We start from the raw sequence: 144,179 nt of genomic DNA, 5'->3' as shown, positions 1-144,179 counted from the left end.
TACATGAACACATAGCAACCTTTCAAATGCGTTTCTACAAGCGAAAAGAACCCCTAGCGTAACTTACAACACAATGATCGCAAAACAATTTACCCTCCCAAATATTACACTCACAAGACTTCATTATTGCCCTATTGTCTATGCTATTTTAGCTGGGAAATAACATATATTTACCGATACCTTTCTCGACTTTTAAGCCCTATGAAGACACACACGATTCGTAGCTAGCTTGGACACAAGTGAATGGAAGGAAAATACGTAACACAACTCGAATCTCCAGCAGAACTGCAGTGCACGCACACGTTAGTGAGTGCCTTACTGAGCGCCTGAGAAACACGACATCCAGCGCGCTCTGTCGGCGGCTGCTGTGGCCGGCAGTGGGGTCTGATGGCGGCGGCGCGTCGACGCTGTGCGGACGTCTGAACCTCGACGCTGTTCTGGCCTCAGTTGTGTCAGCAGTCGGAAACCTACCCTCACTTTTCGTGAGGCTAAACCAATGGCAATGTCCACTCGCCCTGGCTTAGCGGCGTGTACACCTCTGCCCTCTTAATTGTTCCGCAGAACGTGACTAACTCGGGTCGAAATCTGTAATCTCGACTCCGGACATGTTACGAGATTTTCGAACCCTGTGAACAGAAGTGTTCACTAAAAAACTCTTTTAGGCTTACAGAACAGTAAGTGTTCCGTCTACACGTGGCCCTGGTCTGAAGAGCCCTCTCCTCCTACCCAGGGTCCCGCTCTGTATACCTACTTCGTTCTCTGCCTGTGTACCCTGTGTTCATCCCCTACCACAGGTAGTAGCGGCCAGTGCTGACTGTGGTGCCGACTTGCGTCGTTTCTTGGCGGAATGAAGCTTGAGAAGCGTATTGGGGGGTGTAAACTACTTTCCTTCTGGCCTATAGCATTCACGTTTAATTCCTGTCCTCTCAGAGTCCGCCCATAAACGAGCTGTTCACATGGAACCTCGTGTTGTCCACTCCTTCACCACGTGATATGCGAGTACTTGTTAAAAATAGCGGTGCTCTCCTCCGGTCTGTTTTCCATCCTGAAAAAAATAAATACAGGGACAATGCTTTTCGTGCTTGTCAAAGACCTCCCGTTGTCATTCTGAAAGCATTCCTTTCCGAGGAGCTTTCCGAGGCCTCTGGTGCGGTCTTTCCATGTGTGTTCTCCCGTCGTCTGTGCCCCACTCTTAACTTTATTTTTGCGACTTAATATTTCTCGCAAATGCAAATTCCGTGTATTGGTCCTCTCAGAGCGGGCATGTGGACCCCTGCTATGCTAATAAGTTTCATTCCGTTCCGCGCAGGTTTCAGTCAGAGAAGCTCGATTAATGGCTTACTGTCAGCTAATGGTGTCATTTTTAGCTGCTTTTCACAAACTGTTTGCCACGTTCTGCCCCACGTGTAACTGATTTCTCACTGTTTTTTCAAATATTACTTTAGTCAAATTACTTGAATACACTTAATGTTGTTCTATGATCATCAGATTTTGTTTGCAGATCATGTGTGAGGGACACCGGTCCTGAGGGCACTGCTTGTCACGCCCTCCACCTGTTCCTCCCTCCTCGGCAGCCGACGCCGCAGGAAGGCCGCGGGCAGCGCTTCACGCCACACGGTGCTGCCTGTGTTTCTCAGGGTTTCTTTAGCGGCAGCAGACGGCGGTGGGCGCGACGCGAGATCGCTCGTCGACTTGAAGTAAAGCGCCGGCACGCCAGTCGGGAACGATGGAGCAGAGAGCTTTGTGAGGAAGACGTCAGCGAACCGCAGCCTGGCCGACCCCTCTCCAGGACGACAACGCGTCAGCAGCGGCCTCTATGCACGCTACGCCCGACTGGCCACGGCCCAACTGGACAGTAGCTTCAAGATTAGCGGGGTCTGTAGCAGCATCGACGCTAGATACTTTCCATGTACAGTCTATGTAACACAGACATGGCAATTGTTATACTGAAGAGCATTGCTTGTTTTGCATGTCGCCCTGTGCTTGCCACACATCAGTGTAACATAAAGTTAAGTATCGTAGTTTTTCCTTTTCTAATAAAACTGATTAATACGATTTGCTCTAATTGTTCTATGTGCCTCTGTGTGGGCCGGGAGGCGTTGTCGCGTCCGGCCGCCGTGGATGTGTAGACTTTTCGCCGCTGTACCATGTTACAGTGTTGCCCGGGGTACACCATCTAGGAGGTTGTCTACACTTTGTACCCCAGGTAGGTGGTGAACTCATGGACATACATAGACTCAGCGACTCAGCCATAGAGTGGCTCAAAAACATATCTAACATAGTGTACAATTATATTGTTTTCTTTTTTAGTATATAGTGATAAGAATATTGTAAATTATGCCTCTGTGATGCCGAACGAGTAAGTAAGTAAGCTCTAATTGTTGCCTAGCGATACGAGAAAGCAGGTTTCTTAGACACCCCACATTCGACGACTACGCAGCACTCAGCACTGTATGTTCTACTCTTCACCTATGTACGTTTATTAAATAGTTCTCACTTCCGTATATGTTAGCATAAACATCATTAAAAAAGTTGAGCCTCTTGTCGCTTATATCCATGTAATCATCAGTTTCCAATAACACCCATAATTTGTAGAAATTAAGATTTCATAATTTTGCAGTAACATGAAAAGCTGAACATTCCAATATATTGAGACAGTTCCAGAGACAATATGCAAAACCACTATAATATACCAATTTTAAGTAATATGAATTTAATTTTTACGAAATGAATGAACTTAATACGAGGGTCACTATAAAAGAAATGCACACCATTTTTTTTAATCCATCTTTTATTCTACATGTTTGAAAGTTTTACAGTGTGTAGATACATCCTTTAGGAACAATGTTTTCATTTCTCCACATAATTTTCATCCCTCTCAACTGCCTTACGCCATCTTGGAACCAGCGCCTGTATACCCCCACGGTAAAATTCTGGACCAACCTGTAGGAGCCACTCTTTGGCAGCGTGCAGAAGGGAGTCATCATCTTCAAACCTTGTTCCACGAAGAGAATCTTTCAGTTTCCAAAAAAATGGCTCTGAGCACTATGGGACTTAACAGCTGAGGTCATCCGTCCCCTAGAACATAGAACTACTTGAACCTAACTAACCTAAGGACATCACACACATCCATGCCCGAGGCAGGATTCGAACCTGCGACCATAGCAGTCGCTCTGTTCCGGACTGAAGCGCCTAGAACCGCACGGTCACCGCGGCCGGCTCTTTCAGTTTCCCAAAGAGATGATAGACACATGGAGCCAGGTCAGGACTGTAAAGCGGGTGCTTCAGTATTGTTCATCCGATTTATCTGATCGCTTCCATGGTTTTTTGACTGACATGTGGCCGTGCATTGTCGTGCAACAGCAAAATATCCTGCTTTTGCCGATGTGGTCGAATATGACTCAGTCGAGCTTGAAGTTTCTTCAGAGTCGTCACGTATACATCTGAATGTATGGTGGTTCCACTTGGCATGATGTGCACAAGCAAGAGTCCTTCGGAATCGATAAACACCGTAGCTGTACCTTTTTCAGCAGAAGGTGTCGTTTTGATTTTTTTTCCCCCTTGGGTGAATTTGCATGATGCCACTCCATTGATTTCCTCTTCGTCTCTGATGAAAAATGATGGAGCCATGTTTCATCACCTGTCACAATTCTTCCAAGAAATTCATCTCCACCATTCTCATACTGTTCCAAAAGTTCGCTGCATACCGTGTTTCTTGTTTCTTTGTGAGCCACTGTCAACATCCTGGGAAGCCACCTGGCACAAACCTTTTTTAACACCAACGCTTTCAGTATTCTGCAAACACTTCCTGCCCCTATCCGAACGTAGCATGACAATTGGTTCACTGTGATGCGTCTGTCAGCAGTCACAAATTCGTTAACTCTCTGCACATTGTCTGGAGTGTGTGCAGTACGAGGCCTTCCGCTGTGAGGACAATTCTCAATACTGCCGTGCCCGCTTTCATCACGTAACCTGTTTGCCCACCGACTAACTGTACTGCGATCGACAGCAGCATCTCCGTACACCTTTTTCAACCCCTTGTGGATGTTTCCCACTGTCTCGTTTTCACAGCACAGGAATTCTATGACAGCACGTCACTTCTGACGAACGTCAAGTGTAGCAGCCATCTTGAAGACGTGCTGTGACGGTGCCACGCACTGGAACAGGTGGAACTAAGTTTGAACACAAGCAGGAAGGATGTTTATACACACTGTAAAACTTTTACACACGCAGAATGAAAACTGTATTTTTACAAAAATAGTGTGCATTTCTTTTGGAGTGACCTTCGTAGAATGAAAGAGGCGAGAATTGATACCATTGTAATACATATACAGGAGATGTGCTTTCTTTACGATTTTATCCTCGTTCAGAGCTTCTTTTCTTTCGAAGAAGAACGACAATCTAATCTTTCACCCGCAGACGTAGGGTCTGTATCAAAATCATTCCCGAACTCCATTGGTGAGTGATTTACTCTGAGGAAAAAATAAAGGCGCTGATTTTCCGGGTCACGGATCGCGGACGCTGGGTCGCCAGTGATAAGGCGGGCTTTGGCTACGTTGAAGCGGCGTGTTTTGAAATGCAGCATCGCGTGAAGTAAGCGATGCATCTGGAAGGCAGTCTCAGCCAGCAAAAGTGCAACGTAGCGAGCACAGCAGGAGGGTTTAATGGCAGGTGATTGCCTCCCACGAGGCAGCTCTGTTCGTCTGTGACTGATCTCCTTTCTTATTCAATTTTAGATGGCCTGTTTTCCTCAGTTGCGTGTAATATTATGTTGGTAATTTTCACATTACGGAATCCATTACAACTAATTTTACCAAGCCATTCTCAATTCGCTATTATTTTGTAAAACGCTCCGCCAGTGACAAGGTTTAGCAATGCTGCTAGAGCAGTTTTGCTAATAGCCGTTCGAATTTTCACTAGCAAAGCACTGAGGATATGAACATTCATTTGCTATGGCTATGCTTCCAAACAGGTTAACACTCGTTTCACCACACTTTCCACAAACGTGACGTCATCTTGACGTCACATGCAATATCTACGACCGCATGATCGGCTATCGACTTTAGTTAGCTTTCGGTACAGACCTCTGACAAGACTTAATGCGCACACACTGGATATTTACAAAAACACGACGTTCTTGGAATGATATATTATATTTACTGCAATAATAAAATGTTACATAATGATTTATCGATGGTTAATGGCTTCACATAAGAGTGCTCTCTCGGAAGTGAGTATTATCATCAATATTTTGGAAATTAAACATGAAACACGTTTGTTTTATAATTAGTACTGAAAATTTATTACAGAAATGTGATCATTATCGTTAAATGTCACTTAGTAACGCATCAACAGTGTATAAGGGTTTGTTTGTCTTGTTGCTCTGGGTGATAATTAGACGAAATATTTGTCAGGATTTGTTACCAGTGGGTCCTTCAGGTGTGGCACTATGTGAACGCCGAGAAGTAAGTTTAAACAGATTTATTGGCAAAGGCTGATCATAAAACATGCATCCTACGTGCACCCATCACCACTGTGTCTGACATCGTAATTATCGCCGTATCGAAAGGTTCCATGGTGAACTAAGAAAAAGAGACATATTTGCACCGGAGGCCACGCTGCGGATGGCGGCCAGTGGCTTCCTTCCTGCGTCGCACTGCGGCCGGATGCACTCCAGATAGGTCGGCTGGCGAGCGCGTGTTACGTACCGTATGTCTGCGTGCAACCGGTTGACCCATACATCATTCTCCCCAGAGAAGAAGAGCAACCATAGGTGGCTCAAAACGACTTCCTGGGCGTTATGAATCTATTTCGCCATTTGTGGCATCAGAAGGCATTGCAACATATGTTTCATTTGCAGACACAGCAACGTTCGGTACAGAGAAGCGTGCCTTCAGGATGACAATTTCATACATGACAAATGCTGTTGACAAAAAAAAAAACAATTTAATAAAAGCAATAAAAACACAATACTGACAAGCAAGTATGCATTAACATTACTGAATGAATCGAAAGACTTAATTCTGTTTGCTGCTTCAATTAAGCTTAACTCATTATTTGAAGAAATCACATTTCCGTGGATATCCTTAATTAAATTACTGCAAATGGAAAACCTTGATAAGAAATGCTTTCCATATGTTAATATGTATGAATCATTGTAATAAGCAGATAACATTCTCATTAATGGCAAATGCCCAGTTGAATGAAATGTAGTAGGCAATATACTAGGCATATAAAATAGTTCACATGATAAATCACAATGTGTTGCATTCAAGATTAATCCACTATTATTCAATTTGAGTGTAAAGGGTAGGTCAGTTGTATCATAATTTTTACATGTAAATGTAACATATGCTGGAGTTAAATGAGACAATTACACCTTCCAAACTTCATTTATGAAATGGATGATAAAGATGCGTTAAAATTGTAGGGCTATCATCTCTTGGAGAATGATTCATAAACACATCTTTCTCACAGCTATACACTCTACTATCTAAGAATACTTCTGATTCAGCGCAAATTAACTTATGACTACGTTTACACATACGCAAATCATTTTCATTTACTGATAAAATATCTTCGATGCACGCTGATCAGTAGATAATTTGTTCAGTACATATCTTACTTGAATCACTGCCTGTCTCCATTTCACAAGGTAAGTATAAATCTTATACATTTCAAAATTATTCTTTGATCTAGCAGTGGGTGTAGAAGCAATAGCAGTTAATTCATATTCAATCTTTAAAGAGTGTGTGCTTGTTTACTTATAGTAATTGTATAAATTGTAATAACAGGGTAAATCATAGTATAGGTTGCATCTACCTCTCGCTCAGTTGATAGTAGGATCTGTAAAAATTGTTCCAGATGCAGTAGTACACTGCTCAAACAATCATTTCAACTACTTTCTAAGGCTATTCTTAAGTTAAGGGCATCAGTTCTAGCATTTAATAAACTATCTGTAATCCTTAACAAAACTGTTTTTAAATTTAAGTGTGCACTCACAGAATTTAATCCTTGGAATAATTCTAGGATTTTTGCTTTCATTTCATTAGGAATTACGTGGAAATGTGAGATAAAATGCTTTACAATCTGTTCAATGAAAACTGTGTAGTTAGTAATAGTTCTTTGCATATTCTTTAATTAGGTAATTTCATTAGAGATGTTAGTTGAATTTGTACTGGACTGTTGTGCAAGAGCTAATACTTTGCTTTTAGCTTCCAGTAGATCTCGACTAGTTAAAGTACCAATAATGGTACGAAGGATACTCCCTCCAAAATCAAACCAGACACTTTTATATCTAATTAAAATTTTGTGTGGCAAAGGCCTTAAAAATCAGTAAAACTCTTGTTCATAATTAGTAAATGTAGACTCTGCCTGCATTCTGGCTGTGACCCAGTTATTATATGAAGATGTATCCATTTCCAAAATTGTATCATTACCCTTAACAGAACGAATTAGATCAATTTGCTTCTTTACAGAACTGAACTGTTGCTGGATTTCACTCAGACTGTACTCGAGGACAAGTTTTGAATTACTTGTTGAAACTACCATGTTTGACAGTGCTTCAAACAAAACACCTGCACTCTGTGGTACTATGACTACAGCATAAGTAGAATACGCTATCATAGGAAACATTAGAATAAAAATGAACAATGGTTAATTAAGTCTAAATACTAGAGTTAACAATGAACATAAATTAAATGAGTTTCTTGTGGTAACCGGTAGAATAAAAGGTTTAGTTTCACTTGTGCACTGTTGTAATAGCTTCAGTACAAAATTTTCACAACATATTCACATAAGCGCATGGCTGAAATAAACATATGCATTGCACTCTCACACCGACACACGTTTATGCAGATTGCAGAGGTCTCTGGAACAGGATCGCGCGGGACTTGGTGATGCCTCGGCCTCGAATTCTAGACCGTTACATCGCGATTCTCGTTTCCTGGGTTTAAGAAGAACAGATCTGCCTCTCGGTCTGTCCTCGTCATCTTGGAATACTACAGGGAGTCTACCCACAAATGACTTTACACGATTGACATAAACGACAATCGAACGAAAGGGCGGTTGGGGCTTAAGAGTGACTGGCGACAACACCTCCAATATTGGATATGGTCCTTTCCAAAACTTCTTAACTTTTTTATTTGACTCTTCTTTAACACCACATTGCTCAGATACACAAGATCTCCAACCCGATACTGTGGCACTGCTGCTTGGTGGTCGTTGTCTTGCTTGCTGAAGAAAAGATTGATGATTTCGCTGTTGCACTCCCCTCCATGCTTCTTTAGCTTGCATGCTAGATCCCTTACATGTTCATTGCTGATTCCGGCAGTCTATCTCGCAAAGTCCAAGGGTGGATGCATTCTTCTTCCACAGACGATCTCACATGGACTTAGACCAGTTGAGCTGTGCATTTTGCCATTGTAACAACTTACCAAGTAAGGTAAACAGACATGCCAGTTGTAGTGTTTGCTGATCACACAATGGCTAACCATTTTAATGATTGTTCTGTGGACTCGCTCAACTCTTCCATTTCCTTCAAGGTGTGCTGGTGTAGTCCTTAACTCAGTTATTTGCATGAGCTTACAAATCTGTTTAAGTAATCCACTCATAAAATTCGTTCCTTGATCACTAGATTTACTTAATCGTGATCCAAAGTTAAGAATCCATTTGCTTACAAAAACGGTAGCTATAGTCTCAGCGCTCTGATGAGGTATTGGTATCGTGAGAAGGTATCTAGAGAAATGATCTAACATTGACAATAAGTATTTGTTTCCATCTTTAGTCATAGGCAACGGTCCTATGACGTCTAGTCCTACTCGTTCAAATGGTTCGCTTGTCTCTCGCACTTCTTGCGGTGGTGCTCTACTTTTTCCTACATTATTCCGTCTGTTACAGGAATCACATTGTGAAACAAACTTGAAAAGTCAGCTTTTGCGGCTCAGCCACCAAAACATTTGAACTATTATAATGTTTGTTGCTTTTTTTTACCACAATGTCGCGGTAATAAAGAATTTTATTGTTCTCTCATGATTTGCTCTTTAATGCTTTCTGGAATATCTAGGAGATTTCCATGACTAGAGATTTCTACAATAATCCATCTATTTCGACAAAATTCTTGAGCTGCCTTTAACTCTTCTTCTCGACTTATCGTAACACACATTGACTTTTCCACTCCTTACATCAGCATTGACAAGTCCGCATATAACCTCAAATTGGTACTCACTTAATCTTAATGCCAAATCTTGTTAATTTGGAACTTAGATCCTTTAAGCTCAATAACCATTTAAGTGCGGCATGATCAGCAATAACTGTAAATTCTCTTCCTGTTAAGAAACATCTGTTATGTGTTATACCAAAAAACAAAACACAAAGCTCCTTCTCAGTAGTAATATAATTACATTCTGCCTTGCTGGGTGTTCATGACGATCAGCTTCTTGAGACAAGATTGCACCTAGGGTAAGAATGGATGCATCAGTTAAAAGAATAAAAGGTTTACTGAAATCTTGATAGGCTAACACTGGGGCTGTGGTTAGAGCAATTTCAAGTTCTTCCATTGCCTTTTTGCACTCTGCTGAGCAATTACATGTGGCTCCTTTCTTCAGTAGCTGTGTTATTGGACGTGCTATATTTGCATAACTGGCTATAAATTGTCTGTAGAAATTTGACAATCCCAAGAATGATTGTAGTTCTTTCAAATTCTGTGATTCAGGAAATTAATTTTTCATCAGGTTGAACACTTTCACTAGTTGTAACATGACGAAGATAGTTTACTTTGTGCAAAATGACATTTATCTATTGATAAAGACATGTTTGCACTTCTTATACGCTTAAGAACAGCTTGTAGTCTCTGAGTACGCTGCTTCATGTTTTCACCAAAAATTATTACGTCGTCAAGGTAAACATATGCTTGTGTTGGTGTGAGCCCTCGTAAAACTGAATCCATCAGGCGTTGAAATGTAGCTGGAGCATTACGAAGTCCAAATGGTATACGAAGATACTTGTATACTCCTGTAGGTGTTACAAATGAAGTTTTTGCTTGATCATGTGGATGCACTGTTAATTGGTGATAAGCATTTGTCACATCACATACGGAAAAAAATGAACATCTGCCCAAGTAATCCAAGGTTTCCACTAAATTTGGTAAGGGGTAAATGCCGAGTGTGGTCACAGCATTCAGAGATCGGTAATCAACACAAAAACGGAACTGTGGTTCTCCAGAAATTCATTTCTTCTTTACAATTACAACAGGTGAACAACACGGTGGGTATTCTCTTGGTTTTATAATTCCGGATTCTAATTGTTTTTTAACCATGTCTTCTACCGACTCCCTTTGACTGAATGGTATTTCGTAAGGTTTCTGTGTGACTGGGGCTGCATTCCCTGTATGAATACGATGCTGAACGAAATGAGTGACAGGTAAATTTGCACGTTCTCGGAATAAATCTGCATACTCCAACAAAACAGGTGCTAAAATATTCTCTTTACCAGGTGTCAAATGTTCTATCTTCTTCCAAATCTTGCGCTTCAGTTCATTATTAACTTCGGCTCCTCATTATAATTTTACGGTACTGTTACAAAAATCTGTGTTTATAACTGTAGCACTTGTTGTCTCATTTGAAATCAGTATTACGCCACTTTTGCTTGCAGTCGACACTTCAGCAACTTTTGTTCCTCGTGGCAAAACGTCCTCATTCTTCATATTCGTTATTGTAACCAGGACATCCTGTGTCACCATATTAGCGACACCTACACTTCTAGCAACATTTTCTCTGCCTCGTGATGACTGGGTGTTGTGTGATGTCCTTAGGTTAGTTTAGTTCTAAGTTCTAGGGGACTGATGACCATAGATTTTAAGTCCCATAGTGCTCAGAGCCATTTGAACCATTTTTTTCTAGCAACATAACAATGCATTGTATCCAGTAACTCACGTTTCTCGGATCGCTCAATTAATTACAAAGTTCCTTCCTTGCATCAGGGTGACTTAACTTCAACGTAGATTGTCTTTCCTGCTCCCTTGGGAATTAGCTGAGGCTGATCAATTTTACCATCGAGTTGGACGGTTTGAACTGATGCATCGTTTGGGCGGTCCATTCCCACAATGTCAGTATAGCTGTTACTTTGAGTAAGATCTGAAGAACGATTTCCTAGACTGTAGTTGCTACGGCCTAGTCTGACCTTTCTTTCTGTGACAAATATCTCTGCCTCGTTAGCGGACAAAAAATCAAATCCATGTACACCGTCCTAACACGCTTCGTTATTTGAAACTTCTTGCACCCTTGCTGTGTAATTATCTTGATTTTCACCTTCATCTTGGCCTTGGTCAAGAATTAATTCTACGCCAACCTCTCCACAGTTACGTAGGTTTTATCTGTCTTAACCCTCGCACTTTTAATAGCGGCGGTTTCAATTTATCCCATTTATCTATGCCACACTACATTAATAAGGCTTGTGCTCCTGTGTCAATAAGTAGTTTGATGTTTCTCCCATGAAACACAGCACCTATCACGAAGTCATTTTTGGTCTGATTTTCGCTGGAACTAACAGGAATCACTGTCTCTGGCATGGGCGGACTGAGTGGTGGCCCCTACGTCCACATACTCGTTTAAAGATCTGGCAGAAAGTCTGTTGTTCGCATTACCTTTCTTCTTCTTGCGAGAATCTCTCGAAACATGATCCTGCATGCCGAAATGATAGCAGATTCGATTCTCTTTACAATCTTTACGCTTGTGACACAGATGATTGATTGTGAAGCATTGTACTGTTGTGTGGAAAACACTGCGTTCTTGTTTCTGCATCTAATTCAGTCGTCTTAGTGCTTCAACGAAACCAACAGGTGATTCTACTGCTTCCTCAAACGTTTTATATCGTGCCAATCGAACACCTTTGTTTACTTCCTCTCTGTGCAACACATTAATGAATGTGTCCAAGGCTTTCTGGTCGGCTTTGAACAACTGAATACGATTTTAGTTTACATCTTTACTAACTCGTACGTTTGAGCGTTGATGTTTCGAATTCTTTCGCCAAACTCTTCGATAGATTCGCCTCGTCCCATTCTCAAACTATAAAGCTGCTCTCTGTAAATTCTGATCGCGTTTTTACGTTTAAATCTCTGAGCAACAATTGCTATAAACTCATTGTAATGTTCTGTTTTCACGCAAGGAGGTTCTGCGCTAATGAAATCTTGTGCTGCTAACTGAATTCTTAATTTGGCAACCACTAGCTTATCGGAATTTGTCCATGATCCTAACAGGGCGGCACCTTCAAGTTTACGAAAAAACACCTTCACATCATCTTCGGGTTTTCCGCTAAAAACTGGTCCTGATGGCAATAATGAAAAATTCTTTATTGTACTGCACAAACTATCATTTGACAAGTCTCTCGGAATGTTACGCTTGTTTCTTTCTGCTTTTAACTGCCGAATCTCTTCTTGCAGTTCATTAATAAGTTTGTAGATCGACGACGTTACTCTGACTGGATTGCGACATTTCGGCTAATTTAACGCCAATGAGTCACTCAAATGTAAAATAAAAATCCATCACTGCCTTTCTTATTGTAGCCAAACTGGAGTAGACCAACCTGAATTCCAGCGTTGGATGTCCCCGCGTAGTCGGAAGATGTTGACGCTGCTGCTGGTGCTCGAAGTTCACGTTGTGCTGCACCTCTTCAGGACAGTAGAGTTTCCATAATAATCCCACTTCTGACACAACTTCTATAAGGGGAGTGTTTGTGTTGTTGTCCCAGATGATAATTGGACGAAATATTTGTCAAGGTTTGTGAGAAGTGGGTCCTTCAGTTGCGGAAATACGCGAATGCCGAGAAGTAAGTTGAAACAGTTTTATTAACAAAGGCTGATTATAAAACGCGCACTCTAGGCACACCACATCATTGTGTCTGACATAATTACGGTCGTATCGAAAGGCTCCATGGTGAGCTAAGAAAGAGAGACATATTTACACTCGAGGCCGCGCTACTTAATACGGCGCGATGCAGACGGCGGCCAGTGGCTTACTCCCTGCGTCGCACGGCCGCCGAACGCACGTGCACTGACCGAGCAGATTGTAGGCACTCCTCATAGGTCGGCTGGCGAGCGCGTGTTACGTACCGTACAGCTGCGTGCAACCCGTAGACCCTTACACATGTATACATTCAAGAGAGAATATGGAGATCGGGACACGAGACGAGATTAAGTGTTAGCATAATAGGAAACGGTGCAGTTTGTCCGCTAGAAAGTTGTGGGTTTCCAACCCATCCCATGACATGCCAATAGTTGTTCCATGTTATCGTTGCTAAAACATTCTGCGACCATCTTATCAATGTAATACAAGTATGTTGCGTAATAAACGATGTTATTTACATAGTGTCAGATTTGTGAACGGAGGATGGATTAAATAGCGATTTCCGAGTGCGTGGTTAGGTCGGAAATTAAGAGGACAGCTTAAATTTCAGCGACTGAAGCAACTAACAATAAAATCCATATTCTTCCTTCTCGTAAATATTTTGCTCTCTATTTCCGAATAAATGCTGTGTTTCAAGTGTGAGGTGAGACTACGTAAGAAGACAGCTTAAACTGCTGCGAGTGAATCTAGGTGCTATAACATTCATATCCTCCCTTGTCACCAAATAGATAGCCGACCGTGTAGCCGTTGCTATTGTGAGTGATGTCAAAATGACGTCACGATTGCGAGAAATTCCTGAACGACATTTACCCTTTCAAACATCCACATGCACCATCGTCAAATCTTGTCACCGATTATTCGTTTCAGAAAATAAAAGTTCATTTCTTCTCGTTTCAGTCAACCGTTACCTAGCGCTCCATTTAAAAATCTCCACGACCAATGGTACTTACAATTTATCAAACACCCATATGCAAAAATCCACACCTTCTTGGAATTTCTTGAGTATTAGTAAGTGTTACCAACGATTTAACTATGCTCACAGCGAAACCCCACCAGGCCAGTCCATGTACTCCTGATATTTTACTCTCTCTTCCTCTAACAGGATTCCAGTCCTGCACGACAATTAAATTTTGGTCCCCATTAACCACTTGACTAATTTATCTCAACATACACCGTCTAAGTCTCTTCACCAAGTGTTGAGATAGCCGGCTTATGTAGTTGTTCTCTTTTGGTGAGTGTTACATTCGTACATACCTTGTCCATGGTGATTAATTGGCTGTCATGCTGGTAGTAGCTTACATTCTAATTTTCTTTTTCATTATTAAACCTGTTCCTGAATTTCCTGTATTTCATATAGTGGTGGTAATCTTAGTTTGTTTCATATGTCCCATCTGAATCATTGTGCGAAATGCACTTGTGGTTAAAATTAATTAAAGTAATTTTATTGCGAACTATAGTTTTCTCTTTTTTGTCGGCCCTAACGATTGATCTTGCGGTAAATGAAATTACATTCCGTTACGCTTAAATATTTTGACATTGCATGTGACTCAGTTTCAAATGTTTCAGCGCAACGGATCATAGTTTCATTCACTAAAAGATCAATCCTTAGAGCCCAGTAAAAGCACTGAAAAGAGAGAACTATGACTGGCAACGCAATTGATTTGCCATTGCTTTGTATGTATACTGATCAACTTAGTATCAGCTAACACAATGGTTTCAGCCTCCAATTGCACACTTGAAAGGCCCATGTCCTATGTTTTGACAGCTTTTTCATCTTTGATGTGGAGAAAAATTCTTGTGCGTTTGATATTTTTAAACATTACCCGACACTGCATTGTATTCTCGGTCGAAAATCCCCCCATGTCAGCCACTGTGTGTTGCGACATTCCGGGTGTCATTGCCATCCTCTGCTTTGCTGGAGTCGCTAAGTGTCCAAAGCGCGTTCCGCCTGCAGCTCTGCTCCTGGCAGTACACGCTGTGCAGAGTCCCTCGGACTTGACATGATTCAGTTTTCATCTGTTCGGTTGCCCCATCCTTCAAACTAAAATGTTTTTATAATAGTGCGACTTTTTTTCTGCTCATTTACCGAAGCAACTGATACAGTGGCAACTTCAGATTACAGTCATCAATTAACTGCCTGATGCATCCAGTTCAAACTTCGTTCACAAGAATCACCTTTACAATCTGAAAAATTCTACAGTATTTCAGAAAAATTAACCTCCCGTATTAAACGAACACAGTAATTTTTGTACGAATGACTGTCGATGGTGTACACTGTGCCTGATCTCATACTCGCGCGTCGTTCGGCTTGCTATTGGGGACTCGAGGGTTTTGCAGCCCAGCACGATTACTGAATTTCTGCCCAAAAGCCTGCCCACGGAATTAGACAGAGCTCCCTCTTTAGCTCTAGGACTTATCAGTATCTTGTTCCTGCTTTAGCGTATTTTTAGCCTAAATTCTTTTAATTGGAACACATGCTCGAGGCATAGCAGTAAGATGCACCCCTACCTAACAAGGTTCGTCACATCTCACGCGGCTGCTCCTTTGCAAAATGTGCTGCTGTCCACTAAAATGGAAACACAACGAAGAATTGCATTTAACAAAATATTACTTACTGTCCGTATACAGTATGGTACGAAACATAAATGATTAAATATGAACCGTCGGTTTCCCAAGGTGGAATGTCTTGCTCGTATTTGTAAAATCAGCCAACATGGCCTTGCTGTGTTGCTACTGCGAATGTCTCAAAACGAAAGGAAACTACAACCGCTATTTTTTCCAAGAAGATGTAAATCTGCTGCATCGTTAAAAGGTGATGGTACAGTCTCTGACAAAATATTACAGACGTAAAATAATAGCCCTTACCGATCTCTAGGCTGGGACTACTCTAAAGTGTGACGTAATCAGAAGAACGAAGCTGGCATTCTACAGGTCGGAGTACGAAGCGTTAATGCCCTTAAGTAGGTAGGTAGGTTAGATAATTTAAGAAGAGAGATGGATACGTTCAAGTTAGGTGTAGTGATAGAAGTGAAATGCGGTAGCCTGAAGATCAAGACTTCTAGTTAGGTCGGTATGGGATTACCAGCACTAAATGAAATAGAGCTAATGCAAGAAAAGGTCTAATAATCAATAAGAGGATTTGAATGTGGGTAACCTACTACCAGAAGCATAGCAAATGAATCATCAGGGAAAAGGTATGTACGAATGTAACACTCCTCAAAGGAGTACAAGTTCATAAGCCTGCTAGCTCAGCAGCTGGTGGAGAGAGTGAGACAGTGTTTGTTGAGATAAATTATTGAAGTGGTTAATGGCGACGAAAATTTAGATGTGATGCAAGGAGTGGAATTCTATTAGAGGAAGAGAAAGAAAAACGCTAGGAGAACGAGGACTGGCATGGTGGGTTTCTGCTGTGAGCATAGTTTCATCGTTGGTAACATTTAGTAATACTGAAGAAATTCCAGGAATGTGTGGCTTTTCGCATATGGGTGTTTGATAAATTTTAAGTACCATTGGTCGTGGAGATTTCCAAATGGAGCATTAGGTAACGGAAGAAATGCACTTTGTCAGGCTTTGAAAGGAATAATCGGTGGCAAGATTTGTGTGTGCTTTATGTGCATGTGTGAAAGGGTAAAACTCGTTTCACGAATTTCCCGCAAACGTGACCTCAGTTAGTCACAATATGGACGACCACATGATCGACTATCGATTTTGTGACAAGGAAGGATATGAATGGTATTGCATGTCGATTCACTCGCAGCAGTTTAAACTTTCCTCTTAGGTTCCAGCCTAACCTCATACTCGAAACACGGCACTTATTCGGAAACAGAGAGTAAAAAATATTTACGAGAAGAAGGAATATGGATGTTATTGTTACTTGCTTCACTCGCAGCAATTTAAGCTCGCACATGTTCCTGCATAGCCACGCACTCGGAAATTGCTATTTATTTCATCTTCACACAAAATGTAAAAAACATCTTTTATTGTGCAAGTTACTTCTATTACATTAGCAAGAGAGTCGGAGAATGTGCTACCAAAGATAACATGACAAAAATATTTGCATGTCATGTGATGGGAACCCACAATTTTCGACTCCAGAAACCCCTCCGTTATCTATTACACTAACAGTTAATCATGTGAAGTTTGTCTCAGGTCATCATATTTTCTCCTGAATGTAAACATCGTTGGTGCGTTATTAAGTTGCATTATACGATAATGACGAAGTGTTTGTAATAAATTATGAGTGCTCTGCTAATTTAGAACTACATACTACAAATTATAAAACAAACGTGTTTCATACTTAATCTGGAAATTATTGACGATAATAACTCACATCTGAGAGAGCACTTTTATATGAAGGCATTACCATCGATAAATCATTACGTAACATTTTATGATTGCAGTAATTATAATATATCTATCCAAGAATGACGTGGTTTGGAAATTCTTCAGCGCTTGCACATTAACTCTTGTCAGTGGCCCGTACAGAAGGCTACCGAAAGCTGATAGCCGATCATGCGTTCGTCGATATTGCGTGTGACCTCAACATGACGTCACGTTTGCAGAAAGTGTGTTGAAATAAGAGTTACCCTGATTGGAAACATAGCACGGAGTAAACGATTGTTCATATTATCAGTCCTTTGCTACTAAAAATTCGAATGGCAGAAAGCTAATCTGCCCAAGAATAGCAGCATCCATAAACATCGCCACAGACGAAGCGTTTTAAAAAATACAGGATGTTTCGGAAAGAATATATGTATTACAAAATATTGCTTTGTCCAAACTATCGATCGCTGCGCCTTGGCTCGGCTATTGGAGAAACGAATACATAGTCTAGTTCATATTAATAGCCGCTACATGTCAGTGGTCTCCTGTTATCTTTGGTAAGCGTGATATGATCAAAATGGCTACCCCACAGCAGAAATCATTTTGAGTTCTAGAGTTTACGAAGTGCAGTTCCGTGATTACAGTGCAAAGACGTTTCAGGTTGAGGTAACAAATTGATCCAGATGGTATCGACAGTTTCTAGATACAGGACGTGTGTGTAAAGGAAAGAGTCCTGGCCGCCCTCGTGTTCTCCAAGTAAATGTTGCACGAATTCGAACTGCTTTCAAACACAGTCTCTCAAAATCAACTCGTCATGCCATTCGGGAGTTACAACTGCGTACAACAACAATTTGGCGTGTTTTGAAACGTCAGTTGGTAATGAAGCAGTACAAGTTACAGCTGTTACAAGATCTGCGTCCTGTTGACTAACGCAAACGTGCGGAATTTTGTAACGAGATTCTTGACACTATTGACAATGATAACCCTTTCGCACAACGAATCGTGTTCAGTGATTAAGCGACCTTCCGTGTTAGTGGTGAGGTAAACAAAGACAATGTTCGAAATTGTGGCCATAGAACCCGCATACAGCGACTGAACATGTACGAGATTCGCCCAAAGTCAATGTGTTTAGTGCGATAAGCCGATCACCTGTTTACGGCCAATTCTTCTCTTAAGGAAACACGATTAACGGCCAGCAGTATCTCGCTACGTTAAAAATACTTATTGTTTCTTAGATTGCACGAAGACAACTTCATTTTTTCCACAACACGGGCACCCCCTCGCTGGATTCGCCAAGTGTGTGACTATCTGAATGAAACTCTACCGAACCGTTGGATTGGACGTCAAGGAGCTGGCGACTTGGCATGCCTCACCTGAACTCCACAATCATCGCATTTGACTCCCTCTGACTTCTTCCTGTGGGGTTGCGTTAAAGACAACGTTTATGAAGCACCACTCCAACAGAACCTGGAAGAGTTGAAGAACCGGATCCGCAGAGGTGTAACATCAGTGACGAAGGACATGCTTGCCCAGATATGGGAGGAATTTGAGTATCGATGTGCTACTGTTCGTGTCGCTGATGGAAGACATATTGAACTTCTTTAATCTGAACTTGAGACGTTTGTAGATATGAGTGTAAAGTTTCATATTTGTATTTCGTAAGGTTAAATAAATATATGCATTCGAAGTAAATATATTCTTTTTGAAACACCCTGTAATGGCGAAAAGAGAATGTCTTGGTAAAATTAGTTTTATTCGGTTCCGTAATGTCAAAATTGCCAACGTAATATCACACGCCAATGAGGGAAACATACCATTTGAAATTAAAGGGAAAAGGAGATCAGTACAGGACGCACAGGGCCGCCTCGTGCAAGGCAGCCACCTGTCGCCAGACACCCCTGCTTACTCCACTGTATTTATAAACACGCCGCTTCACTGCAGGCGAAGCCCGTCCTATCACTGGCGACACAGCGTCCCCGATCCGTGACCCGGAAAATCAGCGTCTTTATGTTTTCCTCAGAGGAAGTCACTCACCAATGAAGTTCGCGAATTGCTTTCACTCAGACTCTCCATCTGCGGGTGAAAGATTTTCCTTCTTCTACGAAAAGCAAAGAATCCCTGAACGAGGAGAAAATCTTTAAAAAAATCACTTCTCCAGAATCTGTATTACAAGGCGAGCAATTCTCGCCGCTTTCATTTTATTAAGTCCATTCAGTTTGTAGTACTTAAATTTATATTACACAAATCTGGTATTTTATAACGATTTTGAATATTTTCCCTGGAATTGTCTCCATGTTACAAAATACACACTTTTGTTCTGCAGACTTATGATAGGCTTAATTTCTACAAATATAATTTCATACAAACAAATTATAAGCTACAAGTTTAGCGTGATTGAAAACAGCTCATTACACCAATATAAGTGACAACAGGATCTATTTTTTTAATAATCATTACACTAAATCATCTTCTTACTTTCATTCTACCTGAACCAAAATCACATGGGCTCTTCTGGAGAAAACAAACAAACGACAGCCTCGAGCACCACCCACGTCGTACAGTTCGGCATATCCTTTGGTGGAATCCTCATATGGCAGTCAGTTGGTTTCACTTTTCAAGGACAGAATAGCAGCAGATGCGTGGGACGAACAGCCCTGTACTTCTACTCATGGATTTGAAATCAGGATCAAGATACCAGTTTGCCTGGTTCCCTGTACTTTCGCAGATATTTTCTCCCTCACTGAAAGCACAACTGAGGCAGATTTGATCACACTGGCAAAAGTATAATAACAACTTGTGCGTTCCAAGATGTATTGAAAAGAAATGTGACAAGTGTGAACGAATGTGGGAGAGCGTGTTTCACGGCCAATGTGCGGACGAAACAGCAACCAGACATTGTAGGCCTTATGCTGCCGTAAATCTAGAAGCAAAGGTTGCAAGAATCGATTGGTAATATCTGGACATAGTGATGGGACAGATATCAGATTCTGTACTTGCGTTCTGTTACTTGCGCAACTTTTAAATGCACATAATTTTGATCAATGTAAACAGTATTAATTGAAACTTGGACACAATCACTTTAAGGTTGATTTGCACGATTTTTCTGCACTTGCTTCTTTTTATCCTTTTTATCGTTCGCTGCACAGCCGGTGGTTGCGCATACTTCCGGAGAAATGGTGGTGATTTCTTGGATTATATCGTCAAATGGACTTCAGACAACTTTGCTCAGACGTGTTGTGCAGTGTCTCTCGTACCCCGATATATCGCGCCTCGTCGCACTTTCCAGTTCTGAGCACAAAACGAACACGTACTGATGGCTAAAACAACAGACACACGCTCCAAGTGAGGAGTGTGTGCTGTAATTTGATTTCATTATGCTGAGGGATTCAGACTGATTTCATGCGGCCCATGAGAAACAGCCGTGACGTGTGATATCAAGGAGTGGCAGTCATGCGAGATATTTGAAGTAGGATGTTCATGATGTAGGTAGTCAGGGAAAGAAGCGAATGTCAGCTGATGTTCTTGTTCACTGATTGGATAAGGCGATTCGAGAAAAATGACCGTAAGGGACAGGTCAGAACAAGCGGAGAGGAACGCTGTCTTTAGGCAATGTTCCTTTTCATGAGAATGCTCATCAGCACACTGCAGCTACTATGAAGACGCTCGTGCAGAGTTTCAAATAGGAAGTCTTTGGTCTCCCACCATAACAGCCCAGATTTTGCTTTTTCCCTGACGGCAGTGTGGGGCTGTGTCGGATGCCTCCCTGAAGTCAAGGAAAACGTCAGCAACCTGGCCACCGGTGTATACACCGTCCTGGGCCTCACGGAAGAACACAGCGAGTTGAGTATTGCAGGAATCCATGTTGATTTTATATAGCAGGTTTCTGTGAGCGTAATACATATTCCATAGTTCTTGGTTGATGTCAACTATACAGGCGTATTATATTTACCTCGGTCTTATGGTCCTTCTTCGAAATGAAAATGCCCTGCGCTTCTTTTCAGTCGCTAGCTACTCTTGGCTGCTCCATGCGACCTACGATAAACAGCCCGTCCTTGTTCAGGTTTCGGCGCTGTTCTTCATCTTCCTGCCATTGGAACTTTCAACAGCACGCCACTGACAGTATGAACACTCGTTTGCTCCGTGTTATCTTCAAAAGATAACATGAGGCAAGGGAACCTTCAGATAGTCAGTTCTGATCTAACGAAAAAATTCGAATGTAAGGAAGCAGAAGAACATATCTAAATCCAGAACATGAAAACATTTGGAACATCTTCCCCAAACCCTACCAATGACAACGCCGTTGAAAACAGGATAATGGCGTATGACCTGATAAAACTCGTTTATTCACTTGAATATGTTCGATCTAACGTGAAAATTATCAACATAATGTTGCACGCAGTTTTAAACGGCTGGACGAGAAAGTGTCAGGCCTGTATCTAGGGGAGATCGCAATTTCACTTGGCGCCCAGCCATATTCTTGAAAAAAATCATCCACCACATGTTGTTTATCGATCATTCATATGATTTCGAAACGCATACGAGTTGTTTCTTCAACATTTTTGAAATTCTGAGTTGATTTCTGAACGAATAATAAGTTTTTTCTAATGCATGCATAGTTTACGTGGTGTGTCTGCCAGGGAAATCCCTTCGCGTGTAGAAATAAAAAAAGGGGATGGTGCTATACGAGCTGAGCCGAATAAACCCGAACTGTTGAATGCCGATCGCTGTTTGTTTATGTGGTTGACTGGGTGTGCGAATGATCAGCGTTGTTATTATTACCAGTGAAATTCATAAAGTCAGACTACCAGGTTGGAAAGATCACATATTATGTTCTGGGTGTATCCTAGATAAGGAAATTTTGACAGAAAGTGTTTGCCAAATCGCTACATTACCAGTTGTTACTGCCGGTTAGTAAACGCATTAAGTTCTGTTCTCGGTAAAGTGCGGGAAACGCGTCGTACGAACACGCAATGACACCTAACCGGCGAATAAAAGCGGGATAACTGAACCTGTGCTGCTGGCAGGGTTACTGAAATTAACCAGAGATTATGTTTAGACAGTGGCAGCAACAGTTGTGATGAAAAGATTATGTGTTAGAACGAGGAAGGAGAAGAAACCGGGACACCTCACAAATTATGAGGAAGAATTTGACGATTCCAAAATTATATGAAAAATTCGGTACTAACTACTTGTCGATCTCATGCTTGAGGAAGTGGAGCGTATGAACGAAATGTGAAACTATTTCTTAATATAAGACTTTTTGATTGCAGTAGGCCATAATAGCCATTTGATATTAGTACTTCATGAGTTATCTTCTGCTGTGTTATTCATTTAAATGAAGTACACAGAAATGACCATTTATGCAAAAACAGTGTCACTTATCAGGTGTGTTACAAATCCTGCAATATAAGAAAGGCCCATTTCCTTTTATTTAGCAGACAGTGGGGAAATAGACGTAATCAAATCGAGAAACCACACCGGCCTTGGGTAATATTTGTATTAACACAGCTTTTTCAGTATGAGACAGTAGTAGTTTCATTTTTCATGTAGCAAAACATTTAACGGACTTTGATGTGGTAATGGATTGTTTCACAAATATGCATCCACGGAGTGTAAAGCTGTAGCGAGTTTAGTGACAAAAAAAGTGCCGGGACATTCGGATTGAAGAAATGTGTACTGTCTTGATTGTCTCTTGTTTTTACTAGTTTTATGTTTCCTATATTTAACTTTGTATCACATTAATGAGAAAGTTATTAACAAGTAGATTGTCTGCAGTTGAATGCTCTCATTTTCCGTCTTGTAAAGTCATCAGAGGACCAAAAAGAATTGTAAAATGATTCAGATAAGATATCTGCATGGTGCGAAAAGTGGAAGTTGACCCTGATTAAAGAAAAGTGTGAAGTAACTCACATGAGTACTAAGATAAATCAGTTAAATTTCGGGGGTCATAAATCACTCAAATCTGAAGGCTGTAAATTCAACTAAATACCGAGGGATTACAATAACAAATAACCTAAATTGGAACGATGACGTAGATAATGTTGTCGGTAGAGCAAACCAAAGACTGCGATTCATCGGCAGAACACTTAAAAGGTGCAACAGATCTACTAAAGAGACTGCTTACACCACGCTTGTCCGCCCTATTCTGGAGTACTGTTGTGCGGTGTGGGATCCGCATCAGGTGGGACTGACAGATGGCATCGAAAAAGTATAAAGAAGGGCAGCTCGTTTTGTATTACCGTGAAATAGGGGAGATAGTGCCACAGACATGATACGTGAATTGGAGTATTAAACATTAAAACAAAGGAGATCTTCTCATGAAATTTCTGTCACCATTTTTCTCCTCCGATTGCGAAAGCATTCTTTTGGCACCCACCTACATAGGCAGAACTGATCATCACGATAAAATACGATAAATCAGGACTCGCACAGAAAACTAAGTTCTCGTTTTCCCCACGCGCCATTCGAGAGTGGAACGGTAGAGAGACAGCTTGAAGGTGGCCCATTGCACCCTCTGCCAGGCAATGTAGTGCAATTAGCAGAGTAACCACGAAGATGTAGATGTAGGCAATAAAGAGTGCAAATTTTCTGAAGAGTTCTTATTCTCCATGTCACAAATAACGCAACCAAGTATTAATTGGGAGATTTTTTTTTTTTGAGAAGGTTAGGATGTCAAATCGGTCGACTGTGAGCAGGAGAGGCACCACGGGACTTTTCAACTGCCACTGTCCTGAATATACTCTTGATGGCTTCCAATACAAAATATACACATTTGAATAGCATAGAGCGAAATACAGCGTCGTGCGAGAGGAGACTGCTGTGTGAAGAGGCGTGGCACTACACTTCGGCAGACTTAAGACCGAAAAGCATGCCTTACATATCCTCGAACGTATATGTTTCATATTTCGAACTCATCAGAAAGATGCACGCTGAAAAATGATCACATGTTGAAACCTTCCCGTCTCCTTTATGCCTCTTTTGTTAATGATAACCTTCCCTTTTACAATATCCTACGTAACCTTCCCTTAGGATTTCTACCTCTTGCTTAATAATAACAAATGAAATCTTCCCTTTGAAATTTATTCTCTTTCTCAATCTTCGCATACAAATTTAATTGCTGCTTGTTAAAAGTGATTTTCTGATTATTTCGACGAAGCATAGAATGTGTCGTCGACGTGGCCCTCAGTCATTGCCTGCAATAACCCAAAACTGTTCCTTAGCTTTTTTACTGTTACTGGATCGCCATCTGATTCCTACATCGAACTGCGACATGAATATACTTACTCCGTTTTACTATACTCTATTAGCTGCTGGTGGGCTGTCATAATAAGTGGCTGTATTTATTACCAAAGCTGACGTTATTCTTTAATAGCAAAGCTGACGTTATTCTATAATTAATTTGACTGAAGTTACGTAATTCATAGTTACACTTTTTCTTGACAACAATAAAATTTTTGCAAAGTTTTATGTTGATAGTTTTTGGGATGGATTGTAATCAGTAATGCAACATTGCTGGCAAAAATTAATTATATTCTGAAAACGCTTCAAATATTTACTGTTGGTAATGAAATGATTTTACAAACGTTCAAATGGGGATTACTTTTTACAATAATTTTACAACTAGCATTGCGCAATCATACCTTCAGTAGTCTTGAGTTTCGCAAAGAATTAATTCAATAATATTAGTTCCTCTTCTTATAATAGTTAGCTGATGTCTCTGTACATCTGTTTATAATCTCTTGTAAATCATAGCTAGTGGCTGGCAGGCACACTACTCCTCTCAACCTCTCGCTTCAGACCTGCTACCGACTCGCTTCACTTCTCGCTTACTACTGACTTCTTACGAACGCTAAAGTGCGGTCTCTCCCTCCAACAATGCTTTCTGGTGCAGACAATCCCTGCTACCACTACAAAATGTATCAATGCGTGGTCTTTTCTTAAAATGTATCCATACGCGGTTTCTCCCACCCTTTTTAAAATTATATCAACAATACTTTGAAGCAGATATTCCCTGCTACCACAATTATTTCCAACATGACAAATATTAATTATTCCTACTTAATCCTATTAATAAAATATAAACATATTTCATAAACTGTGATTTGACAATAGACAATAGAAATATACACGTCTTACAATGTTTCAAAAATCGATTTTTTTTTAATTTTTTGTGTCCTATCCCAAACAAACGATGGGTTGGGGGGAGGGTAGATGCCACTATCAAGTTTATACCCAGGTGGGAAATATCGTCGACCTGAGTCTGCCAAACAAAAAGAAGAAACGAGTGCAGTACAAGACGAATGAGCCGCTACGTCCTTGCAGCTCTCGTCATGTTGCTAGGCTGCCAACTGGAACTGCCTCTCCGGTGCACTGCGCACGCGTCCGCCTTATCGGCGTGACGTAGGGAGAAGTCGATTTAAGGAAGGCGAGGCGCCCCATATCGCTAGCGAACCACTGCCCCAGACCGCTAACAGTCGCTATCAACGTTTATTTATTTATTTTTTCGTGAGAAGTAATTACCCACCACTGCAGTTGAGCAACAAACAAACAGCGTAACTGTGGCCCAATGATTTCCTGACTGTTCTTCCAAGAACGGGTCTGCGGAGGAGGAAAAGGATGTACAGAGGCCTTCTGTTTGCATAATTTATGAAATGTTCAATGCACAGGTTCACGTAAAATTATTTCACCGTTTTACTTATACATGCTGTATCTGAAAGAATAATCGGATTTGGCAAGTCTACATTTTTGAATACCGACCCTATGACTTACCTTAGAAGGTAGGTCAAGGACAGATAAATCTACGTTCCTAACATTTGTAGAGTTAGAGAAAGCTTTAGACAGTGTTGCTGGAATTCTCTCCTTCAAATTTTGAAGGTGGCAGAGGCCAAATACAGGGAGCGAAACGCTATTTTCAATTTTTATAGAAAGCAGATGGCAGTTATAAGAGTTAAGGGGCATAAAAGGAAAGCAATAGTTTGGGAAGGGAGTGAGACAGGGTTGTAGCCTGTCCCTGATGTTATTCAATCTGTATATTGAACAAGTAGTAAAGGAGAGAAAAGAAAAATTTGGAGTAGGAATTAAAATTCATGGAGCAGAGATAAAAACTTTGCGGTTTGCCAATGACATTGCAATTCTGTCAGAGACAGTAAAGGACATGGAAGAGTAGTTTAACGGAATGGACAGTCTCTAGAAAGGACGAAAAGCAAAACGAGGATAATTGAATGTTGTCGAATTGAATCAGATGATGTTGAGGGAATTAGACTAGGAATGAGACACAAAGTACTACATTTGTATTGCTATTTGGGAAGTAAAATAACTCATGATGGTAGAAGTCGAGAGTATGTAAAATGTAGACTGCCTGTGGCAAGGAAAGCGTTTCTGAAGAAGAGAAATTTGTTAACATCGAGTATAGATTTGAGCGTCAGGAAGGCTTTTATGAAAGTGTTTATGTGGAGTGTAGCCATATATGGTAGTGAAACATGAGCGATAATTAGTTTAGAGAAGGAGAGAATAGAAGCTTTGGAAATGTGGTGATACAGAAGAATGCTGAAGATTAGATGGATAGATCAATTAAACTAATGAGGAGGTACTGAAGACTATTGGGAATTTGTGACACAACTTGACTAGAAGAAGAGATCGGTCGGTAGGACGTGTTCTGAGGCATCAAGGGATCACCAGTTTAGTGTTGGAGGGCAGCGTGGAGGGCAAAAACCATAGAGGATAACCAAGACATGAATACACTAAACAGATTCATAAGGATGTATTTTGCAGTTGTTGCTTGAAGAAGCTTGTGTAGTATAGAGCAGAATGGGGGGCTGCATCGAACCAGTCTCTGGAGAACACCACAAGATAAACATTTTTGAAACTAATATACATATACGAGGGTCGTTCAGTAAGTAATGTCCCACGTTATTTGTCTCAGAACATATTTATTGTTTAGAGTCAGAGTTTGGTAACAATATACATCAACATGTCTTGTTCATGTCCTATGTTTCTACATAGACTCAATCACGACCAATGGCCATGCGCCAATGTTGTGGAAGAGTATTTATTCCCTGTAGGCGTAGCCATGTTTTCACTGCACCATTGACACTCTCGTCATCTTCAAAGTGTGTTCCCCATAGAGAATCTTCAAGTGGCCCAAAGAGATGGAAAGCCGAGGGTACCACGCCTAGAGTGTAGTAAGGATGATGCAATGGTGTCCAACCCATATGAACAGTTCTCGGGTGTATGACCGGGTAGCGTCGTAATTTCTCCACAGTATTTCGGCAGACGTACACGCTGATACTAAAATGTAAACAGTCAGTAGCGAGCCAGTGTGTGTGTTGGACCTTCCATCAAGCTACGGACCCCCTTGAAGATGTATCCCGTAGTCGGAGACGAAACGTTGGGAATCACCTCAGAATTCATCAACCGACCACGGCATAACAGCCCGGATAATTATAATGGAGATAGACGTACACGCTGTCATCTTCAGGTGGTTCCTGACGAATGCTGTGCTGTTCCTCTCGGCGCCGAGAGGAACAGTACAGCATTCATCAGGAACCACCTGAAGATGGCAGCGTGTACGTCTGCCGAAATATTGAGGAGAAATTACGACGCCACCCGCTCGGATACCCGAGAACTGTTCAAACTGGAAATACGCCGGGAAAACTTCAGATTGGATGTCCAACCTAATTTGTCCATGTGTTCCCAGGTTCTCTGCCTTTTGTGCTGGTGTGCATTGTTGCGTTGGTGCAAGGTTTCTCCTGGATTCTTGTCCGATCGAACACGTCTGAAACGGTTCTTGAGTTTATTCAGAGTCTTTACGTATGCCTCTGAGTTGTTGGTTGACCCTCTAAGCATCACATTCCTGAGAATGACGCCATTACAATCCCAGAAGACTGTCACCATGACTTTTCTGGCAGAGGGCATTGCCCTGAATTTCTTCTTTTGTGGTGAACGAGGATGATGCCACTCCATGGACTGCCCTTTTGTTTCTGGTGCAAAGTGGCGGACCCAGCTTTCGTCCCCGGTAACGATCCGTGACAGAAAGGCCTCTATGTCGGTCTCAAAACGCTCCAACAATTCAGATGAAATGGCCTTTCTTTGAATCTTGTGGTCCACTGTGAGCACTCGTGGAACCCATCGTGAGCGCCTCTTTCAATGTCCCAGAGCCTCGATCACTGCAGACGCAATTCCATTGCTGACCGACAACTGTAGAGCCAACTGTCGAGTTGTGATGCGCCGGTCGGCACGAGTAACGGCATCCTCACGAATCAGCTGTGGCAGGACGTCTCGAGCGTGGCTGACCATGGAGCTCTGTTTCTGCTTTTCCTGGGGCTGTAACTTTCTTTACCCATCGCCCAGCTGTACTCCTATCAACTGCAGCATCGCCATACACTGCACACAAGCGTTTATGGATGTTCCCAACGGTTACTTTTTCTGCACACAATAATTCAATAAAAGCATGCCACTTGTAACGTGAATCGTATGTAGACGCCATTTAGACTCTGTACTAAGGCTGTGACGTCTTCTCAACTGCATCAGCACACAGAACAAAAATAAAATGTGGTGCAGCAACAAGGACGTTTGTTTATGTATATGAATGGCTTTTAAAAAAAATGTGGGGCATCACTTACTGAACAACACTGTTACAATGAATATTCTTTTTTAATTAACGGGAAACTCAGAAAGTCTTTTTTTCGTACCTTTTCATAGGTGTTCATTTTACACCCTTTAGGTGAATGGCATATGTCAATCTGGTATTCAAATTGTTCCACACTACAGCGAGCAAGTCATGAGTTTCAGCTTCCACAGCTGGTGTTATGCGATGTCTCAGCTCATTCATTGATGTTGATAACCGAGGCACATTGAGTCTTTTATAAACCCCCACAAGAAATATCACATACAATCAAGTTCGGTGACCATGTAGGGCCGTAATGTAGGGCTGAATCATACGGTCCATCGCGACCAATCCATCGTTCGGTGATTCTTTGATTTAAAAATCCCCGCACTTCAAGACGCCAGCGTGGCAGTGCCCCATCCTGTAGGTAAATGAAGTCGTCTGAATGTGGGGCACGGAACAACCACATGAAGTTGTACAACATGACAGGAATTCTCCAAAATTTGATGTGTTTTGTGTAGTTTCACAGGAAAAGGTGTACAGTCCATTTTTCTTTGCCGAGAACACTGTTCACTCAAGCACATATCTCGATATGATTCAGAACTTCCTTTTCCCAGAGTTTGAGACTGGTGAGGATGAAGGGGAGGGATGTTTTTATTATTTCTTTTCATTGGTGGAAACCGGAGAGCCTATCAGAAGTAGATAACAGCCATGTCTGCAGGTATATAAGAAACAATGTTTTCTGATTCAGCAGTAAACAAAAATACCCTGAAGAAGGTGTGGCTTACAACAGGAAAGGAACCGTCAGTAGTTTTACATATATTGACAATGCGGTCGCAAACCCACAAAAATGTTGTTGAATGTGACCATGGCCGCGAAAACCTAAGTTTATGTACCTGAGTACAGGCGTACGTGGAAGGTGGAATTACGACTGCACTGAGTTTGTAATGGAGGTGGATTGAACACGTAGCTTGGTAAACAGATGGCGAATAAGCAAATGACTATAACGGGAAAAAATCTTGAGGACACCATTACAGAAAGACTAGGAGAAGTAGGAGGAGGTGTGATAAGAGATACTATACTGGGATAACAATTTCACAGATCTGTGGAAGTCCTAAACTCGAAACAATGAACCTAGCGTAGACCTACATTACTTGTGAATTATTGAGGCGCGTGGGAGAGCCAGATATGACCAAATTATTCCATGTGGTGAGCAGGACAAATGAGACAGGCAAAATATCCTCAGACATCGGAAATAATGCAATAAATGCAATACTAAAGAAAGCAGGTGATGGTGTGAATACTATTGAACCATCAGCATGGCTGCAAGATATGACATGAATTATCTTCTGAAGAGAAGACCACCTCGGGAAATATCAGTCTGGAGTCCTGAGAAATGCTGGAAAACGTAACTTCAGTAGAGGCAGCGAATCGATTTGAAAGTGCCGGCCGTTTTGTATGCAAGGAGCACAAGACGATAGGTCGATGTCGGGACGTGATAAATTGGCAAAACGATCGTATCGTTTTTGTACTTGCCTCTGTCCGTACGTTGTCTGAAGCTGGTTCATTTGTACATAGGTATCAAAGAGGAATGGTACGTTACACGCAGCCACGCATTGCGGTGCACGGACAGTGATCGTAACAAGATCCTAACTGACAGGGACCCAATAAGAGGGCCACACGTTGTCAATGCAGTCGCTTTCAAAGCCGACAGGGGTTGCTATTGTCAGTTAAGACTTCCGGCATAAGAAGTCAGCCTCATTCTGCCAACGACCTTGTCAAAGAGGGCGGAGGAGCGGATAGAGGTTCAGGGCACTCTCTTGTCCTAGGGGTGGGAAATTGCCCCTAAAGGCGGAAGAATCAGCAATGATCAACGACATGAGGATGCAGAAGGCAATGGAAACCACTGCATTAAAGACACGTAACGTGTATCCACAGGACATGTGGAAGTATCATGTTGATCTCTCCATTGGCAAAAGATTCCGGAATAGTCCCCCATTCGGATCTCTGGGAGGGGACTGCCAAGGGGGAGGTTACCATGAGAAAAAGATTGAATAATCAACGAAAGGATAACGTTCTACGAGTTGGGGCGTGGGATGTCAGAAGCTTGAACGTGGTAGGAAAACTAGAAAATCTGAAAAGGGAAATGCAAAGGCTCAATCTAGATTTAGTAGGGGTCAGTGAAGTGAAGTGGAAGGAAGACAAGGATTTCTGGTCAGATGAGTATCGGGTAATATCAACAGCAGCAGAAAATGGTATAACAGGTGTAGGATTCGTTATGAATAGGAAGGTAGGGCAGAGGGTGTGTTACTGTGAACAGTTCAGTGACCGGGTTGTTCTAATCAGAATCGACAGGAGACCAACACCGACAACGATACTTCAGGTATACAGGCCGACGCCGCAAGAAGAAGATGAACAGATAGAGAAAGTGTATGAGGATATTGAAAGGGTACTGCAGTATGTAAAGGGGGACGAAAATCTAATAGTCGTGGGCGACTGGAATGCAGTTGTAGGGGAAGGAGTAGAAGAAAAGGTTACAGGAGAAAATGGGCTTGGGACCAGGAATGAAAGAGGAGAAAGACTAATTGAGTTCTGTAACAAGTTTCAGCTAGTAATAGCGAATACCCTGTTCAAGAATCACAAGACGAGGAGGTATACTTGGAAAATGCCAGGAGATACGGGAAGATTTCAACTAGATTACATCATGGTCAGACAGAGATTCCGAAATCAGATACTGGATTGTAAGGCGTACCCAGGAGCAGATATAGACTCAGATCACAATATAGTAGTGATGAAGAGTAGGCTGAAGTTCAAGACATTAGTCAGGAAGAATCAATAAGCAAAGAAGTGGGATCCGATGTACTAAGGAATGACGAGATACGTTTGAAGTTCTCTAACGCTATAGAAACAGCAATAAGGAGTAGCGCAGTAGGCAGTACAGTTGAAGAGGAATGGACATCTCTAAAAAGGGCCATCACAGAAGTTGGGAAGGAAAACATAGGTACAAAGAAGGTAGCTGCGAAGAAACCATGGGTAACAGAAGAAATACTTCAGTTGATTGATGAAAGGAGGAAGTACAAATATGCTCCGGGAAAATCGGGAATACAGAGATACAAGTCGCTGAGGAATGAAATAAATAGGAAGTGCAGGGAAGCTAAGACGAAATGGCTGCTGGAAAAATGTGAAGACATCGAAAAAGATATGATTGTCGGAAGGACAGACTCAGCATACAGGAAAGTCAAAACAACCTTTGATGAGATTAAAAGCAACGGTGGTAACATTAAGAGTGCAACGGGAATTCCACTGTTAAATGCAGAGAAGAGAGCAGATAGGTGGAAAGAATACATTGAAAGCCTCTATGAGGGTGAAGATTTGTCTGATGTGATAGAAGAAGAAACAGGAGACGATTTAGAAGAGATAGGGGATCCAGTATTAGAATCGGAATTTAAAAGAGCTTTGGAGGACTTACGGTCAAATAAGGCAGAAGGGATTGATAATATTCCATCAGAATTTCTAAAATCATTGGGGGAAGTGGCAACAAAACGACTATTCACGTTGTTGTGTAGAATATATGAGTCTGGCGATATACCATCTGACTTTCAGAAAAGCATCATCCACACAATTCCGAAGACGGCAAGAGCTGACAAGTGCGAGAATTATCGCACAATCAGCTTAACAGCTCATGCATCGAAGCTGCTTACAAGAATAATATACAGAAGAATGGAAAAGAAAATTGAGAATCTGCTAGGTGACGATCAGTTTGGCTTTAGGAAAAGTAAAGGGACGAGAGAGGCAATTCTGACGTTACGGCTAATAATGGAAGCAAGGCTAAAGAAAAATCAAGACACTTTCATAGGATTTGTCGACCTGGAAAAAGCGTTCGACAATATAAAATGGTGCAAGCTGTTCGAGATTCTGAAAAAAGTAGGGGTAAGCTATAGGGAGAGATGGGTCATATACAATATGTACAACAACCAAGAGGGAATAATACGAGTGGACGATCAAGAACGAAGTGCTCGTATTGAGAAGGGTGTAAGACAAGGCTGTAGCCTGTACATCGAGGAAGCAATGACGGAAATAAAAGAAAGGTTCAGGAGTGGAATTAAAATACAAGGTGAAAGGATATCAATGATACGATTCGCTGATAACATTGCTATCCTGAGTGAAAGTGAAGAAGAATTAAATGATCTGCTGAACGGAATGAACAGTCTAATGAGCACACAGTATGGTTAGAGAGTAAATCGGAGAAAGACGAAGGTAATGAGAAGTAGTAGAAATGAGAACAGCGAGAAACTTAACATCAGGATTGATGGTCACGAAGTCAATGAAGTTAAGGAATTCTGCTAACTAGGAGCTGGTCATTCATGGTTGTTTACATCTTTGTGTGGGTTTAGTGACAGCTCTGACCAGTCAAAGGGACTGTGCCTGTGATACACTATCCACAGTCAACGTCTGATTTCAGGAGTTCTGGGAACCGGGCTGATGCAAAATTGTTTTTGATGTGTGGAGTAGGATGTAGAATCCCAAAGCACCACACAACAATCTCTAGCGTGAAATGCATACTCCACAGATAGCAGACAGAACGCCCGCCTCATTGCGCCGTTAGAGCATTCAACACTAATGGCTGTGATGTTTTGAGTTTATATTTCATACCATTCCTTGAGACCATTTCTTCGGGTTATTGGGGGAAACCACATTAAGATGTTGTTTGACAGATTTTTTGGGATTTTGTTTTGGGTGCAAGGAATTAATTACAATTTAATCAAATTTTGACAATTTTCATTCATGTTTCGAATAGTTTCTGTGCATTTTTTGAATGATTTCAGCCAAAAATAACAGAGTTATGCTGTCATGTCCGCTGAAGGTTGTGAGTAGTGAATTCTTTGTAGCATAGCCATTCCAATTTTCATATGAAATCAAAAAGGTTTTGATTTTAAGTTAATAACTTATTTTCTAAGAATATGAACCACAACGCAAGTGAAAATAATGAAAATTAAAATGTGTGCAGGCGTTGGAACAATTTACTTCGATTTTCACTATTTTTTCTCTAATTATGCAAAGAAAAATACCCTTAAAATATGATATCATATCACGAATTGTTTCATATAATTTATGGACTTAGTGTTGACGGCAAGTGCGAGGCGCCTCCTGAGAGGGAACAATTTTCTGTCCGGCTTGCGTATCTCGGAGGAGAGAGAAAGGTAACGGAAATGAACACCTCCTGCTGGCAAAGTACGTCGCAGTGAGAATGGAGCGGACTGAGCCTGGGAATGAGCAACATCTGATGTGGCGCACAGGGCTTTTTACTAGTAAGCGATTCCAGGTTCCCTGTTCCACGATCGCTTATCTCAGTCTCTGCAATTTCAGTGTTCATGCAGTGATTGGAAGGAGCGACCGTATTTCCAGTGAAACATTTTAGAAAGACAGAGTGCATCATCTTCCATTACGGTGCCAGTGTGGCCGCTGGGTGACACAATACGTGACTTGAATTCACTCACTGGGTTTGAGTAAGAGCAAGATTTCTTAGTGCTTCGGCTAAGATCAGATGGCAGAAATACTTCGAACGTCAGACCTATGCAAGAGTTATCGTTGTCGGTACGGTGGGGGGAGGGGGAAGGAGTGGTGGGAGGGAGGGGGTCTCCAGGAACACTGCACACAGAGTGGGTGGGAGGCGGCAGCCCAGTCCAGGACAAGAGGCGAGTCTCGCTGCCGACCACCACTGCACTGGCTGCCGCGGCGCCCGACGTGTCTGGTGGGTCTCCACATACTCCTTCCATCAACGTACGGTAGGTACATACTGTGCGTGTAACTTCCCTCAATTTCGCTGTCTCCTGTTCTCAGTGTTATCCACACTGAAAAGTGCCGGCTATGAAAATGGGGAAAACTAAAGTGAGACCGAGATATTTCTCTCTTTTCTAAATTAATTTCCGCGACCTGTAGCGCGACAGTTCTTATTAAGAACTCCCGTATTGGCTAACGTTAGCTTTGAAAGTTACTTACTATTGCTTCTTACAGCACAATTTATGTATTGGTGCTACTAGCAGTGGTTCTTGAACGAAAGTTGCTTTTATGTAAACTTGTCGGATCCAAATGACAACTGAAGCAGGCGAGAGTTCCGGAATGAAACTCTCACTCTACAGCGGAGTGTGCGCTGATATGAAACTTCCTGGGAGATCAAAACTGTCTGCTTAACCGAGACTCGAACTCGGTACCTTTGCCTTTCGCGAGCAAGTAGGAAGGTAGGAGACGAGGTACTGACGGAAGTGAAGCTGTAAGGAGGGGTCGTGAGTCGTGTTTAGGTAGCTCAGTCGGAAGAGCACTTGACAGTCAAAGGTCCGAGTTCGAGTCTCGGTCCAGCACACAGTTTTAATCTGCAAGGACGTTCCAGAAATAAACCTATTGCTGCTTTCTTGGGTTTGTTACCGCTTTGCGTAAGTAACCAGCCTTGCTATGGCATAGATTGACATGATAGTACGTCGATCACACGTGTTAACCAGGTTTCTGTTTTCTCCACACATTCCCCATCCACAAAATTAGTAGAAATTGGCCCTTAGCTCAGTACCGGGTACGACCTTGGTAACAGCAGTTATAGCTGCATGGCATGCTACTTAGCGACTACGATAGATCTACCATTGTCGGTAGAAGGCAAGGAAGGACTGAAAACTGTACCTCTGAATGTTGATAAACTGAGGAACGAATGCGGTAATATGCCCACATGAGTGTGTTGCACTATGTCCAGAACATTCCTGATCACCCTGCCATGCATGTGTTGAACAGGTATGTGAGAATACTTAGCACTTGCGTGTTGTTGTTGTAGTAATGACGTTAGTAGTAGTAGTAGTAATAGTAATAGTCTTTAATTAGTATATCACTTTTTAGAGGCATACTGGACACGTCTTGATATTACAATTTAGGAACGATAAATTACTGTAAGTCACATAAAGAGACATTTACAGGCTTATAGGTCTAGAATGGCAAGAGTGCGACAAATAGTTAGCTGTGACCTTATAATAGGAATAAACCTAGCATTTACCGGATATGATTTACGGATACCACGAAAATCTAAATTAGATGAGTAGGTGAAGAGTAGAGCATCCACCCTCCCGAATACAAGGCCAGTCTGTTTATGACAGTGCTACCTCATTCGGTTTATCTCTTGCGTACAATACTTCAAGTGGCAGGGAGCTAGGTTGGAGGGGTAAGGTGCTGGTGCCCAAATGAAACAGTCTATTACACAATACGAATTCATCAAACAAACTCGATAACTTGAAAAATTACAGAGGTCCGTGATTAATGAATTTTTCATGTTATATGAGCCACAGCCTATGAAACGTTAACAAAATTTAACTGTATTTTTACTCTAAGGCCGTCTAGCAACACTACTCACACTTCACAGATCAACAACAGCGGTTGCTTCGAACTTAACACCGAGTGACGCATTCAGTTAAATTCAAACAGTATGAAATAATAGGTCAAAAAATGAAAAAAATAATAATTGAAATTAAATGTATATCAGGCTTGTAGTCAAATAAATTCTTAGTACACTAACCAATGGCAAAAGGTTTACTAGTTACATAGACAACAAAACCAAAATATCTTCATGAATAATATGGAGACGCTCTATACAAGCAAAATCTGAAATAAGAGCTGCTTATACTCATTAGGTTTTCCACCACAATTGTTCAAGAAATCTGACATGATTCAAAATTTACAGTCCTCGCTCCGAGAGACAGTTTTAAGTTACAAATCAGTACCGAAAATCATGATAAGCCACTCAGTTCAAACCGGCGACCTATTAGCTCAATCTATTATTTAACACATCAAACGGGCACGCTAAAAGGCGCCTAGTCTCTACAGTAATTAATCTTGCACCCAGAACACAAGGAAACAGTGTGCTAATGTAGACATTAAGATAGTAGACCAACAATTATACCTGCTGTCACACGCGCCGGCACTGTGTGGAACAAATTTTTACGCTCTCTCGGATTCAGGAACTTAGGTGACTAAACATCCACCCCAAGGTAATGGTCTACCTTGGTCCTTTTAAAACAACTTCGTCGTAACTGAAACGTGTTGTTGTTGTGGTCATCAGTACAAAGATTGGTCTGTTGCAGCTCCCCATGCTACTCTATCCCGTGCAAGGTTCTTCATCTCCAAGTATCTACTGCATCTAACATCCTTCTGAATCTGCTTAGTGTATTCATCTCTTGGTCTCCCTCTAAGATTTTTACCCTCCACGCTGCACTCCAATACTAAATTCATGATCCCTTGATGCCTCTGAAGATGTCCTACCATCGATCCCTTCTGCTAGTCTAGTTATGCCACAAATTCCTCTTCTCCCCAATTGTATTCAGTACTTCCTCATTAGTTACATGATGTACCTATCTAATCTTCAGCATTCTTCTGTAGGACCACATTTCGAAAGGTTCTATTGTCTGTTTGCGTAAACTATTTGTCGACCATGTTTCGCTTCCATACATGGCTACACTTCATACAAATACTTTCAGAAAAGTCTTCCTGACACTTAAATTTATACTTGATGTTAACAGATTTCTCTTCTTCACAACGGCTTTCCTTGCCATTGCCAGTCTACATTTTATATCCTCTCTACTTCGACCATCATCAGTTATTTTGCTCCCGAAATAGCAAAACTCCTTTACTACTTTAAGTGTCTCATTTCCTACTATAATTCCCTCAGCATCACGTCATTTAATTCAACTACATTCCATTATCCTCGTTTTGCTTTTCTTGATGTTCATCCTATATCATCCTTTGAGGACACTGTCCATTCAGTCCAACTGCTCTTGCAGGTCCTCTGCTGACTCACACCGACTTACAATGTTATCAGCAAACGTCAAAGTTTTTATTTCTTCTCCATGGGTTTTAATTCCTACTCCAAATTTATCTTTCGTTTTCTTTACTGCTTGCTCAATGGAACATTGGGGATAGGCTACAACCCTGTCTCACTTCTTTCCCAACCACTCCTTGCCTTTCATGCCCCTTAACTCTTATAACTGCTAACTGGTTTCTGCAAAAATTGTAAATAGCCTTTCGCTCCCAGTATTTGACAACTGCTACCATCAGAATTTGAAAGAGACTTCCAGTCAACATTGTCAAAAGCTTTCTCTAAGTCTACAAATGCTAGGAACGTAGATTTGCCTTTCCTTAGTCTAAGAAATCGTTGGGTCAGAATTGCCTCACGTGTTCCAACATTTCTACGGAATCCTAACTGATTTTCCCCGAGGTCGACTTAACCAGTTTTTCCGTTCGTCTGTAAAGAGTTCGTGTCAGTATTTTGCAGCCGTGAAATATTAAACTGATAGTTCCGTTATTTTGACACGTGTCAACACCTGCTTTGTTTGGGATTGGAATGGAATTATTAAATTCCTTTTGAAGTCTGAGGGTTCTTCACGTGTCTCATACATCTTGCTCACCAGATGGTAGAGTTTTGTCAGGGCTGGCTCACCCAAGGCTGTCAGTAGTTCTAATGGCATGTGGTCTACTCCAGGGGCCTTGATTCGACGTAGGTTTTTCAGTGCTCTGTCAAGTTCTTCATGCAGTATCATATCTGCCATTTCATATTCATTTACGTCATCTTCCATTTCCGTAATAATGCCCTCAAGTACATCGCCCTTGTGTAGACCCTCTACATAGTCTCGCCACCTCTCGACTTTGCCTTCTTTGCTTAGAATTGATTTCGATTTGAGCTCTTGATATTCATTCAGATTCACCTTTTCTCCAAAGGTCTCTTTAATTTTCCTGTAGACGGTATCTATCTTACCCCTAGTAATGTAAATCCTCACATTTGTCCTGTAGCCATCACTGCTTAGCCATTTTTCACTTCCTGTTCTGGCGTTAGTAACTTGCTTATTCTGTATAAGAAATAGTAGTAAATAATAATAGTGATGCTGTCACTGCTAATTGGTAATATTTACTGGCAAAATAAAACCTAACACTAGATTGCGTACTTACAGCTATCCTGTGTGGCCGTTTTTCAGTACGACTTAAAAAGAGAGAAGGATTATTAATTGATCACCGATGCGTCGGTTCTCGATTGTGTTCAGGAGACGTACTGATTGATTACGCCAAGGGGTTTTCCTAATTGACCTTTTGACCTGGATTGCCTTCACGCTATCAGAATCTTCGATGAAAATACCTAAGGAACCTATGTGAATATAAAAATAGAAATGAAAGCAAATTAGTCGAATTTCGTAAGAGAAAGATTAACAGATCGGAAGTTGAACACATTACTGGTGTCCCAAATACAATCGAGACACTGCGATAAAGAGCGAACCTGTACAAAGCAAATATACAATTTGAACATCATTTCTGGTTAGTGAAAGAAAAAAATAAGAAGAAAATTACTCCATCGTAAAATATTAATATATCTTGAACAAAATGGCTTTAAACTTCTAGACACTGACAAGTACAGAATAAGTACATGGGTTACAGCTGATATTTATTTTGTACATGGCGCAGTCCAATAATTGATACTTTATCAGTCCGTTCCATCTTCACCCGAGTTACCGAGACGTTTCTTCGTTGTTTCACATAATTTCTACATAAGATAAAAATACAACTGGTAGCAATGCTATGTAGTACGTCTTAACATGTCAGCGACCAAAAGTACCAGAGTAATGAAGTCTCTAGAATATTTCTTAACAAAAGATAGATTGTTCCTTCTTCTGTTTCGCTGCTTCTTGTATCAAGCGCTGCGGCAGTAATTTTAAATATCTGCGCCCAGCGGGTCATAGTGTTTATTTAGAGTATTTAAACGCCAGACGCGCGTCTCGGTATAGGCGCACGTTACAACAATATTTCGTCTCTTGACTCTCGCGCTGTGATGCTCAGCATCTTTATGACAAATACATCATTTGCAAAGTATCTGAAATCCAATAATATTACATTGCTTTCCGAGTGAGGAGCGATGACTCAAAAAAAAAAAAAAAAAAAAAAAAAAAAAAGTGGCTCAAATGCCTCTCAGCACTATGGAACTTAACTTCTCAGGTCACCAGTCACTTAGAACTACTTAAACCTAACTAACCTAACGACATCACACACATCCATGCCCGAGGCAGGATTCGAACCTGCAACCGTAGTGGTCGCGCGGTTCCACATTGTAGCGCCTAGAACCGCTCGGCCACCCCGGGCCGGCGCGATGACTCCGTCAGGATCATCGCGACTCACGCGTAGTTGTAATATTATTGCTTTCATCAATCAAATTGCTAGAATTCTTTACAATAGATTTCATATATGACATTAGGCAAAGTGGTTGACATAAAGAATAACAGGTAAATATATTCGTACGACTGAAATTGATGGTAAATTGTTCATGGAGTAATTACATGACTATCGAGCCGGACTCGTTCTAATGTATTATACAAGGATAACAGGTGTTCATTTCTCGGTAAGAGACAATGAAATTAGGCTAAAGATACACATACATAGATACATTACACATGGCATAATAAATATTAAAATATAACAAAGAAAGAAATAATTTGACTTCGCAGGAAGTCTGGGAGCAGTGTGCACTCTTGGAAAAATATATTACAAAGAACTGACATTCTTGTTATACAGTGACATTTACAGGGCCAGCTGGGATGGCGGAGCGGTTCTAGGCGCAACAGTCTGGAACCGCGCGACCGCTACAGCGGCAGGTTCGAATCCTGCCTCGGGCATGGATGTGTGTGATGTCTTTAGGTTAGTTAGGTTTAAGTACTTCTCAGTTCTAGGTGACTGATGACCTCAGAAGTTAAGTCCCATAGTGCTCAGAGCCATTTGAACCATTTATAGGAATATTTTTGTCGTGGTCCGGACGTAGATTTCTTGCGCTAGGCTCATAGCACTTTACTGATTTGTGGCTTTCATGACATACAAAAAAAAAAAAAAGTTTCACTGCGCTTTGGGTACGTATGACTTGCGCTGGGAGTGGTAGAACTTCAGGTATAAATGGCAGCACTACACTTGAGTGAGGGAAATTGATTGCACTTTCATAGTGGAGGAAACGTAGGGCATCAGTTTCACTGTGGAGGTTGAAGTGTTTGTCTGGATATGATGGTGCGTTGGAAATTTGTCGTGGATCAGGAACTGGAAGACTGGTTCTGCAACGTGTTGAGCCGTTTGGTGGCGGTCTCTATTTCACTTGATGCATGTTCGAGCTTCCTATCATGTTCTCGTACATGAAAAATACAGAGAAAATCTGTATTAGAATGTCCTAATTTACTAATAACTTAGTCTAAAAGAAACGTAAATTAGGTAAGGATAACAATAATGTTTATGTACATAAGGTCTCATTCTCTTAGGAGTGCTTAGTTATCGTATTAATTTATTTCTCTGGTTTTATTTGGGTCGGCAAGTTTTCTTCATTACTTGGCCTGGTCTATAAGTCCGGTAGCAATTGTCAAAGTCGAGTTTGAGACATTTCAGATTAGTGTCTTGGTGATTTTATAAGGTATATAAGTGCTTAACTCATGGTTTTATCAGATTTTACATTGTAAGTATTTCAAACACATTTGGAGTCCGCGATCGTTGTGCAAAGGAACTGGATTGTTGAGCGCAGCGTACTCTGTGTTACGTCCGTTTGTCATAGTCACGTGATAGTTACTTGAAGGCTTCACAACGCTAGCAGCAGTGTTCCGAGAGAGGCAGAACGTTTGGTGCCTACTAGCCGTGTCGTCAGTTTTTACAGTTTTTCATCGACTCGGAATTACGGAAGCAGTCAGATGCGGCAACTCCCGTAGCTGTGTCGAAGAATGTGTCTGTGGAAAGGCGTACAATACCGGTTGCGATAAGTACAACACTTGTTCACTTGCACAGTTCGGTTTTCTACATAGTGGTTTCGTGGTGCAAGTACTTATAACATTACTTCACACATGTATTCCAGTCAACATTGTCAAAAGCTTTCTCTAAGTCTACAAATCCTAGAAAAGTAGGTTTGCCTTCCCTTAATCTAGCTTATAAGATAAGTCGTAGGGTCAGTATTGCCTCACGTGTTCCAATGTTTTTACGGAATCCGAACTGATCTTCCCCGAGGTCGGCTTCTACTAGTTTTTCCATTCGTCTGTAAAGAACTCGCGTTAGTATTTTGCTGCAGTGACTTATTAATCTGATAGTTCGGTAATTTTCACATCTGTCAACACCGGCTTTCTCTGGGATTGGAATTATTACATTCTTCTTGAAGTCTGAGGGTATTTCATCTGTCTCATATCTTGCTCATCAGATGGTAGAGTTTTGTCAGGACTGGCTCTCCCAAGGCTGTCAGTAGTTCTAAGGGAATGTTGTCTACTCCCGGGGACTTGTTTCGACTCAGGTCTTTTGGTGCTCTGGCAAACTCTTCACGTAGAATCATATCTCCCATTTAATCTTCATCTACATCTTTTTCCATTTCCATAATATTGTCCTCAAGTACATTGCCCTTGTATAGACCGTCTATATACTCCTTCCACTTTTCTGCTTTCCCTTCTATCCTTAGAACTGGGTTTCCATCTGAGCTCTTGATATTCATACAAGTGGTTCTTTTTCCTCCAAAGGTCTCTTTACTTTTCCTGTAGGTAGTATCTATCTTACCCCCCCCCCCCCCCCCGCCGAGAGATCATCCTCTACATCCTTACACTTGTCCTCTAGCCATGTCTGCTTAGCCATTTTGCACTTCCTGTCAATCTCCTTTTTTAGACGTTTGTATTCCTTTTTGGCTGCTTCATTTATTGCATTTTTATATTTTCTCCTTTCATCAATTAAATTCAATATTTCTTCTGTTAGCCAAAGATTTTTAGTAGCCCTCGTCTTTTTACCTACTTGATCCTCTGCTGCCTTCACTACTTCATCCCTCAAAGCTACCCATTCTTCTTCTGCTGTATTTCTTTCCCCCATTCCTGTCAATTGTTCCCTTATCCTCTCCCTGAAACTCTTTACAACTGGTTCTTTCAGTTTATCCAGGTCCCATCTCCTTAAAGTGCCACCTTTTTGCAGTTTCCTCAGTTTTAATCTACAGTTCGTGACTAATAGATTGTGGTCAGAGTCCACATCTGGCCCTGGAAATGTCTTACAATTTGAAACCTGGTTCCTAAACCTCTGTCTTACCCATATATAATTGAAACTGATCAGTATCTCCAGGCTTCTTCCATGTTGTTGTTGTTGTGGTCTTCAGTCCAGAGACTGGTTTGATGCAGCTCTCCATGCTACTCTATCCTGTACAAGCTTCTTCATCTCCCAGTACCTACTGCCACCTACATCCTTCTGAATCTGCTTAGTGTATTGATCTCTTGGTCTCCCTCTACGATTTTTACCCTCCAATGCTAAATTTGTGATCCCTTGATGCCCCAAAACATGTCCTACCAACCGATCCCTTCTTCTAGTCAAGTTGTGCCAGAAACTTCTCTTCTCCCCAATCCTATTCAATACCTCCTCATTAGTTACGTGATCTACCCACCTTATCTTCAGCATTCTTCTGTAGCACCACATTTCGAAAGCTTCTATTCTCTTCTTGTCCAAACTGGTTATCGTCCATGTTTCACTTCCATACATGGCTACAATCCATACAAATACTTTCATAAACGACTTCCTGACACTTAAATCTATACTCGATGTTAACAAATTTCTCTTCTTCAGAAACGATTTCCTTGCCATTGCCAGTCTACATTTTATATCCTCTCTACCTCGACCATCATCTGTTATTTTACTCCCTAAATAGCAAAACTCCTTTACTACTTTAACTGTCTCATTTCCTAATCTAATCCCCTCAGCATCACCCGATTTAATTTGACTACATTCCATTATACTCGTTTTGCTTTTGTTGATGTTCATCTTATATCCTCCTTTCAAGACACTGTCCATTCCGTTCAACTGCTCTTCCAAGTCCTTTGCTGTCTCTGACAGAATTACAATGTCATCGGCGAACCTCAAAGTTTTTACTTCTTCTCCATGAATTTTAATACCCTCCTGATAACGACATCCCCTTGAGTAGTCCCCGCCCGGAGATCCGAATGGGGGACTATTTTACCTCCGGAATATTTTACCCAAGAGGACGCCGCCACCATTTAATCATACAGTAAAGCTGCATGTCCTCGGGATAAATTACGGCCGTAGTTTCCCCTTGCTTTCAGCCTTTCGCAGTACCAGCACAACAAGGCCGTTTTGGTTAATGTTACAAGGCCAGATCAGTCAATCATCCAGACTGTTGCCCCTGCAACTACTGAAAAGTCTGCTGCCCCTCTTCAGGAACCACATGTTTGTCTGGCCTCTCAACAGATACCCCTCCGTTGTGGTTGCACCTACGGTACAGCCATCTGTATCGCTGAGGCACGCAAGCCTCCCCACCAACGGCAAGGTCCATGGTTCATGGGGGGGTCTTCCATGTATACAACCTTATTTTATGATTCTTGAACCAATGATTAAGTTGTGCTCTGTGCAAAATTCTACCAGGCGGCTTCCTCTTCTTACCCCCAATCCATAGTCACCTACTACCGAATTAACATTCGGTATACATATTATGTCTAAATATTATTTACAAAGGAAAAATTATCTCAATGATACAAGGCCTGACGAAAAAAAGTGTCTCTTATTCATAGTTTGCGCTTCCAAAGTACGAGGGCGGTTCAGAAATTAACCTCCGATTGGTCACAGTGCGGGTTGTGGGGGGAGTAGCGACGCCATCTGTGCGTTCACGCACTCAACAGGTCAGTCGGCATCAAGCCGTGGTCGAGTGAACGTCGTACCTGCGCTAGTTTAGTTTTTGTGGCAGTTTGAAATGTGTGCTGCAATAGAAAACCCCGCCAAATGTGAAGTGCGTGCTGTCATAAGGTTTTTTACAGCCAAAGGATATTCTGCAGCAGCTATTCATCGTGAGTTTTGTGCCGTGTACGGAGAAAACGTTCATGACGAAGAGAGGAGTGGTAGACCATCATTGGTGACTGACGAACTCGTTCAGACAGTTGATGCAAAAGTTCGTGAAAATCGTCGTTTCTCAATGTCGGAGTTGTCTACTGGTTTTCCACAGATTTCTAAGACTCTCTTGTACGAGATAGTGACAGCAAGATTGGGTTACCGTAAGTTCTGTGCACGATGGGTGCCCAAAATTCTTACCGACCACCACAAAACTCAAAGAATGGCCTCTGCATTAGACTTTCTGTCACGTTATGAGGACGAAGGAGAACCATTGTTAAACAGAATCGTGACCGGTGACGAAACCTGGATTAAGTACGTGAACCCTGAGACAAAAGAACAATCAAAGATGTGGGCACATTCAAATTCGCCTACCAAACCAAGAAAAGCCTCGCAAGATTTTTCTGCCAGAAAACTGATGGCAACGGTGTTTTGGGATGCCAAAGGGGTGTTGTTGGTTGAATTCATGGAATGTGGTACGGCCATTAATCAAGACGTGTACTGTGAAACAATAAAAAAGTTACGACGGGCTATACAGAACAAACGCCGTGGTATGCTGACTTCCGGTATCGTTTTTTTGCACGATAACGCCCGTCCTCACTCTGCTCGCAGAACAACGGCCCTTCTTGAGTCCTTCAAGTGGGTTGTTATCAACCATCCACCATACAGCCCAGACCTGGCGCCAAGTGATTATCACCTCTTCATGCATTTGAAGAAATGGCTCGGGTCACAGCGGTTTGATGACGACGAGGAGCTCAAAGATGCGGTCACAGGCTGGCTCCAGGCACAAGCGGGTGATTTTTATGCAGAAGGAATTTCAAAGCTTGTGAAGAGATACGATAAGTGCCTCAATCGCTATGGAGACTATGTAGAAAAATAGTGCAAAGATGTAGTTGTAAGATGTATATATTAAAATATTTTTATTTAACTTGGTGTATTTTTTTAAATCAACCGGAGGTTACTTTCTGAACGGCCCTCGTACTTTAGGTTTAGGGCATACACCTTGTTCGAAAACTTGTTACTGTTCTCTTTTTACAATAATTACTCTTTTCTCAAGTTCAGCTCTTATTTTTTCTCTGTTAATTACGTCGTTTGTTTGAAGACATAGTCATTATGGCTTCGCTTATGGGATGAACAGCTCATGTTCAAGTTTCCATTAGGGAAATTGGGAAGCTTAGTGTTCTCTGTCGTGCTGTTGCACATAACAAACCTCAATTGAATTCGCGGTTGGCGGAGAATATGCATATTCTGTCAACAACTAAAGTGTCACGACCATCCGTACGTACAGTCTGTACATATCAAGCTTGCTGTCAGTCTGTAAAATTCACTTCTCTACTAGATAAGGTAGGAAGATAAGGATACTGATTAGAGGAAAGCACAATAGACTTTTATAGGGTGAAAAGATCTTAAGACAAACTTTTAATGATGTGCGAAATGATGAGCGTAACATAAATTGTGCCTCATCACGCTAGTTTTCCATGATAAGTAGTTAGCGTAATTAAATCGATACAGTAGTCTCAGTATCGTCCGATCCAGCTCTCCAAGCATTTCTCTATACATATCTAAAATTACTTATACCATGCATTAGCAGTGAACAGTGTCTGTTAGCTATCTTCTGTTCTGGGTATTGTAAAATTGGGTCCCCAAAAAAAAATTTTTTTTAAATATAAAAAAATACTTCTGGTACTAAAGTATTTTACTTATAATTGATCTTTGCAAGTATTTCAGCTGCACTCTGCCGTAAAATTACTATGAGCGCATACGGTTTTCTCGGTACTGTAATAAGAGTAATTGAGTTGCACACTTCTTTCCTGCTACCTGGATCGTTATTGATTTATTTGACACATATATACTAAGCTGCGGTCTGTATCAACTGCTTTTCACAGGTGGTCTAATAAAAATTGTTATCGAACACTCCTTATACATAACAAAACATTTCCCTCCTAAGAGTAAGCGAATATATACTAAGCTGCGGTCTGTATCAACTGCTTTTCACAGGTGGTCTAATAAAAATTGTTATCGAACACTCCTTATACATAACAAAACATTTCCCTCCTAAGAGTAAGCGACCTTAATCAACATTTATTTACGAGATATCATTCTGGTCCGAATGATCATTTTAATTTATTTCACTCAAGAGGAGAGAGCTTTGTTATACTTAAAACTAGTGGTATCAGGTGGCACTTAGCACGTTCCTCCTATATTATTTGTTTTTCAGCTCTTTGGATGTGGCTGCTCATGGCTCAATTAACACTTACATCTAAGGCAAATATTGCTCTCCTACAATAAATCTATTTTATTTCAGTCACACACATAAATAACTTCTCTTGTGGAGGCAGGTGGACAGGGTGTTAGTCCTGTGCATTATTCTTATGTACACTTATATATATATATATATATATATATATATATATATATATATAGTGCGTGATGAAACAATCCTTTTATTCATCCAGACACAGGGTCAGCTAATAGCAACCAAAGTGCGGCTTTCTTAGTATAATAAATGGTCCTTCATACAAGTACTGCCACTTGCGATTCTTATGATAAGTCAAAAATGGTTTGAAGTCGGTCTTTAAAAGCACTCGTTCATTTACATGATACGATAAGACTTTCGTAATATGTTTGTCATGCGCCTTTTTTCTTAGGTTGGCATGAGTGATTAAAGATATGAGAGCTTGTTTTAACTTGTCGTCTAATGTTACTTCAGGGTGTTGTAATTTTGTTCCGCAGCTTCCCTGTGGAGGCATAAAGAAGCTTCTATTACTTTTCCGACTTAGGTGGAGTTGAAATGTCAGTTAATTTTACTTGAGTAGTAGGCTCAAAACGCGCGTTCGTATACCATACGAAATGTGCATCACTTAATTGCGTGTCATTTGACATTGCGTTTGATGCTTGGTTCGCCTGCATGTAAAAAATTGTCGGTTTTCCTCGGCTATTGTGACTGGCGGTGTTAAGAAAAGCATGCGACGGATTGTCCTGATTATTGTTCCTGAACTGTTGGTTGAGTTGATGAGAAAGTGTCGCATTTTGAGGCTGCAAAGAATTCTTTTGATGTGAGAGAGTGAAGTGACTTGGCTGACAATACTGTTGTGGCCCGATATTATTGTTCCATTTCCTTCCCTTGTGACGCTTTCCATTACATTTCCAGTAGTTCGGATGCTTGTAATTACAGCTGTGATTTATTGGTGAGTTACCGTATTGTCGCTGTGTGTTTTCATAAATCAGGTTGCATCTATTCTGATGTGGAAATTTGCTATATAGTTTTCCATTGCGGCGGTTGATATTATTATGACTGCTGTAGCCCTGAGCGTTTGCTTGTCCCCTGTTATGCTGGTACGACATTCCGTTTGCTACGTGCTGTTGCGAAGCGTGTGGTCCATTATTGTAATTATTCCGCGCACTCGCACGCACGTCCTCATTGATTGTCAATTTAAATGTCAATTTAAATGGAATTTCGCCTCGTCACTAAGCTCTAAGTGTGTAAGAGAACTGTCATCCTCCATCTTTCCAGGAACGAAATTACAGAACTCCATACGTTGTCGTTTGTTACCTTCACGAAAAGCTTGCCGTAGCAGAATTTTGTACGGTTTCGTGTGTAAACGACTACGCAACACACGCCAGGGCGCACATCGGGGACACGTTGAGCTGTCGTGCTGTGCGACCAACGGATTGCTGCGGACTCCTTGTGAAACTATGGCGGATGCGCTCGACATCTTCGTCAGACACTCGGGGACGGCCCGGCGATTTGCCCTTACACACACAACCTGTTTCTTGGAATTGTTCATCCCATTGTCTAATGATCTGTGCTATAGGATGTTCCACACGAAAATCGCGCTGAACGGTTATTACTGACCCGCAGTGCGCAAAACTTTGAACACAAAACGCTTTCTGTTGTCCCGACACCATTTTTACTGGAACTGAAACGGGCGCACACTGCTGTTGACTGGCTGAAATGGTGTAAAACTCGGGCCTGCTCTTTCCACAAGTAAGTTGTTCATGCACATATGTCAAATAACACAACAGTCACGATAGTTTTGAAATCGGATGACGCATTTTGATTCACCCTATGTTTCTAGGAGCACAGTTCCCGCCAGCACCACACTCGGAAGCACACGCTGGCGTCTCCTTAGCCGCCTGAGGCTCGTCTAGCTGGCTATCGCCACTGCTGTAGGCGAGACACAGCCCCGTCCTTCTCTCCCTCTGCATACCAGATCACCACGTATAGACATATACTATAGTTTCATTTGAAAAAGCGAAGTTGATCCCTGTCTCCTGCAATTAATATGAGTATTAGAACGGACTATAGGTCGCTCATACAGCAGTTTCTCGCAATTAATAGGGTGCAAACATTATAACGATCTCTTAAATTGTTTCGACAGTATTTGTCTTAAACAGTGCAGCTGATAAGCCAGTATACATGGTGGTTCCTAAACATACTCAAATATTTTAATATGTTATCCTACAAGTAAAACTAAAGAAAAAGTTCATATAAATATCGGTCCGCAAATGTTTAGTTACGAAATTACGGCTAATAAAGGATTTTGCCTGAAATTTAGCAACTTCACTAGTACGAAGCCATCGCAAAACTGTACGAGGTTACGGTAAAGCATGATTTCCATTTACTTCGTCGTCATTGATATGATGAATCTAATAAAATATTTTCCCAGCACGTCTAACTGACGAGACATACTTACAATTCCTTCAAGAAGAAAACCCCGCTTGCTCGAAGATGTTCCACTTGCTACGCGATTGCAAATGTGTTTTCAACAGGACGGCAGGCCTCCACATTTCGCCAACCCGTGACTACACATTTAAATGAACATTTTCGCCATAAATGGATTGGTCGAAGTGCTACACGTCTGTGGCCACTCAGATCGCCCGATTTAACACCAATGCATTTTTTTTGTATGCAGATGGCTGAAAGACATAGTTTATGAGGACAAAGTCAATGCACGTGAGGCATTACTTGCTCGCGTTGTGAATGCAATAGGCAAAATTAAGAACAACTCTGTGGAACTGAAACGAGCAACAAAATCAGTTCATACATGTGTAGCTAAATTCATTGAACTCAGTGGACGCGCTTTTGAAAATTTATTGTAAATGTATTGTGAAACTGTATGCCCACTGTACAACTTCCTTAACACTGAGCTTTGTTATATCCGCTGCAACATGAATTCACGTGTGACATGGTATTAATAAAAGCAGATTATCTGACAAATTCATACAGTTTCAGTTAAAGTTATTAGCATCATTATTTCAAAATAAAATTCTCTCAACTTCTGCTGAAACCTTTGTGCAGTCGCCTCGAATTTAAAAAACAAATTGGGCCAAGTAATAAATTAAAATTTTTACGAAATTACTTCTTTGCTTCACTGGATGTTCTGAAAAATTACTGCAGGTACGCGCCTGGAGCATCTCTTATTAGTTTCACCAGATGAATAACAACAAAATAAATGGAAATCGTGCTTTACTGTAACTTCGTACAGTTTTGCGATGGCTTCATATTACCGAAGTTGGTAAATTTCAGGCAAAATCTCTCACTAGCCGTAACTCCGTAGATGAACATTTGCGGACCTGTGTTCACACGAACTTTTTTCTTTAGTTTTACTTTTAGAATAACAAATTAAAACATTTGCATACCTTCGTGAATCACCCTCTGTATTCGGAATAACGGAGTGGCATCCATCTTGTGAAATGGTGTAATTCAGATTAATTTACGTTTCTTTATTTACTATACAGGTAGCTGCAAAAAAAAGTGCGTTTTGTAATTACACTTTTTCGTAACATTTCAGGTTGTTCAGCAGACTGCAAGTTCGGTGAAGCTGTTTTGAGGGAAAAGTTTTTTACTTGGCCCGACACCTGCGACCTTCCGTGATGTTCCGCAGAAACGCTTGTTGGTTCATCCGCATTTTTGTGGCGGTGGTCATATGTAGTGGCTACAGTCACCCAGTTTCCGTTACAGGTAAAAATTATTTTTTTTTCGATTCCTATGAGGCTGGGTATGATAATGGACAGCAATTTTTTGTGAAGTAATGAAGTAAATGTTTAAGTTTTTCACTGAGATCTTTACGAATTTATTTTCCGGAATCGTATACAGAAGTCAGCGGACATAGTGTAACAGCCGACAACTCAGGTAAGTGTTTCATCCGTTACTCATGGTCAAAGTGGTTCTTTTGTTGCTAGTTTATTTAATCACGGTAGCCTTATTTCTGGTTTGAGACGTCCTCGCCGGCGCCGTGGGGAGGCGAGCGTGTGCAAGCTTCCCTCCAGCTACCTGCGCCACCTGTTCCCTGCTTGTCTTATTCAAACACACTAGACTAGTAGCCTACTTGAATATATCGAGGTTCTATTTTTAGAACAGCGAGAGAAGATATAAAATAAATATACGTAATTTGTTCAGAAATCTCTCTCGTCCAAGGGTCACACAAACTTGTATTCAGTACAGTTCGTTGCTCCTGCATGATAAGCAATACGTACGTGAGACGTTATTGCTATGCAAGTAACATAACTGGTAGAGATGGGCGTGACCCACCCGTGGTACACACAGGCGTGAACTTGTTGGGGTAACTGCTTTGGGTCACAGGGCAGTCATAAGAATACTGCGAGGGAACTGCGCAACATCGTTGGGTATAAGTGTATCATTGCATTTGGTATTGTAGAAAGCTCCAGTTGGAATGTCATTTGGTCATCATGTTGCGTATACAGGGTGTTTTTTACCACCGTGTACAAACTCTAGGAAAAGTTAACGTAATATTGGTAAACTGCAGGAGTATCCAGGGCAAGGTTCCTGAATTAGTATCTCTTATTGAAGGAAATAGTGCGCATATAGTATTAGGAACGGAAAGTTGGCTAAAACCGGAAGTGAACAGTAACGAAATCCTAGACACAGAATGGAATATATACCGCAAGGATAGGATAAACGCCAATGGTGGAGGAGTATTTATAGCAGTAAAGAATTCAATAATATCCAGTGAAGTTATTAGCGAATGCGAATGTGAAATAATCTGGGTTAAGTTAAGTATCAAAGGTGGGTCAGATATGATAGTCGGATGCTTCTATAGGCCACCTGCATCAGCAACCGTAGTAGTTGAGCGCCTCAGAGAGAACCTGCAGAACGTCGTGAAGAAGTTTCGTGATCATACTATTGTAATAGGGGGAGACTTCAATCTACCAGGTATAGAATGGGATAGTCACACAATCAGAACTGGAGCCAGGGACAGAGACTCTTGTGACATTATCCTGACTGCCTTGTCCGAGAATTACTTTGAGCAGATAGTTAGAGAACCAACTCGTGAAGCTAACGTTTTAGACCTCATAGCAACAAATAGACCGGAACTTTTCGACTCCGTGAATGTAGAAGAGGGTATCAGTGATCATAAGTCAGTGGTTGCATCAATGACTACAAGTGTAATAAGAAATGCCAAGAAAGGAAGGAAAATCTATTTGCTTAACAAGAGTGATAGGGCACAAATCGCAGAATATCTGAGTGACCACCATCAAACGTTCATTTCTGAGGAAGAGGATGTGGAACAAAAATGGAAAAAATTCAGAAACATCGTCCAGTACGCCTTAGATAAGTTCGTACCGACTAAGGTCCAAAGCGAGGGGAAAGATCCACCGTGGTATAACAATCATGTACGAAAGGTACTACGGAAACAAAGAAAGCTTCACCATAGGTTTAAGAGTAGTCGAATCATAGCTGATAAGGAAAAGCTGAACGAAGCGAAAAAGAGCGTAAAGAGAGCAATGAGAGAAGCATTCAACGAATTCGAACATAAAACATTGGCAAACAATCTAAACAAGAACCCTAAAAAGTTTTGGTCATATGTAAAATCGGTAAGCGGATCTAAATCCCCTATTCAGTCACTCGTTGACCACGATGGCACCGAAACAGAGGACGACCGAAGAAAGGCAGAAATACTGAATTCAGTGTTCCGAAACTGTTTCACTGCGGAAAATCGTAACACGGTCCCTGACTTCAGCCGTCGCACGGACGCCAAAATGGAAAATATTGAAATAAACGATATCGGAATTGAAAAACAACTGCTATCACTTAGTAGCGGAAAAGCATCCGGACCAGACGAGATACCCTTAAGATTCTACAGTGATTATGCTAAAGAACTTGCCCCCTTTCTATCAGCAATTTATCGTAGATCTCTGGAAGAACGTAAAGTACCTAGCGACTGGAAGAAAGCACAGGTCGTTCCCATTTTCAAGAAGGGTCATAAATCAGATGCGAATAATTATAGGCCTATTTCACTTACGTCAATCTGTTGTAGAATAATGGAACATGTTTTGTGTTCTCGTATTATGACGTTCTTAGATAATACAAATCTCCTTCATCATAACCAACATGGATTCCGCAAACAGAGATCATGTGAAACCCAGCTCGCCCTATTTGCCCAAGAAATTCACAGTGCCGTAGACACTGGCGAGCAGATTGATGCCGTATTCCTGGACTTCAGGAAGGCATTTGATACGGTTCCGCACTTACGTTTAGTGAAAAAAATACGTGCTTACGGAATATCGGACCAGGTTTGTGATTGGATTCAGGATTTCCTAGAAGAAAGAACACAACATGTCATTCTTAACGGTTCAAAATCTGCAGATGTAGAGGTAATTTCGGGAGTACCGCAAGGAAGCGTGATAGGACCTTTATTGTTTACAATATACATAAATGACTTAGTTGACAACATCGGTAGCTCCGTGAGGCTATTTGCAGATGACACGGTTGTCTACAAGAAAGTAGCAACATCAGAAGACTCGTACGTACTCCAGGAAGACCTGCAGAGGATTAATGAATGGTGCGACAGCTGGCAGCTTTCCCTAAACGTAGATAAATGTAATATAATGCGCATACATAGGGGCAGAAATCCATTCCAGTACGATTATGCCATAGGTGGTAAATCATTGGAAGCGGTAACGACCGTAAAATACTTAGGAGTTACTATCCGGAGCGATCTGAAGTGGAATGATCACATAAAACAAATAGTGGGAAAAGCAGGCGCCAGGTTGAGATTCATAGGAAGAATTCTAAGAAAATGTGACTCATCGACGAAAGAAGTAGCTTACAAAACGCTTGTTCGTCCGATTCTTGAGTATTGCTCATCAGTATGGGACCCTTACCAGGTTGGATTAATAGAAGAGATAGACATGATCCAGCGAAAAGCAGCGCGATTCGTCATGGGGACATTTAGTCAGCGCGAGAGCGTTACGGAGATGCTGAACAAGCTCCAGTGGCAGACACTTCAAGAAAGGCGTTACGCAATACGGAGAGGTTTATTATCGAAATTACGAGAGAGCACATTCCGGGAAGAGATGGGCAACATATTACTACCGCCCACATATATCTCGCGTAATGATCACAACGAAAAGATCCGAGAAATTAGAGCAAATACGGAGACTTACAAGCAGTCGTTCTTCCCACGCACAATTCGTGAATGGAACAGGGAAGGGGGGATCAGATAGTGGTACAATAAGTACCCTCCGCCACACACCGTAAGGTGGCTCGCGGAGTATAGATGTAGATGTAGATGTAGGGATTGATCGATGACAGCATGCGGAACAAGAAAGGTCTAATGAACTTACGTCCGGAAATGAATGATTTCCACGCTAGAGACCATTTATTCAATCATACACTGTTACGAAGACTGCAGTCTAATAGTCGCTGTACCACGCAGTGACAGTTACACTATGTACTGAAAATGCTTTCCATGTGCCTCAATCCATGCGTGTATACGCGCCGTAGCGTGCTCTGTCTTCCACGCTCACACCGGCCAGGCTGCATACGAACAGCGTCGAAGGCAGGATGAATACGCTGCTCCAGTGTCTCCACATCTGGAATTGGCTACGTGTGCACGATACTTCTTGAGCTCGCCCCATAACCAGAAATCGCTCTGGTTGAGATGCGGTGAACGAGCAGGCCATGCAACTGGACCACCTTCTCCAATCCATCAACCAGGGAAGACACCATTGAGATGCGTCTGGACGTTAACGGCAAAGTGTAGCAGCCACATAACCATTAGAGTCATCAACAGCACTTCTTCCAGAAAGACGCCCGCAAGAAATGCCGATAGTTCAGGCCTATTAGGCGATGTGGAAGGAAGGCTGGTCCCAAAATACGGCCGCCAATTATCCCGGCCCACACATACCGGCTGCACCGATGCTGATGATTCGCTGTCACCATACCATGGGCGTTCTGCATACCATCCCACAGATACCTGTTACGAGAGTTGAAGCCCGCATCTCGTGGTCGTGCGGTAGCGTTCTCGCTTCCCACGCCCGGGTTCCCGGGTTCGATTCCCGGCGGGGTCAGGGATTTTCTCTGCCTCGTGATGGCTGGGTGTTGTGTGCTGTCCTTAGGTTAGTTAGGTTTAAGTAGTTCTGAGTTCTAGGGGACTGATGACCGTAGATGTTAAGTCCCATAGTGCTCAGAGCCATTTTGAACGAGAGTTGAAGATACCACTCCACGTAAAGGTGCCGTCATCTGTGAACAGGATGGATAACACAGATCCCGGAATCGTGGTTGCCTGGTGAACAAATCAGTGACAGGTTCCCAATGTGGAAAGTCTGTCGCTAGTACGCCCTGCACACACTGTAAGTGATAACGGTAGTAACAGTCGTCATGGAGAATGTCCCACACGCTCGTCTGGCTTACCCTGTACAGGCCGGTCCACTGCCTGCTACTGAGATGGCGGTCGCCTTCCACACTGCTGATTACATTTTCTTCCAACTGTAGTGTCTGATCATTTCGGGTACGTCCTTCACGACTTCCTGCATCCTAAGTCATGATGTGCGATAAACAGTACCACCCTCTATGAGGATATCATGCATACTGTAACTGTAGCTGCATGGTATTACACTGCAGCTTCTGTAACAAAGTATGATTGAATAAATGGTCTCTGGCATACGGATCATGCGTTTCTGGGCACCATCAGACATTTTTTGTTCCTTATCCTCTCATTGATCAATCACTAGAGTTTTTACATGGTTGAAAAAGTCATCTTGTATATTCCATAAACCCTTACAGCGATAAAAGTAATCTGTCTGTGTAACGTATCGGTAGAATTTTCGCAAAGGTTTACTTACCTGTGTTATGTCCCACACCGTAACTTTTTTTTTTTAGAGACATACTGATGTTACAGAGTTCATCTTGGACACGCAAGTTCAAAATGTAACAACCGACATCCTCTATTTCCTTCGTGTCCAAGTAAAATCAGATATGACAGATAAATTTTCCTCTAAGAGTCACGTCCTAAAACTTCACATCAATTTTAAACATTTTTCGTGTTAACTGTATTTAAATCCTGCTTGAGTTGTAATATATTCCGTTTTCTTACGCTATGTACCATCAGGTACGTATTTTGTGCTGCAACATCAGCTGCGATCAACATTTATCCTCCATAAAAATTATCGGAGTAGCAGCCTCATTCAAAGAAACATTTATCCAATCCTTAATTGTGTATCAAAGTGAATAGACTTAAATTTTTTAAAATTTTCATAAGTTACCAGTTATGTGTAGTACGTGTGTCGCATAAAATCAGTGTTCCTATAGCGCTTGTTGTAAGTAACATGTATCCCATTGTCTGCATTTACTGTAAACTAACGATAATTTTGATTTGGTTTTCGACTACAATCTCTAAAAATTTCACGAGGTTAGTAGCGTTTATAGAAGATGCTACTGCACTATAAAGGAAACATCGATTTGCGAACGGACTGCTTCAGATCTTAACGGTAACTAGCTGTACTTGGAGCTTAACTGGCCCAGAACATAAGAAAGGATCTGCAGGCTTACTTCAATGATACTTTTTTACTGTTCTGAAAAACATTACACCAGCCACACTGCAGCCCTACTGTGAACACCGTCCTCGAACGTGGGAAGAATTAGCTGACGTTCATAAGTTAAGATCAGTCGCCTGGAAGCTGCTGTACATGGGTGTTTCTGGAGAGTTACCAGCAGTAATGTATCAGATATACCACAGATACCTGTTACTATCTCCTGCTGTCACTTCTACACGGAGTACATGATCTGTCCCCACTGATCCACTTGGCTGTCATCAGCTTCTACAGGAAGTACATGATGTGTCACTACTCATCCACTTGGCTGTAAGAAGCTTGTACAGGAAGTGCATGACATATGACCAATCATCCACTTGGTTGTCAGCAGATTCTACAGGGAGTACATGATCTATCACCGCTCATCCTTCTTGGCAGTCAGCAGCGTCTACAGGAAGTACATGATCTGTCACTGCTTATCCACTTGGCTGTCAGCAGTTTCTCCAGAAAGTACATGATCTGTCACCGCCCATCCACTTGGCTGTGAGTGGTCTGCCATTGGTAGGACTAGGCTGCATGGACAGTGGAGCAGGGACCAGGGAGGACTCAGCACGCGGTACCTATCACCCTAACCAACAAATAGGAGGTGCAGACTTCCACTGAAATCGAAACTGAGTCAGTGAGACTAACTACAACTTTTGAGTAATATGGTATGTGCAGTGTCAAGAAGAGGCAAACACGAAACGATAGCATCTGTTAACAGTAGGAAGTTCAAATGTACGGCAAGTGAATGTATCCGTTAGGTAAATGCAAGAAACGATGTGAGGGAAGACTTACTCACTGTCTATGGCTGGAAGCCTTATTCAGCCTGCTGAAGAGGCCATTTCCTCAACTGCTGAGGGAACGTGGTGCAACCGGCAGCTGACCGCGCTCTTCGGCCACACTTGGATCATTCAACTGTCAGAGAAGGTTGAGAATGCTGGTCTCACTCATCTAACTTCAGTGAGACAATTTGCTGCAGTGCAAAACTGGTCGTGCCCCCCACGTTCTGAATCGAATGTAACTACTGACTCAGAGTTCGAAGGTTCTGTGACAAACCAGCCTGAAATTTCTTGGACCTGCGTCAAAGGGTTGAGTACTCTATAGACACCGTAAATGGGTCAGGTGTTTGGTACACATCAGAGGCTGCTGCTCAGGTAGCTGTTTGGGTGCGGAGTGGACACAACGGTTTTCAGATTAGACTACTCTTCATCCAGTCCAGATAACGATAGGGACCTGAAACTGTCAGTAATAGTCCCAAAGAAGAGTCACATACTGGCGAGAGTATTACAGTTCAAGTGATCAACTTCTGAATCACCGCTAACAACGTGCCAGGGTTTGAAGCAGGCCCAGTAGATCTCACATAATACCCGGTACAGAAGGCTGGTGGAAACGCGGAACTGACAGCAGTGAGATACTGATAAAAATTACAGCGTGTATCGAAAATATACATGGAGATAGTAGGGCATTTGTCCCAGGTCACAAACAAATTGTACCAACCAAAACAGAAACATAAAGTGTGTGTGAGGCTGTCTGGGAAAGACTCAGTATCATTGGTGGGCATTAATTTGGAAACAGGTCCCTCTGTCAACTTCTAGATCTACTCCAGATGCAACAAAAATTATAGAGAAAACCGAAGCACTGTTACATAAGTTTCTAAGTCACACTCTAATTGTTAACATCTACTTCAACAATTAGAGTGTGACTTAGAATTGTGCAACAATCGACTGAGAAAATGACAGTTTAGTAAGAGGTGGGGGTGACAAGACGTCTGGTGAAACACCTCTAAATGAGTTGTCTGAGAATTACCTAAAACAGACTGTTTGGGAGCCCACTAGTGATATTGCATCTGATAGTTTCAAAATGACCATAACTCTTTGAGGAAGCTCACACAGAAACTAGTATCAATGACCATGAAGCAACAATGATTTACAACGTACAAATGGCAACCAAAACATGTAGCAGAATACATATATGTTCAGCAAACCAGATATAGAAGCAGTTGTGACCTATTTCAATACAAAACTCGAAATATTTAGCTCTGGAGAGAAACATGTAGAAAAATTGCGGTCCAGGTTTATAAGAACAGTCAACTGTGCACTTTGTACATATGTAGAGCAGTTCATGATAAGAGGGACACTCCACAGTCTGCAGTCATTTTAAAGATACATCTAAAGGAAAAGAGACAACTGGTCAATAAATGCTAGGCAAAACGTGGGGCTACATGTAGGAAGATGTAAACGAGATGTATTTGGCTGATGAAAGAGAATTTCGTCTAACCTACTAAGATTACCGAGTCGTAGATAGGCTCAACAAAAGGACTCATAATTAAAGCTTTCGGTCATTAAGGCTGCAGTCAACAATAGACAACAAACACACACACACACACACGTACTCACGCAAACGAAACTCACACACACGACTGCACTCTCAGGCAATTGAAACCACACTGCGAGCAGCAGCACCACTGCATGATGGGAGTGGTGACAGGGTGGGGGTGAAGAGGAGGTTGGGGTGGGGAGGGTAGGGGTAGTATGTGTGGGCGGCGGACAGTGAAGTGCTGCATGTTAGATGGTGGGAATGGGAATGGTGGGGACGGGGGGGAAGTAGCAGAAAAGGAGGGAAATAGAAAGACTGTCTTTGGTGGTGGAATGACGGTTATGTTGTGATGGAATGGGAATAGGGTAGGAGCTGGATGGGCGAGGACAGTAACTGACAAAGGTTCCCACAACCCGCCTGGCGTCCTCCTTTGTTAGTCACTGTCCTCACGCATCCAGTAAGGTGCCCTGTTCCCATCCCAGCACTACACAGCCGTCATTCCACCACCACCCCAAGTCCTTTTATTTCCCTGCGTTTCTGCTACTTCCCCTCCCTCCCCACCTCTCCGCTGCCCTCTGTCTAACCTGTAGCACTTCACTGTCCACCACCCCACCATACTGTCGCTCCCCTCCCTGCCACAGTCTCCTCCTCTCCCCACACCCAGTCGCCACTCCCATCATGCACTCGTGCTGCTGCTCACAATGTGGTTTCAGTTGCCTGAGACTTCGGTCATGTGTGTGAGTTGCGTGTGTGTGTGTGTGTGTGTGTGTGTGTGTGTGTGTGTGTGTGCATGTCTACTGTTGACGAAGGCGCCATTGGCCAACAGCTTTAACTCTGAGACTTTTTTGTTGTGCCTATCTGTAACTCAGCGTTTCGTCTCAGTGGTGAGTTGCAACTTTCCTTTACGTAATATTGTCACATTCCATCCTGGATTTTTCATAATTTCACTCCTACTAAGACTACTGTAACAGAATAGGAAGGATCTCTCACAAAACCAAGGAAATGCCAGTATTGTGTAAAGCTGGTACCAAATTTAGTGTTCAGACACTCGCAGACCAGGTAATGACAGCAATTAAGAATAGCAAAGCAAAATCAGAAACTCTGAATTAGTATCCCGAAATGTTTCTTTACAGGTGGTATTGTGGGGTGTTGCTCTAATTTGTGACGATGACAGATATAGATGTACCATTAGTGTCATTAGTGTTGAGAAACAGCTGAGATTTAACAAGGCTCCAAGCCCGATGGAATCTCTATCTGACCCTACACCGAATTGGCGTCTGATTTAGCCCCTCTCTTAACCAAAATCTATTGTAAATCTCCAGTACAAATAACAGTGCCCCGTAGTTGGAAGAAGTTCGAGGAGACACCCATCTAGTAGAAGAGCAGCAGGAGTCATTCACAAAAGTACCGTGCAATATCCTTGCCATCCATTTCTTATAGGATTGTTCAACATATTGTCAGCTCAAACGTAATGAGGTTCCTTGAATAGAAGGACCTCATTGCCAATCAGTATGGATTTCGAAAACTGTCACAAGTCACATTTCTTTCATGACATCCTTAATGCTATAATGAAGGCAGTAAGGTAAATGCAGTAATTGCGATTTTCGATGAAATCATTTGACTCACTGCCATAAACACACTTACTACCAAAAGTAAGATTGTATGGGGTATGATGCGAAATTTGTGGCTTAACTGAGGATTTATTTGTAAGGGAGGACTCAGCGTGTTGCTTTAATGCAGAGAAATTAGTGTGTACAACGTAAGTGTATTGCTCCTCGAATTTGATGTAATTCTAAAATTAATAGTCTGTGAATGAATTGAAACGTTAGAACTTCAGTTGAAACACTGGTTCGTGCAAGTGGGAAGTAGGTGTGTAATCGTCTGAAACTTGAAAGAAAGGCTCCATTGCACGTACAGTAAATTGGTGGATAGCACGCAAAGTGTTCACACCTTGTCAACTGAACGACGCAAGAAGAGCGGCAAAATTATTTTATGTAGCCTCGGGTGTCGAAAAACGTAGGCTCATGTTTCAAGGTATTTACTGGTTAGCACTGAAATACCGTACCAAGAAGAGAATATACAGCAAGAGCCATGGATATTTTTGGCACATTTTTTGAATAGCCACATGAGATCGACACTGCCACCACCTGCATCTCACAGAATCATTTGAGTACTGAATAATTGCATAGACCACTTATCTGTTCTATTAATGAATAATAAGTTTTTGTTCCCTAAACAATGAGTTGGGCACTCTTATTTTATGCGCAATCATTTACGTCAAGGCCGGCCGAAGTGGCCGTGCGGCTAAAGGCGCTGCAGTCTGGAACCGCAAGACCGCTACGGTCGCAGGTTCGAATCCTGCCTCGGGCATGGATGTTTGTGATGTCCGTAGGTTACTTAGGTTTAACTAGTTCTAAGTTCTAGGGGACTAATTACCTCAGAAGTTGAGTCCCATAGTGCTCAGAGCCATTTGGACCATTTTTGAACCATTTACGTAAACAAGGTCCTATTCCAAGTGCTGCAATGATCCCAGCATTTAACTGAAAACTAATTACCTCCCATAAAAAAAACAATAATTTGCGTGGAGTAGTTGACACTATAAGTATTCAGTCAGGCCAAGTTTGACGTACTCCACGTTTTTTTCGTAAAGGATAGTTGATTTTTGATTAAAGTGTAATTGCCAAGAATAGATTTCAAGTATCGAACTTAAAGATTGTTCGTCTTAAAATCTTAGTACTGTGTAACAGTTATCTGTAAAAACTAAATTCATAACAGTGACTGGTTAGGCTTGAAGGGCTAGCTTAATGATGATTCTGCAGGTCTGAAGTTAAAGTGTTTATGATGTCATGTATACATAGTTAATAGTGTATCTCATATCGTGTTATGACTAAAATGTACAGCCTTCATCTGAGTCTACTGATGGACTAGTCTCAGAGTCCTCATGCTAACAGCTGAAGCAAATTTAAGTTTCATGTAACAATTACAGCATTAGTGATGTGCACGTGCAAGTTTTCTAATATTTGTGTGCTATAATAAGCAACTGTCTACAACTATTTAAATTATATTACGTCCAGACACCACATATCCCATTTGTGATAAATAGTATAAAGAAGCAAATGCTATTTGAATACTGAAATAATAGTAAGGTTGTTGTTATTATGGTCTTCAGTACAAAGACTGATTTCACGCAGCTCTCCACGATACTCTATGCTGTGCAGGCCTCTTCGTCTCCAAGTAACTGTTGCAACATACATCCCTCTCAACCTGTTTACTGTATTCATTACTTGGTCTCCCTGTATGACTTAAATCCCCGCCCCCCACCCTCCCTCTCATCACGCTTCCCTCCAGTACTAAATTCGTGATCTCCTGATGTCTCAGTGTGTGTCCTATCAACAGATCCCTTCTTCTAACTAGGTTGTGCCACCAGTTCTTTTCTCTCCAGTTCTATTCGTACTTCCTCATTGGTTATGTGTTGTGGAACAGTGAGGCTTCGTGCGAGCGATGTTCAGTAGGAGAAGTAAAGTTTGCTAAGAAAGTCCCGGACGTCACTCGCACTGAAAATGTACCTAAGGGCCAGTCTAAAACTGAGTTTGAGGAATATTACAAGGGGGGAATATAAGTGGTATGTTAACGTCGGCCTCGACTGTTCTGTCTGCACAGTGACACGTCGAACACGGTTGGCTCTGTAAAAAAAAAAAAAAAAAAAAAAAAAAAAAAAAAAAAAAAAAAAAAACTGGCCACATAGAAAGTAAATGATTAAGCAAACACAAATTTAGGGTAATTGGCACTATAATTACGAACTTGGACTTAACGTAAATATAACATGTTAACACTTACGTCAATAACAATGACAGAACTTGAGTGGTTTGAAATGTTTTCAAATCACGTAGAAATGTCCATTCATTAACCAATCTGCGTTTTTCACACATGCTAGTCCCACATGCAACAAAATGACAGTATTTATCTGTAGGATTTAACAAATGACCATTCTAATAACGACTCCTATGTAATGGTGCGTCCGTATTATACAGGCGATAAGAAGAGACTGATATCATTCGGCAGTGGTCGATGGGTTGCGCGCTTGTTTTTTTTAGTATTCAACTGTCTTCAGAGTCTGTCTTTAATATCAATGTTTTTACATGCGCGCTGAGTAAGTCTATAGTTTCTTAGGCGCGTCAGTGGTACTGGATTCATTTATACATTGGTACATAAATCGCTCTTGGCCTCTTTCATTACTCAGATCAGTGTTTTGTGTGACGAGATGTGGCAGTGTGAAAATACATCACATCGTCTCCCATGTGGAGAACGAGAACTACTGGATTCTCGTGATCCATGCGTAATTCCAGTGATGTAGTTGCACACAGTACTTGCATTCATCTAAATTGTAAAAATCGCACTCTTAAATTAATTAACATAACACATATATCATAATATCCACAATATTTATCAAATAAGTGAGAAGTGTTTATGCTTTGAACGTAAAGTCCATTGTTTTCGCACTATTATACTTCAGTTCATTGTGGTCGGTGCCACGGTTATTTGAGTTCCTCTGTCCGTGCACAGGCGGTGACCTTCACTCTTGAAAAGTAACTATACAACACTTTGATCTAGCTTCCATATTATTTAATAAATTCAGTCCTGCTGAAAAGAGAGAAACTTATAACTTAACATTAAAATCAAAGGTAGATTGCTTATACACTAATCATTGTCTGTATATTTGTACGATATTTTAGTTAGTTCAGGTGTTTTGTCTCTTTTGTAGAGTTTTTTTGTGGGAATTGCGTGGTATTTCCTTATCACTTATATTTACACTAACAAATTTGCATGTTGCACACGAACACAAAACACTTTGACGTTTAACGCCGTGGGTTGACGTTGGTAGTTTGTGGTCTGGTCACACTGCATCTTGACAAAAGAAGAAAAAGAAGAGAAGAAAAGAAAAGAAAAGGTTTAAAATCGAAAAATCCTGTATGCCTTGCGGCAAAGGGGACAGGGCATCAGCTACTACGTTTGATTCACCTTTAATGTAAATAATTTCGAAGCTGTATTCTTGGAGTGAAAGGCACCACCGGGTGAGTCGTGAATGAAGCAATTTGCATGATAGCAAGAAAGAAAGGGCTTGATGGTCTGTGTATATGCGAGTATGTTTACCCCAAACAAAGTAGCGAAACTTACGGAATGCCCAAATAATGGCAAGAACCTCCCGCTCCGTCACAGAGTACGACCTCTCGCACTCCGTGAGCGTGCGGATGCCAAAACTTATCGGTTTGACGATTTTCTGGCGTTACTAGACAATCTGTCCTGTCACGGTCGCCAGTTGTAGTGGTTAATACAAAAGAAGAAAATGAAGAAAAGAAAACGTTGAAAATGTGGGAAGAAATGGTGAATAAAAATGGGGTTTTAAAATCGTAAATGACCGTGAAAAAGGGAAAGAATGAAATGCAAATCGGACTTCGTATTAGAGAAAAAGCTATCGGACTTTGTGATTCGGAAAAGGTATTGTTGGGTGGGTCCCTGTGGCGTTTTTGAGCAAAAGGTCAACCAATTTCCACTACAAAAATTATTGCAAAAGAACAGAGAATAACAAAATGTAACTGACAGGGGGAAATGGCATAGATAAGAGTTCTTCTTTTACCATGTTAACATGTCTTCTTTCGTGCGGCTTCCAGGTCTTCAAAAATCTCCTACTTTATTTCTGTGTGAAAAGTCTGCTGCAAAATCTTGCAATCGTCCAGGAATCACTAATTGATGCCAATTAAAATCATCTTGATACTGAATACAATTTAATTTACTTTGCTACTTCCATCCTCCGAATTTCATAACTGCCTGAATATGTCTACACATTAAAATCAGATCAAGACTAGCTAATAAGTTTTTTACGTCTGCATTAAGCTTCTGCGCTCGAGAGACAATAGACGGATAGAAAACAAAAAAAGAGTTACAATTTTAGTATTTTCTCTGCCGGCGAGCGCTCATACCGCTGCGACGGTATAATTTATGTCTGAGGGAACGAGTGTAGCGTGGCGAAATTCAAAGTCCCGCTACAGTTACGTGGGCAAGACAAGGACATTAAGAAGCTGGAGTCTCATTATGTTAAATGTTCATCCATGTGGATAAATGTCCGTGACTTCTGTTCCTTTTGGTGCCTATTTTCTATCATGAAACAATAAAAAAATTGTGGTTTAGGTAATGCTTAACACTAAGCTTACACCACTAATAGGGCAAGGGATAAGGATGTGAACATCAGATTTACAAACGTAGCGTGAGTACTCGCTCACTTCATTTACACATTGTTCAGTAATATCTTATTTCCGCTCCGAAATCACTATACCAGCCGACCGTTGTGGCCGAGCGGTTCTAGGCGCTTCCAAGCGGAGCAGCCCGAATTCTGCCTCCGGCATGGATGAGGTTAGTTAGGTTTAAATGGTTCTAAGTCTAGGGGACTGATGACCTCAGATGTTAAGTCCCATAATACTGAGAGCCATTTTTTTGACTGTACCACTGTTACGAAATAAATCTCTGGTGCATCAGCGCACCTGATGATGGCAACGTGGTCGATTGCCGAAATATTGTTTCCTATGCACACTCACACGAGGATGTTCACCAGAGATTTGTTTCGTCATAAAATACAAGTGGGGAAATTGTAGAACCATATACCACTGTTCGTGTTTAGTGTACACTTGGTACTTGACATAAGTCTTTAGTTCGGATGCATTTATTGTTATATAGGTCTCTATATTCGGGGAAATGTCCGTGTATATATTTTGTATTGCCACTGTTAAAGTCAATGAACTAGCATTCTCAGAGGGGTATATCTTTAAATGTGGAAACTTCGCAAATATTTAAGCTGGCCGTGCCAAGGTACAAATGACTGATAAATTCTGTGAATGTTTGCGTCAGGGTCACGTCGTACATTGCCTTGTTTTCCTTCTTACCGCTCAGTCCACGTGGTTCATTATCTCACTTGCCGCTGGAGTTTCTTTTATCATCCGCACGTCTATATCTGTCGTTACATGCGGTGGTTACGAATAATTGTTCTCTCTCCATCGTGTCGCGCCGTCTGTTCCTTCGTCTTACATCCTACAAAATTCATCACGTAGAATGTCTGAAGTCGGCTCAACGGCTACGTCTTTCCTTTGTATTCAAATAAAACCACAACATAAATCGTCATCCACGGCCAGCAGTCGCGTAGGACTTCATCTTCTTAATAACAAATTCAAAACTAATTCCATAATTTCTCCTGTAAATGTGGTCGGCGACTTTCCTTAGTAATTTTCTTTTCTTCTTTCTTGTTTTCTGTGTGGCAGTGTCTTGACTCTTGGATTCATTCTTCTTCTTGTCTTTCAGCGGTCTTTTTGTAGTTGTGATCGGCAAAATCTTCCTCAATGGTCATTATTATTTTCTTGGCTCGAAGCATACTTCTTAATGTACGAATGGTGGTATAGACCCTTTATTCTTCCAGACAGGGGATCGAATATGAGATAGCAACCATTGTGTCGTTTGGGCAAAATTATGTTCGTATCCTCGTACAAGTACCTCTAATTTTTATTTAGACGGTACAGTAATGAAGGTTTGCAATGCGTCCTCACTAGTACTTTTTGATTAAGTTTGTAGTCTACCACTTCCCGTTCTTCTTATCGTGTGCTCTCTTTCTGATATTCACATGAACAGTATGTGAAATCATGGCCTGTCTGAGTTTTACATCGAGTTCTTCTTCATCACTCTGAAGTTTAGTTATAGGATCGATCCACTCGTTGCGTTCCCTTTGATTCGACATTATTTCTGGTGGCGTGTAACCAGTTGACATTTGGGGCCAGTTGTTGACTATCTGCTCCAACGGGGTTACAAATTCCACCCATTTTGTTTGGCGTGTCGAAATTTATGTGCGGATGAATCGGTTGAATTCCTTAAATACGCGTTCTGTCAAGTTTGACTGTGGTCTGAATTTCGAAATCAAAATTTTCTTGATGTTGTTCTTCGCGAGTAAACCTCTCCATTGTTTGCCGATAAAGTTCGAGGCATTTTCTGGAAGTATGGCCTCCGGTTTGCCGAAACGTGGGAAGTAATCCTGCTGTATTCTTCTTATAGTCGGCTGCGTGTCTGACGACTTCGTCGCGTGCGTATACGTTTTGTAAATAGATCTAGAAGTGCCACAAGCTATTTCGCACCTATTCTTACTGTCGGGAGTGGTTCTTCGAGATCTATACTTACTACGTGCCCTGGTTTCTGGGATCATGTGGGGTTTAATGGCAAAGCATTAGACAGATTAAATGGCTTGGCTTTCTGGTATTCTAGACAACTTTTTAGGATTTTGTGTACCCTTTTTCCATGCATATTAGGAACGTAGCAATACATCGATATTTCCTCCTTGCATTTTATAGGTTCGAAGTGTCCCCAAGACAGGTGGGTATACCATAACAAATGTTCCACATAGGCATGAGGTATGCACACGCACCTTCTTCCGGTTTCTATTGTCCGATGAACTAATACTCCTTCAAGTAATTTGTAACATTTCGCTAACTGGTGTTGACGTTCAAATGGTTCAAATGGCTCTGAGCACTATGGGACTTAACATCTGAGGTCATAAGTCCACTAGAACTTAGAACTACTTAAACCTAACTAACCTAAGGACATCACACACATCCATGCCCGAGGCAGGATTCGAACCTGCGACCGTAAAGGTCACGCGATTCCAGTCAGAAGCGCCTAGAACCGCTCGTCCACTACGGCTGGCTAACCGGTGTTGAGGATTTATCTTAAGTATTCCCTTTACTTTATTCCATTTTCTATCGGCGTCATGCAAGGTCTTCATTTGTCTGCACAGCTGTAGGTAGTAGTCTCAGTGAATCGGGTCTTCCATTAACGATATCTGTCCGTTCCGTAATTTTCCCTCAAATTCACAATTTTCGGGCATTCCCTCCGGCATGCGTGATAGGACATCGGCTATGACGTTGTTGGAATAAACTTTTATTTTTCGACCATAAATATAATAACTGAATCTCCGAAATGCCCATACGACGGTTAAACCTTCCAATACCGTTACTCAGTAGTTTCGCTCACACTCCGTCAATACGCGACTCGCGAAACTGATTATTCTGCTTTTCTTCGCTCCGTTTACTTGTTCTTCTTGGAAGAGACAAGCGCCTAGACCCTGAAAGAAAGCGTCGCAAGATATACAGAAGTCCTCATCTAAATTTGAATGGTTCAAGATATCACTGGAGAGTAATGCTTCTTTTATCTCCTCGAAAGCTCGTTTACAATCTTCCGTCCAATTCCACGGAACGTTCATTTTCAACAGATCGTGTAATGACGGGTGGTTAAGGCATTGTTCGGATAGATAACACCGAAAGAATGACACCATTCCAATGAACCCTTTAAGCTGACGTTTCGTGGTGGGCGTAGGAAAGTTTTCTATAGCTGAAAGTTTCTTGGGATCCGGTCGAATTCCTTCTGAAGATGGCACGTGGCCTAAGAATTTGATCTCTTGTTTCCCGAATTTTGACTTCCTGAGGTTGGCAGTAACACCGTTGTTCGTGAACCTTCTGAACACTTTCTCGATCAGCTGGATGTGGTTTTCCCATGAAGTGGTGGCAATTAGCAAGTCATCGACGTACACCGCACTTCGTCTAAAATTTCTGGTTCCAGAACGTAATCCAAAGCTGCAATAAATATTCCAGAACTAACATTCAAACCAAACGGAACTACTTTGAACTGATACGACCGGCCGGCGAAAATAAATGCTGTATACTTCCTCAATTGTTGTGACAGACAGACCTCACAGTAGCTACGTCTTGGGTCAAAACTAGACGGATACCTTACAACTCAAAATTTCTGGAATTGCTCTTCGAGCGGTTCAGGCCTCCTGCAAACCGGTGATATTATTTTACTAATGTTGCTAGCGTCCAGTACCAACCTTACGCTGACATCTTCCTTCATAACAGGAACTAAGGGGTTGCAATAGGGTGAATCAGAGTTTTCGATAATGTTACACTTGATCATTTATCTTATCCCGTCTCTATCGACTGCCTTCTTGGATTGCCAAACCGCATAGGTGGTTCAAATGATTCACATGGCTCTGAGCACTATGAGACTTAACATCTGAGGTCATCAGTCCCCTAGAACTTAGAACTACAAAAACCTAACTAACCTAAGGACATCACACACATCCATGCCCGAGGAAGGAGTCGAACCTGCGACTGTAGCGGTCGCGCGGTTCCAGACTGAAGCGCCTAGAACCGCTCGGCCACACTGGCCGGCGCATAGGTGGTCTTGCAGTACGTGCCTTGGGGAATGATCATGTTGAACTCGAAGCCTCTTATAATCCCAGGCTTGGTAGAAAATACGGGTGAATATCTCATTAAAAGATGGAATAAATCCTGCTGCTGGGCGTCTGTTAGTTCACGTTCTTCCATGGTTTGGCGAATTATTTCTTCTTGAGCCGGTATTTGCTCGTATTCGTCACAATCAGCAACGTGTTGGCTGAAATGCAACAGGTGATCGCTGCGTGCTTTACCCCTCCGGTACAGTCGCTGCATCAAGACATGGCATTGTCGATCCGCTACTCTTACCTTGTCACGCAAAAGTTGAACCGTAATTGCTGTCTCGTTGACTGTCAGCTTGCATGTACCGTTACAGGCTGGCTCTGAGCACTGTGGGACATAACATCTATATTCATCAGTCCCCTAGAACTTAGAACTACTTAAACCTAACTATCCTAAGGACAGCACACAACACCCAGTCATCACGAGGCAGAGAAAATCCCTGACCCTGTCGGGAATCGAGCCCGGGTACCCGTGTACCGTTATAAATACCAATTACTGCTCTTGTCTTGCGGAGAAACTCCACACCGAGTATGCAAGGAATGGATAGATTTTTCAAGACTAAGCACACACATGCAATTGTCACTGATTCTGTTCGGACTGGTTTACTCTTTGAATCGTGGAACCGACAGCACTGGTAACTGTACAGCCTTGAACAGGTAAAGTGGGTACTTTGATTATGGCAGATACTTTCCTGATAACACACAACGACATTGCATTCACGTTTGTACCTTTATCAACAATTGTTATGATGGGTAAATGAGCGATATATAGATCTGCGCAGAAGCTTGTGCTCGGTCTTGCCATACGTCTTCTGTTGGTTTAGTCATCTTTTCTCCTATTAATTGTTCACGTATATCTGAGTTCTGCATATGAGACTTATTAACTCCGACATGAAGTCGCCCCCTGCGCATTCAGCAGCCAACCAACGGAGGCCTGGACCAGCTGCTTCCGGTTTTCCGCTTCCCTTTGAGCTGAGCTGCTACCGTTTGATGTATCGCCGTGCTATTGTCTTCAGTTATCGTCACGGTAGAGCTTGAATACCATGTTACCGTTGTTACTAATCCCGGCTGGTTGCAAAAATTGTAGTTCGGCGGCGGCCTGACTTAGGTGTAGAATATGGTCGGACTGTATGCTCCACGCGGCTTCTGATTTTGTTTAAACTGCTGCTGATATTTTGCATTCGTTGCTCGCTGTGGTGGTGCATTTTGTTGGTATTGCATGACTTGGTTCTGCTGCTGAAAACTGTTATGATTTCGCGACCCATTTTTGTAGCCTTCATTGTTTTGTTTCCCTGTAGTTGTTACGTTGGTAACCGTTGCCGTATCAACTTCGTTTATAGCCATTGCCATGGTTTTTCGGATTGTCATTATAAATGGGATCGTACATTACGGAGGGACATTCCCGTAAGTTTGAAAAACGTATCAATTATTATCTGAGAAATGAAGGTGATCAAAATATTGCTGCATCAACAAATTCATACATTTCACTGTGATTTTAATAAACATCGAAACGTTTCACACACACAATGCTAAAAAAACCTTATAAATTAACTCCTTACGCCTTAGTCAGTTCAAATTCCATATAAAGAGGAAAATTACCTGTCGGATCAAACTACAATTACTATGAAACTTCCTGGCAGATTAATACTGTGTGCCCGACCGAGACTCGAACTCGGGACCTTTGCCTTTCGCGGGCAAGTGCTCTACCAACTGAGCTACCGAAGCACGACTCACGCCCGGTACTCACAGCTTTACTTCTGCCAGTACCTCGTCTCCTACCTTCCAAACTTTACAGAAGCTCTCCTGCGAACCTTGCAGAACTAGCACTCCTGAAAGAAAGGATATGCGGAGACATGGCTTAGCCACAGCCTGGGGGATGTTTCCAGACTGAGATTTTCACTCTGCAGCGGAGTGTGCGCTGATATGAAACTTCCTGGCAGATTAAAACTGTGTGCCCGACCAAGACTCGAACTCGGGACCTTTGCCTTTCGCGGGCAAGCTGTGAGTACCGGGCGTGAGTCGTGCTTCGGTAGCTCAGTTGGTAGAGCACTTGCCCGCGAAAGGCAAAGGTCCCGAGTTCGAGTCTCGGTCGGGCACACAGTTTTAATCTGCCAGGAAGTTTCATATCAGCGCACACTCCGCTGCAGAGTGAAAATCTCATTCTGGCTACAATTACTATGTTAACAGAAACTATTTGAATGAAGCACGATATTCAGGCCCATCACTGGACACTGTCGTCCTAGCTGTCGCTGATCGTTAAATGCCACAGCTGGGAAGATATGGAATATATTTGTTTATAGCTTAAATTATTTATTTAGCCTGTATATCGTCAGGAATTATGTAGACTATATCATAAATTACATTTGAAACTGTAGTGGAATTTAGATGTGCTCATAGCGGAATTAACTTATTTTTGGCTGGCAACATTGAACGGAATCAATCCAGTGTGTTCTGTAGCTTCCCCTTGGGCAGTCACAATTAGAGTGACGACGTTTCGGGCGTAGTGTGTTAAGCCAGCTTAAACTGTGCGTGCGTGTGTTTAGTTGTTAAAAGATACGCGTTAAAAAGAAAAAAAAACAATGAAACGGACAAGACAGAAATCCCTTCGGTTTTTTTTCTACGAAAGAGACACAGAATTCTGATGCACTTGTTTCGAAAGATAGTGGAATGTCACCACGTGATGCGGAATCTCAGCATGTAGAAGCGGGCCCATCCAGGAAAACTGAGGAAGAAACAAAGAAGGGTGAGTCTCCTATTTACCATTATAAAAAGGGTTATATGATTTTGAGCCACAGTTTTGCAAAAATTAAGAATAACCTTCTAGTTCAACATTTCATTACAAGTGAACAAATGGACCTATCGCAAAATACGTTATACCAATTTTTTCTAGTTTAATTCTACGTTAGGCTATTATATGAGACAATTTAGTTATAGTGTTTAATAACTATTTTCTACTTATATTTATAGTAACAATTGCCTGGATTATGGGCGTTTTCCCTAGGAACTACTCACTTCAAAACTCTTGAAACGAGTCAGTGTCATCTTAATGAAATTTCATGTGGTTACAGGCACGTGTATTGGCAGAGAAAATCTCAACTTAAGGAAATATTCAATCACTTATTGAAAGTTTCTTATAATTTTTCTAAAATGAGTTTTCCATGGACAATATAAACATAGAAAGCATGTGATTGTTTTGGATCTCTCTTTTTGTGGTACCTAATCTTGAAACTACGATCACTGAGACTGTACAGTGTGATATAATTTTATGAAGTTTAATAATGAATAATAGTTGCAACTTTGTCCATGTTGAAGTAGCTTTTTTGCCAGCAAAAATAGTGGACTGTTCATTGGCTGAAAAGTAAATGTGACAAACAGTGGCGGATAAGAAAAGTTTACACCCCTGGCGGTGCAATTAGATTGGGAAGAAATTATTAGTAAGTTAGCAGCAAGACGTAAAAGGCTAAATATAATACTTTAAATTAAAGTAATTAATGTTTATTTTTAAATTAACTTACGACCTGAAGTTACAGCAAAATGCCAAAGTGTCACAGTTTAAATACAAAGACTAATGTAATAATATTATCGCTTAATATAAATGATTAATAATGATATTCAAAAATATATAATTACCTCCAATGTTAACTTAGAATTAGTTGCTTTTTTCATGAATAAATACCTAAACAGCTACAATACATATGTTTTATTTAAAGACGCTTGCATCAATTAATGTTTCTCTACAGTTATACCTGCATGTAATATAGAAGCTAACGTATTTGTGGGTTTTTAAATTTCTACTTGATTGACTATTGGCGTTAACAGCAAAATCTTTTTATGTGGTGGGGCGAAGACAGGTTTACCTTCTTAAATGATAGTGTTCCACCCCCACCCCCCCACCCCCGCTCCATGCAAAAGCTGTAGGTACGTTCCTGTCTCAGTACATTGTGAGAAGCACCAGGGACGGGGAGCTCGCTACTTGAAATTTACTGAAAGTCCAATGTGACCCACGATTCCAGATAAGGGCTTCTTTTAGTCAGTGTATATTGAATTATTTTGTGGGTTTCAGGCACTTTATTCCCAGAATGCAGCACAGTATCACTGAAAAAGAAATCTGTGAACTGCTATTAGACGAAAATTATTCAGATACAGAATCTTTAAGCGATTTTGAACCTTGAGATTAAGAGAACATAAGTGATGACGACATAAGTAACGATGAAAATACACAACAAGAAATTGGTTCTGATTCAAGTAATCCATCGTCTGGTGGTTTAGTAGAGAGAGATAGTTGGCTCTCAAGTAGTTCATATTTTTGACATAAAAATCGATTAAAGTGGTCTACTCATCCACCAGCTAGGTCCAGACTCAGAAGCCACACCATCATCACTCACTTTCCTGGTCTCATCGATACAGTTCGTCAAAAACGGAGCATGTCAACAATTCAGTCATGGCATTTGCTGATATCAGATGAAATAATCGCACATATTTGCACTCACACTAATCATAAAATAACAGAATATTCAGAAAAGTAGTAAAATGATGCTACTTACACTAACCATGTGAGTATTACGGAAATGAAAGCATCCTTTGGTTTGTTACTATTATCAATTGTATTGAAATCTGGCCATGAAGACATACAGAGTTTATGGGCAACTGATGTAACAAGCCAAGATATATTCAGAATAACGATGTCAGTAAAGAGATTTATGTTCCTGTTATCTGCTTTGAGAGTTCAATATGTGAATTTCTGGGAAGAAAGAAGAGCTAATGAATGCGCTACTCTCACTCAGAAATATTTGGAGATTTCATTCTGAACTGTCAAAAAAAATAAAATAATAGCTGCTCAGAATATTTCACAGTTGATGAACTGCTTCGCCCTTATAGAGGGAAATGTTTTTTCAAGCTTTATATGAACTCGAAGTCTGCTAAATATGGCAGCAAGATTAAGTGCCTTTGCGACGCTAAAACACACTGTCTATACAATGCTTTTATCTATACCGGCAAAGCAATTACTTATAAAACAAGCCAACTTTCCTTTCCAATACAGAATGTACTGCAGCTTGCAGAACCTTTATTTGGAACAAATAGAAATATAACTGCCGATAATGGGTTTTCTCCTGTGGAGCTTGTTGACAAACTGATTGAAAATGGTTTGACCCTCATTGGAACAATGAACAAAATGAAAAGGGAAATACCACCAGAATTTTTATCCAATAAACAACGGGTAGTAGGATCTACGTTATTTGGTTTCATGAAGGATAAAACGTTGACATCTTATGTCCAGAAAAAGGATCGAAGCGCAGTGGTGATCTCATCAATGCACCATGAGAATTCAGTCAATGAAACTAGTGGAAAACCTGAGATAATTGAATTTTACAAGAGAATGAAAGGTGGTGTTGATACATGAGATCAGAAATTCGCCAATTATTGTCTCCATAAGAACATTGAATGTTGAGAGTGCAAGTGGATTCGTATTATGGAAGGCATCAAATAGTGTAAAGCGTATGAAAAGTAATCATTACATATAAGAAATTGGACTAAATTTGATGAGGCCCTTTATCACAGAAAGAAAGATTATTCATGTTCAGTAGATTTGAGAGCAGGATAGATAATTTTCTAGACGCAGCTGATGAGCCACAAAATGACCAATGACCAGAAAATTCACCTTGTAATCAATGTGGATCACGAAAAAGAGGAAAACATTATTTATGTGGTCCTAAAACTGACAGTAAACAATCACAAAAATGCGACACTTGCTTTAAATTCATCTGTAAACGGCATGCAGGAAAAGCAGTGTTGTGTACCAAGTGCTGTTCTTCGTTCAGGTACTGATATAGATAACATTTGGACATTTCGTTTTCATTATTTGTGTTTATGACTGGTGGCATGTAGAGTCGTTATTTATGTTAAGCGGAGGTTATGAGAACCCCATAGTATATCTAGGTTTTTTGATGTAAGCAATCATGTAGCAATCCAAAGTAATATACTAAAATGTAAAATATGAAACATAGGACTTAAAGTTAAACAAATAACACAACGTAAAATTTTTACTCAATAAAAGTTTATTTATATTTGAAATAAAATTTATTTTAATACAATCGTTATGCATTTACATATGAATTATATCTTTTATCGGGATTGTGTTGAATTTTTATTCAAGGGTCCATCTGGACCAGCGATTATAGTTACGTTCGTTAAACTATCGCTTCCAGTTGAGGGTTAACATCCATGCATTCTAATAATCAAAATCCAAACATTCGATTCACGCCAAACCTCTATAATGAGGTGCTGGTTTTGATGGACGACATACGCTTATCAGTCCCTAACAAACTATTGAGAATGGCTGCCCCGAATCGAGCCTCAAACAACGTTTTTGTTCACAATAAGCAATGGGAAACACTCTGTGACGTTGACTAGTTGGGCACATCTGTTCAAACGACTCTTCTGGGATTGGTTCCAGAACAACATATAGGCTATGACACAACCATGCGTACAATTACAAGTCAATGTCGTTGACAGTATATCCTACATGCCCCAGGAGTCAAAATCAGAACGTTGTCAGTTTCATTTATTTTGAAAACGTGTGGTCGGAATAAAGTAGTACCCTTGCAGCTGCATCATCTGGAACTGCAGCAACTCTTTTCGATAGTGGCCAAGCATTGCTTTCAGCAACTAAATTACTGTCGACTGTTCAACACTGCGATATCTCCATCCAGTGCCCACAAAACTACTGTAATGGGTACAGAACTCCAATCACGTCAGCTCATTATGGGGGACGAATGCACTACTGAGCGAAAAAGAGTTCATCGTACTCTCAGAGTTGAGAGAAAATGAAGAGCACTTTGGTGGCCCACTCGTCTTCTTGTCTGCTGCTTCTTGACAAAGCTCTTTCAGCTGTACCTCATTCAGAAGCCATTGATGAAGTGAAAGCACTTCCCAAATTACCGGTATTATAGAAATATGTGCAAAACTGACTTTGGAGACGAATATCAGTGAGAAACAGCTACATGATGCATTGCTGAACGTTATGCAATACAATTGTTCTATATTTGGAATGGAGGAATGACAACCAATAAATCAACACAATGCATCACATTGGCAACGAACTTCCGCAAAGCCATAGCAATCACATACAAAATGATGCTCAAATATTTCAAAATATCCCACAGAATTACAAAAATCGTGAGAGATGGGCGATGCATTTCTTTGTACACAACTACTCCTTTAGAGGTATTTCTTCTTGTTGAATTATTTGCATGAAGTAGTTCAAATGATCAAAAATCAAGAGCCGTAATAATAACCCGCAAACTAATAATTAGAAAAAAATGTGTTCAAATGTGTGTGAATTCCTAAGGGACGAAGCTAAGGTCACCGGTCCCTAGAGTTACACACTACTTAAACTAACTTATGCTATGTACAGCACACACACCCATACCCGAGGGAGGACTCGAACCCCCAGCGAGAGAGGCCGTGCAATCCGTGACATGTCGCCTAAAACTCGCGGCCATTCCGCGCCGCAATAATTAGAAAGTAAAATTTAATAATTTCATTGCCTACAAAACTGAATACATTGATGATGCTTGTGGATAGGCCAGGAGCCTCACCTGTGTGGAGTCCAGCCACTTGTTGCAAGGTTTTTCAGGTGAAGTCACCTCAACACCTGCGTGTCCATTGGGATGATATGATGTTGAAGTCAACACAACACCCAGTCCCTGAGTGGAGAAAATGTCAGCTATGCCTCACTGACCACTTTTTTTCACCATGTTTCTAACATTCTTGACTATACCTAGGCATACAAAGGACAGAAGAAGTTAATGCCATCGCCACTCTCATCGTAAACGAAGCCCCCCCCCCCAAAAAAATGATCTCCTCAACTTCATGTGTAGCCCCAGTTAACAAGGCACCATTAACGTTTAAGCCATCTCCGCTGCACTAGCACATCCCCACAAAGACTGGAAATAGCCTTCAGTATCATCGGGAGAGAATCTGGGTGGTAGGGAAGCGTTAGTAATTCACTGACGCACATCTTTTCACAAGTGTGTATGAATAACTGTTCAGGGGATAGATTCTGTGAAACGGAGGAAAGGAAGGTATGTCGCTGTTCCTAGCATGTATGATCCATTTGCGAACGTGGTTACAGAAAGCACCCTTGAGAATGTTCGATAAATATTGTTGGTTCTTAGAATTCTTGACAACTGCACAATGACAGTCATTAGGGTACTGCCACAAATCGAGGGACCACCACCAAACAGGTAGTAGGCAGCATGTCCGCTAATCCAAGCTCCTGATTGTGTCCACAGGAAAGAGTCCATGCCTGGGAAGAGAAGCTTTGGGACTGTAGTGGTGTCAGGAGTCATGTTTGAGGTGAATGCCGACATCTGCTGGACCATTCACCTCGCCTTCACAGCCATCGCTGTAGGCCACATGTGGTATTTAATGGCCATGCTATGAGGTGTGTCCTGCATAGAAGCGACTTTAGTACCTGCTTTCCATTAACCATCATGTATCAGGTGGATTGGACATCTGACGCACTAGTCAGGGCCGACACTTCCCTCTATACAGCATTCCACGAGACAAGGGGCTGTTTTTCCTCAATCACATTCAGCAGAAGCTGCAATTGCAGTGAGGCATACACTACCTTGGCTGTCGGTAGATGTGGAGGGAGAAGCGGGGTCCAGATGTAGTTGTATTCATGAAAGAAACAGTTCCAGCAGGAAAATGACGTTGGGACTTATGTTAGCGGCACTGGGGCAACTACAGAGACTAGTCAATAGGCTAATAAGTCAAGTCGATATTCGTTGCCACATATTGGCATCCAAGAATTTAAAGTTGTTTGACGTTCGAGATGACAAAAACTGAGGCCTCGTATGTGCTTCACGAGGGTGGGGACCTTAAACAACATGCCAGCTTGGCTAACACGTGTCTATCCATTGACGGTGGGATGTGAAAAGTCTCAGCCATGTGCAGAATTTGCGATGCGAGACAAACGTCCATTATAGATGTGCAGGGTTCAGAGTCAATTGTAAAGGAGCTCTGCTGGGATCCAGCATAATAAGCGCCTATTGTTCAGGGCGACAAATCGCTCCAAGTTGGCAGTAAAAATCAATGCCTAGACATGTTATCACGTCACGGACCTGCAGCAGAGTAATGCATTCAGCAGGCAGCCCACGTCCTATAGGAAACGCGGGATATTTGCAAATGTTAATGGCACTGCGTGAAGCAATTCCCTAGTACTCCATCCACTTCAGTGCTGCTTGAACATCGTTTCTGTTGCGCAGGACAAGGACCAGGTCGCCCACAGACTCACTGAGGAGTTGACGGAGGCCGCAAAGTAACGGTTCCAGAGCGAGAACGTATAGGACTTTGGAAAGAGCATCTGCCACACCAATCCTTATACCAGGATGGGCAGCATAAGTCGACCATCATATAGGATCCAAAATGTGCACCTCAGCTGTCTGGGAATCCCATATTTGGCATCACTGCTGCCAGATAAGAGCGATGAACCCTTTCCAAGGCCTAGCTGAAATCAAGGGAAGCGAAGACTCCCATCAGACACAGTGTCTGCCTAAGCACAGTAATGTTACAGTACCGACATAAGGCAGTGCAGATGTTGTGACAGCCTCCTAAAGACGCCTGATTGTGGGAGACCACAAAGCAGGCAACCCTTCTCAGGTGTGGTGTAAAAAGTCAAGTGAAGATCTTCATGTCAGAGATCTGGAGCAACAGGGATCAATAGACACTGATGCTTCCACTCCTCTAGGAAACAGTGAGGGTGCTGGATTTCCATATTGCCTCCATGAGCTGTCGGCATTCAGGAAAATGTTGGAGAGATACGTTCAGTTTCCAGGGGCATCGTGAGGTGAAAGTGCCTATATAGGCTGCTTGGTCTGAAAAACCAATGGACCCATATTTCAGCTGCTCATATTCCCCAAACAATTGGGCTTGAGAGAGACATGATGTGTATATGGATGGGAATTGCTGTTATGGTGTGTGAAACCCTCCCTATCACCATGTACTTATTTCCACGTGTCAACGAATCGAAAGTTCGCACCCGGTAGCTGAGTGGTCAGCACGGCAGAATACCAGTACTAAGGACCTGGGTTCGATTCCTGGCTGGGTCGGAGATTTTCTCCTCTTAGGGACTGGGTGTTGTATTGTCCTCATCATCATCATTCCATCCCTATCGACCCGCAAGTCGCCGAAGTGGCGTCAGATTGAAAGACTTGCACCTGGCGAATGTTCTACCTTAGGGAGGCGCTAGTCACACGACATTTACATTTTAATGAATCGTGGAGAGGGCTTCATATGGTGTGTATTTGGCAGATGGTGTAGATGTTTACAGTTCTGATGCCATGGAGAGTGAGTGCCATGCCGCTTCTGTCAAGGAGAAAAGTGAAATCTTTGGCAATCAAGCTTTCACAGAGAAGGACGTCATGCCACTGCCAATGGCAGATGCGTGGAAAACATGAGTGGTATATCTGCAAGAGCTGACGGAATCCATGACATAGATCTTCTGATGAGTCCTGTGAGCCTTGTAACATTGTCAGTTTATGGTGTGCATTGATGTTATTGACATTGAGCATGGCCTGTCAGTATTATTTAGTCCCAATGCCCAACTGGGAAGTTACATGCACTCTGTCAGTGGCTGTCCATGGTACACCAGCTGTGGCATCTGTAGCATTGTCAGTCACTGTGTTGTTGCTCTGCCCTATGCTTCCATCTGGACACTTCCTTCGGTAGCACAAGGCGGTAGTGCGGTGTCATCCTCTACCTCATATTCCCAGAAGCTCATTACTATAGATGTTGTGTCGTCTGCTGTGCACACAAGTGGAGTCGGTACCAAAAGAGTTATGCCACCTGGGATGCATGCAAGAATGGTTGGCATGACTGTGTCACTATGACATTAAGCAATCATGAGACAAAGTGTCAGAGGACTTGGAATCGTCAGACATTTGGTCACATCAGGCACCATTTGTTAAAGGTAGTCATCCAATGGTCACAGTGCCATTTCTGGCGCTTCCATTGAGGCTTTTGTTTGCAAACATGCTTTTCAGAGTTGTGGTAGCAATTGCCCATTGGGTCAATGGCTGACAGCAGGAAGGCAGAAGTCGGTACAACACTAGGAGCCATTTCTGTGTGGTTGTCATCGGTGCTAAGCAGGAGAGTGTCTCCTCCAGTTAACAGCTCTGGTTCCAGTGACGTGATAAGTGCCAGATCAGTCTCTGTGATGGCAGTCATCGTTTGTAATGGATCACGTGAGTAGTGCTGAAGATCAGCAGTTTGTGTAGTGCCCACAGCATAGGTGATAGGATGGACAGTGGACGTCGCAATGGGGCAGCGTCGTTGAGCGGTGTCTCTCCAAGCCAGCGCAAGGGGCAAGTTTGGCGGAATGTCCTTCCTAGTTGCAGCAACTACAGGCACGGGGCTGCATGTCATATGTGATGATGACCCTGCATGCTCCTATAAACAGGTATAATGGCACATGCTTCACTAATTCATATATCAGTTGACAGACACTGTTGAGGATAGGTATCAAGGTTTTCCATCTGTCGGCCTGGTGACTGCATACATTGCCATATGGCTTGGAAGACGACATGATGATGTCTGGTGGGACCTCAATCGGGAGTTCAAAGACCCTAATGGAATGGACGCCCCTCCATGTCCGTCAGGGTTCTTAAACTTGAGGTTTGGCACGTGGTGGATCTCAATGTCGGTACACAATTTTTCGGTGCGCATACTGACACCTTCTACGTTACCAGTAATGGAAATGTGAATGCCAGTTACATCCTGTGGGTCCAGGCGAAGATCATCCCATACAACTCAATTTCGAAAGGTCGTAGCCGTGCATATTCAACTAGAAAAGTGATCCTGGTCGCTACCCGGCGTTCAGTGTGCGCCACGGCTTGCTCGTAACAGGGAGCAGTACACGGAGCCGCGGTGGGGAGTAAACAAAGAAATCGAGCTCGTGCACTCCACGACGGGCAGGACGCGAGCAGACATCAGCGCGTCATAGCTATGCGAGACGAACTATGACTCAGACCTTTAAAAACAAATCATACTGCACATTTCTATGATTTTTTACATGTAGTCTTTTTGACACAATGGGCTGAGTGTTTTCAGTTTTATCCAAAGTATTTAGTTGGGAACCCAGTAAGTGGGAAGCACTGAGGATGAAATTATTCTCCTTGTCACCAAAGCGATTATATGCTATCTAATTCTCCATCTGACAAGATCTAGAAATAGGAAAAACTCGCTCTTATTAATTATTTCGCAAAAATTAAGGCTTAACATGAGAAGGAAATATTTAGAGACAGGTACTGTAGACTGAGGTGTACTAAGCCAACTAACGGAATGGCTTCCCTCCTCTATCCCACGCAGTTCGCACAGTTCGGAACTGGAGGCTGAACTTAAGTAAGAGGACATGTAACGGGACATCCTCCTCTAGCACTACTTTTCCATAACAGTACTTGTCGATACCAGTATTATTTTCCGAGTCTTGAACAGGTCAATATTATCTCAGCTGCCTTTCTGAAAACTTTTATATAATTTCATATGTGGTATGTAATATTACGAGCCAAAATTTATGAAATGCAATTACTTTATGACATATTTTAGTTGTTATAATCGATAAGTACTAGTTCTGAATGTATAGTTAAAATAATTTTCTATAGAAACATTTGAAATTACGAGTTATGTCACACTTGAAATTTCTGTTATTAATTACAAAATCCTATACTGTTTACTATGTTGATTTCTGGATTCATTTGTGAGACAATAATCGAAATTAATTATGTAAATAAATCCAGTAAAAATTAATTTGTTAACTAAAATTGTAAACCCTTTCGTATATTGCTACTTCTGCAGAGTGAGAGAGTCGTAAGCATGTCTGTGATCGGACGTATTTTTGTGCGAACAGTTTAATTTCGGCTTTCTTAATGCGAAAAATCAAAATGCTGTTGGTATACTACAAAATGAGAAAATATATTTATGTGAAAAACTTGCTGAAACCACAATCTTCCAATGTACACTCCTGGAAATTGAAATAAGAACACCGTGAATTCATTGTCCCAGGAAGGGGAAACTTTATTGACACATTCCTGGGGTCAGATACATCACATGATCACACTGACAGAACCACAGGCACATAGACACAGGCAACAGAGCATGCACAATGTCGGCACTAGTACAGTGTATATCCACCTTTCGCAGCAATGCAGGCTGCTATTCTCCCATGGAGACGATCGTAGAGATGCTGGATGTAGTCCTGTGGAACGGCTTGCCATGCCATTTCCTCCTGGCGCCTCAGTTGGACCAGCGTTCGTGCTGGACGTGCAGACCGCGTGAGACGACGCTTCATCCAGTCCCAAACATGCTTAATGGGGGACAGATCCGGAGATCTTGCTGGCCAGGGTAGTTGACTCACACCTTCTAGAGCACGTTGGGTGGCACGGGATACATGCAGACGTGCATTGTCCTGTTGGAACAGCAAGTTCCCTTGCCGGTCTAGGAATGGTAGAACGATGGGTTCGATGACGGTTTGGATGTACCGTGCACTATTCAGTGTCCCCTCGACGATCACCAGTGGTGTACGGCCAGTGTAGGAGATCGCTCCCCACACCATGATGCCGGGTGTTGGCCCTGTGTGCCTCGGTCGTATGCAGTCCTGATTGTGGCGCTCACCTGCACGGCGCCAAACACGCATACGACCATCATTGGCACCAAGGCAGAAGCGACTCTCATCACTGAAGACGACACGTCTCCATTCGTCCCTCCATTCACGCCTGTCGCGACACCACTGGAGGCGGGATGCACGATGTTGGGGCGTGAGCGGAAGACGGCCTAACGGTGTGCGGGACCGTAGCCCAGCTTCATGGAGACGGTTGCGAATGGTCCTCGCCGATACCCCAGGAGCAACAGTGTCCCTAATTTGCTGGGAAGTGGCGGTGCGGTCCCCTACGGCACTGCGTAGGATCCTACGGTCTTGGCGTGCATCCGTGCGTCGCTGCGGTCCGGTCCCAGGTCGACGGGCACGTGCACCTTCCGCCGACCACTGGCGACAACATCGATGTACTGTGTAGACCTCCCGCCCCACGTGTTGAGCAATTCGGCGGTACGTCCACCCGGCCCTCGCATGCCCACTATACGCCCTCGCTCAAAGTCCGTCAACTGCACATACGGTTCACGTCCACGCTGTCGCGGCATGCTACCAGTGTTAAAGACTGCGATGGAGCTGCGAATGCCACGGCAAACTGGCTGACACTGACGGCGGCGGTGCACAAATGCTGCGCAGCTAGTGCCATTCGACGGCCAACACCGCGGTTCCTGGTGTGTCCGCTGTGCCGTGCGTGTGATCATTGCTTGTACAGCCCTCTCGCAGTGTCCGGAGCAAGTATGGTGGGTCTGACACACCGGTGTCAATGTGTTCTTTTTTCCATTTCCAGGAGTGTATTTGGTTTAAACAAAGGGCGAGGGGCTGATGTGACATTTATATTTTCAAAGAATCAGGCCTCTAGAAAAGAAGAACTGGAGACAACTAAAAATGACGAGCTAAGTAATCTAGAAAGGTAACTGTAATCTTCGCTCCTCTCAAATCATCATAAAATCTTTTGCCTTATGTGGACAACAGATGGGAGTAGGAAGGAGGGGTGAGATTACAAACTGACAGAACGGTTTCACTCTTCTAATCAGATGCAGTCCGTACAGTCCACCATTAGGAAGTCAGAACGAAGGACATTTACTTCCTGGGAATCCGCTGTACTCAGTATCAAGGGAGGGGAAATTTGTTCAAACGGATTCTAACTACCAATACGTAGGGGAACCCAGAAGTAAACGAACTACATTTTACTAAGAGAACTAGTTCGTTCATGATCTTCACATCCTTAAACATACTTATTCATCTGCATGTACGAGTAAAACAAAGTATCGGGCGAAGCGACTGTATATCTATGCACTGATACTGCAATGAATCAGAATGTTGTTGTTGTTGTTGTTGTAGTCTTCAGTCCTGAGACTGGTTTGATGCAGCTCTCCATGCTATCCTGTCCTGTGCAAGCTTCTTCATCTCCCTGTACCTACTGCAACCCACATCCTTCTGAATCTGCTTAGTGTATTCATCTCTTGGTCTCCCTCTACGATTTTTACCCTCCACGCTGCCCTCCAACGCTAAATTTGTGATCCCTTGATGCCTCAGAACATGTCCTACCAACCGGTCCCTTCCTCTTGTCAAGCTGTGCCACAAACTCCTCTTCTCACCAATTCTATTCAGTACCTCCACATTACTTATGTGATCTACCCGTGTATAAAGTTGTTAAAAGTAGTATGAAGTTCTTAAAAATTCAACCAAATTCCTAAATTCACTTCAGGCCTTCCGCTGCACGGTTTAACGATGGAAATTTGCTTGGATGTCATTCCTCTTCGATCATAAAGCCAACACGATTTTACAGTGGTACCACTTTTTTGGCAAAAAAATTTGACAATATCATTAATACCACACGTTTAAATGGGAACATTGCAGGAGAAGATACTGTTGCTTCACAACTCAATGATTCCAGCAGATATGCCACTCGAGTTGAAACGTTTGCTGTTTCCGGTTGCGACTCACATTTTCAGAAACCAGCAGAAAAGCACAGGAACTTTCGCTGCAAGTGTGATTACCAAATTAGGCAAATACATGCTTCTCACATGCTGCATGTGGCCTGATGACACGTTGGAAAACCTTCTGATTCATTCGTCTCTGCGCCAGGTGGAGAAACAGAAAATACTGTATATCCAAAAATATTTCACTACACAGATCTTACATACAAACACTTCCTTTGATTGAATAAGCAGTACTCGACACAACTCGGAAATCGAACCTTAAGTACTTAACGTGGCTGAAATAAAAGTAGTGCACTGGTCTGCGTATATCCAACAATAATTATGAAAGGAAGAGAATTAACTGTGAGCAGTGCTTTTAAAGAAGTACATGTGCGTTCAAGGGGAAGACATATGACAAGAGCATTTAATGATTAAGACTAGTAAGTTACGTCTGGATATATGTAGAAACTACATAACCACAGTAAAGTTTTCCGTCTTGTTACAAACGTATGGAAGGAAAAGTTAACAGGCAATGCGCAAAGAACGTGCATGTCTGTGTATACAGTGAGATTTATGATGAGTCATCTACACTGGAGTGCCAAAGAAACTGGTATAGGCCTGTGTATTCAAATGCGGAGATATGTAAACAGGCAGAACATGGGGCTGAGGTCGGTAACGCTTGTATAAGATAACAAGTGTCTGGGGTAGTTGTTAGATCGGTTATGCTGCTTTTAATGGTAGATTATCAAGATGTAAGTGGGTTTGAACGTGGTGTTATAGTCGGCGCAGGAGCGATGCGACACAGCATCTCCGAGGTAGCGATGAAGTGGGGAATTTCCCATACAATCATTTCGCTCAACGTAACAGAAGTGCCATCCTTCCGCAAATTGCTGTAGATTTTAATGCTGGGCCATCAACAAGAGTCAGGCTGCCAACCATTCAAGGAAACATCATAGATAATGGACTTCGGAGCCGAAGGCCCACTCGCGTACCCTTGATGACAGAATGACACAAGTCTTCACGCCTCGCCTGGATCCATCAACGACTGTTGATGACTCTAAACGTATTGCCTGGTTGGGGGAGTCTATTTTCAAATTGTATCGAGTGGATGGAAGTATGGAGAGAACCTCAGGAATCCATGGACCCTGCATGTCAGCAGGAGATTGTTCAACTTGTTCGATGCTCTGTAATGGTGTGGGGCGTGTGCTGTAGGAGTGAAATGGGATCCCTAATACGTCTGGACACGACTCTGACAGGTGACACGTACATAAGCTTCCTGTCTCATCAGCTGCATCCATTCGTGTCCATTGTACATTCCGACGGATTTGGGCAATTCCAGAACGACAATACGACACCCCACACGTCCAGAACTGTTACAGAGTGGCTCCAGGAACACTCTTCTGAGTTTAGACACTTCCACTGGTCACCATACTCCCCAGACATGAACATTATTGAGCATAAGTGAGATTCCTTGCAATGTGTTGCTCAGAAGAAATCTCCACCCCTTCGTACTCCTACGGATTTATGGACAGCAGGACAGCCCTGCAGGATTCATGCTGTCAGTTCCCTCCGGCACTACTTCAGACATTAGTCGAGTCCATCTCTAAACCTGAAATAAAGGTGATTAAATTTTCAGTTAGGCTGAACTTAAGACATCCATTGTCCTACGGACTTACCAGAGACGCGCTTAGCCGGAGATCTCACCACTTCAGACGCTCTCCGCGGACAAACTGCCCTGGGCCCCTACCAAGGGTGCTTCCAGATACAAAACGGAAGTGACCAGAGAGGCAGCTTCCTATACCAACATGACAAGGGACGGACAGGACCATACTAAGAATAGAAACCTCTTTGCTTTTAGAAAGCGTAGCTACTTGTTCCGACATTGGTCCTACTGTTCTCTAGCAGACAGGCTTCTCCGTTACCATCAAGCATGCAACTAGAAATACATTTGCTCATCCATCCTTTCACACAGAAGAGAAGGGGATGACAGTATCTTATCATATACAGTATATAAAAGAAAGCGGATGTAGGTTCCGTATGAGACTGTGTGACATGAATTACATATAAACTGTGTTTTAAAGTGTAGTAGTGTGACAGATCGTTCTTGATTATGTGTAAAAGTAACATGTTCCACTGCTCAGTCTGCTCCCAGATAGAGACAGAAACACCACAGTAAATTTAGAAGTGGAATGCTGTAAATGAGAACAGGTTTAAGAAATTAACATGAAAGGAATCCAACAGAGACCTTTCAGCGTATAACATTCAAATGCTTAGTGTGTGTAGTTAGTTATACGTACAGATCGGACACCGTCCTACATGTAGACATACATGGTGTAATGGGTATAAGTGCCAATATTTCTATTGGTGAGTTAGGACAGAGTACTAAACAATATTATATCAGTACTTGCGCTATTTGCAGACTAATAATTATGGCTGTTAGTGGTCGTACGTTTTATATGGGTTATTATTAGCAAGTACATACGGAAAAAGCAAGCAATTGAAAATGTACCTTTCTATGGGCAGCAGATAAGGTATTGAAGGGTGGATGCGTAGAAGCAAAATGAAAGTCTAGTGACAGGCGTACTCAATTTTTACGTACAATTACGACGGTGAAGTACACAAGATATATAAAAACTGAAAAAAGTATATATGGTTGCTAAATACTGAAGTGCCTATACAATTTAAGTTATTCTTATTAATCTTTAATTTGTGTCTCAGAAACCTTTAATTTCTGTGTCAGAAAAATCTGGTAACAAACAGATGTAAAATGCATACAGGATAGACGTCTTTCGTTATTCTGAAGTGAGACCAGACATTATAGATAAATCCTAGTGAATTAACAAAATACACACAACAGTATAATGTTCACTGACGAAAGAAAGATACTGAAGCAATGGCCTGTTCTCTGTTGACCACACAGGGGCAGAAACGAAAGTAAGAGAATTGTGAAAACATCACCGAGTTTTTTAGCATCGAGGAACTTGCATTTAGAGCAAAACATCTTTTAAACCCTGATTCCTTGGCCACCAAGTTGTCTTGGCGTGCAATTCGACGACCACAGTGAGGTACAGCTCTCTGTCCTCTGCAGGGATCAGCCTGCCAGCTCTCCTGTAGGCGTGGCGGCCACAGGGAGATATACGACAACAACATTTAATGAATAAGCACTGAAAGTCGTGTGTGGATGTACGTACAAAGTGACATAACTACCGAAATGTTTGACAGAACACCAAACATAAACGTTTTCTGTGTGGTTACAAATGTGTCAAAGGGAAAGCCAACAGGCAATGCACGAAAGATATGTATATGTGTATGCAGTGATTCTGTATACCTGTTTCAAAAAGGTTCAAATAGCTCTGAGCACTGGAAAAACATCTGTGGTGATCAGTCCCCTAGAACTTAGAACTACTTAAACGTAACTAACCTAAAGACATCACACACATCCATGCCCGATGCAGGATTCGAACCTGCGACTGTAGCTATACCAGTTTCAATACTGCCTATATGTGAAAGGCAAGTTCATGGTGTCAGCTGTTCTGAATCAGCAACTTAAATGTCCAAACGCCACCTTTAGTAACGCTTTAGCGGGAGGTAGACGAGAGTGCATTTTTCGTCCAAGCAACCCCTTTCCATTGTCTTAAGACTTGGCGCACGGCCCACCTCCAGAAACAGGTGTTCCTCCTGCAGCAGTGCGACTCTGCGGCTTATCACTGGCACTGAGGACAGTTGACACTGAAAATGGACAGCGACAGGTCATACGTAAGGCACAACTGTGCCAAGACGCAATCAATACCTCGATAACGGTGACCTCATTGATGACAATGCCACCACAGCAGAATTATTAAACACGTTTTCAGAAACTAATTCACCGAAGAAGACAAAGTAAATATTCCTGAATTCCAATTAAGGACAACTGCCAAGATGAGAAACATAGAAGTAGACATCCACGGTGTAGCAAGCAGGTTAAATCACTTAATAAAGGTAAGGCCTCGAGTCCAAATTGTATCCCACTCAGGATCCCTTCCGATTATGCTGATGCTATAGCTCCATGTTTAGGAATTATAAACAACCACCCGCCCACAGAAAGTTCTGTACCTAAAGACTGGAAAATTGCTCAAGTCACACCAACACCAAAAAATGGAAGTAGGAGTAATCCGCTAAATTACAGGCCCACGTCACTAACGTCGATTTGTAGTAGGGTTTTAGAACATATACTGTGTTCGAACACTATCAATTTCCTCGAAGAAAACGATTTACTGACACATAGTCACCACGGATGCAGAAAACATCGTTGTTGCGAAACACAACTACTCAAGAAGTAATGAGTGCTATCTACAGGGGATGTCCAGTTGATTCCATGTCTTTAGATTTCCAGAAGACTTTCGACACCGTTCCTCACAAGCGTCTTCTAACCAAACTGCATGAATATGGAAAATAGCCTCAATTGTGCTGCTGGGTTCGTTATTTCCTCTCAGTAAGATCTCAGTCTGTAGTAATAGACGGAAAGTCATCGATTAAAACAGAAGCAATATCCTGCGTTCCCCAGGGAAGTCTTATAGGCCATCTGTAGTTCCCGAGCCGGGTAGCCGCGCGGTTTGGGCCGCCTTGTCACGCTCCGCGCGGCTCCCTCGTCGGACGTTCGAGTCTTCCTCGGCCATTGGTCTGTGTGTCGCCCTTAGAGTAAGTTAGTTTATGTTAGATTGAATAGCGAGTAAGCTTAGGGACGGATGACCTCAGCAGTTTGGTCCCATAAGACCTTACCACAAACTTCCAAATTTTTCCCTCCGATTTTCCTGAAGATTATTAACGACATAGGAGACAATCTGAGTAGCTCTCTCAGATTGTTTGCAAATGATGCTCTCATTTACCGTCTTGTTAAGTCATCAGATGACCAAAATGAACAGCAAAATGATTTAGATAACATATGTTTGCTGCGAAAAGTGACAATTGACCCTAAATAAAGCAAAGTGTGAAGTTATTCACGTGAATACTAAAAGAAATCCACTAAATTTCGATTACGCGATAAGTCACTCAAATCTGAAGACTGTAAATTCAACTAAATACTTGGGGATTACAATTACAAATAACCTAAATTGGAAGGATCACATAGATACCGTTTTGGGTAGAGCAAATCAAAGGCTGCAATTCATTGGCAGAACACTTAGAAGGTGCAACAGTTTTACTAAAGAGACTGCTTACACCAGGCTTGTCCGTCGTTTTCTGGAGTATTGCTGTGTGGTGTGCGATCCCCATCGGGAGGGACTGACGGACGACATAACAGTACTGCGCTTGTTTTTCATTCATCATTGACTCTTGCCTTCCAAAGCTGAAAAAAATGTATTTTTTAAGGTGAAAGATGTAAGGGCAATACACTGGCGTATGTTTACGGTTATTTGGTTTATTAAGGAAAGGCAATCCTACGTTTCTATCATTTGTAGACTTAGAGAAAGCTTGTGACAATATTGAGCGGAATACTCTATTTCAAATTCTGATGGTGGTAGGTGTTAAATACACCGAGTGAAAGGCTATTTACAATGTGTGCAGAAACCAGATGGCAGTTGAAACAGCCGAGGGGCATGAAAGGGGAACAGTGGTTAAGAATGGAGTGAGACAGGGTTTTAGCCTATCCCCAATGTCATTCAATCTATATATTGAGCAAGCAGTAAATAAAACAAAAGAAAAGTTCAGAGTAGGAATTTAATCCGAAGAAAATATAAAACCTATGAGGTTTGCCTATGACATTGGAATTCTCTCAGAGCCAGCAAAGGACCTGGAAGAGCAGTCGAGTAGAACAGACAGAAGGCGGACAAAAGATGAACATCAACAAAAGTGAAACTACGACAATGGGATGTAGTCGAATTAAATCAGTTGTGGCAGAGGGAATTAGATTAGCAAACGAGACACTTAAAGTAGTAGATGAGTTTTGCTATTTGGGGAGAAAAATAACTGGTGATTGAGGAAGTAGATAGGATGTAAAATGTAGACTGGAAATGACAAGGAAAGCGTTTCAAAAGATGAGAAATTTGTTAACATCACGTATAGATTTAAGTGTCAGGAAGTCGTTTCTGAAAGTATTTGTATGGAGTGTAGCCATGTATGGAAGTGAAACATGGACGATAAGTAGTTTAGACAAGAAGAGAATAGAAGCTTTCAAAATGTGGTGCTGCAGAAGAATACTGAAGATTATATGGGTATAACACGTAACTAATGAGGAGGTACTGAATATAATTGGGGAGAAGAGAAATTTATGGCACAAACTGACTAGAAGAAGGCATCTGTTAGTAGGACATGTTTAGGGGCATCAAGGACTCACCAATTCCGTAGTGGAGAGCACCTTAGAGGGAGACTAAGATATGAATACATTAAACAGACTCAGAAGGATGTAGATTGCAGTCGGTACTTTGAGATGTAGGAGCTTACACAGGATAGAGCAGTATCAAACCAGTCTCTGAACTGAAGACCGTTACAACAACAACAACATGGTTACGATCGAAATCAGGAAGGAAACTTATTCATACAGGGTGACACTTCGAGACTGAAATTTTCACTCTGGTTCAAATGGTTCAAATGGCTCTGAGCACTATGGGACTCAACTGCTGTGGTCATCAGTCCCCTAGAACTTAGAACTACTTAAACCTAACTAACCTAAGGACATCACACACACTCATGCCCGAGGCAGGATTCGAACCTGCGACCGTAGCAGCAGCGCGGCTCCGGACTGGAGCGCCTAGAACCGCACGGCCACCGCGGCCGGCTTTTCACTCTGCGCTGATATGAAACTTCCTGGCAGATTAAAACTGTGTGCCGGACTGAGACAAGAACTTGGGGCCTTTGCCTTTTGCGGGCAAGAGCTCCACCATCTGAGCTACCCAAGCAGGTCTCACGTCCCGTCTTCTGGGCTTCTGCTAGGACCTGGTCTCCTACCTTCCAAACTTCACATAAGCTCCAGAATGAGATTTTCACTCTGTAGCGGAGTGTGCGCTGATATGAAACTTCCTGGCAGATTAAAACTGTGTGCCCGACCGAGACTCGAACTCGGGACTTCTGCGAATCTTGCAGGACTAGCACTCCTGGAAGAAAGGATATTGCGGAGACGTAACTTAGTCACAGCCTGGGGCATGTTTCCCGACAGAAATTTTCACTCTGCGGTGGTGTGTGGGCTGATAGGGAATTTCCTGGCAGGAGTGCTAGTGAAACTTGGAAGGTAGGAGACGAGGTACTGGCAGAACTGAAGCCCATAGGACGGGACGTGAGTCGAGGTTGGGTAGCTCAGTCGACAGAGCACTTGCCCGCGATAGGTAAAGGCCCGATTTCGAGTCTCTGTCCGGCACACAGTTTTAATCTACCAGGAAGTTTAAGGGTGTAATTATTGACCTACATGGAATGAAATCCTCATAGATTCTGAACTGTTTGCTTTATGACAGTCAAACTGCATGCTTGGCCGCGGGGGATGATGGTAATTAGTATGTGCATGCACGTGCGCCGAGTTGTTGTCGGCCATGTGCACAAGAAAACGTCACGGTACAATGTACCTCAACATATACCACTTGTGGAGGCCTGCTACGCTAGCAATAGCAGCCCAAATGCGGCTCAAAGGAAGTGGTGCGACCGAGATCAAGCTGAAGACAACCGGTCCCTGTGTGCTAAAAATAAAGAATATGATTCGAAAGTTTGAGAGAACGGGTAGCTCTCTTGCTGACTGTGTTCGCAATGTCGGTCGTCCAAAAACGATGAAAACGACTGAAAACATCAACATAACAAGTCTTGTTTTTCAAACCAGCCCCAGGAAATCTATCAGACGAGCTGCGCAACAGCTGGGAATCAACTGGAAGGCACTGAGACATGTAGTTGTTGAAGACCTGCATCTTTTCCCATACAAAATTCAAGCTTCTCAACCTTTAAGCTCGAGGGCCATGGAACAGCAGTCGTGTTTCGCCTACACTGTTGTCTGCAGAATTGACGAACAGGACTTTTATGTGAATATGGTTTCGTTTCGCGGTTAAGCCCACATCCACTTGGATGTGTTCGTCAATAAGCGAAATTGACGCATTTGGTGGACTGAGACTGCGCATTCGGTGATCGAGAAGTCTTTCACCCTAAACGGAGCTCTGTGTGGTGTGCAGTCTCCAGTCACGGAATAATCAGTTCAATATTCTTTGGTGACTACCGAACGGTACTTAAAGGTTTTGGAAGATGATATCATCACGATTATCCAAAGTTACGATCATTTCGATAAGATGTGATTCATGCAACGTAGCGCTCGACCGCTTCGAAGCAGGGAAGTGTTTGATGTTCTGGAGGAGCATTCTGGGGACCGCATTCTGGCTCTGGTGTACCCAGGAGGCACTGGCATGGGCCTCGATTGGCCTCCATATTCTCCGGATCTGAATACATCGACTTCTTTCGGTGGGGCTGTATTAAGGTCAAAGTGTGCAGCAATAGCCCCGAGACTATTGCTGAGCTGAAAACAGACATTCAGGAGGTCATCGACAGCATCTACGTTCCGACACTTCAGCGGGTCACTCAGAATTTCGCTATTCGTCTGCGCCACGTCATTGCCTATGACGGCAGTCACACCGAAGATGTCATAACCTTAATCCGAATATATGTAGTGACGTTTACATTTTGAATAAAATGTGTACACGCCGAACTCCGTAACTAATTTACGTCTTTCTTCTTCATATACAGTCCGCCAGAAAAATATAGACACACCATAAGGAACGAAAAGTATTACTTATGTGTTTATTTTACATTTAATAATCGATCACAGATGTTGCATAACCCTTAGCTTAGCATATGGTTACTTCAAGTGTTAAAAAGTTCACAGTCGACGGCTATACACATAGCAGAACGACGAGCGGTCGTCGCAACTCTCTAAGCACTATAGGACTTAACATGTAGTGGCCTTAGTCCCCTAGAACTTAGAACTACTTAAACCTAACTAACCTAAGGACATCACACACATCCATGCCAGAGGCAGGATTCTAACCTACGAACGTAGCAGCAGCGGGGTTCCGGACTGAAGCGCCTAGAACCGCTCGGCCACAGCGGCCGGTTCGTTTAAACTATGTCAGTCACTATTACAGTGGAGATCGCTGCACATGTCGCTGTAATCTCCTCCAGCGTGCGTGGCTTACGTCGATAGACGTTATCTTTCACAGTTCCCCACAAGTAAAAGTCTGTAGCTGTTAGATCTGGCGACCATGGAGGGAACTCAATGGGTCTTCTTCATCCAGTCCAATGCCACAGGCGCGGGACACGATGGGAATTAGAATGCCCATGGAACACGCCAGGTTGTTGTCGGCCACTTTTATTTGGATGGATGCTTTAGCAAGTGAAATTGGCACAGTTGGGGGACTGAGAGTCAGCATTTGGCGATCGGGATGTCACTTCACCCTCAACGGGAGACTGTGTGGTGTGCAATGTCCACTCATGGAACAATCGGTGCGGTATTCCTTTGGTAACTACCGAACGGTATGTGAAGGTTATTGAAGACGATTTCAATCCCGTTATCCAAATTCATCCTGGAGGAGCACTTTTGGGACTGCATTCTGGTTCTGATGCACCCAGAGGCCACTAGCATGGGCCTAGATTGGATTCACATTCAGATAAAACAGCTGAGCCATGCATACCTGCTCTATTCTCCTGTATACTATATGTAACACTACTCTCCCTTCCTAAGTACGTTTTTGTTGAATAGATTAAACATAATTGTTTATAGTACACTACCTTGCTGGATTCATTCATGAATATGTGTAGAACCTGCACTCCAATAGAAGTCCTCTCCTTTTTTATACAGCTTCCACATAACATATCACTTTCTATGCATATTCCTACTGTCTTCTGTACCTCAAACTTTATTTGGCCATTTTACATCATGAAACATTTCCTGTATACCTACAAAAGCTATTTATTTACAATTTAAAATAAAGTTTAAAGATGTTACTCTTTCTTGGATTCTTCGGTTTTTTTCCGAATCCAAACTGACTTTATGATAATCGTGTGTCAATTGTTCGAAGACATAGGAAGCTTTTATTTGATGTGGCATTCACGACTAAGCTAAGACTTCGGTAATTTTTGTATTTTAAGACAAGAGTAAATATCGTATAATGTTTCTCTAGAGTCTGAGGGCAATTTCCCCTGTTCCTGTATGTTACACAAGGGAGTATTTAACAAATTTCTAATTGCAATTCTTCCAGATTCGACAAATTCACCTGGAATGTTGTCTTTCCCAGGGCTTCCTTGTTTCTCAGATTTTCAGAGCTAGCTGATATAAAATAGCTGCAATAAATAATAGTAATTTAAAACGTCATTTAAAGGATCAACCTGATCGTCTAATGTAGTAACTGGAACTGTGACTATTTTCAGCGCTAATTACAGCTTGTAATGAAGAACTTACAACAACAAAGGTCAGTTATCAGTACCATCTGCAACAATTTGGTAGGGTGACATCAATTACGAAATGATGGAAAGAATGTGTGTTGAAAAGATGGCATATTCTCTATGACTGGCTTTGACATATCCCCCTACAGTAATGGCTCCCAACCTTTCTGAGAGCATTATCCCAGAGTGCAAACAGACACTAGCTAGAGCTCCACTTCCCCCTTCCCCTCCCAGCCTCCCAATCACCCAAACACACACACACCAAGTCGTCATCCTTAGCGATTAACTAAACTCCACTAAGAAGAATAATTCCTTTGAAAACTTTTATTTTGAAAGTGATGAAAGATAAATGATAGCTTTTGTAGATGTTTTATTAAACCTCAGACTAATGTAATTATACAATTGGTACTTCTTATTTGTAATGATGTAGCCTTTCTCATTGCGTCTAAGACTACTCAAAAATGGAAGTTAACTAACTGTCTGCAGTAAAGTTATGCACTTGTTACAAAACTTGTTTCCTCTACACCACTTCTATCTCTATTGACACTTGCGTCTCCCTCACCCTGCACCTTTACTTAAAATCAATCAAGTGAACATTCGTGAACTCTACTTACTGTTTCTGAATCACTTGATTGCTGGACTCCTTACCTCTGCGGTGTCAGAAATCGAACGATTTTAACTTGCCAACGCTTTGTGTCTGACTAGGTGCCTGAAATAATAATAAAAGTAAAGTACTGTACACATCTTACACTACAATAGTAGCCATTACATAGTAAGTGTTGAGTTGAAGTTTAATATTTTTTCATTTATTATTATGAAGTGAGTGATGACGAAGTTTCTGGTCATTTGCTAGAAATTTTTATGAGATATTGAAGCATATGTGATCTATATGTCTCGATTTCTCCATCATGGTACAAAGTGAAAACTATTGTGTGCATCAGGAGGATTATGTGTGGAAGATGAAGTTCATACATTCGTTTGACAAGCTGTAGAATGCACCACATTGTGTCATTCATTACTTCTATTATTTGAAAATAAAAATTTATTGATGATAAATTATGTAATAGCTACAAATTGTTGCGAAATAGTCATTATAAACATGATTTTTAGAAATAATTTAGTATTGTGAGCGAAACGCAATTAGGCACAGTTATTTGTATTCCTCATAAAATTTAATTTTATCCATTGGGGCGTTATGCCACTACCCTACAAAATGTTGGGTGTTGTCATATTGGAATATGTCAGAAGTTGCCATTTAGCTATGCCCGCCACCTCTATGTCACGTTTCTAGAAAGTCATTCCTGACTGTGACAGCAGGTACTTGATTCCCTGTATCAGTTCCTGGAGAGAAACATGCTGGTATAGCAGATAAGGGCAGAGGGATACAGATTTCAGGCATGAAATATCATTGTTTTCTGAAATAACTGCAGAAATCGGGACTGGGTGTTGAACAATGTATGCTCTTAGTTTTGTGCTAGATATTCATTTTGATACTTTGAGCAGGTAATTGTAGAAAGAGGCCTCTATTCCTTCTGTGGCATTTTGTACAAGCAAATAGGGAAGTTTTAAGAGGAGTTGTAATAGATTTTCAAAAGTATTATTTCCTTCATCTACACACTATAATCTATGTTGGGTGTAAATTTTATCCTGATAGCAGCTTTAGAAATGCCTTTAAATTTTGGCATTGATTAACTCTGCACTGAGAGCCACTCACACTTTTTCCAACACTTGGGAAACTGTGTTCCAGAATCGCTGACAGTGGGACTCGTTCAGGAGGCTGTGGAGGCCACGGCCGTGGATCTCGGAGCCCTGCTGGACGCCGGGGACGACGCTGTGGTGACTCTGCTGGCTGGGGACACGCGGCTTGTGGCTCATAGGGCTGTCTTGGCCGCCAGGAGTCCCGTGTTTGCGGACATGTTCCGTAGCGTCACCTTAGAGGCTAGCAGCAGCCAGCTCGTACTCTCGGACACAGAGGGTCCTGTGCTGCGCCAGGTGCTGGCATACCTGTACACCCTGCAGGTGCCCCAGCTCCCCAGCATGGCCCCAAAGCTGCTGGTCGCCGCCGACGTATACGGCCTGTCGGTACTGAAAGCGCACTGTGAGCAACAGGTGGTCGCCCAGCTGTCTGTCGAGACTGCGGCAGCTGCAGGTGTTATCGCGATCAGGCATTCCGCCAACAGGCTGAAGCAGGCCGCCGTCGCCTTCATAAAGGCCCACTTGCTCCATGTGATGGCGTCGCAGGGCTGGGCTGAGGCTGTAGTCAACGACCCACAAACTGTTGTGGAGTTGGTTCACCTGATTGCAGAGACACCGACAGACACCAGGTAAGCGTGAGACAAGTCACAATTCCACGTTCCACAGCGATAAGTGTGTGTACTGCCAGGCCTACAACGTCCACCACAAAGTTTAATTAGATGTGCATGCGCAGTAAAATACACTACTACTGATAATCATTTTCTTGTATACACTCTGTGATCAAATGTATCCAGACGCCTGGATGAATTTGACTTACAAATTCAATGAAGCCCTCCAACGGTAATGCTGGAATTCAGTGTGGTGTTGGTCCACCCTTAGCCTTGATCTCAGCTTCCACTCTCGCAGCCATTCGTTCAATCAGGTGCTGGATGGTTTGTTGGGGAATGGCAGCTCATTCTACACGGAGTGCTGCACTGAAGAGAGGTATCGGTGTTGGTCGATGAGACCTGGCACGAAGCTGGCGTTCCAATATATCCCAGATGTGTTCTGTAGCGTACAGGTCAGGACCCTGCGTGGGCCAGTCCTTCACAAAGAGGTTACTGTCATGCAACCACTCGGCCACAGCCCATGCATTATGAACAGGTGCTCGATCATGTTGAAAGATGTAATCGCCATCCCCCAACTGCTCTTGAACAGTTGGAAACAAGAAGGCGCTTAAAACGTGAATGTAGGTCTGTGTTGTGATAGTGCCACGCGAAACAACAAGGAGTGCAAGCATCCTCCATGACAAATACGACCATATCATAAAACCACCGCCTCTGAATTTTACTGTTGTCACTACACACGCTGGCAGAGAGCGTTCACAGGGCATTCGCCATGCCCACACCCTGCCATCCGATTGACAAATTGTGTACCATGATTTGTCACTCCACACAATGTTTTTCCACTGCTCAATCGTCCAATGCTTTCGCTTCTTACACCAGGCATTTACCTTCGTGATGTGTGGCTTAAGAGCAGCCGTTAGACCATGAAATCCTAGTTTTGTCACCTCCCGCCTAACTGTCATTGTACTTGTAGTGGATACAGTGACGAATCACGGTACAAAATGTTGCCATCCGATGGCAGGGAGTGGGTGTGGCGAATACTTGGTGTACGTCATTTGCCAGTGTGTGTAGTGCCAACAGTCAAATTCGGAGGCGGTTATGATGAAGAGCAATTCGTGGACGGAGATTGTATCTTTCAACCTGATCAAGCACCTGATCATAACGCACGGCCTGTGCCGGAGTGGTTACACAGCATAAACATCCCTGTAATGGACTGGCCTGCACAGAGTGCTGACCTGAATCCTACAGAACATCTTGTGATGTTTTGGAACAGCAACTTCGTGCCAGGCCTTGCCGACTGACAACGATACCTCTCCTCAGTGCACCACTCCATGAAATATGGGCTGCCATTCCCCAAGAAGCCTCCCAGCACCTGATTCAACGTATGCCTGCGTGAGTAGGAGCTGTCATGAAGGCTAATGGTCGGCTGATCCCATATTATATTCTAGCGCCACGAACTTGTAATTCAATTTCAGCCAGGTGTCTGGATACTTTTGATCACATAGTGTACTTTAGAATGCTGCAGCACAGTTCAAGGTGGGCAGCAACGTATTTTAAATTCCCCATTCGTGATTTTCTCATTCTGTAAATCTTGAAATATTCGTGGTAGTGGAGTAGTCAGTCACATTAGTCGCTACACCCATATCAGTACAACAGTTTTTTGTGTTTTGTATCTCCCTTTTACGTTCTAGATATATATGTGGGATTCGCTGACAAGTTCTGTAACAAAATTCATTAACTCTAACGAAGTATTCGAGGGGTATTAGAAATAAGATTTTTGAAGTTTACTATGCTCTAAGGAAAATGTTGTCATTCTCAATCGGAACATATATGGAACATCTCTCTTAAAGAAGGTGATATAAAAACACAATTCTTGAACACCACATGACCATCTCACAAGAAAGGCGACAGGGTTTCACAACAGCTCTGCCGCTTCAGGCAGTTCCGCATAATGCTCTGTCTTCCTTCACATTTCCTTCCCACTTCTAGTCTGTTGTTTCTCGTGATATTGCCATACTTCAGTGCACTAGCTTGTGCAAGGAAGGCGCTTTTTGTGTGAAAACTCCGTTCTTGGGTCTTAGAGAAGTGTCTGTCAAATATCTACTGACCAGTCATTGCTTAATTTTCCCGGTGGCTTTAGTAAAGATTAGTCCTGATGTGTTTTCTTGTGCTAGAGCTTAGGGGTTTCCTTATCTGATCTGTTCCAGTTATTGATCCATTCCTAACCACATCAAAATGAAAGAGATCTTTAGATCCTTCTATTCTTTGTTATCAACATATCACATTATAAATACTCACTACAATGCTAGTGACAAGTAATTATCATAAATTACTTTTATTGTTAGATATGTCTGAATATTTATGCACTACTTACTGAGCTGCTTCAAAAACTGGAATTCATATCCTTCAGATAATAATCCGTACACTCAGTGATTCATTTCTCATTTATTTTTATTGTTACAGAAGTGTATCCCATAATTATAAACGAAAATTAATGTTGAATGAAACTGCTTATCGCCTCAGCTATGTTTTTAAGATGCCTATTATTTACACATTAACTTTAAATATGTAATTCTATCTGAATTATTTAGAAACAAAGTTGGGAAACGCACTTCTTAACTTAAATAGGGTGCATGTCACAAAACCCAACCAGTATCTTCTTCATTGCGTCAAGCTATGTACAGTATTGCATTGCTTACCATGAAAACCACTTCACACAAGTATCCATTCACGTTACATGCATATACATGAAGCCTCTCTTTTTTATGTCAATGGTAAATTCATTGCCCAGTTTCTTCATGAGAAATCACAAACGTTAACCAACACACACACACACACACACACACACACACACACACACACACAGAACAAAACTACAACTGGCAAAACTAGAAACTGCCACATCTTCAGTAGTTCTCATTTGATACACGGATCTCCCAACAGTTACTGCCATTAAAAACCACTGCTAAGTGCAGCATGGTTTGCACGGCTCTTGAAATACTTGTCTTTTTCCATCACAACACTTGCTTCATAAGCACCACTTGTAAATTCCACATTGTCCAAACACCAGCCACAACTTTTTCGCAGGTTATCACACTGCATACAAATTTCCATCAACTGGCATATGTAGCATAGTACCTTTGTCTGTGCATTGGACTTATATTTAAATTATTAAGCACTAATATAACACACACACACCCACACACACACCCACACACACACACACACTAATCACAGTCTGATAAATACCATTACACTGAACACAGTAACGAAACAAAATTCTTGATTTCAGTGAGTGACAGCCTGTGATCAGCACTTAGGCGTAAATATATATTATATAATTAATGTGTCTGCTTATTTTACTGATCATACTCATAGACTCGTTCAGCCTCCCAGTCAGGTACTATTCAATTTGACCTGTTTCGTGTGGGTGCTCACTGGCCAGTGTGAATCAAATAAATCTATTGGACGAAGTTTCAATTCTGTGATACAGGTTTTCATGGAAGTTAAATTTTTACTGCAGTAGCTTCGTATTATGACAAATATTGTGCTCCATTTTTCTCTGAATTTCCTTCCCCGGTCATTTCAGAAGTATCTGTCATCATATTTACCATATGTTCCCCCTACCGCCCACTCTATAGCATATGACCTACGAACACCATCTGATGGACATAGTAGCAAATTAAGTACATTTAAAAGTTTTGCCAATCTAACTTCCGAGTTACTGTAGCTTGGTATATTAAACTGCTAGTATGAGGAACTCAGGAGAAGCAGCGTGTAAACTGATCGTCTCACTAGTAAGTCATCTATCTTAGTGGGTTAGTGGACCCACTGTGGCCTTTGGCTGTATTGGTCCCATTATCTGTGGATGGACAGCTGCCCAGTGGTCTCTGTGTTAATACATGTATCGGAACAGTCTACCTCTGCACTGTGGGGCAGCCACTGGACACAGCAGGACCAACCCCCAATATACAGCCACACAGTGAGCACAGCGACTGAGGCCGGACCCTCACCACAGCTGTGCAGACCACAGGTCCCCACTCAACCCCGTCTGTGGCATCTCGTGAGTTCTGTCACTACATAAGCATATCTTTAAACAAATCAGAGGAGGGTGGCGTTAGCGGTTATGGCGAAAAAATCGAATTTTAGTTTCTAAAAAGCAGAGATGGCAATGGTTAACAGTAAACTTATTGTTTTAATCGATATAAAATTCTTTCTTTGTATTATGTTCATTCAGTGTGGTAGTATGGGGAATGTTTCCTAAGCTAAAATTCTTTTCCACAGTTTCTGTATATATTAATGTAGTGGATGAAGTTTCTAGTTTTATTGTTGGTTATATATATCTCCCAAATTAATCTGGAAGGGAATGGATGTGGAAGTAGGTTGCTGGTGCATTGCTATATGAGTATCATACATGAACATAAATTTATGGACTTTATGAGCTGCAAAAGAGAAAAGTAGAGTCTGGAGAAAGTGAAGCATGTAAGACTGGAAAGATAACCTCCACGTAAGACTATGAACATCGCTTGATGTAGAGTTTATGTTTAAATATACATTGCATCAACAAGGACTGAAGTATTCAGAAGGGCTGACGAAACGAAATGATACTTCACATGTTGATGCAGTATGTGACATTATATCAGTCATTGAAAAATCGAGTCAGATTTACACAGAACTTAGTGGTATGAACCCATTTATAGTTTGGCATTGCAACCACACTTACCTGGACACATGCGTTGGTTCTGTTGGGAAGTAAATCTTCATTTTATCCTCTCCTGAGGGAAAGTGGGCCATAACCGTTGCAACTCGTCCTTGATATCGCAGTTACTAGCACTGTGATGGATTGACACCCGACATGTTAGATCTGGATGTCTTTCGGGACATGGGGGTATTTCAGCGTCACGCAGACAATTTATGGAGATACATCCCATGTGTGGGTGAGCATTTTCCTGTTGATTGTTGATGTCACAAAACTGTTGCATGAGAGGTAGCAAACAGGGACGTGGGATGGCAGTGGCATACCATTGTGCCAACAGCGTCCTCAGTCACTATGAGTCTTGAGCCGAGGTCATACCCAGTGAATCCACATACCATGACCCCAGAAGTAACACTGCTGCATGTCTCCAGAAAACAGAAGGAATGCGACCAAGGTCGCCACCATAGTGCCTGACAATGCTCATCTGGTCCAGTACAAAATGTGATTCATTGCTGTAATGCGAGTAGTCTATGCATTATATTGACAGAACCACTCCAATAGAAGTCTTTTCTGTGTTGGTAGTAATGACAGCTACACGTGGCTGAATAATTCCATAGCCCATCTGCTAGTGGCCTCTGACACCAATGCAGGGACGAGGAAGACATGCTCATGGTCTTAGGGACTGTGAACAAAACAATAAATTACTACGATTGGCTGGTCCAATAACAAAAGTGTTCAGGGAGTTGACCACGAGTGTATCTAAGAAGATTAGAAAAGTGGGTGAAATACAAGTGATACACTTTGATTGGTTGCAATGCTGTCTCGAGGCAGTAAGATATTTCCGGACATGATAGCGTGGCCAATCTGGCTCCAAACCTAGAGAGACCTTAGATACTTCTGTTAGTACAGGGTGGAGCAAATGAAAGTGGCCTGGGTGAATGACTACGATTGCACGTGAATATATGCATGTAGCCACACCCTGTGACATGCACGCCATGTGATCCACCACGTGATCCACATCAGTTCAGATTGTAGTGCGGGTTGTGCCATTGTGAGTGGAGCTGAGCAAAGGGGACGATGGTACTCACAGTGGAGCAGCAGGCGTTCGTTGTGAAAAGTTATGTGAGAACGAAGTCATGGAAACGGTATGGTCAGTTGTTTTCTGCGAAATTTAGTGGTGTTAAAGTGTGAGCAGCGAGTACCATGCAACGCTAAATCCGAAATTGATGTCAAACAGGATCTGTTTTGAACCAGTAAAAAAAAAAAAAAAAAAAATGCCTAAACTCCCCTGCACATCACAAAACATGGCTGCAGTGCGCCAGAAAATGTTTCAGAGACCTACCAAATCAATCCAACACCTGTCACAAGAGACCAGGATGACACACTGATTACACAGACCTGCATATTCAGGGTGGTCCATTGATTGACTGGGTCAAATATCTCCCGAAATAAATGTCAAATGAAAAAAACTTGTCTAGCTTGAAGGGGGAAGCCAGATGGCGCTATGGATGGTCCGCTAGATGGCCCTGCTATAGGTCAAACGGATATCTACTGCGTGTTTTTTAAATAGGAACCCCATTTTTATTACATATTCCAGTAGTACGTAAAGCAATATGAACGTTTTACTTAGGCCACTTTTTTCACTTTGTGAGAGATAGCGCTGTAATGGTCACAGACATATGGCTCACAATTTTAGCTGAAGAGTTCGCAACAGGTAGTTTTTTTAAATTAAAATACAGAACGTAAGTACGTTTAAACATTTTATTGCGGTTGCTCCAATGCGATACATGTACCTTTGTGAACTTATCATTTCTGAAAACGCATGCTGTTACAGCATGATTACCTGTAAATACCATATTAATGCAATAAATGCTCAAAATGATGTCCGTCAACCCCAATGCATTTGACAATACGTGTAACGACATTCCTCTCAACAGAAAGTAGTTTGCCTTCCGTAATGTTTGCACATGCATTGACAATGCGCTGACGCATGTTGTTAGGCGTTGTCAGTGGATCACGATAGCAAATATCCCCCACAGAAAGATATCCGGGGACGTCACATCCGGTGAACGTGCGGGCCATGGGATAGTGCTTCGACGATCAATCCACCTTTCATGAAGTATGCTATTCAATACCGCTTCAACCGTACGCGAGCTATGTGCCAGACATCCATAATGTTGGAAGTACATCGCCATTCTGTAATGCAGTGAAACATCTTGTAGTATCATCCCGTAATTTCTCTTGTGCCCAGTGGCAGAACTGTACAAGACGTTCAAAGTCGCCGCCATGCAATTCCTGGTGGACAGAAATATGGAACGGGTGCAATCGATGTTGATGTAGCATTCTCAACACCGACGTTTTTGAGATTCCCGATTCCCGCGCAATTGGCCTGCTACTGATTTGCGGATAAGCCGCGACAGCAGCTAAAACACCTACTTGGGCATCATCATTTGTTGCAGGTCGTGGTTGACGTTTCACTTGTGGCTGAACACTTTCCTTAAATAACGTAGGCTAACTATCCGGCGAACGGTCCGGACACTTGGATAATTTCGTCCAGGATACCGAGCAGGATTCATAGCACACGCCCATTTGGCATTTTGATCACAATAGCCATATGTCAACAAGATATCGATCATTTCCGCAATTCGTAAACGGTCCATTTTAACAAAGGTAATGCATGACGAAGCAAATACCGTCTGCACTGGCGGAATGTTACGTGATACCACGTACTTGTACGTTTGTGACTATTACAGCGCCATCTATCACAAAACGAAAAAAGTGGTCCACCTAAAACATTGATATTTCTTTACGTACTACACTAATATGTCATAAAAAATGTGGGTTCCTATTCAAAAATACGCAGTTGATATCCGTTTGACCTATGGCAGCGCCATCTAACGGGCCAACCACAGCGCCATCTGGTTTCCCCAGTTCAAGCTAGACGAGTATCTCTCTTTGTAGTGTTTGATGATTATTTCGTGAGATGTTTGGCCTGGTCACTATCAATGGACCACCCTGTATATCCCTATCTCATGTCTGTTGGTCATGCATTAAAACCACCAGATGTTCCTAAGCACCTCCACATTTGTGAATGTCCATTCACTGAGATAACAATGAATGGCTTGGACATGGATCTTTTCTTTATGTCTGATGGAGACTAATTTCAGTTGAGTTGTTACGTTAAGTAACAGAATCACAGGTCTTGGGTAGCAGAGTCAGCCGAACTTCCACGAAACACCTTTGCACGATCATAAGGTTGGATTTTGGTGTGCAATGCCTGCACACAGCATTACTGGTTTCACCTTCTTCAATCAGCTGCTGACTTTGGCCCATCACATTGCCAACATTTGGGAGTTATTTGTGGCAGCATTAATGGAGGAGGGAAAGGTGTTCAGTTACTTCCAAGAAGATGGAGCAACTGGTCATACAGCAAGTCGAACCTTTGATCACAGATACACAATTTCATGATTCACAGTTGTTAGCAGAGGTCAGCCTGGTTGGGGCCCTACCTGGCCACCTTTGTCACCTGATCTGTCAGTGTGTTATTACACTGCACGAGAGTCCTCGAGAGCAGAGTCAATCACAACAACCCTCACAGTCATCAAGAACAGCAGCAGAACACTCCAGATGAGACTGCAGCAGTTCAAGCATCCAACCTTCGATCCGCCTTCAGCAACCTACCGACCAGGGCCCAAAAGCATCAAGAGATGAATGGTGGTCATTTTCAACAGCTGATATAGTCATCTTAGTGCTGCATTTACTTTGTTGTATTACTTTGTACTATAGAACTCTAATCTCTGGCTGCTTTTATTTGACCCCACCTTCTAATAAATTGCATGTGTACATGAAAAGAGCAAAGCTATACAAGGCAGTAAGCTAGTAACCTTTCTCTCTGAGTCAGTAAATATAATGTTATATTTTGTAACTGCAGTATAAGTATTTGTATTAGTGTTAATATTAGTAACAACTGTCAGTAGTAACATAGTAGTAACAGTAGTAGTTGTAGCTTCTAGAGAAAATTCATGGTGATATAGTATTAATAGAGGCTTTCAATAGTTGTAAGAGTTATATTGTTTATTACTGCAATTACAGTATCAGTTCTCATTGTAGTGTTAATAGCAATATGTAAAATGAAATAGTAAAATTAGGCAAGATGATTTGAAATAACGAATGCCACTATGTACAGCACCACATCGATATCCATATAAATGTTGGAGCATACTAGTAGACAGAAATAAGGACAGTGAAAATCTTATATTTTAGACATACCATATTATATTGTTCAAAATAAGAAAGAAATAAGAGAAAAACAAGCTTGACATATTTGAGGTACCTAGTAGTTTCCCGAGAGCATGGCAGAGGATGTCCTGAGGTGGTACTGTGTACCAAAACCAGTAACCAGTAGACTAAATGAAAACTGCTACTAAGGACTAAAACACTCATCAGCCAGAACATTATAATCACCTATGTAATAACTGATATGTCCACCTTTGCAACGGATAGCAGCAGTGACGCATCATGGTCTGGAAGGGAATTGGCGCCACACTGCCCACACAAGGCACCTAATTCCCAATAATTCCTCACCGGAGGAATGAGCTCTTACGCCACGTCGAGGCACATCCCAGCTGTGTTCGTTCGCATTCCCATCAGGTGAGTTGTGGGATCAGCACATTATTTGAAACTCGCCACTCTGTTCCTCGAAATACTCCATCACTTCCATTCCTTGTGATATGGTGCATTACCTTGTTGAAAAACGCTACTGCCATCGTGAAACATGATCCTCATGAAGAGGAGTATGTGGTCTGAAACAAGTGTATATTACTCGTTGGCCATCATGGTGCCTTGAACAATCTCTACTGGACCTATGAATGTCAAGGTGAATTTCCCTAGAGCACAATGGAACCAGCGCCAGTTTCTCTCTGTCCCACAGCATAGGTGCCCAGGAGATCCTAATGTGCCCATTTCAGCCATAGTTGCTGATGTCATGGTGTTAACATTGGCAAACGTATGGGTTGTCAGCTGCAGAGGCACACTGTTAGGAGTCTTGAGGGCACTGTGTGTTCAGACACACTTGTAGCCTGCACCATCTGTCACGGTCTACCAGTCTGCCCGGTCTACAACATTCGAGAATGTAATGAGGGCTGGCCACCCAACCTTGGTTTCGCCACATGTCGAAGTCACTCACCACAGCACTCCTCGAACACTCAACAAATCGTGCATTCCGAAATGCTCATGATGAGCGTTCAGGTCATCATAAAATTCCCTCCTTCAAACTGAGACGTATAGCATACCTTCCCCATCTACAGATGGACAGCACACTTGCTGATCCTACATCGACTGTACATGTGTCTGACTAGCAGTCATTCCTCGTGAAGTGACGCTGCTATTGCCAGTACACGTTTAATCGATGATAGGCAGGTGATCATAATGTTCTGGCTATTGAGTCTGTTATTTATAAATTGCAATGATCACTGTTCCACCCGAGAGGGTATTGAGAAAATGACATAAATAAATAAATAAACTAATAAATGAATCTCTGAACCAAAGTGCAGGATAACACATTGCTGATAAAAAACCATTATTTGGTCTCAGATGGTAGGCATAGTTGTAAAGGGGTCACTGTGAGCCCAGTATGCAATATGGCATTCTTCCCTTGTCTTGACCAGACGTGATAGACTGTAACCTTGACAACGATAATGCCTGCTCTCGTGGTCATGTGCAACTCAACACTGCTACATTGTAACATCTAAATGCCCCAAAATCTTATTGCTGCACAATTAGACCAGCCATGCAAGTGGAGATCAAGAGTGGAGCAGCTTCCAAATTATTTCAGTTGCAGATAACGCATGCATAGAAAGTGTCTCTGTATCCTTCACAAGTATCACACAACATCTGACACTGTTCACGGGCATTATATAAACGTGCTGTGGTGTCCGGTCTACCTGTCATGGAGATTTGAAGCCCTGATCAGTTACACTGCAGCTGATGGCGTGTTTGTGTAAGAAGCCAGAATGACATCTCACCGCTTTTTCGGTATGCTTCAATTTATCTGTCACGTATCGCATTATTAAATCTGAAACAGTGACTTGTAATAGTACACTTGTTTCAATCGGTCTCTTCACTCTTCTTTGGATTCACAGACTGAATAGCGTTCAGCTTTGAATTTGAATGTGACACCTTTTATTTCACAGATAAGAGAGACATCAGCAACTACCGACCTGTTTCACTGCTTCTATCATTTACCTACATTTCTGAGAAGGTGATGTATTGTAGAAGATTATCACACCTTGGCAACAATAATATTGTCACCAAATCACAGTTTGCCTTTCAGAAGGGGTGCTCTACTGAGAATGCCATTTAAATGTTCACACACCAGATAGTACAAGCATTAAATAACAAAACAGCACCGGTGGGTATTTTCTATGACCTATCCAAGGCATTTGATGGTGAAAATAATAATATACTGCTAGCTAAATTTTGTAGGGTTGATGGTGTAGTCAACCAATGCATCTTATCACATCTAACCAAAAGGTTGCAAAAAGCTGTATTTAGTAGTAACTCAACCAACAGAATTCAGGGACATAATTATGACAGGGTGGAAATCACATATGGGGTTCCCCAAGGCTCAATCTTAGGTCTACTACTGTTTCTCATATATGTTAATAATCTACCATCTAATGTACAGCAAGCAGAATTAGTTCTTTTTTGCAGATGACAACAGTATTGTTATCACTCTCAGTATTAATACAGAACTGGAAGAAATGGTAAACAAAGTTCTCAAAAGTATCATTGTTTGGTTTTCTGCAAATTGTCTCACCCTGATTTTCACAAAGACACATTATATACAGTTCTGCACCTCTGGGGGTACTGCATCAGTGATAAGTGTAACACATGGTGGTGAAGTAATACATAAGTTGAAAACTTTTAAAATTCTTAGGTGTCCATATTGATGAGAATTTTAATAGGAAAAACATAAATTTGGGAACTCGTAAAAAAACTTAGTTTCGCTACATCTGCACTTAGAATCAAAGCAAATTTTGAAAAGAGATAAATCAGTAAGTTGACATATTTTGCTTCTTTTCATTCAGCAATGTCATATGGAATAATGTTCTGGGGTAAATCATCTTTAAGAAAGAAGGTCTTCATTGCCCAAAAACGAGTTGTAACAATAATATGTGGCGCTCACGCGCGACCGTCTTGTAGCCATCTGATTAAGGAGTTGGGCCTACTGACTACCGCTTCACAGTATATTTATTCCCTCATGAAGCTTGTTGTAAACAATTTACTACAGTTCAAAAGGAACCATGAGGTACATGATTACAATAATAGAAGAAAAAATTACATTCATTACTGAACATTAAGGTTTTCTTTAGGTTGCCATTAAGGTTTGAACAAAAACTTTTGACCACTTACCCTGTGATATAAAATGTTTAACAGGCAGTATGGTAAAATTTGGAAATAAATTGAAAAAGTTTCTGCTTGAGCACTCCTACTCTGTAGAAGACTTTCTATGTTTGTAATGTGTAAAAAGGTATGGGTGGGAACTGATAACTCAATCTGTATTTCTTGTTACCATTTTAGGGAAAAAGAATAGTAATTGTATGGTGATGTTTAGAGTACAAATAGTAGTATAAATTAACTGGCAATTTGCATCTAAAATGACTCATTCGACCACATGACGATCTATCGTGCAATTTTATGCAAGGAAAATGAAAGTAAGCAACAAGCGTTTCTTTCTATTCCCCATGCGTGGGCAATATTCACTTAAACATCTGAAAATTCGGTAACTGTCTTCTATCGTACCTCATTCGTTTCATATTATGCAACATTTACCAACGACATAATGCCTTGGAGACATACTGTATTTGGCTATTTTGTCACCTCCTTGTGAGGCATTAAAATACCAACATACAGAAAAACCCGCAGAGCAGCTATTACTCGGCAATGGCGTACGAGCACTCTGTCTAAGGCTCGTGGAAGTCTAACGACTTGATGGAACCGTAAAGTGATAAGAATTAATCCCTACATGTTATATGTCTACTTGTAGTATTCATAGATCAAGTTTTTCATCATACCATAAATACCTTACGCCTCAGTTGTCTTTGATAGCGAGTAGCCAGCGGCGAGACGGAAATGACGTCCCTTGTGACGGTAGTCTGCTTGGCAAAGGAGCAGTTCGGCGCTGTCGAGTTTCTCTCGCTGTACACAGACATTGAGGTCGACCCCAGTTTTCGGCGCGGCATTCGCCTCACCCAGTGGTGACCCCGATGCAGCCGCCAGGCTGTCTGCCGTTCACCCAGGGGGCGACGCGTTGGCTGGGGCGGTTGACGAAGGCTGTCGTCGTCGTGGCCCCAGGGCGGAACTGGAGCCATTCCCCATGTGCCATCGCGTCACGAGAGCTTTGCGGTCCCTGTGTTGTTTTGGGCCATCAATAATGTTCGGAAGCGACATCCCACAACCTAACAACCTTGCACAACATCATATCACTGGCATAATTCATCCCCTTCTTGATTTATATCCCATTTCTTCGTGTTCTGGGTTCATTTTCGCATCATTCTGACAGACAACAGCGACAAGAGAAACCAAAGAGATTTTTAGATACCTATCTCCAATTTCTTCCCCCTATAGTCGGATTCCTGTCTCCTAAGCGGGTAGGAAGTCAAAAATTTTACAAAAAATCGACTTTTCGAAAATATGTCTGTTTTGTAGAGTACATCTTTCTGAAAAGTTTGATGTATAAAACATATATATTTCAGTGATTATAAGGCACGCTATTTGGTCCCGCGGGTACCAAGATTAAGCGCTACACCCCTTACCACAGACGTCTGCTGTCATACATACGTGTATTTCGCTGAATTCGAATGTTTATATTAGCGCCAGAGATGGTCATACGTGTAATAAGGGACTATTGACATAGAAGAAATGTCTTGATGGCGGCACCCAAACCCCAATGAAAGCTTTAATGAATGTGCATGGAAAATATGCCAAAAACCAATTTTTGTGTGGAAGAGATGTACTTGCTGTTGTGTTTATGATGCAGTTACATGTTTTAATGATAGTGTGTAAAGCCGGATATGTATTTTAGAGGAAATGGGAATCAAGGGCAAAGTGAACTGCATCAAAGCTTTATATGCAATAAACAGAGAGCGTGTAGTGAAAGCACATAAATCATTTTTGGAAGTGATAAATTCGGAAAGAGTGAAGAATCATAGGAATGTGGAAAAGACGAAAACAGATAAAAAAAATGGAAAAAAACCTATTTGTGGTGCTGGACAGTTCTAAATGATGCCAAATGCAGCCAGAAACTTTAATGGCCATTTTCTGCAAAACACAAATTTCTGTTCTCAGATACATGTAACACCCAAAATAAATATGCCATTCCTTTTCCAACTTGGTATCCTTATTAAACACAAACTCCTTGATGCAAAACTCTAGAATTTTACATCTCTATTAAAAACTGTGGTAAAGTTTGAGATAATTAACTATAAAACTTGATTTTTTTCTAAACATGAAGTTTAAAAAGTAACAGGTCATTGATTTTCTTGAAAATTAAATAAATTCTAGAATTTCATACACCTTTATGTATGGATTGTATGCTGTGCAAAATTCATCGAAGAATCTCTCTTACTTATGAAGAAAAGTGTACCTATAGAAAAAAATGCAGCCAATAGTAAGTGAAAAAATTATAAAATTTCACATGTAAAAAAAATTTATTTCGTTATGTTTTTGAACTTCCACTGGTCATGCTGACAAAAATTCTATGAATTTACTTCTAAAAATATAGACAGTAGAATTTAGTATCTTGTGGTGCCTCTTCTGCTCCAAGTCGGTCCGTTTGACGTCCAACCCCCTTAACATACGAGCTACAAACACCATCTCATGTCAGTAGTACCACATTAAGTGCATTTAAGGGTTACTGTCTTTCAAATTTCTTTGTGATTTATGCTGTTGTCTATTGAAATTATGTTGACCAATGGGTGTTGTAAGCACAGTTGTTGAGCTTTGTACACATCTTATATTTATTTTTACCAAATATTGTGTAATATGCTAGGCTACAGGTATGAGAAAATGAGGAGAAGGATGATGTATGATTACCTGAATGCTGTCATTCGTCTTACGTGGGCCACTACTGTCGTTGGCAGTGTGTGTTCTATTATCTGTGTGTGGACAGTACCTCAGCTGTACAGTCTGTGGTAATCTGACCACTGGACTCGATGTGAAAACCCTTTTGGAAGCAGTGTTCCTTCTGCGCAGCACGCCAAGCGCTGGAGAGAGCAGGACCGGCCCCTCCTCGCAGCCGCACAGTGGCCACAGCGACGACGGCCGGAGGCCAGCCACAGCTGCGCGCCCCACCTCTCCCCAGGCCACTCCACAGCCTGATGACGCCGCCGTCTCTCTCCTGCGGTGAGTTCAGTCACTTTACGTGTAGACTGTCCACAATCACAGTGCGACATGTTGGGCAGTTAGCCAAGTGATAGAGTCAAGAAATCCAATGTCGCTATTTTACGTTTTTGACGAAGCAGAAGTTGTAGGTCTAGTATAAAGTTTTTCGTTTCATTAATTGTGACGTTTGACGAGGAAAGGATATAAGGGGATCTATACACCCTTCTACAGGTTTGTTGCATGACTCGTTTTCATTTCGTAACAAAGCTGACTTGTGTAAGATAACACTAAATAATTCCCCAAAAACAACGACTGTGCTGGTGTGTTGGGAGCAATTTCAGTTTTCAGCGAAATCTCTGCCTAGTAATCTCTCAGAAAGCCCTAAGATATTCTGGTAATACATTAAGCACACTAGTGGAAAGGAGCAGTCAATAACCTTCACTGTGTGATAACAATGGTGAAGTCACTGGTGACAGTGCCACTAAAGCAGAGTTATTATACATAGTTTTCCGAAATGTCTTGACCAAATTAGAAGAAATAAGTATTCCTGAATTCCTATCAAGAATAACTTCAAAGTGAGACACATAGAAGCAGATATTCTCGGTGTAGCAAAGTAGCTTAAATCACTTAATAAAGGCAGGGCCTCCAATCCAGATTGTATATCTGTCAGATTCCTATCAGAATATGCTGTCACAAAAGTTCCATATTCAGCAATTACATACATCAGCTCGCTCACAGATATATCCGCACCTAAAGACTGGAAAATTATTCTTGTCACACCAATACCCAAAAAGGGAAATACGAGTAATCCGCTGAATTACTGGCTCATATCACTAACGTCGATTTACAGTAGGGTTTTGGAACATATGCTGTGTCTGAACATTATGAATTACCTCGAAGAAAACGATGTATTGGCACATTATCATCAAGGGCTTAAATTATATCGTTCGTGTGGAACATAACTAGGTCTTTATACTTGTGAAGTCATGATTGCTATCGACAGGGGATGCCAAAATGATTGCATATTTTTAGATTTACAGAAGCCTTTCGACACATTTCCTCAAAAGCGTCTCCTAGCTAAACTGCGTGCCTATTGAAAATTGCCTCAGTTGCGCGACTGGATTCGTGACTTACTGTCAGAAAGACATCGAGTAAAACAGATGAAATATCCAGCGTTCCCCAAGGAATTGTTACAGGCCCTCTATCGTTCCTGGTCTATATTAGTGGCAATTGACCCTGAACAAAGAAAATTATGAAGTTATTCACACGAGTACTGAAAGAAATTCACAAAATTTCGATTACGTGATAAGTGTCACGAACCTGAAGGCTGTAAATTCAATTAAATACTTAGGGATTACAATTACAAATGACCTACACTGGACCGATCACGTAGATATTGTTGTGGGTAGAGCAAACGAAAGACTGCGAATCATTGGCAGAACACTTAAAAGGTGGAACAAGTCTGCTAAAGAGGCTGCTTACACCACTCTTGTCCATCCTATCCTGGAGTATTGCTGTGATGTATGGGATCCGTATCAGGTGGGACTGACGGATGACATCGAAAAAGTTTAAAGAGGCGCAGCTCATTCTTTATTACCGCGAAGTAGTGGAGATAGTGCCACGGACATGATACGTGAATTGGATTGACAATCATTAAAACAAACGCCTTTTTAATTGCGACGGGATCTTATCATTAAATTCAACTACCAGTTTCCTTCCTCCGATTGCGAAAACATTCTGTTGGCACCCACCTAAATAGGGAGAAATGATCATCACGATAAAATAAGAGATCTTGCACAGAAAAATTTAAGTACTCATTGTTCCCGCGCGCCGTTTAAGAGCGGAACGGTAGAGACACAGCTTGATGGTAGTTCATTGAACCCTCCGCGAGGCGCTTTATTGTGAATAGCAGAGTAATCTCGTAGACGTAGACGTACATGGTTTCCTACCTCATGAATTACCCATGTAGGGAACAATCCTTCATTTTCATTTCCACGATTATTCTCCCAACGGCATAATGAGAAATTCTCTCACAGGGTGTGTGGTAACACCGTAGCTGGGGGAGTTAAATGAGCTGAGATCCGTGGCTTATCCTAATACGAGAGACGTATTTGACAACGGGTATTGGCAGTTTTTGGAAATCATTCGTGGCAACATGAGCTTCTACAAAAGTGGAAGTCGGACCAGTAGGTGTCCAAGTGATAAAGGCGGCCATTTTGGATCAATAAAAATCAGGTCAATCCTATTGTGTGGGCATGGTTGAGTGGAGATGGACACAGTAGCCGTATATTGACAGCTGTAAAACCTTCTGTAGCTCAGGGAGTTTTGCAGGCGAAGTGACAGAAGTTTTTCTTTTTATTCATCACAGACCAGTTTCAGCGTAAATTCGTCATCACTTCACTTTTCTTCTTCGAAATCATTGATATATAGTGGTAGTCACCGATGTTTTACTGTCGCTTTGTGAAATAGAAATCCTATCTGATAGTGAACTGATATTGTTGCAAGACACAGTTCAGTTGATGCCTGTAGTCAACAGGCCCAAAAGTGGCAATTCAGAGTATTCAATGTGCCTTTACAATTAATCGGAGCAGAATCCAACAAGTTATTGGGCAATAGAGGAGTCTGTACCTATTCAAGAGAAAACAAGGATCCCTACCAGGTATTTTAACAATGACAATGGGATCAGTAATGTTTCAGTGGACTTAAGAAAACTTATTCTCTCCCAGTGATTCAAGGATTTCGGGCTTTAATTACCTATTATGGTCAGCCACAGATGTACGATGTCTGGCGATCCAGGTGGTCAAATCATTTACTCGAGTGGTCCACAAATTGAGCAAATACTTCTCAGAACACTTTTCCCAGTCTAAAAGCTTTATGCACACAGGCAGTCAACAAAACTTCATCCATGGGTCTGATAATATAGAAAGCTACAGAGAGTGTAGGCTGAAATTTTATAAGATAGAGAGCCTGATAGGTATTTACCCAATTTGTCGTATACAAATAGCATCAGCCATTTGACATAAGAAGACAACCAGCGAGAAGTAAGTGTAACAGGAAAGACTAAAGATAGAGAGCACAACGAAGAATACTTTGTAGATAAACCAGAAACTCATCAATGTAAGATGATGCAGCATAATCAAAAATAATTAATGTATATGATCTCAGGCAAAGTCTGTAAATTATGTTACACGTACTAGATATAAAATTAGCAGAATCTCAGTAGAAAAGGAGCTGAAAAAATTTGAAAATAAATTATTGTTGTTGAATAAGAGACAAGACATGGAAAGGGAAAAATATTTCTGCATAAAAAGACTAATACGAAAAGAGGAGAAAGCTGGCTAAAAAGCGACAGAGAAACATCAGCATGAGGAAATAAACTATTAAGAGCAGGAAATGAAACATATTAAGACAATACTCGATAATGGAGTGAGAAGTTTGTCGAGAGTGAGTTAAGAAAACCAGCCTGGAGAGAAGATCGTGCGTAACATGGTAGTAATGTGAATAACAATGTACAGGGCGAAAGAGAGCCTACGCTTCCTTTTTTCTTCGGCATCAGACGTCTGTGGTGACTAGTAAGAGGTCCTACATAAATACAGGCTTTGGAAGACTAAAAGCGAGAACAGCTTTAAACAAAAATAGTTTACAGTCATAAATACACGGATTTATAAGAATCACAAAACCAAAAATTTGTTAATATCGAACAGTGAAACGTCGGGAATAGATTTGCCAGGGTAACATATTTAACTGATTAACATTGCAGGATCGCAAGTTAATGTAAGTGCGAGATAAGCCACTGGACACGTGAAATTGTGGAGCACTTCCAAAAGGTCGAATGCAGGCATGCAAACATGTATGGATTGTGTTGCTCAAGTATCAGATATCAGTATTTAAAATGGAGTTCGATGCCTAATGCATCTGGTTGGTCAGTACAGCGACGGTTAATGCTGTTGGTGAATGATGCTGGAGTTACTGTATGATGATATCTGCTCGACTGGAAACAGACCTGATGATTGAGAATGCCAAGAGCCTTGTCAACACTCTATAGAACATGTTGGGTTACAAGAGCGGTAAGTGAGCGAGCGTTATCCTGTTGAAAATCTACCCCTGGAATCCTGTTCGTTAATGGCAACAGAACGGGTCGAATCACCAGATTGAAACAGACAAGGTGTGTGGGATAGCCATGGGAATGTTCCTGCTGTCATACGAAATCGCACCACAGACCATAACTCCAGGTGTAGGTCCAGTGTGTTAACACACAGAAAGGCTGGTTGTAGGCCCCCAACTGGCCTAATCAAAGCATGGCCATTATTGGCACCGAGGCTGGTGGTTTGGGATCAGTGAAACGCATGCGACACGGCACCTGGTTCGGAGCTGTCTTTAAAGTAACCGATTTGTAAGATTTCATTGTGTTACTTGGTGATAACTGCTGCTGAAACTGCTGCTGGAGATGTATTACAATGCGCCAGAGTAATACGCAGAACAGGATGGTCTTCCCTCTCAGTAGTCCCACGTGGCCGTCTGGAACCAAGTCTTCTTGCGACCGGATATTCTTCTAATCACCGCTGCCAACAGGCGTATATAGTGGGTACATTACTGTGAAATATTTCTACATCACGGAAGGAACAACCAGAACCTCGTAGCCCTAGTACAGACTTCGCTTAGTCTCTATGAGATGTTATTAACAGCGTCTTCGTCGCCTCAAAGGCATTTTTGCCCTACTTCAACTCACTGCGTCCAAACTCAAAGTTAACTAACGCTCAAGCCCGTTACAGCGTGTTTTTAAAGCAAGCCTGATTGGCTTCCTCGTAGTGGTGCTACTATCGCCACTCTTGAGCAACTGCATTGAAATTTGAAAATACATAATATTCCAGATTTAGAAACACACCTACCAACTTTCGTTTATGTCGCACTGCTTCTTCTTGGTGCTGTACTATTTCGAAAGTAAAAGACGTTGTTAACAATGTTACCAAAATCTCAAAAAGTTCTTGAACGGCATACTTCACTTTTTATACGTTATTCTTATAAACGTTGGGACAGTGTCTGCTTTTATATACCAATGGCTTAGGAGTGCGCCATTGACTAGTGGTCAAAATTTTCTGTGTCCCAGGTTCCAGCACAGGCACTGCTTAACCTCTGAACAAAAATTAACAGCAGTGTCAGCAAAGACGTCCAGCATAAAAAGTCGCCATTTTCCTGACAAAGACCTTGTCAAATAGGGCGGAGGAACGACAGAGCTTCAAGGCACTCCCTTTCCCTTGGGGTGGGAAACTGCCCTTAAAAGGGAGAAGAGTCAGTAATGATCAATGACGAGAGGATGCAGAAGGCAATGGAATCGAATAAATTAAAACCACCTAACGTGTATCCATAGGACATACGTCGTTAACAGGGAAACTGTCTTGATGCAATCTTCATTGAGAAAAGATTCCAGACAAGTTACCCATTTGGATCTCTGGGAGTGGACTACCAAGGTCGAAGTGACAATGGAAAAAAGACGGAATAATTTAGGAAGGGCTAACCTTCTGCGACTTGGAGCTTTGAATTTAGAAGTTTGATCGTAATTAGAAAGCTAGGGAGTATAAAAACGGAAGTGCAAAGGCCCCAGTCTAGATACGGTGGGGGTCATTGAAGTGAAACAGAAGAAGGCTAAGGATTTGTCATAAGACACATTGGGATAAAATCAACAGCAGCAGAAAATGATGTAATGGGAGTAGGATTCATTACGCATAGGAAGTACGAGAGAGAGTGGGCTACTGTGAACAGCTCTATGGCAGAGTTTTTCTCAGCAGATTCGAAATCAAACGAACGCCAACAACGATAGTTCAGGTACACATGGTAACGACACAAGCAAAAAGAGAAAAGAGAGGAGGTATGCAATTGAAATGCAGTTGCAGGGGAAAGAAAATAAGAAAGGGTCATGGGGTATATGGGCTTGACATAGGGATGAGAGGGGTGAAAGTCTAATTGATTTCTGCATTGAAATTGAGATGGCAATAACAAAATACTCTGTTCAGCAATCATGTGAGGAAAAAATTAACTTGGAAAAGACCGAGAGACACTGGAAGATTCCAGCTGGATTCCATCATAGTGAGACAGAGATTCCGAAATCAGATATTGGAATGTAAGGCGTACCCAGATGTAAACATAGATTTAGTAATTATGAAGAGTAGAGTGAGGTTTAAGAGAGTCGACCAGAAGAATCAGAGTAGAAGGATGTAGCATATTGCAGTACTGAGAAATGAAACTTAAAGTTTACCAACGATATGGATATTGCGGTAAGGAATATCACAGTGGACTGTTCAGTTCAGGAGGAGAGGACATATCTAGAACCTAAAATCACAGACTGTGGACAGACTAACACAGATAAAGGGAAGCCAACTTCAAAGAAACTTTAGGTAACAAAGAAACAAAAATACAACTGATCGATGAAAGAAGAAAGTATAAAAGTGTTCAGAGAAAGACAGGAAGACAGCTACATTCACTGAGGTGGCCAGAGTCGTGGGATACCTGCTGATATCATGTCAGACCTCCTTGTGTCCAACCTAGAGCAAGATCTCGAGGTGGTGGGGACCCAAGAAGTTGTTGGAAGTCCCCTGTACAAATAATATGCCATGCTGCCCCTATAGCCACCCACAACTGCTAAAGTGTTGTTGGTGCAGGACTTTGTGCACGAACTGACCTCTCGATTATGTCCCATGAATGTTCCATGGGATTCATGTTGCGCGATCTGACTGGTCATATCATTTATTCGAGTGGTCCACAATGCTCGCCAAACGAGTCACGAACAGTTCTGGCCCACCGACATGATATCGTTATTTGAGAACATGAAGTCCACAAATGGCTGAAAATGGTCTCCAAGTAGCTAAAGATAACTGTCTGCATTCAATGATAGGCTCAGTTGGACCAGAGGACCCTGCCCATTCCGTGTAAACAATACCCACGCCGTTATCGAGCCAACACCATTTTGCACAGCGCCTTGTTGGCAATTCGGGACTGTAGCCTCTCGCGGTCAGCACCACACTCGAACACTACCATCAGCTCTCACTAACTCAATCCGAGATTTATCTGACCAGGCCACCCTTTTCCAGTCGTCTAGGATTCAACCAATATGGTTATGAGACCAGGAGCTGCAGGTGATAGCCGGCCGGAGTGGCCGTGCGGTTCTAGGCGCTACAGTCTGGAACCGAGCGACCGGTACGGTCGCAGGTTCGAATCCTGCCTCGGGCATGTATGTGTGTGATGTCCTTAGATTAGTTAGGTTTAATTAGTTCTGAGTTCTAGGCGACTGATCACCTTAGAAGTCAAGTCGCATAGTGCTCAGAGCCCTTCTGCTGGTGATAACATACTGTTAGTAAATGCACTTGCACTGGTCATCTTGTGCCGCAGCCCATTGACGCAAAATTTCGCCGCACGTCCAAACAGATACGTCGATAGTACATTCTGCATTGATTTCTGCGGTTGTTTCACGCAGTGTTGCTTCTGTCTTAGCACTGACCCATTTATGCGGGCGCCACTGCTTTAGGTGGTTATGTGAAGGCTGTCAGCCACAGCACTGACCGTGGTGAAAGGCAATGCTTCAAATTTTGTATTCTCGGCACACTCTTGCCACTGTGGATCTTGGAATATTGAATTCCCTAACGATTTCCGAAATGTAATGTCTAATGCTTCTAGCTCAAACTACAGTTCGGTGTGAAAAGTGTTAATTCTCGCTGTGTGTCGGAAACGTTTCACATGAATCACCTGATTACATATGATAGCTCCACCAATGCACTGCCCTTTTATATCTTGTGTACACATTACTACCGCTATCTGTGTATGTTAACATCACTTTTGCACAACTTGTCACCTCGATGTGACTCATTTAGGAATGACATATGTACGATGTTCTAGGTAGCCAAGGCCAAATAACTGTAGAAAACTTAAGACAAAACTGTAAACAAACAGTCGTAGGAAGGACTGACGCCCGCATCTCGTGGTCGTGCGGTAGCGTTCTCGCTTCCCACGGCCGGGATCCCGGGTTCGATTCCCGGCGGGGTCAGGGATTTTCTCTGCCTCGTGATGGCTGGGTGTTGTGTGATGTCCTTAGGTTAGTTAGGTTTAAGTAGTTCTAAGTTCTAGGAGACTGATGACCATAGATGTTGGGTCCCATAGTGCTCAGAGCCATTTGAAGGACTGACACAGAATATAGAAAAGTGAAAACAATAATTACCATGGGAATTCCATTCCCAACGCCAGAAGAGAGAGCAAATAAATGGAAAGATTACATTGACAGCCTCTATGAAGGAGGAACTTTTCTGATGACATGGCAGAGGAAGCAATCTGTGTTGGCGTGGAAGATATAGAAGATGTACTATTAGAGGCAATATTTAAAAGAGCTCTGGTCTATTTTATAACAAATAAAGCTAAAGGGATACATAAAATTTCATCATGACTACTGAGTTCATAGGGGAAAGTGGCACCCCAACGACTATCCAAGTTCGAGTGTAGAACCTATGAGAGTGGCAATGTACCGTCACACTTTCAGAAAAAATATCATCCACATATTTCCAAAGGTAGCAATGGCAGATAACTGTGAAAACAACAGCACAATCATCTTTGGAACTCATACATCCGAGCTGCTGATGAGAATGATGTAAATAAGAATGGAACAGAAAATTAAAAAACTGTCAGCTTTAGGAAAGGTAATGGCGCCAGAGAGGAAGTTCGTAAGTTGTAATTGATAATGGAACCAAGGCTGACGAAAAGTCAAAATACAGTCAAAAGTTTTTTACCTAGAAAAAGCGTTCGACAATATAAAATTCTGCAGGAGCTTCGAAAGTCTTACGTAAATATAACTAAGTTACAGGGAAAGACAGGTGGGTTACAACATGTACAAGAACCAAGATTGAAGAATAAGACTCGAAAATAAAGATAAAGTACTCAGATTAAAAGTGTGTAAAACAGGGTGCAGTCTTTTGCCCCTACTATTCAATCTATTCACCGAAGAAGCTATGATGGAAATGTAATAAAGATTCTAGGATGGGATTCAAATTCACGGTGAAAGAATGCCAATGAAATTTTTGTTGATGACATTGCTGTCCTCAGAGAAAGTGACGAATTATGGGATCTGTTGAATTGAATGGAGAGTCTGATGAGTAACGAATATTAATTGAGAATGAACCACGGAAATAAATTTCTAATGAGAAGCAGCAGATATCGGAATTTTTTACATTTAAATTAGTGGTCATGAAGTAGACAATATTAACGAAATCTGTAAGGAAAATAACCCATGATATACATAACAAGAAGGACATAAAAAGCATACTAGCAAAGGCAAAATTGGTACAACTAGCCAACATAATTCTACTGCTATGAAACATAGGTCATAATTTGAGGAAGAAATTTATGAGAATCTATGTTTGGAGAACTACTTTGTATGATACTGAATCGTAGACAGTGGCAAAACACCGTGACTAAGGAGACTTCGAGCGTCTGAGATGTGGTGCTAGAGAAAAGTGTTGAAAATTCGGTGGACTTGTTGGATATGGAATGAGGCGGGTACTCTGCAGAATCAGTGACATGGGGAAATACTGACAAGACGAAGGAGATGTAGAGTGTAAAGACTGAAGAGTGTCTTTCTCTTCAGTCGGAAGACAGTTGCAATACGTCGAGGAGTTAATTGAGGATGTAGTGTGTAAGTGCTATATGAGATGAAGGTTGGTGCAAGAGAGGAATTCGTGTCAGGCCACATCAAACCAATTAGAAAACTACTGGTTAAAATAATCTCATTTGACAGATTAATAGAATATATTTGTACTTAATTGCCTTTAGTTCACAAAGAAAGTTTTACATATTATTCCCGAGGCTGCAACACACAGTTTGTAACATCAAAATGTAGGTGTTGCTGTCACATGCAAATAACATGGCCCGTTTCTCAGTAGACATTCAGTTACATCGACAGTATCTGGACACTCATTAGTGAACATTAATAAGGGATGTGTCAAAGTTTCATCTCTATGAAGGCTTTGACTCTGCTGAGGAAACTTACAGTAATGCGTCTGAACTTCAGTGGAGAAATGAGAACCCATTAGTCAACAACGTTGGACTCTTTAATCTGCAGCGAAGTCAGCTTCTAACTCATCCCAAAGCAGTTACATTAGATTCAGCTCGGAATTCGGGGCAGAATAGTACAGTCATGGAATGTTGTCCACAAACTCTCACGTAACAGCTAATGATTTATTACAAGGAGCTATGTCTCGCTAATACCAACAATGTTACTGTATTGTATGCAGTACATAAAGCTGGAAAACGTGATTTACATGCTATCGAATTTAGTGTTAAGCTCAATAGGGAATAACAGCATGGATATATCCCCATAATGTAACGCCATCTCCTCACTCCTTCACTTCTGGCATTACACAAAATGGCAGGTAACAGTCATTAACCAAAAACAAGACCTTCCATCGGTGATTCACATGTCCGGACCATTCGTTTCCACTCATCCATGGTCGAAATATTACTGGTACATTTGTTACTCAGGTGACATCCAGTGTCTAGTGCACATTCGAAACTACTGAACCTCCCTGATGAACCCATTCTGCTATTTCTGGTTCTCTGCTGACAACACATGTGCCTCTGCCTCCTTTTATACTGGCGGATCGTCCTTTCATTACATTTGTTGGTCAGTCACACATTAGATAAAGGTGTCTAGATAGTTTTGATCCGGTTGTGTAGCTTGTCCCCAATGTTATTCAATCCGTATTTTGAGCAAGCGGTAAAGGAAACAAAAGAAATATTTGCAGTAGGAATTAAAAGAAATGAAAAGATTGACGTTGTCTGATGACATTGTAATTTTGTCAGGGACAGAAAAGACCTAGAAGAGCAGCTGAACAAAATGGACAGTGTCTTGCAAGGAGGATATAAGATGATCATCAACAAAAGCAAAGCGACGGTAGTGGAATAGAGACAAGTTAAATTAGTTCATGCTGAGGGAATTACATTACGAAATGAAACGCTTAAAGTAGTAAATGAATTTTGCTATTTAGGGAGCAAAGTAACTGATGTACGAAACAGAGATGATATAAACTGTAGAATGGAAATCACAAGGAAAGAGTTTCTGAGGAAGAGAAATTCGGTAACGGCGAGTACAGATTTAAGTGTCAGGAGGTCGTTTCTGAAAGTATTTGTATGCAGTGTAGCCATGAATGGAAGTGAAACTTGGGCGATAAATAGTCTACACAAGAAGGGAATAGAAGCTTTCGAAATGTGGTGCTACAGAACACTGCAGAGGATTATGTGGGTAGCTAATATAACTGATGAGAAAGTACCGAACAGAATTGGGGAGAAGAGGAATTTGTGACACAACTTGAAGCAGGGATCGGTTGCTAGGACATGTTCTGAGGAATCAAGGGATATCAAATATAGTACTGGATTGCAGTGTGGATGCTAAAAATCGTAGTCAGAGACCAAGAAATGAATACACAGAACAGATTCAGAAGGATGTAGTTTGCAGTGGTTACTTGGAGACGAAGAAACTAGCACACAGTAGAGTAGCATGGAGAGTTGCATCAAAGCTGTCTCTCGACTGAAGACCGTAAGAACCTTAACACTGTATATATATGCTGTTAGGTCTTTAGTGTGTTCACAAAGCCAAGATCCAGATTGCCTAGAAATTTTAATGGTACGAAAAGCGCATTAAATTCGATGTACACTGGTGTCCAGAATTAAAGCAACAAACGGAAATATTGCGAGGTTGCGTTTATTTTGCCATAAAAAAGTACAAACAGGTGATAGTGAAGTAGGAAAAATGTTAAGAACAATGAACATAAACAACTACAATATGCATAAAGGTAGAGAAAAATGTTCTTCGTTTTTTTCCAAGGTAACAGATTTGCAAACACAATCCAACAACTGGATAATGTGCTCAGCATAGGCTGTGACCACCTCTGGCTCATACAACCCTGACATCGACAAGGCAAGCTGTGAATGATGTCATCAATCTCATGTGGAGGCAATAACACCGTTTCCCCTGCAGAGCTACTCGCAAGTCTTATGGAATTGTTGGTGGATGCTTGAGTGATGCAACCCGTCTCACTACTACATATATTTCGTATGCATAAAATAAACAATTTACAATAAATCCACACATTATAGAATAATTTGTCCTCTATAACATTTACAATATTACAATGCTAATTTATAAAATAAAATTCATGGAAACCTATATACAGTATAATAAAATTTTATACAGTCTTTGTTTCACATGTCATTCTTCCAGAAGTCCACATATGCCTTGCTACTCTGGTGCACGCCATCAGGTCCTGGGCCGTGCATGCTCTTGGGTGGTTTACTAACGGACATCGTCTGGATGCTCCCACACGGACACAAAGCACTTTCACTAATTCCCCACTTGTGCAGGTTTCTGTTACATCTGTCCATTCCTGAACAAAGCCTGTTCACGGTTTTCTATCTCTCCCACTCAAGTTCCGCACCTGAAGGCAGCACTTCCTCAGAATCGTGTGCATATTCTTGTTGTTCGTGCCACAATCTTTTTCTAGAAGTTTTTGGTGAACCTGTGAGTGGTTGGGTTGAGTGGAGAAAACTACTTCTTGACGTAAGGCATTTAGGTAACATTTGGTACCCATGGAGCGGATGACTTGATTTTGAACCTGTTTTGTTCGTTCAGTTCTGCTCTGTATTGAACGACGGACATTTGGCACAGCAATTCCTGACAAGGATTGTAGGTGTTCTACTCTTGTTGTCTTAAGACATCCAGTAATATGTCTCCACATCAGGTTCAGGACAGTGTCCTGCTTGTTTGTGTGGCATCATTGCTCCCAAACAGGACTTGCAAACTCAGCAGCAGAGTAACAGAGTGCCATTGCGGTGGTGCGAAAAACTTTTGGATTAGCTCGACATTTTGATGTTAGCTTGCCAAGTAAGTTATTCCGTGATTGGATTTCTGCCTTGCTCTTCTCAATGTGCCTCTTGAATGACAGTGTCCTATCAAGAGTAACTCCCACGTACACTGGGAGAGGACAGTGTTTTAATCTTCTGTCATTCCACCAAACATTCAGTTCTTGCTTCGTCTCTCTGTTGTTAAGATGGAATAGGCAAGTTTGGGTCCTACTTGGATTGGGTTTCAACTGGTTTTCTTTGTAATAGTTGGTCAGATTTTCCAGGTTCTCAGCTAGTATTTCCTCAATAACCTTGTAGTTTTATGCCTGAGCTGCTATTGCCCTATCATCAGCATAAATAAAAGATCTTGAGCAGGGACTAATAGGCTGGTTATTTGTATAAATATTGAATAACCTGGGGGCAAGAACACTGCCCTGGGGAAGCCCATCTTTTGTAGTCACCATCTGCTCTTGTTACCTTGGAACTCAACAAAATACCTTCTGTTAAATAGAACTGATTTGAGTACAGAAGTGAATTCAGGGCTTTTTGTTGTTTTTTGCACTTTTGCAATGAGATTTCTGAGACTGATGGTATCATATGCTTCCATAAAATCTATAAACACCATTCCTGTAGTTCGTCTTTTCTCAAACCCACCTCCAGTATAGTGGGTTAGGCTGAGAGCTTGACTGGTACAAGATTTGCCAGGCCAAAATCCTGCTTGTTCTTTTATTAGGGTGCCCTCAATCAGCTCTTTGACTCTGTTTAATATCAAACAGTTTGTATGTTGTGCACATCAGAGAGATTGGCCGATAACTCTTAGGATCTTCAGGGTCCTTACCAGGCTTAAGAACTGCAGTTATTTTTGCCTGTCTGCAGATTTCAAGAATTCATCCAGTAGCCCAACAGCAGTTCATAAACTCCAACAGCCACAATTTAGATCCGACACCAAGACGTATCATCTGTTCATTTTTAATATCATCTAGGTCTGCGGCCTTCCCAGTCTTTAAACTTTTGACTGCTTCTTTCACTTCTGATATTGTAAATGTATGATTGAGTGTATCATTATTTTCTTCATGGAAAGCATCTAGTCTACTCGCATGCCCTTTCTTCAGTCTGTGTTTCGCTTTACTGTTTTTCAGCTACTGGAAGGCTATTTGGTTTGCTGTACTGCCAACAAAGCCTGGTGTACCTGTAGGTATACCATCTAACTTTTGAGCAGTCTCCACTTTTTCCGACTACTGTGAGTTATGTTAATGCTTTCTACAGTGTGTTACCACTTCTGTCTTCTATTTTCAATCATTGTTGTTATGACTTCTTCTCCATTGTTCATGGGGAGAATGAGTTGGCGTCATAGAGACCACAATACGTTTGGTATTTCTCTTTTGTCTCTTCGCTGTAGCCTTGAATGTACGATTTTCTACATCCTCTCGTATACTCCGCCGTGCAGAGTAAAAACAAACTCACTGAAGTTTTCTGGTAGAGGTGTGTATCCGCGACATGCTCTATGGGATTCAAATTGGGAGGTCGAGCATACCATCCCAGGTGTGCAATATCTTCAATTTCCAAGAAACCTTCAATCAGCTTACCTCTATGAGGCGTACCTGTATCGTCCATCAATACGAAGTGTAGGCCACAGCACCTCGCAACGACGGCATATGAGGTAACAAGATCTCGTCACGATACCTTACAGGAGTTAAGCCTTGCCAATTCACCCATACAATGTCATGAAGAGGTGTTCAGGTAGTCCACGTAATCGCTGAGCACACGATTAAAGAACCTCCCTGATATCAGTCCCTTTTGCACGATATTTTGGTAACGAAATCCTGTTCCACGTTCCCTCCACATGAAAATCCGTCGAGAAACACTCTCCAGACCATTTTGGGACTCACGTGTGAAGATAACATTGGCACACTGTTCGGCCATTCGGTGGGATGTTGACGACTTCACTCTACACATTTATTTCTGTGAAGTGTCAGAGGTACATAAACAAAGGGCCCCTGACAATAAGTGGCACTCTGGTGAGATCTTCTGTATAACGTTTGCCTAGATACAACACCAGTGCATCCTGAAGGTGAGGTGCCAGTTGCCGTGCAGTAGTAAGGCAGTACTGTGATGCCCTTTTAACCAAATAATGGTCCTCCCTTTCTCGTTTCATACGTGGTCTGCCCTCGTCTTCGAGATACAGTTTCCGTCTCTACAAACAGTCGCCACATCTGATAAACAACAGTGTGATTCACATTAACCCATCGGGCCACATCGGATTGTGACTGTCCTCCTCCCATTCTTCCAATGTCCTTTCACTGCGAAGAGCCTGGTATGCGTCTTCTCTGTACCACACTGCACCATCTGTTACTGTGTCTACAGCGATTGCGAATGTGGAAGTACCCAGCAAACACTACCCCATTGCTAGCTGCACTGACTTCGTCGTGGGCGTGGTTGTCCGTTGACTGGAATGCTAACTTCCGTGTAGAACACGGTTGTGCAGATATCTGTTGACAGTTTGCATGATTACATCGTGAATTAGGACGGGAAATCGCAGTTAGCTGCTTTAATTTTGGACACCAGTGCATTGCGGTAACCTTCTTGACTTTTAGGGACTCATCACAGTTCTGATTTTGCCATAGTGTTTCGTCCCCAGACGTGCGTGTTTGGAGATATTTGTAAGTATTCTCCTTTTGTTGCAGGTATCTTTCTGGAGAAGAGAAGGGCAAGATGCTGGTTGCGGCAGCTAAGGAGGGGTCAGTGAGCAAGGTGCGAACGTTACTGGCAGTGGGGGCGGACGTGGAGGCGATGGACGAGAATCAGCAGAACGCACTGCACGGAGCAGCAGCCAAGGGACACGTGGAGGTGGTGAGGCTTCTGCTGGAGGAAGGAGCTGATGTCAACGCCAGGGACCTCTGGCGGAACACACCTCTGCATCAGGCTGCATGGAATGACAATGCGGCTGTGGTGCGGCTGCTGGCGGCATCCTCTGCCGACTGCAACGCCAGGGATGACACTGGGAACACACCACTGCACGATGCGGCACAGCGTGGACAAGCAGGCGCGGCGATTGCGCTACTGGAGGCAGGGGCCGACAGGGAAGTCTGGAATTACGATGGGGACACGCCGCTGGACCTAGCCGAGTGGAACAACCACGAGTGGCTCATAGACATCCTAGGATCAAGCTAAATATAGTGCAAACGACTCTGGAGTAAAATAAAAAAGCCTTCTGTGTGATCTTTGTTACTTATAAAATAAAGAATACAGAAAAGTTTATCCTCCAGTCTTGGTTTGCACCCTAATTTACATAGTACATACAACGACGCAAGTACCATAACACCAAGAGTGTTTATGGACTACCATAAGTTCAAAGAGGGACTCTCCTTTTGCTGAAAATTCAAAACAAACTGAATAATTCTCTATTACTAATGAACACCAGTTTTCAACAATATTTTCTCACTGAAAAATACTTTTTAAGCGCATGTTTGGTGCTATGTGGAACTTATATAAAACTCTGATGAATTTCCTTATGTCTAGATTGCCGACACATAACCTCTGTACTTAAAATACTTCTTCATTTGAGATCTTTCACTGAATTTACTTCTGTACCTAATGTGCTGACAGTCGAGCAACTTATGTCTGCAGTTAAAAATTGGTATTATTACCAGTACTTACGACACATTAGTTCCGATTCCAGACTGAATTTTGTTGTATACTGTCAAGCCGTCGAATACCGGCGGCCTAGGAAGCCTCCTTCTCGGATCACTAGACAATACTTCTAGCAAATCGTAATAAAGAGTTTTATTACGAAATGAATCAATGACATTACTTAACTCTGACAACAACAAAGAAGTGCTGCAAGCAAAGGGCGACATGTAAGACAGAACTCTCTTCAGCATACACAATTCCCAAGTCACTGGTCTTGATGTGACTAATCTTTGATGTAGAAGTGGCCGCGACAAGCTGGGAGTGTGCGCATGTTCTCTTCGCCTGAAGGCCGCAGCTGTCGCGTTGTCGTCCTAGACAGAGGTCGGTCAGCGTGATATTGGGTGACGTCTTCTTCACAGCCCTGTCTGCTCTATCGTTCCCGACTGGGTGCCGGCGCTCGACTTTACGCCATAACATTCCTCCCCCCAAAACGACGGACCGTCGTCGTATAAGGAGCGCGACAACGGGAGGGAAGGCAGGAGTGTGGAGGCAGCGGTGGACTGGAAACTGTGGCTGCAGCGGACGTCAGGCTTCCAGTTGTAGCCCGCCATCTGGCCTGCGCTCAGGTGCAAACGTCCCCCGGAAAACGCACAGAAGGGCACGCACCCAACTCCTGAGACCCATAACCAGACGGAGAAGCCGCAGGCTGCTGCGGCGTTTGCGGGTCCAGCTCCATGGGTAGGACGAGAGGAGGAGGCGACGCCTCCGTCTCCATGCGGTCGTCCCGCGGTGTCGTGACGACACCCTTTGACAGCTGTTGTGGCCACACTGTCCTTGGGATCTATAAATCTGGTGGAAGAGATACAAAACGATCACTGTGCACATTACAGTGGCGAATTTGATCCTGATGTCGGCGCTGCAATCCGTCTGGGCCTGAAATGAGATACACGCAAGCACCAAGTCGACGAACGATCTCGCCTCGCGCCCACCGTCTGCGTCCATACTTCGACGCCGGATATTGAGGATGGTGGAGCAGGTGGAGCAGTGTCCGCCAGCGATGGTCCATCTTGTGGATGCGAACGATAGCAGGTGAGAAACCGTTGCTATAAGCGTATACCACAAGCAACCAAAAAGATCCCACGAAATCAATGTGCACACGTTGCCATGGTGATTGCGACTTAGGCCAAGAAGAGAATTTTTGTGGTGGAGCGGACCGAATTTCCCCACATGCGTGACGCTGTTCTATTTGGCTGTCCATACCCTCCCGAGTACAGTCTCGACGCTCTGTTTCGTAATTATCCCCCAGTGTCAGTCCACTATCATTCTGAACAAGAATCACCCCTCGCTTATTAGCGAGGCTATGCCGACGTGCAAAGTATTGGCGCGCTACGGAGGTCTTAATGCTATACTATGAGCGAGGCAAAATTGTGCGAATGTAGTTTAGCAGAATCTCCAAATCTGAATCAGCTTCCGTGGCCTGTGCAATTTTCCTGCTGTTCAGAGGCAAAGGTTGAAGCAATTCAGAATCCTGACCATCGATGTGACAACAAAATGCTGCAGAAGCGTCAAAGTCTGTATCAGGGTCAATCGTAAGACATGAAAGTACGTCCGCATTACCATGTTGATCTGTCATAAGATTTACAATCTCGTACTGATATTCAGACAACAACAAAGCTCATCATTGCAATTTTTGGCCAGTAGGTACAACGACTGCAAAGGCTTGTGATATGTTACTAAGTAGAATTTCATGCCATACAAATAGTGGTGGAATTTGGTGACACCATGCACTATCGCCGGTGCCCCTCTCTCTATTCGTGAATAATTACACTGAGCTTTGGAAAACACTTTTGATGCGAATGCAACAGGCCTGTCTTTATCACGAAATGTATGTGAAAGAACTGCACCGAGTCCATAAGAGGAAGCGTCAACTGGCAATACAGTTGATTTGTCAGGATCAAAGTCAACTAAGCATCGATCACTGAGCAACGCGTCTTAAAGTTCTCGAAAAGCTACTTGGCGCTTATCTGTTCAAACAAAGGGGACATTCTTGCGACGCAAGCGGTCTAATAGAGCTCCAATTTCTGCAGCATTCGGTATTAACCGAGAATAATAGTTCATTTTCCCTAAAACTGACTGCAATTCTGTGACATTGCGAGGAACTGGCAGGTCTCGTATGACTAACAAATGCTACTGAAGAGGATGTAAACCTTGACTGTTTATGACAAGACCAACATACTGTAACTTTTGTTTAAAAAAGAATCACACTTGTCCAGTCTACACTTGAGTCCTGCATCAGGTAACACACAAAGCACGCAAATTTGCAGTGTGTTCTTCAGGTGTACGACCTGCTACAACAATATCGTCCAAATAGTTTGAACAGTTTGGCACTTGAGCAGTCTGCTGTTCCTAATAACATTGGAAAACATCATGTGTGGAAGCACTGCCATTAGGCAAACGCAAATATTTAAACAAGCCCAAATGAGTATGCACTTTACACACTTTTCGAGATTCTTCATCGAGCGTTATTTGATGACGCGCATCACACAAATCAATTTTTGAACAGTATCGACCAGCGCCTAATCTATCAAAGAGATCCTCTGAGCGAGGTAAGGAGTAAGTATGAATCACAGTTTGTGGGTTGACCATGCACTTGAAGTCGAAGCAGAGGCAAATGCGACCTGAAAGTTTGGAAGAAAAACCAATGGGAACAATAGCTCCGCTAGCTTGCAATTCTTTATTTCCAGCGGCTATTTCGTCCAGTAATGCAATAGGGACAGTTCTAGCCTGGTAAAATTTCGGTTGACCATAGAAATTCATAGTAGACCAATATGTGGAACAAAACTGTTAGCCTTGCCTAAACGTTCAGAGGAAGATATGCTGGCACAAGTTCTGGTCACTGCACTAGAAATTAAAGAGACACTAGGTGGGAAGGAGAGTGCATACCAGAACATGCTACATAGGTACAATGTCTGTAACAACGTAGATGGTCGCCACATCAAGCCCCTGTTGTAACCCATCAGCAGTGTTCTGTGCGTACAGCATGCTGGGTTCTTTCTTGTTTCGGTATAACGTAAACATTTAATGTTAAAGTGCTGATACAAATAAATGTACTTAAGTAATAAATCCGTGCCACTTTATGTTTCATTTCGAATTATTACTTGATAACTATATAGTGTCACGAATCATTCAATTCGTCAAGTAGAAGTGGATAAGTTAAACATCTGAAATGAAACTGTAATAGAAGAGAAATTGTATTTTTCCAGATGTGGCTTCCTATTCAAGATATTATGAACTCACTCACCTCTACAAGTCCTTGAAGTTTGTAAGGGATACTTCCAAACACACTTTTTACATACAAGTTACACTTCTGAGAGAAGAATCAATAATTAATTACTTACCAACACAACTTATTAACAGAGTCTGTTGGAAAAACAGCACAGTTCTCATTACATAAACTCTTAACTACAGAAACCTGAGACATGCATTTGATGAGGCTGCAAAACCATTTAAATTCTTTTTGTGCCTTCAGAACGCTGCATGGGCCTTAGACTTCTCAGCAATTTGCTTCCATCGTGCCCTCTCGTTTACTTTCCTTCTCCATCCTCTGATTCATAGGACTCTGATGTTTCCTTCGACACCATCCAGTCATCCCTTGGTCTCAGCATCATAACAATAAACCCCTGTCACATGATTCTCTTAAAGAACACCTCGTCCTCATCTGTGAAAAAGAAAAGCTCTTCAAAGGTTGCAAGGTAAACACTCATGAGCCGTGGGACGAACTTGGCGGCAACAAGAAGCATTCCAAGATGTTGTATCAGGATTTCATGCCACGATCCAACTGAAACGCTACATTCTTCTGCAATCTCTCGGACAATCAGTCTTCTATTGACAGGTACGATTTCGTTCACGTCACTGACGTGAGCGTCGTCGGTAGACGTCGAAGGGCGTCCTGAACGAGGCTCATCTTCCGTCCAGCCGTTTTTAAACGCCGATTACGGCTTAACTACTCATCATCGTTGGCTTCCCGCATCATTTCGTGTGTCTCTTCAAAGGTTTCTTTGAGTTTCACGTAAAATTTAATGCAGACGCGTGGCTCCTCTAACTCTCCCAACACGAAATTCGCACACTGTACGGCACAACTTTCTACTCACTGCAGCACTAAACCACAACTAACGGACATGTAGCAGTGAAACTTCCAGCAGTTACACGTTAAACGCAGGGGTGTTCAGGGATGACAACCCAATTCGTTCCAACACAGGATCGGTCCGAAATTACAAATGTTCGGGCAAATTTTTAACAGACCTCATACAGAGAGCGACAGCTCAGTAGAAACCTATGTCCCACTGTGTGGTGCCGGAAGACACTACAGAAGGACCCCCAGTTTTCTCGACATACATAAACCATGTGTGAGACAATGCGGATTCTCAGCCCCACAAATCCACAGTTTTTCTTGTTGACGAACACAATCAAATAAGGTGGGCTTCCTCGCTAAACCAAACCATGCATACGCATACTAATTCCCATCTTGCCCGCATAATCTGTTCAGAAGTTGTGACGGCTTTGTTTGATATAGTCACCCTGTTCCTAAATTTCCTTAGGTATTTACACTCTCACACGCTTTTTTCAGGTCTGAAAGTCCACTGAAAGTGTGCTGTTTTTCTTTAATTAGTTTCCACTACTAAACTAAAAGCTATCTCAGTGGTACTTTTTATCAGCCATTTCATAAGAAATTGTATAGATAAACATTTTTTAATCAAGAAATGGAAAAGGGTTGTGTGATGAACTGCTGACAGCAGAAATCTGGAGAAATCTTATAGTCAACTACCTATTGTTCGTTTTGGCTAACGCAAACACGCAGAGCGCGACAGCGGAGCACCGACCCAAGCGTACGAGAGTCACAGGCAAATATGAGTGAAAGAGACGGAGAAGATTCGATGAAGGGCTACACGTTTTGCCACGGGATTGTTCACTCGCTGCGTGAATCTTACAGAGATTCTCAGCAAACAGTAGTGGCAGTCGTTACAAAGCAGGAGCTTTGCTCCATGGAGAGGGCTCCTGTTGGAAGTCCGAGGGCGCGCGATCATAGAAGAGACGGGAAACGTATCACTTCCTCCCACATGTAACTTAGCGCGACCAGAAAATCAGAGACATCAGAGCTCATGCGAATGTTTATAGAAAGCCATTCTGCCCACGAACCGTTCACGAAGGGAACAGGCGACGGGAGCAAACAATCATAGAGGTAGCAGAGATAACCTCCGCCACACACCATAAGCAACTTACGAAGTGCACACGTAGATATGGAATGGAAGGCACTGATCGTATTGACGCTCGAGACAGTAACGACTGGGTGGCCATTGATGAAAACCACAGAGTCCACATGGAAAGCACAAACGCATTTAATAGGAGGAGCCTTTATCACTCACTTTATGCCTACTACTAAGGGAAATACCACAACTCATATCACCGAATTTGCTGGTATCACGTCGTTATTTGAAATATTTATGTTAGTTTGACAGAAACACCTGTTAAATGAACATATGGTGCCTGTTCTTTCGGACATGTCCGGCAGAACAGACACCACATATACTCGGAAGCGACAAAGCAGTGGGTATAGGCGTGCGTATTCAAACCAGAGATATGTAAACAAGCAGGGGTCGGCAACGGCAATATAAGGCAGCAAGTGTCTGACGCAGTCGTTAGATCGGTTACTGCTGCTACAATGGCAGGTTATCGAGATTCAAGTGAGTTTGAGCGTGGAGCTATAGCCGGCGCACGAGCGATGGGGACACAGCCCTCTGAGGTAGTAATGAAGTGGGGAATTCCCCTTGCGACCACTTCACGAGTTTATCGTGAATATCAGGAATCCAGTGAAACATCAAATCTCCAACATCGCTGTGGCCGGAAAAAGATCCCGCAAGAATGGTACCAACAACGACTGAAGAGAATTGTTGAATATGATACAAGTGCACCTCTTGCGCAAATTGCTGCGGATTTCAATGCTGGGCCGTCAGCACGTGTCAGCGTGCCAACCATTCAACAAAACATTTTTGATATGAGCTTTTGGAGCCGAAGGCCCAGTCGTGTACTCTTGATGACTGTGCGACACAGTTTCACACCTCACCTGGAAATATCAGCACTGACATTGAACTGTTGATGAGTGGAAACATATTGCCTGGTTGGACGAGTCTAGTTTGAAATTGTATGGAGCGGATGGACATGTACGGGTATAGAGATAGCATCTATGGATCCTGCCTGTCAAAATGGTTCAAATGGCTGTGAGCACTATGGGACTTAACGTCTGAGATAATCAGTCCCCTAGAACTACTTAAACCTAACTAACCTAAGGACATCACACACATCCAAGCCCGAGGCGGGATTCGAACCCGCGATTGCAGCGGTCTCGCGGTTCCAGACTGAAGCGTCTAGAACCGCTCGGCCACAACCACCGGCCTTTGCCTGTCACCAGGGGAATGTTGAAGCTGGTGAAGGCTCTGTAAAGGTGGGGCGTGTGCGCTTGGAGTTATATGGGACGCCTGATACATCTAGATACGAGTCTGATAGGCGACACGTAGCTAAGCGTTGTATCTGAACACCTGCATCCATTCATGTCCATTGTGCATTCCGACGGACTTGGGCAATTCCAGCAGGACAATGCGACATCCCACACGTGGAGGATTGCTACAGAGTTACTCCAGGAACACTCTTCTGCGTTTAAATGCTTTCGGTGGCCACCGAACTCACCAGACAAGATTACTGCCTTGCAACATGCTGTTCTGAAGAGATCTCCACACCCACATACTCACACAGATTTATAGACAGCCCTGCAGGACTCACGGTGTCAGTTCTCTCCACAACTACTTCACACATTAGTCGAGTCCATGCTATGTCGTGTTGCGGCACTTTTGAGAGCTCGCGCTACACGATATTAGGTAGATGTACCTGTTTCTTTGCCTCTTCAGTGAATATGTAATTAAGATGAGATGGCCAATAATCTCCTCAGTGTAGACACACAATACGCTGGAACTCTTACGGGAATCGGTCAAATGCCGCGAGTAATGTTGATAATGGGGAAGGGGTACTACATTAATAGTATGTGGCTAAGTTGAATATTTGGGTTGGACATTAGGCATAGGTTAAATCGTGCAGAAGCAATGATCAGCGCATCAGGAAGGTTTAATGGTCTGAGAATCTACCTATAAGCTGCAGAGCCGGGTACAAATCCTAGTCTGCCACAAATTTTCCACTTTTCTCATTGATTTGGATCAGTACACGCTTGCATCCAAGGTCTGTAATTCGTTAACCCCTATTAAACTTACAACCACAGTACATATTTGCTGTCTGAAAGGGAAAGAATACATAACATCAATTACCAATAAAAGAATATAGAAAGTTCAAAAATTAAGAGACCCTCAAAAACTGCCAACTTATCTCTAAGTGAAATTATTTGTCAACTGAGGACATCTCTGTAGTGTGTTATCTCTTGATTCGTGTGAGTTCACAGTAGAAATCAAGTCCAGCGTTGCCTGTCAGCTATATCAGGTCATTTATTAAGTACTGAAGTGCGGCTAAGTACATTCCTGAAGTCAGAATGACATGAGTTGGATTTGATATTAGCCACACGGTGCAGAGATTTAAATCTTTGCCTTTGAAAGCTGCTACGGTCATATGTTCTTGTGTTTAGCAAATGATGCTGAAAAAGCAGAATAAGAAGCTGTTTTAAAACAAATTAAAATGAAATTAAAACTAAGAATTGTTAAGGGCAGGAAATGAGAAAATGAGTGAAGTCGTAGATGTGTCAGTATTAGTCTTTTAAAGTTAATATGCCCCCTACAAAGAACTGGAAGAACTGGGAAGAAGAACAACAAGAGAAGACGTGGACACAGTCAGATTCAAACTGGGACTGGCTCCATTGTAAGAGATGTTATGAGGTGCTTACATAAAGTGAGCTCCAATCACGTCCTGAGATGGCTTGAGTCATGTGATGGGGATGGACTAGAGAGGAGATGCGTAGGAATAATGCAGTGCAGATTTTTTGTTGTGATGGCGGTGGTTACCGCACAGTGCTAGGATAAAATGGCTGCCCTGACACCGTCTCCCACCAAGTGCGAGGTTCGTGCAGTTATCCGATTTCCGCACGCTCGGAAGCACACTCCTGCAGAGATTGATCGCTAGTTGTGCTACGTGCGCAGACACGGCGCTATGAGCGACAGTGTGGTCAGAAAATGGTGCAGGCAGTTCGCGGAAGGACGAACCAGTATTGACGAAGAAGACCTCAGTGGTCGGTGGTCGGCTGTGCCTGGTGACACCAGAGCAGGTGAAAATGTGTGCGGCAAGGAATTTTACAGAATCGGCGCTTCAAATTTACTGAATTCTCTCGTCAATTCCCAAAACGTCTCGCTCGCTGTTGCACGAATTTGTCTCCCACTGAATTGGTTTTCGTAGACTGTGTGCAAGATGGTGCCAAGGCCACTGAAAGATAAACACAAAAATAAGAGACAGGCCGGAGCATTGGTATACCTACAGCACTATGCAGAGAAAGTTGACTGGTTCCTCCACCATGTTGTCACTGGAGATGAAACATGGGTGTCGCATGCCACACCAGAAACAATACGAGAATCCAATGATTGGCGGCATAGAGGTTCACTTGTGAAGACCAAGTTGCCAGAAACAGCGAGGGGTAACCTTAAATGCTGATGGATATTGTCAGACATTGAAAAAGTGCGTGGTCCAGAACAAGAGATGTGTGATGTTGACAAGAGGCTCAAAGCTTGGGCCAACGCCGCATGAAATGTGTTGAATCATTTTGGATTGGAGATCTTCTACCATCCACCCTACAGATCCGATCACACCCACGGTGATCTTAATCTCCTCCACCACAACGAAGCTGAGGTGCAGACTGGAGTGACTCCATGGCTCGTTACGTTTGGGGCTGAATCCTGAGGCATGGGTATACAGCTGATGGGGAACTGTTAGGAAAACCTCTCATCTGTGGTGATGAATATAGTGAGAAATAACCAGTAAAACTGTTAATATTCTTATAAATATGTTATGCTTAGTGATGATTTGTTTTTCTGTGACAGTATCGGAGCTTACTTTCAGGATACACCTTGTATTTCTCAAAAACTGCTCATTTACCTCTTCTATTACTAGCAGACAGTAGCTTATTGTGGAGATGGGAAGCAGGTGCTTAATTGGAACAAATACCGCTGTCGGAGGTTAGTCATTTGTTCTTCTAGAGAGGAATGTACATAATTACCATTTCTGAATGGCAACAGCTAGATGTGAGCTGGTCAAGCCGTTTATTTAAAAAATGAAACATAGTTTTGTTGTGGACTTCTTGTAATACTAATGATTCTGTTGTTCAATGGCAAATAAAATGGTATCGCTACTGATAGTATCGCATCACTACTTGTATTCAGCGGTCAGAGGCGAGGATCTTCCCGAAATTATCAGTAGTAATTTCCCAAATCAGCTTACCAATTTCTTTAATTTTAGTGTTCCGTGTAAGCCTTTTAATTCCCCACCGAAAGTATTGCCTACATCACCAGTGTCTTAGTTTCCATTGAAGTGAGAGTTGGTGACATGACTATTCTTTCGTGTCGGAGTAGTCTGAATTCTTCATACTTAGCAATGCTTACTGATTTTCAGTGTGCTCTTAAAATAGTAAATATAGTATTTGTTACTGAACATAATAGTTTTGAAAATTAACAGTTTTAGTATTTGCGTCGTCTTCATTGCAGTATGTCTTAACCACCTTTCTTTCAGTGTCAAAAGCAGCTGATAAACCAAAGACTCGCTGCCACACAGCGTAACTGAGTAGCACGTGGTACACATCATTAAATAGCTGAGTATGAAGTGTGCTGGTATCTACAGCCGTCACCTGGAAGCTTTTATCTAGGGCAGGGCCGGCCGCGGCGTGCCAAACTTCACACGTGCAGTGTGTGCATGCCACGTGTAAGCCAAGGATCGTCTTGTCACTCGGATTTGCTCGGCATTTCATTCAGGATTGTTGTGCGGCATTTTTCAGTCGGCACAAGTCCCTTCAGTTCGGCAGAATCATGCTGTAAGTACTGTTTACAGCTTCACTGTTTTATTATCATTTTTATTATTTGCATCTTATAACCGACATAAAATAACACACTAAGTGAAATGAAGAACTTCCAAATGCCATACAAGCAACAAATTACATTTATGTGGAAACAGAATCATAGAAGGCCTTGTAACAATTAGCAATGATGTTGCTGTTAACCAAATTGTCTAACTCTTGAATTTTGTTTCCTGAGAGGTTCATTTTTGTAGTATAAGCAGGTTTCAGATCCAGATTACTCCCATCTACATTCACTGTTAAACGCCTGTTTCTCCCTTTGAACTGAACTCGTCCCCACTCGGACTGTTTGAAACTGTTCTTATACTGAAACACATCACTTCCATTTTCACACAGAAATAATTTAATTTCGGACACTTTGAAAATACTCCCGTCAACGTCCTTGGCCATGTAAAGAGCTATCTCATCATGCAAAGCTTTCAAATGGTTCAAATGGCTCTGAGCACTATGGGACATCATTTGAGGTCATCAGTCCCCTACACTTAGAACTACTTAAACGTAACTAACCAAAGGACATCACACACATCCATGCCTGAGGCAGAATTCGAAAGCAGCGCGGTTCTGGACTGAAGCGCCTAGAACCGCTCAGCCACAACGGTCGGCTGCAAAGCTTTAATGTCATTGAACTCTGAAAAACCCATTTCTCTGAGATGTAGCGTACTTCCATACTTTTTTGCATTTCTGATGACTGATATGTACTGATCGGATACATAAATTGGCTCTGAGTTCTTAGCACTCTTAACTGCTCTCTCAGTGGTGCCGTAAACTCCGTCTCCCTCGTTCTGGGTGTGACCAGAATCCAGCCTTTGTACTGCACACAAGTACGTTGCAATCATGTATCTGAAATAGAAGAGAATGACATTTTAATCACTGTGATTTTTACAACACAAACATTTTGTTACATGATTTCTGCGTATCACAGTCTGCGTTTACAGTACTTACTTGTCCCTCTGTTGCCCTCCACAATTGTTGGTGTAAAATACGACATCAAATTCGGTATTGAATATATGCGTGTAGGCATCATAATTTGTAGCTGGCAGGTTAGCGGAAGATCGCTCTGAAGAGTAATTTCTGTGCATTTCTGCGGTGGGTAAGCCACCATCTGAATACTCTTGTTGTGTCCTTTTACATAGTGCCTCACAACATGCGGAATTGAGTTTATGTTATTCCTAACTGACTCCAAGATTTCTGGATCAAAATGGTTCAAATGGCTCTGAGCACTGTGGGACTTAATATCTGAGGTCATCAACACCCTAGAACTTAGAACTAACCTAAGGACATCACATACATCCATGCTCGAGGCAGGATTCGAACCTGCGACCGTAGTGGTCACGCGGTTCAAGACTGAAGTGCCTAGAACCGCTCGGCCACAGCGGCCGGTTTCTGGATCAGTCTTACAGTGTTTTCCACGTTGTCCCCTTTCGTCCACAGGTGCCACCCCAGTCCCAGTCCTTTACACTTCGATAACGGTACGGATTGGCCTCTCAGTTATTCCAAAGCTTTTATCAGAAATGTTTTGCGTACACGAATCTTCTGTTCATCTTTCACCAAGTAGAAAACGAAATTCGGCTTTCTAGTTTCTTGGGCAGTAATCTGACGACATTTCAGAACGAGCCTTTCAATGCAGTTTAGGAAATCCCATTGTCTTTGTAACGATCCCAGTGCCCAGTAATTCGTGAACAGCTGACATCTATAGTCTTCTGTTACTTTCTTTGTACATGAGAGGATACAATTATCATTATAAAGTGTGGGCTTAATAGGTGTTGCTCTATGCTATTGACCTGTGCTTGTAGTTCAATTATCATGGAGGAGTTTATTTCCCTTGTCCCTTTGTTAATATATGTGAACGCCCGTTTGACATTTTATAAATAAAGTTTTTTTTTGTTTTTTTTTTGTATGTCTCACTGTCTCTGGACGTTTGTATAGTGCCCGGTGTAAGTGTCATCTTTACACAATTCAACAAGGTCTGGCCTAGTCCAGTGTCTGGATTGTGTACACACATGTACCTTATATATATATATATATATATATATATATATATATATATATATATATATATATATATATGGCGTACTGAGCAACCACTGTTGTGTATTTGTAACATGGTGTAAGTATGAAATCTTATTCTAACACAAAGAGACATGGCATGACAAATATATGACGATTTAACAAATGGCACATTTATAAAATCATAACCTTCTTATAACATAGCTCGTAAACAGAACAAATGAGTACTTTACGTTCGTTGAGGCGCACGTTATTCATTTGAATCCACACTGACACACACACACACGGCACAAGTTTCTTGCAGCAACGGAAGTGACATTAATTCTGACTAGCAAGCTGGGGGATGGCAGACAGCTGAGAAGAGAGCAACGTCGATTACCGAAATGGCGCCACAGGCACCCGCATCTTCTTGAGGCAGGATGGCTCTCACCTAAGAGCTCGTTGTTGACATCTTGTCCGACAGGCACAAGACCCCATCAGTGCATCTATGATCGGTGACCTCTCGCTGCTCAGCCACAGGTCATTGCTCCTTCTATAGACGTTTTAGCTCAGGCCCTCAACGTTGGTGTCATTAGGCACAAAAGGTCAGCTGGGCTGTCGTTCCACCTGACGTGGCGAGCAACAAATATAGCTTGGCTGCTGAGTTGACCACCGTCCCCGTCGATTCAGGGCGTGGTCTGCATGCCATCACCATCGTCAGCTGTGCTCCCCTCATTGCTGTCGTCCTCGTTCCTTGTCACCTCGTGTGTGGTGTGCCAGGTGTCGTAGCTTAAACTCCCTCTTGCTCAGTTACGCCACCTTAACACACTAAGACAACTAGTTTTAGTACATGGAAAGTGCTCATGTTTAACCCTAGCATTACCAACGTATTTTTTGTTACATGTAATACCAACGGGGGGGCCTCAAAGGCCCATAAAGAATACCACAATTTATTTTATCATAAATCAAGTTTATTTACTTCTGATACCTCTAATAACAATTCAAAATGCTTAGACATTGTTTTTGTATACTGGATAATAAAAGATGTTATTATAATAGGAATAAAATGAACAAATCACGAGATTCAGTTTATATATTTTTTGGAATAATGTTTCAAAATAGTGTTTTCTTATAAAAACGACTTTTTTAATTCGATACACTACATGAAGCAAACAAAATTTACTGTCTCATTCTGCAACGCATTTTTCACACAACACTGTCTTCCTGCAGTGTTTCCCACAGACGTGTTTGTGGCACTGAGAGCAGGTAACAGTTGACTTTCCCAGCTTGTTGTACTTGATCTTTTTAGATGCAGCTTCTTGGCAGCATAGGTGGCACCTTCCACGTGTTCCTGGTTCTGCTGTTGAGGATGATGGTTCTACAGAGCAGCTGAGCTTCCGTTGTGTGATGATTTCCATTGCCATTATTACTGGCTTCTGAAGTCCATACAAATTTTGTGCCCGTTTATCTACTTGAGATATTATTAGTTCGAGACCTAAGTTAGTGATAAAAACTCTTCTGCGGTTTAGCAAATTCTTTTTCCAATTCGGAAAGTTGAGGAGGAAGAGTTAATATGCATTTATTGCTGCTATGTCAATGAGTGTGTAGAAGAGGGACAAAGGCCATCTTCTTGTTCCTCTCTTTGCGCTGTAGTGTCTTGCCATCTGGTCTATGGTGTCCACGCCTCCCTTTGTAGAATTATAAAAAAGATTTATGTTAGTCTTTTTTGAGTCTTCATTCAACACCCCTTCTGAGTGATAAGTTGAAAGCATCAACAGCAGTCGTTTTGGATTCTCGCGGACTAGCGTTGATGCAAGAGTAACTGGTGGCCTCTGTGCCTGAGGGTCAGTATAAGCAAAGATGGAAGAGTGTAAACTGCGGCCAGTTGTAGTCTTCAGGTATGGGTCGTCTGTTAGACTGTAGGGTGCCAACAAGTGTGAGGTGAAAATCATTCCATAGAGTCTCAGCAAGCTCCACTGAAGTATAGTACCGATCTGTGGTAACATTACGGCCTGATTTTTCAATAGGTTTTATTAGTCTCTTTACAATTTCCATCGGTCCATTTGAATGCTGTGTATTTCCTGACTTGCCTGTATAGATGTCCATGCTGATCACATATCTAGTCTCAGAATCAGACAGCATTCGAATTAGAATGCCGTATTTTCCAGGTTTATCTTTTAGAAACACCTTGAATGGACAGCGACCACGGAACAAAGACAACATCTCATCCACTGTTGTATGTAGACCAGGAATGAAATACAATGGAAGTGAAGAATTGAAGCTTTCAAAAATTTCCCTTATTGGAGCAAACTTGTCAGTCTGGCGACGAATTTCTCTTGTGTTCTTATCATCAAACCTCAATATTTTAGTCAATTCGAAAAATCGGGTCCGACTCATTGATCCATAGAATACTTGTCGGCCCTGAAGCAAAGACCATAAATCTTGGACAGGTTTCTTATTGTCATGATTTGAACCCATGATTAGCAAGAGTCCTATATAACAAAATAACTCATCTTCATCTGTGTGCTGAATACCTAGTCGAGAAGCCTCTTCATTTGAGTGTAGTTTTATTAGATTCATAAATTGAGGTGTAAAAAAGAGCTCTATAGCCTCTTTCGGAGACGCAATTCTTCCTTGTTGTCCTAGCCCCATTCTTTCTCGCACTATATTTTGTACAGAACGCCGATATTGTCGAGATGGCTTCGTAATATACTCTCGTCCACTTTTTGCAATGAATTTATCACATTCCGTATCATTATCATCTGGTGGATTGGCTTCAACCTCATCTACATTCTCAGACGATGAATCAGTTCTAATTTCTTCCACATCATCATCCACTTCACTTTCCTCTAAATCTGATTCGTTCAAAACTTCTTCTAGCACTCTTTCAATGGAACTATCACGTAAACGATGTCTACTCATGTTGCTGGTTCAACAGCAGCAGAAACACTGAAAATAACAATGGTCCGCTTCATAATAATATGTCTGAAGGCAACAATGCCAAAATTCGTTTCATGGTAAGAATTTGAAACGAGAGACTCAACCTCGTAAATCTTTCCTTGCTATTACCAACGGGTGGGCTTCTAAGGC

At 42.1% G+C, this 144,179-nt stretch overlaps 1 protein-coding gene across 2 annotated transcripts; it reads left to right on the top strand.

The window, feature by feature from the left end:
- Window positions 1-34,487: 34,487 nt before the first annotated feature.
- On the top strand, window positions 34,488-128,626 carry LOC126212842 (ankyrin-3-like). Of its 2 annotated transcripts, none has more exons than XM_049940260.1 (5): window positions 34,488-34,579; window positions 50,505-50,674; window positions 96,864-97,440; window positions 112,367-112,516; window positions 128,053-128,626. In XM_049940260.1, exons 2-5 carry the CDS (start codon window positions 50,587-50,589, stop codon window positions 128,537-128,539), a joined length of 1,302 nt encoding a protein of 433 aa, XP_049796217.1. In that variant the 5' UTR covers window positions 34,488-34,579; window positions 50,505-50,586; the 3' UTR covers window positions 128,540-128,626. The 2 variants fall into 2 exon arrangements, with proteins under 2 accessions (XP_049796217.1, XP_049796218.1); XM_049940261.1 differs by having other exon boundaries at window positions 34,518-34,613.
- Window positions 128,627-144,179: the final 15,553 nt, after the last annotated feature.

This window comes from Schistocerca nitens, chromosome 11, assembly GCF_023898315.1.
Source record: "Schistocerca nitens isolate TAMUIC-IGC-003100 chromosome 11, iqSchNite1.1, whole genome shotgun sequence".
Classification (NCBI taxonomy): domain Eukaryota; kingdom Metazoa; phylum Arthropoda; class Insecta; order Orthoptera; family Acrididae; genus Schistocerca; species Schistocerca nitens.
Note: the sequence above shows the minus strand (reverse complement) of the source record. Positions and strands in the feature narration are given on the sequence as shown.

Coding starts and splice junctions, on each gene's coding strand:
- LOC126212842 (XM_049940260.1), top strand. CDS start 50,587: ATGTTCCGCAGAAACGCTTGTTGGTTCATCCGCATTTTTGTGGCGGTG. Junction 50,675..96,863: donor TCACCCAGTTTCCGTTACAG/GTAAAAATTATT, acceptor ACTGTGTTCCAG/AATCGCTGACAGTGGGACTC. Junction 112,517..128,052: donor GCCGCCGTCTCTCTCCTGCG/GTGAGTTCAGTC, acceptor CTTTTGTTGCAG/GTATCTTTCTGGAGAAGAGA.